Here is a 143,170-nt window from a genome sequence, read left to right on the forward strand (position 1 = left end):
TTTCTTATGATGTATATTGTGCCATGAGTTACTCCTAGGAGGTTTACATTTTTTAACATTAACATTTAAAAGGATAAATAAGTTACTATGTGTAACATAAAATAATTCAATTCTAAAAACTTAGTGCATGCTTGTCAAAAAAGCAACAGACAAATGTTTTTGTTTATATGGTATTTATGTTCTAAATGTTTTATATATATATATATATATATATATATATATATACATATCTTTGAAATGATGCAACACATTATATCTAAAAACTTGTTGTTTAAATATCTATTTTGTCCATTTGATGAATGCAGGAAAAATCTGTTGCCACTATATCACATATGTGCAAAGTTCACTGGTTTGAGAAATTTAATTGGTTCATCAGCTGTGAGAATTATTTGGTTATTATTGGATGTGATGCTCAACAAAATGAGATGATAGTCAAGCGTTATATGTCAAAAGGAGATCTAAAAGTGTAATGTTGAAATTGTTTTCAGAGGAATTTTAGTTAATACTTTGCTTGGCTAGCAAGAGGACATGCTAGTAAATTTTAGATAGTAATCTCTCATTTTGGCATGCAATTTGCAATGAAGTGGATGTTGTAACATCCATTCATTGCAACTGTGGAACAGGTATGTCCATGCTGATTTGTGTGGAGCTTCTTGTACTGTGATCAAGAACCATAGGCCTGAACAACTTGGACCTCCTCTCACTTTAAACCAAGCCGGATGTTTTGCTGTAAGTTTTCACCATTGTGTTGATTTTATTCATCTTATTATTGTGGTACTAGAACATATGCAGCATGATTTGAGTTAATTAAATTTTACATTGTAGGTTTGCCACAGCCAGGCATGGGATTCAAAGATTCTTACTAGTGCTTGGTGTGTGTACCCTCATCAGGTCAGTAAAACTGCTCCTACAGGGGAGTATCTCACTGTTGGAAGTTTCATGATTCGTGGGCCTCTTATAATGGGCTTTGGGTTGTTGCTTTGCTTGGATGAGTGCTCTTTGGGATCACACTTAAATGAAAGGTACGTAGTGAGGAGGAAGGGATGAATTATGATGAAGAAAGTGGACCTCTCTAAGAATTTTCTGATTCTGGGTTGGAGAAGGAAGTGACAGACAAAGAACTTGCGTTAGAATCAAAAATATTGCTGATGACCTGACAGTCTCCAATACTGGAGTCACTGATCTACACAGATTTCTTCTGCTAGATAATTATACCACTAGTGGGGTCAACAAGGAAGATGCATCCAATATTGTTGGAAATGGTGTTGCTTCTGTTACCCCACAACTTGAGGATCTCATTATAGAGCTCTTGGGCTGGGAGCTGCTGCTGTGTCTCGAAAGAATTATGGAGTTGAAACATCTCAGGTTGATTTGTTTGAGGATCATGTTGTGAGGAAAGTAAGGCAACAGAGAGAAGAGATAAAACTCATATCTCAAAAGCTGAAAGGAGAAAACACAAGAATGGTCACAAAAGTGGTGCTGGAGATGCAAACATTGAGTTGGAAAATGAAGAATCAAAAGAGAGTGGTGTTCCTATCAGTCAATCTGAAAAGAGTGTCCAAAATAGTGAGGCTGGAAGTGGAAAAATCAGCCGTGGGCAGAAGGGCAAACTTAAGAAGATGAAGGAGAAATATGCGAATCAAGATGAGGAAGAGAGAAGCATTCGGATGGCTTTACTGGCAGTGAGTACAAGAACTTTCATTTCCACCTTTTTGCTCCATTTCAGATAATTCTTCTATCATTACATGGTGTCTCTATGTTTCTCTTTGAACTTATTATTGCCAAAATTTTTGTAGCTTCTTTCAGAGAACCTATCACTCGCAAATACAAAGATTTGAGCTAATTTTTTCCCTTGAAAAAATAAATATATACGTTAGTGGTTTTTTTTTTTTTTTTTTTTTTTTTTTTTTTTTTTTTTTTTCTTTTTTGCTTTATTTTTTCAGTGGGATTTTAGCATGGTAGTGGAATCTTAGCTTCAGTCTTCAAGGTTGTCATATTTATTAGTTTCACAACTCTGAAAAATTGGGCCTGTTAGGCCCTCCTGCCAGTTGACATATCAAGCATTCACATCGGAGTCATATTAGTACCAGTGATGCTGACTTATTTTTTGTGTTCATGCTGAAATTGACAATGCATTTGAATGTTCAGTCTGCTGGAAATACACGCAAGAAAGATGGAGAGACGCAAAATGGAAATGCCCCTGCTGGCAATGGGAAGATACCTGTTACCAGTATGTGTTCCATACCCAGTGGTTTAAGTTTACGGAATATTGTTGATATTTGATCGTGTTTTTATGGTAAATCTAGACATTTGATTGTTTATTCTTCCTTAAATGCTAGCACTAGATGCCAATGAAAACCTTTCAGGTTGTTTACCAATGAAAACCTTCCATTGCCTAGCGACATTTTCTTATATGCTGTGCCTGTCTGTGGCCCCAACAATGCAGTGTAGTCATACAAGTATAGTGTGAAGATTGTTCCTGGCACTGCAAAGAAAGGAAAAGGTACCTCTTTATTTTCCAATGCATATATTTACTGGCTTATTTGGCTTATTGTAGTTCTACACATGCAGGCATGCACATACACGAAGAAAGGTTTTAAGGGGTATTTGCTTAGTACTCCAACTTCAATTTACTTTCATCTTTTCTACCTAGAAATCTGACTGATCTTTGTGCATGATCTCTTTCTAGCTGCAAAAACTGCAATGTACTTGTTTAGCCACATGCCAGAAGCAACAAGTAGGGAGAAGGAATTGATGAAAGCATAAACAGATCCTGAACTAGTTGCTGCAATTATTGGCAATGTGAAGATCACCGCTGCAGGCCTTACACAATTGAAGCAGAAGAAAAAGAAAGGTAAGAAAGGCAATAGCGTGGAGAGCTAGAGAGTTTAGGTTAGGTTTGGAATTTTGATGTTTAACAGGAGGGCTGTACTCCTGTATGCCCTTTATAGACTTCAGGAAGACAAGAGTGTTGTCTTCAGAACTGCAGTTACAGTGCTTATATTGTACAAAATTGTTGTATTGGGGATGTTAAGAAAAACCATTTTGGTTAAATGCCAACTTGCTGTCTAGGAAGTTTTCCAGTTGTAAACGTACATATATGCTTGTACACAATAAAATCAAATGGAATACAATGGTAACTTTATAGCCCAGGCTCAAATGAAGCCATTTGTACAATTTTAATTTTACTGACCAAATCAATGACCAGGGACGAAAGTATTGCAAGCTCAATCATCAATCCTCTGCTGTGGGAACATAACTCAAGTCTAAACCCTCTGCTGGCATGTCCGAAGTCAACGGACCCAAGATCCCATCAGAGCTCAGAGTTAGTCCACTCTGTTAACAAATGTAAAATTAGGTTATTGAATGAATATATGGTCTCTCTCTCTCTCTCTCTCTCTCTCTCTCACACACACACACACACACACACACACAATGTATCTGATACATAAGCTCTCCAACCCACCCAAAAACATACGACCAATCAGACAGGCTTGCCAAAGTTAAAAACACTAATCAAGATATCTCTAGCAGTCAACCTGATTGACCAACGATTCATGAATAATGCATGTCCTAACAAAGTAACAACTAAGTAACCAGGATAAACTGAACAGAAACAATCTAATCCATCAGCTCTAATTTTATAAAGCTCCAAGAGTTAGAAACTTGGATTTCCACCCTACCAAAATTTTCTTATTTGCTTCTATTAGAGAAAGAGTGAGAACAATTTTCCATCTCATTATTTTCAGACAAAGTTCAAATGATGAGAAATGTGACTGAACAAGTACCTCAGGCTGGAATCTCAGCATGTCAGCACGAGCCATAGCTTCTGCTTGAGCAATTCTCTGCCTGAACGTCTGAGCCATCTCCTCAGCCTATTAAAACAGGACAGTTAGTGATAAGAAACATATCAGCAAAAAAAAAAAAAAAAAAGAATGAAAAAAAAACTAACACAACCAATGGGAATTAATTTCAGAGCGTCCTACATCTCAAGTACTTTTAAACTACAAATAGATAGTCATACTGAAGAACAGAACATGTTGCTTCCATAAGTATAATTTATATGCATTGCTATAAAATGATACATTAGCCAATATAGCCAACAATCTGGTGTAAGTACTGGTCAATATTCTTGAATTACCTTCTCAAAAACAAGCTTTGGATTACTGAATCATATCCCCAGGGGTCGGTTCTAACTTTTTGGTAGAAAGACTTACTCTACCTCTCTCACGGTCATGGCTCAGTATCATGACCTACATAATAAGATACAGTTAAAACATGTTTAGCTCTACAAAATGGTAGATCTCTAGAATGTGACAGAAATGACCAAGAACAACTGACCTTGAGAGTATCACCAGGTTGAAGGACTGTGGCAATATCGGAGACACGATCATGACTAATCTGACTGACATGAAGAAGGCCATTGATTCCACCAATGTCAATGAATGCACCATATGGTTTCAGGCTCTGAACAGTTCCAGTGACCACTGATCCGATGCCTAGCTGTGCCTGACTGTCTGCCATCGCCTTGCGGTTACTGAGTACAAGCCTAGACTGTTCCTCATCAACATCAACAAACTTCAGTGGAAGTTCCTTATCAAGAAGTTCTTCTGCAGTTGATTTCTGACAGAACGCAAGGGAAAGGTGACAATTTGAAATACAGAATAATGTACTGATATGTACATTTGAAATAAAATACAACAATAAAGAAGCTGAAAAATGAAAACGGTTTATTTTTTTTTTTCTCTTAAATTACAAGAATTGACAAAGCCTAAAATCAAAACCATATTCATTAAATGATATCCTGCTACCATCCGTAATTTTCCCTGTCTGATCATTCATAAAAGCATTTTTAAGTAAAATCTCCGGGTCCATGTTGATAGAATAGAACTTAACAGAAGAGTTTAGAAAAAGGGCCTGTAAGTTGGGACTGTTTGAATATGGAAGCATACTAGTTCCAACATATGAATTTAGCACTGTACAAGCTAGGTTAAGTACCAACCGATGATATCTGAGAGAAAGGGACAAATCCTCGGAGGCCTTCCACTAGAGCAACCACTCCACCTTTGTTAGCACCAACAACCTACATTGCTCCATTTTGTTTAAGGTATCAGATGAGTCATTCATAACTTACCATCCACCATGAAAGAGGAAAATTGCAGTACATATAGGATTGTAAATACATTTTTTTAGATGTGTAACACGCACCTTACCCTTCACAATAGCATCCTCAGCTTGAAGCTGCCTACACCTTTCCCAGGCAAGGTCATACTGAATTGCCCTTAAGCTCAAGACTAAACTATCATCAGCTTCATTTTCACCGATAATAACAAACTCCTCTGTCAATCCAGGAACTATACCAGCTTCTTCTACATGTTTGATCTTGTGAATGCAAGCTTCTTGGATTGGCAAATATGCAGAAGATTTTGCAGTAATGTCAACTAATGCACCATTGGCATCAGTCATGAAAACTGTGCCCTTGACCTGATGCAGAAACGCACACAAGGATCATCAAAATATTCTATCGCTTATCAGAAGTCCATAATTTTCAATTTTTTAACAAAAAGAAAAACACCAATCATACAGAAATTTTCCAACTTTAATGTCAAACTCACTAAAAGTCAGTACAAACCTAATAACACATACAGCACTTCGTTCGAGCCCATTTCTGATAACGACCACACATTCCTAGTAATTGTCCAGGATCAATAAAAATTTAATTTAATTTAAAAAAAATTAAAATTTACATGATACCCACTTGTAAAACAACAATTGAAAGCATATTCAGTAAAAATCACATATATTTCCTAACAAAATGCAAATCTCCCATCTAATGTTCGAATCTTGATAAATATAAAAGTAAGAAAACAAGTGCTGTTAACTAACCGTGGTACCAATCTCGGAATCGAAGTCATACTTATCAAGAGCAGAGTGAAAGTCTTCGAGGGTGAAGGCAACGCCTTCCATAGGGGCAGTACGGCAGCGTTCGTAAGCTTCTTCAAAGAGCTGTTTGAGGTTTTCCCTCTCCTTGGTCTGGGCATTTGATATTGCCACCGCAGATACTACAGAAGATGACTTTCTGAACTTAGGAGAAGATAAGAGGGAAGCTCGATTGGAGAGGCGAGAAGTTGAGAGCGGTGGGCATCTGAGGCCTGTGAATTGCTGAGCCAACGATGCCATCCTCTGTTTTCTCTTTGGTTTCGCTCTTCTTGTGTTTGGTTTTGGCTGCTTCTTTTCTCTTGATACAGGGCCTGCCTGGCCAGGATAAGGCAAAGCTCGTTCATGAGGGGGCCGTAGCAAAAATTTTTTTTTTTTCCTTAATTATTAATAATTCAATTTGCTTGAAAACCGAAAATTTAATTCAATTAAATTTTTTTTATTAATTTTCATAATTAGAAAAAAAAATCAATAAAAATTTAACATTTTAATTTAAAAATAAAATTCATTGAAAAAATATAAATTTAGTGAAAAATATGTGAAAATTAAATTGAAATCTTTTCTATTGCAAAAGACAATTAAAATTCCAGCCCTCAAATAACAAATAGCTGAAATGTGCCTCCAAAATCAGTTCACTAGAGATCCCACCTGAGTTATTTTGGCTCTTAAGATTATTACACTTCAAATCCAAACTCAACATCACCCAAAACTTTATTTAATCTCACTAAAAAATGCATTCTAAGAGAGATTAGAGTGCTGGTGAGGTTTAATGAGATATACTTTTAAGCGAACTTGAAGATAAAACTACGTGATTTAGAGCTTTCAAGGATTTTGACTCGGAGTGAGATAGAGCCGAATAATAATGAGAGATGAAAAAAGATGAGTTTTTTTTGAAGAAGTTATAATAGTGAGAGAATAGTAAGTCGATTCGAGGAGACTGAATTCAAAAGGAAGGTAGCCAATAAGACTTTTGTTTGGCAGAATGGGAGAGTTTACTTGCATCAAAACTTGAGTTGCCTCGGTGATGATGGTAGCTAAGAAGGCATGGCTATATCTGTAACACTATTTGAGAGTAAGTTTTTGAAGATAAACGTATGAATTTTTAAATTTACTTAATATTCTTAAAGCTTTACATAAATAATTTAGGTTAGCAATTAATTTGATCGATTGCTAATCAATTTAATAATCAATTCAGTTGATTGCAATCAAGTTAATCGTAATTACTAATCGAAAATTAAATTAATTAAATTTTAAAAAATAAAATTTATGATAAAAAAATTATTGATTGCTATTAATAATTAATTTAGCAACTAAAAAATAATCAGTTGCAAAATATTCAATACCTTTAATTTTATAATTTTACGATTATTTTATAAATCAGTTGCTATTCATAATTAATTTAGCAATCAAAAAGTTAGTTATTAATTTAAAAAATTATAAAAGAAATAAATTTTCAAATAACAAATAAAAATTTCAAATAAATAAATTTTTCAAAAAATTATTAAAATAATAAATTATTAATGAAAAATTAATAATATAAAATTATAAAAAATTAAATATAAAAAATATACATAAGACGAAATTACTAAAAAAATTTATATATATATATATATATATATAATAACAAAAAATTGCTAAAAATTAATATTACAAATAATTTACCGATAAAAAATATATTTCTACAAAAATTTTTATTTTATGCCAAAGAAAAAATAACTAAAATAAAAAAATGAGAAAAAAATGATAAAAAAAAAGATGAGAAAGAAAAAAATGATTAAGAAAATGTGAAGAAAATAAATAAAATGAAAAAGATAAAGAGTAAAATAGAAAAGAAAAAATGATAAAAAAATATATGAGAAAAAAAATGATAAAGAAAATAGATTAGAAAAAAAATATTATGAATAAAATAGATGAGAATGAAAAAAGATTATTAAAAAAATGAGAGAAAAGAGGAGAAAAAAAAAGTAACAAGAAAATAAAATAAACAGTAATTTATATAAAGTGAATCAGAAACTAATTTTAACAATCGATTGTCGGTTGCTAATTTTCTTAAAAAAAGTGGGCAAGCATTTTTTAGGAGAAAATTTTGTAACCAATTCGCAATCAGCTGCAAAAATTGGTTGTAAATAAAAAAAATAAAAATAGTCGAAATTTTTTAGGCGAAAAAATCAGTTATAAAAATTAGTTACTATTAGCAAGCAATTTGCAATTTGATAACAAATAAAAAAAATTTTAAAAATTAGACATAAATTTTTAAAGGGAAAAATTTAGTAACTGATTCGCAATTATTTACAAAAATCGATTGTTTATTAACAATCGACACTAGAAGAAATGTTAAAAATAATTACAAAAATTATCGACTACAGAATTTCGTTGGTAATTTACCAATGCTTTACCAACGAAAAAGAGAAATAAAATTTAAATCAATTTTTACCGATGAAATTACTGACTAATTACTAACGAACACTTTACCGATGATGTAATTTCGTAGGTAAAAGTGGTGCCTAATATTGACGACAAAATTAACGACCAAATGAAAAAAGTAACGACTAAATCTTTCGTCGGTAATTACCAACGAAATGTTTTTCGTAGGTAATATTAAGAAGAAAATAGAAAATAAATTTTTTTAAAAAAATACCTATGAATTTTTTTGTTTGGTAATTACAAACGAAATGCTTTTCGTAGGTAATATTAAGGAAAAAATAGAGAAGAAAAATTCTAAAAATCTTAAAAAATTTTAGCTATGAATTTTTTTCGTCGGTAATTACCAACGAAACGCTTTTCGTAGGTAATATTAAGGAGAAAATTGAAAATAAAATTTAGAAAAAAAATACCTACGAAAAAATTTTTGCCGGTAATTACCAACGAAAACCTTTTTGTAGATAATATTAAAGAGAAAATAGAGAAAAAAAATTCTAAAAAGCTTAAAAAATGTTACCTACGAAAACTCTTTCATCGATACTTACCAACGAAAAACTTTTCGTAGGTAATATTAAGAAGAAAATAGAGAAAGAAATTTTAAAAAGCTAAAAAAGTTTTACCTACGAAAAGTTTTCGTCAGTAATTACCAACGAAATACTTTTTGTATGTAATATTAAGAAGAAAATAGAGAAGAAAAATTATAAAAATGTCAAAAAATTTTATCTACAAATTGTTTTCGTCGGTAATTACCAACGAAATGCTTTTCGTAGGTAATATTAAGGAGAAAATAGAAAGTAAAATTTTAAAAAAATACCTACAAAAATTTTTTCGTTGTTAATTACTGACGAAATATATTTAGTCGGTAATTCATTGGTAAATTATGAAAAATATAAAATTTTCATATCGTTTGTGAATAGATTGAAGGGTGGTAAGTTTATCTATAAAAGGAAAATTACTCTATAAAAGGAAAATCACTCCTAAACATAAAGCAACTGTGGCATAGTCATATATGTGGGGTCTATTTTGGGCCCTACTAGTAAATTTTTTTTTTGAAGTCAATTAAATCTTAAAAAATTATAAATTAATTTTGCATTTAAGTTAAAATATTTTATATTTAATTTAAAAATAAAAATAAATTAAAAATAAATTTAAAAAATTATTTTGAAAATTTAAAATTAAATTAAATTTAAAAGTTAATTTAAATTAAAAATTAAATTAGAAAGTAAAGATTAAATTAAAAAATATTAAATAAAAATTAGCTATGAAAATTTGTTTTCGTCGATAATTACCGACGAAAAATTTTGTCGGTAAATAATCGATAATTTATAAGAGTAAAATCTCCTGCGAAATTATCTACAAAAAAATTTAAATTTACGTATGTAATAATTCTTTGATAAATTTAGTGATAATATTTTTTTCGTCGGTAAAAATTACCTACGCTAGTATTTGTGAACTAAAAAATTTCATCCGTTATTCGTCAATAATCACTGATTACCAACGAAATTTAAGTATATTTGGTTGGTAATTTTCGTAGCTATTTTTTCAATTTCTTGTAGTGCGAATTCTTAATGCAATCAATTTTAGCAATTGTTTGTAAATTGATTACTAATAGCAACTGATTTTTGCTAATTACTAATAGCAACTAATTTCAGTCGATTGCAAAAATTGGTTACAAAACCGATTAATTTTAACAGTGAAGGAAAATTAAGAATTTTTCGAAGTTTTAAAATCTTTAAAATCTTTACTTTCTCATAAACCAAATTGATTGGTTTGAAAAAATTTGATACCTTATATTTCATTATGTTATCTTATTTTATTTATCTTATTTAAAAATAATTTCATTATATGTTAATCAGCGATAGCCTAATTAGTCTTTCTATATATATTTTTAATGTAAAGAATAGGGAGTTTGAATTCGAGTATCTTCGTTTAACTTTTTTAATATTGTATACTTTTATAATAAAAATTAAAAATGATTATCTTCTATCATGCAATCCATTATATTTTCATTGAATGGAAAAAAAAAAAAAGAATCTCATTACAATACTCTTAAATAGAGTGCAAGAGAGATAGAGTGGAGTACAAAGAAAAACAAAAAATGCAGTGATGATCGAAAGCAAGATCAAGTTGAGTATAATTAGGATGCTCTAAAAGATTTTGAGGAAATTAATTTGTAATAAAATTTTTCCTTATTTTTTCAAAAAAAATATGATTTTGAACATGGAAATGACTCATTTAATTAATGTTTTTATCCACGAGTTACATATATTTTTAAATTTATTTGAGTTGAAATTAAGAAATTAAATACTCTATTGATTCAATTTAAACATTAAAAATTGAATTGACTTTTATTTTTATCATTTTTATTTTTGGTTACTGAACAAAATAGAGCAAAGAACATGAATTGAAACACTTAAGTTTCATTCAATAGTAAAAATGAAAGAAGATACGTTTTACAATATATTTTTCTTCTTTATATACATGATCAGTAAAAGGAAAAAAAATAATAACTAATCTATGACATAGATCTTAACAAATGACACGGATTTCAAACTTGGATTCCAAGTTGTGTTTCTCTTTCCATGTTATCCATCTTAACTAACATGTGAAATAGCACAAAACAATCCTTTTCCATCTCTTCCTTTTGTAACTTAAGTCTGTTTCCAAAACGCCCCGTTTCATTAACCTACTCTTTTCTTTTGGATGCTACACACCATTTTACACTTTTTCTTCACTTCATTTTCCTAGTAACATAATCAATAATCTTTCATCCTCAACCCCCTCTCTCTCTTCCAAACTGGAGATGGGGAAAAGTCTACCAATCCCAGCTTGGAAATAAATGATGAAAAGAGGGGAGTAGCGAGGCACTTCGTAAAAATGTCTGCTAGTTGAGCTTTGGAGATGAGATGAGCAGGTTTAATGAACCGTTTCACTAACTGATCATGCACAAAGATGGCAATCAATATCCAAGTGCTTGGTCCTTTTATGGAAGATTGGGTTCGCTGCAATATGTAATGCAACTTTTTTGTCGCAGTATAACGGTATGGGTAAAAGCAAAGAAATGTGGAATTTCTTTAAAAGATAAGACAACCATTGAAGTTCACATACCGTAGAGGCCATGCTACAATATTCAGCGTCAGTAGTAGATCGACTAACTGTACTCTACTTCTTTGATTTCCAGGAAACTAAGGCTTGTCCTAGGAAAATACAGAAGCCCATGATCGATTTGCGAGAATCAATACAGGTAGCCCAATCTGAGTCACAATAAGCAGTAAGAGACAGAGTATTTGTAGTTGGGAAGAAAATACCCCGTGTAGGATAACCTTTAAGGAACCTCAGAATATGCATAGTGGCATCCCAATGTGGCTACTGTGGATGCTGTATAAATTGACTTAGTTTGTGGACAGCAAAAGTAACATCAGAGCGTGTTAAATTCAAGTACAAGAGATGTCCAACCAGCCTTTGATATTTCTCAGGTTCTTGAAGAAGTTGGCCATCATCAGAAGATAATATTAATCCATGAGGAAGTGGAACAATAGCTGCTTTGGCACTAGACATGCTCGCATCATGTACAATATCAAGGATATACTTACGTTGATTCAAAAACATACCAGAAGAAGATCTAGCAATTTCTAAACCAAGGAAGAACTTGGCATACCCGAGATCCTTAATGGTGAATTTTTGGTCAAGAAATTGTTTTGTAGCAATTATATCAGTCTCGTATGTGTTACACTCATTTCATATAGACATTTTAGGGTAGTTTTGCATTCATTTTGCACTTATATTTTAGTATATTTTATGTTTTTAGCTTTATTTTAGCCTATTTGTTGAATTTAAATACTTTATATTTGATTTTTGTAATTTTGTTGTTTTTGATAGGATTTTGTGGCAAATCAAGGATCAATGAGTGCATTAGGAAGTGATTTGAAGAAATTTGGAATCCTTTAACCATAGAGGAAAGTTGAAGAAATTAAGCCTTGAAAGAGCAAACCAGCCGAAATTTGCTTGAGACCTTGCTTAAGGTCATGCTCAGGGTAAAGCGGCAATGCTTAAGGTGCAGCACAAGTCAAGCATGAGCAGAAAAGTCCATTTTACTATAAGTCTGCCGAGATTTGCTGAAGGTCTGCTTAACCTTAAGCAGACAGTGCGTCCAGAGGCTAAATTTGCTAAGAAGCCGCTTAGGGTTAAGCCGAACCCTAAGCAGAATGCCGAGCGTGAAAGTCTTTGCTGACTTGGATAATTTTACACCTCATTTCCTATCCACTCCTTGTCTTTTATTTACTTTTAGGGTAACTTTTAGGGACGATATAAATACATCATTTCCTTATTTTTGCCACAAGAGGAAGGGGAAGAAAACAAAAAGAAAAGAAAATCTGATAGAAAGGGAGAGAGGAGACGCCATTTCCCCTGGGGAAGGAGCTGCTGCACCAGTTTTGAAGCTCCAGAAACCAGAGGCTTTGGTTCTTCCACAGGTTTTCTATTTGAGTCCTCTTATCATGTTTTCCTTTACTTTTCCATATAGATGTCTTGTAAAGACCATTATGAGTGAGTAATTTCCTTAGATTTCAGAGTTGGGAAATATGTTTTAGATTAATTTGTGGATTTGGATTGGGTATTTCCTTATTTTATATGAATATGAGTTTTGATTCCTTCCTTGTGTGCTTGATTTACTTGCCTAATGTTGGTACCCATTGGGTATTGTGTTAATCTTTGATTGAAGGACCGAAAGGTGAAGGTCATTGATAGTTAATCAAGGATTGGAACTTAAAATCACCTAGATTTAGAAATAAACTAGGACTTTAAGAGGAATTAATTATTGGTTACAAAACTTAATGGGTTTTAAAGTAATCAAATACATACGAAAGTAGGTTTGGTTATTTTAGAATACACTTTGATTTGCTTGAAAAAGATATCAAAGGAATTTAGAATCAATTTCCTTCAAACTCTATTTTTCCCTAAAAAATTGGAATGCCCAAGACAAATCCCAATTAATTTATGCATAAACCCCAACTCAGGATCACTTTTACCATAATTAGACTTTCGTTTAAATTACCCATTGTTAATTTTAGTTTAATTGCGAGCTAGAATTAGAATTTATTTGTTTGCTCTTTACCCATTTCAATTAGATTAATCAATTTACCTTGCTCATTTACATTTACCATTTATTCATTAATCATTAGCCCAAATAATCGCTTCATTCATAGTTTAGTAATCAAACAGCAAATCCTCGTGGCACCGATCCTTGATTCATCACTGTATTACTTGAGACGACCGTATACTTGCGGATAAGTCAACAACAAGTTTTAGCGCCGTTCTTGGGATTTGATTTTTGCTTGATATTAAACGATTGTTTGTTTGGTTAATTTGGGCATTTTATTTTATTTTCTTTTTACCATTTTACTTTGAGAATTTGTTTATTTTCGTTTTTCAGGTGCTTTATTTTATGAGAAGGACAAAAAGTGAAGAAATCAATTTATTCTTTGACCCAGAAATAGAGAAGACAGTAAGGGCTTTAAGAGCAGAATCTAAAAGGAGAAAAGCTGAAATTAAAGCTCAACAATAACAAGAAAGAGCACAAGAGCAAGAGCAAGTACAAGAAGAAATGCTGACAACAACAACAACAACAACAATAACAACCGCTCTGTGAAGGATCATGCCTATCCTAACATTGGAGATTTCATGCCAAGTATCACAAGACCAAGGGTAGAAGCTAATAATTTTGAATTGAAACACACTTTGTCAAATGGTACAACAAGCACAATTTGGAGGAAATCCAAGTGAAAGTCCACATGTGCATCGGCACACTTTCTTGAGATCGTGATATGTTGAAGATAAATGGAGTTTACGATGATGCAATTCGACTCAGTTATTTCCTTTTCTCTGAAGGACCGAGCTAGAGAGTGGTTACATTCTTTGCCACGGGTTCTATCACAACATGGGATGAACTTTCTCAAGCATTTTTGGCTCAATATTTTCCACCAAGCAAGACAATAAGGTGAGGAATGAGTGACTTCTTTTAAACCTAGAGATGATGAGAGCTTGTATGAAGCATGGGAGAGGTACAAGGATTTGCAAAGGAGATGTCCACATCATGGGATTCCTAAGTGGATGCTTGTTCAACACTTTTATAATGGAGTTTCACCAGCTATTAGGACACCAATTTATGCATCTAATGGAGGTGACCTTATGGAGAAATCTGAAGATGAAGCTTTTTCTGCTCTTGATAAAATTGCTTATAACAACTACCAATGGAGTTGTGAGAGGAATGAGATCAAGAAACCAGCTGGTATGTTCGAGCTTGATGCCATGAATATGATTAATGCTAAGTTTGATGCTTTGACAAAGAAGATGGACAAGTTAAGTATGAAAGTAGATTCTTGATAGGAGGTTACGGTAATACACTAGAAATTGGGCTGCAAATGTCAATTGTGCGTGATTTTCTGCACTTAATCAAGATTTTTCAAGTGAGCAAGTGGATTATGTGGGGAACTACAATCAAAGACCAGGTGGTAACCCATTTTCTGCAACTTATGATCCAGCATGGAGAAACCACCCAAATTTCTCTTGGGGAGGTAGACAAGGGCAAAATCAGAATTTTCAGCAACCTTCTGGATATCAACAAAATCAGAATTTTCAGCAGAATAGAGGGCCTCCTCCTGGAATTTCTAAACCTCAAAATGTACCTGCTCCACCTCTACCACAACAAGCACAACTAGACAAGACAGCTAGATTGGAATCTATGATTGAAACTCTTCTTGTGAGCCATCAAAGTCAACAAGAAATGATTTCTCAATTAGCATCTAAAGTGGATCAAATGGCAACACACAACAAGATGTTAGAGAATCAAATAGCTCAACAAGCTAGCTCTTCAAATAGCAAAGCTTTTGGGAAGCTTCCTAGCCAACCTGAGAATCCAAGAGAGCTATGCAATCTTTGTTACTTTAAGAAGTGGAAAGGTAATGGGGGAAGAACACGAAATTGAAGTAAAGTTGAAAGAAAAGAAAGATGAGTGTGAGAGTGAATCCACTTCAACTAAAGCTAAAGCTAGTAAGGAAGCAAATGAAGAGAAAGAAGATAAAAAGAAAATAGAAGAGAAATATGTGCCTCTGCACCATACAAGCCACCATTGCCCTTTCCTCGGAGGTTTCATAAAGCACAATTAGATAAGCGGTTTGGGAAATTCCTTGAAGTTTTGAAGAAGTTGTATATCAACATTCCATTCACCGATGTCATTTCTCAAATGCCTTCTTATGCTAAGTTTTTGAGGAGATTTTATCAAATAAAGAAGGTTGGAAGATTATGAAAGCTGTTGCACTTCTGAGAAGTGCGGTGCTTTATTGCGAACAAGCTCCCACCAAAGTGAAAGATCACGGAAGTTTTTCCATACCATGTCACATTGGAGAAACAAGTATTGAGAGAGCATTATGTGACTTGGGGCTAGTGTTAGCTTGATGCCACTTTCCATATGTGAGAAGTTAAAGGTTAGAGATCTAAAGCCCACAACTATTTCTTTGCAGTTAGCTGACAGGTCTATAAAGTATCCAGTTGGGATTTTAGAGAATGTACCATTAAAAGTTGGAAAGTTTTTCATTCAGGTGGATTTTATTGTACTAGAGATGGAGGAGGATGTAGAACGCCCATCATACTTGGAAGGCCATTTTTAGCCACTGCATGAGCTAATATAGATGTAAAGAATGGGAAATTGAAGTTGACAGTGGGGGAGGAGGAAATAGAGTTTAATTTATTCCAAAATTCCAAGGAACCAGCTGTGTTGAATTCTTGTTATAGGGTAGATGTTATAGAGCATGATCTTTGGCCGAAGTTACTAAACTAGAGGAAAATCAAGCTATTCCAATGCAATGCAATCAGCATAAAGTGCAAAAGAAAAGTCGACTTCACCATCTCGTTTGATTAACAATGAAGCTTCAAAAGTTAAGCTCAAGCCTCCATCAAAATCACTCAAAGAGGAGATTCATCTAAAGTTTGTAAGAATATTCCTCAAGATATAGTTGGGATTACGAACAAAGCAACGGTATTTTCACACATAATGGGAAAAAGTTGAAATATAAATTCATTTATTTTTGTTGTGAAGGAGGTAATATTTTCCAATTCCAACCACCATGAGCTTTGAAAAGAAGGTCAAGCTTAAGACCTTAAACAAGCGCTTCTTGGGAGGCAACCCAAGCGTATCCTTTTATAGTTCATTAATTTTCCATTTCATTTCACTTTCAGTTTTCACCCTCATTAATCTCAAAAGTGACATTTGTTTATCTTTTGTAGGTAATTCATGAAGATTGGGCAAGTTTACACTTGTTGCAAAAACAAAGAATTAAAGGGAAGCAAGTATAAGCAACATTCTGCACTTTATGCGATTGCACATGAAACGATAACACCTTTAAACTTGTGCTAAATTGCTCAAATTGCAGTCTACTTGATAGCATATGTTTGATTTTGTGTTTTGTGTAAATTCTGTGAAATGCAACTTGAATGAGGATCAATTTTGATATTTAGGACTGATGAGGACTTTATTGAAGTGCAAAAATAATGTTTGTTAAGTTTCACCTTTTAGTGTATATATAATTTTGTAGTCTGATAGGAATTTGCATGCTTTTGTTTAGAATTGCTGCTAATTTTTTGCAATCTGCAGATTTTTGCTACTGTTCATGCTACTGTTCATGCTGCTAAAAAGGTCAATTTCTACATTTTTTCTGCAATTCTTGGTTGATTGGAACTTGTCTGAAATGCTGCTGAAAATATGCTTTTGGTGTAAGTTTAGAAAGGAGACCATTTCATTTAAATGTGCAAAAATGATAGTCACAATTGGTGCCTAAAATGAACAATGATTGCAAAAGCTAAATGAACATGTGCTATGCTTAGTAAGTTATGAGAGAGATGAACTGAAATCCCTAAATTTTATGGTGTTTGTGTGTATTTGGTAACTGCTGAGGGTTACAATGGCATTCCATAACTTTTGGACTGATTTTGGTAAGCAAAACCACAATTTTGCCCAAAACCTGCCGAAACTTGCTGATGACATTGCTTGTCAAGCAAAGTCTTAAGCAACTTCTGCTGAACCTTATGCCTAACCCTAAGCATGGCCCAAAATACCACATGTCTACCCCACATTTTAAAAGGCCCAGCATTTCCGCCAATTTTCCAAAAACCTCGCCAACACTCCCGATAAACCTCGTCGACTTCCTTCCTCACGCCATTTTTTCCGGCAAAATTTTTACAGGAAGCCGAAAGGTTTCATCCTTTTCATTAAAATGGTAAGAACCAAAATGTGGTCCTCTCACAAACCCAAACTCAGAGTACTTCGACATTCTGTCAAATCTAAAATGGGTACTCCATCCTCATTACCCATAAACCCTAACCCCAGCCCCAGTCGCCATTACCTCAGTCCCCACCACCCCAAACGCCGCCATTACCAAAATCAACACCACCTCAGTCACCGCCCCCCCCTCCAAGCCAAATACCACCTCTCATTCCGCCGACTCCCCTCTCGCCTGTCGAGCCGCCAAATGAAATACCAATTACGACACCCATTCCCAGAACCAACGCGACCTGTTCCTACCCAAACAAAAACAAAAGGGAAAACAAAAAGGGCGCGAGTAGACTTAAAGAAACCCACATCGGAAAAAGGAAACGAGTACCCTCTATCCCTTTCGACTTAAACTCACCACCTCGATCCTCTGAACCGATTAGCAAAAGGACCAGTCCTCCTCACAAACCCGACACCAGGTCCAAACACGATAACCAGTCTCCCTTACATTCTCGGCACTGCGTCATCTGCGAGATACTATAGAGGAGGTAATTTCTCCATTACCTTGGGCTTTTAGGGATATGGATATGAAAAGGCATATGAGAAATTACTTTCTAAAAATATTTTGGCAAACAAGTATATGGATGAGCGATTTTGAAAGAATTAGGCATTTATGATTCTGTATTTGCCTATTTGGATGTTATTAGTGGGTTGATTTTGCTAAAATTAGGGAACCGTGTACAAGGATCTAACCCTCGAATTTTTGAGTTCCCTAAAGTTGAGTTTCAAACCAACGATTACTGAACATAAAGATATGATATATTTTCGATGTCTTTGGAATTGATAGGGAGTTAGACATAGGTGCTTTGAATGCCATTTTTGGTTTTCGAGTTCGGGTATAAAAACATTGAGTGGCGACAAGCTGTTTATGACCCTGTTCAGTGCGGAAAGATATTGCACCATTTGGAGGTTATTATAGGCAGGAATTTGCAAAAGCCTCTAGGATAGTTGACCATGTATTGAAATACCTCCATAGGTTCATTACTTACCTTTGTTTTAGGAAGGGGACACGATGTGATATCATGGGTCTTTGAGGATTTGTTTCTATTGTGGTGCATGAAGGAGAGAAAACAAGTAAGTACTGACCCATTTCATAGCTACTCATTGGCACCAAATTGTCACCAAGCATACTAAAGGTAGTATTGTTTTTGGAGGGTATATAAGCGCCATAGCAAAATCATTTAGCTTTGATGCTAGTCTATATAAATTCTTTGCCGGTTTACGGGGAATCATACATAAACGACACCATGTTCTTTGCATATGGATGTTTGTGAGAAAATAGGCCACACATATGCTCATTCTGTGACACCACGACACCCGACTCTGAAAACCCCACCACTTTTGCAAGCTGAGAACCACAACCAACCTCTACCCACACTTCTCGTGGACATGTTATCCATCTTAAAATCCTTGGAATCCGGGATAACAAATTTCATCATCCAACCATCTGCTCCCTCACACGATACCACGAAATTCTTGCTTCCTTGAAAAACTTAGAAATCAAAATTGAAGCCATGGGTCAAGAGCGAGTTAACCAAAGAAGAAGCTAGAAAAGAAACTTAAAAGAGATTTTTATCTCTTAAAAAGCAGAAGCAACATCAACTTCAAATCTTTGGAGCTTTACAACAAAGCGCCCAATCCTACAACAATTTATATCATTGGGGCCAAGCCATGTTTCAAGAAATGAAAGACTTAACAGAAAACTTGAAAGCCTTACGAGCTTGGATCATAATGAACCTCTTTGCGGAACTGCGGCGGATAACGATGCAGCAACAAAGGCTTGATAGCAGAACTTGATCAGTAGCAGCAGTTTTAATTTCTGTTTTAGGTTTATTTTGTAATCTGTTTATTTTAATTTTCAAACTTTGGTCATGGTTGTAATATTTCGGTACTTAGTTTTTATTATTATCTCTGCACTTCTTTCCCTTAGTTTACTTTATTTCATTTTATCTTCTGATATGGACATAAATACTCTGTGAATGTTTCTTAGTTTAATTTTTGATTTAACTGTTACATTTTATTTCTTTACACTATTTCATTTTCTTGACCATTATTTTAGCACTTTATCTTTTCTTCAATCCTAATTTTGTTGACATTGATGAGTTGCACAAACTTTCTTTGAGCCACAATTGTTTCACATCAGTTGGAGGTAACAGCTTCCCTTTTACCATTTATGCTTATGGTATGTTGCCAATGCTTATGCTTTCGCTTTACTCATAGCAGGTTAAGCAACATCTTAAGCGTAAACTCATACATTTTGGGATACTTTTTCACATTTTTCTCTCTAAAGCTTCATTGTTAATATCATTTTGAGCTAATTTTGGAATTCTTGAGCTTATATTGATTTAATCCCCAATTGTATAAATTTCAATAATTTAGCAATTCTCACAATTTTACCCATCTTTGCATTCATTTTAAACATTGAGGACAATGTTTCATTTAAGTTTGGGGGTGAAGGCAAAATTTTTGCAAATTTTTTAAAATTTTCTTTTATTCATTTATTGCATTTCATTCATCCATATATAGATAATCCATACACTTATACATATACCACACACATGTCTATACCCATATACATACATTTGCATATAGTTTTCATATAGATTACATTTAGTTTTAATTTGATTTATGCATTCATTTTAGGATCATGCATATCATAAAAACAAATTTTTACCTTGTCCTTAGAGGATTGAGAATTGCTTTGAAGAGCAATTAAGCTTACTTTTAGAAGGGTTTGATGGATTGAAAGTCCTGGATAGGTGCAAAGTTATTAAATTCTTGCTTGAGTTTATATCTTCTTAGCCAAGGGCCACCCAATCTATTGCATTGACTTTGAGTACTTAGAGAAAACTCTAGGGTGAGAAGTAGCTAATTGATGTCTCACCAATCCTAGAACAATCTTTCTAAACCTTTCAAGGCGAAATCATAGCATGCACTTGAAAAAGAAATGATCTAGGCATTCTTTAAATTTTAAACCCACATTTTAGCCTTAGCCAACCTCACTTCAAAATTTCCTTTGAAACCAATTTGAGCCTACATTTATCCCTCTTATTCCTTTGGAACCCACATTACTACCTAGCCATAAACCCAAACACCTACCTACCCTCTATGAGAATAATTCTTTGAGTGATAGATACACATAAAAAAAAAAATAAAAAAATAATAATAATAATAACAATTAGTTGGGAGAAGTGGCTAAAGTAAAAAAAAAAAAAGCTAGCAAATTCAATTATGGCATGTAAAGTAATTCACCACTCAAATACACAAAGAAATGAGTTTGGGGGTGAATTGAAAGGGACAATTATAATTCAAAGTCAATGTTTTTATGTAGTCCCTCTAAAAGCTTCAAAATTATATGCTAGCATTGGTGAATAGTTGTAAAGTTCCTTCTCCCATTTGATTCAAAAAAAAATAAAAATAAAAATAAAAAAAAAATAAAAAAATAAAAAAAAATTTTGTGTGTCTTGATCTTTTAATAATTTGATTATTCTCATATTTTGTTACCTTTATCCTTTCTTTGTTAGCCACATTATTACCCCCTTAGCCCCATTATAACCCTTGAAAGTCCTTTTGATCTTTTGATGGTGTTTTGTTACATTAGTGGAGATTGGAATAGGAAAATTGCCTATGGGATTGTGATATCTAATCCATTCATTTACTTCCATCAAGTTTTTGAGACACTTTAACTTATGGATTACCCTATAGTCTATTTAGGCATAATTATTCTTTGTGATTGATTGGTTTGGGCTTGATAATATGGATAATTGACCCAAGGCTAAGCGGTGATAACTTTGGTAAGGATTAAATTCTTGGCACCTTGAAAGTGGGTATATGGTGTGTTGGTGGCTAAAGGTAAGCTTGAGAGTTCGGATAAGTAATTTTCATAAATTTAAGGTAAGGTACCCCAAATTGCATTAATTGTTTTTAATTTGCTTGAGGACAAGCAAAGGTTTGAGTTTGGGGGAATTTGTTACACTCATTTCATATAGACATTTTAGGGTAGTTTTGCATTCATTTTGCACTTATATTTTAGTATATTTTATGTTTTTAGCTTTATTTTAGCCTATTTGTTGAATTTAAATACTTTATATTTGATTTTTGTAATTTTGTTGTTTTTGATAGGATTTTGTGGCAAATCAAGGATCAATGAGTGCATTAGGAAGTGATTTGAAGAAATTTGGAATCCTTTAACCATAGAGGAAAGTTGAAGAAATTAAGCCTTGAAAGAGCAAACCAGCCGAAATTTGCTTGAGACCTTGCTTAAGGTCATGCTCAGGGTAAAGCGGCAATGCTTAAGGTGCAACACAAGTCAAGCATGAGCAGAAAAGTCCATTTTACTATAAGTCTGCCAAGATTTCTTGAAGGTCCGCAACCTTAAGCAGACAGTGCGTCCAGAGGCTAAATTTGCTAAGAAGCCGCTTAGGGTTAAGCCGAACCCTAAGCAGAATGCCCAGAACGTGAAAGTGCTGCTGACTTGGATAATTTTACACCTCATTTCCTATCCACTCCTTGTCTTTTATTTACTTTTAGGGTAACTTTTAGGGACGATATAAATACATCATTTCCTTATTTTTGCCACAAGAGGAAGGGGAAGAAAACAAAAAGAAAAGAAAATCTGATAGAAAGGGAGAGAGGAGACGCCATTTCCCCTGGGGAAGGAGCTGCTGCACCAGTTTTGAAGCTCCAGAAACCAGAGGCTTTGGTTCTTCCACCTGGGTTTTTCTATTTCAGTCCTCTTATCATGTTTTCCTTTACTTTTCCATCTATATTTCTTGTAAATACCATAATGAGTGAGTAATTTCCTTAGATTTCAGAGTTGGGAAATATGTTTTAGATTAATTTGTGGATTTGGATTGGGTATTTCCTTATTTTATATGAATATGAGTTTTGATTCCTTCCTTGTGTGCTTGATTTACTTGCCTAATGTTGGTACCCATTGGGTATTGTGTTAATCTTTGATTGAAGGACCGAAAGGTGAAGGTCATTGATAGTTAATCAAGGATTGGAACTTAAAATCACCTAGATTTAGAAATAAACTAGGACTTTAAGAGGAATTAATTATTGGTTACAAAACTTAATGGGTTTTAAAGTAATCAAATACATACGAAAGTAGGTTTGGTTATTTTAGAATACACTTTGATTTGCTTGAAAAAGATATCAAAGGAATTTAGAATCAATTTCCTTCAAACTCTATTTTTCCCTAAAAAATTGGAATGCCCAAGACAAATCCCAATTAATTTATGCATAAACCCCCAACTCTGGGATCACTTTTACCATAATTAGACTTTCGTTTAAATTACCCATTGTTAATTTTAGTTTAATTGCGAGCTAGAATTAGAATTTATTTGTTTGCTCTTTACCCATTTCAATTAGATTAATCAATTTACCTTGCTCATTTACATTTACCATTTATTCATTAATCATTAGCCCAAATAATCGCTTCATTCATAGTTTAGTAATCAAACAGCAAATCCTCGTGGGAACGATACTTGATTCATCACTTTATTACTTGAGACGACCCGTATACTTGCGGATAAGTCAACAACAAGTTTTTGGCGTATGCACCTGTCAAAAGGACATCATCAACATATACAATGAGTGCTTGAAAGGTAGAAGCTGATCCTTTTGTAAATAAACAGTGATCATATGCCAATTGTATAAACCCAAATTGAACTAACTGGGTAGTAAATTCCTTGTTCCACTGTTAGCCTATTTAAGGCCATAAAGTGACTTTCTAAGTTTACATACTTAACCAAAATGGGCTTTAGAGTAACCCTGGGGAGGAATCATGTACAAATCTTCATCGTATGTAGCCACGTAAGTAGGCATTATTTATGTCAAGTTGATGTACTGACCAAGATTTGGCAGCAGCTACTACTAAGAATAAACTTATAGTAACAAGTTTTGCAATAGGATAAAAACTTTCTGTGTAATCAATCCTGTTAAATTCGGAGAGAGTGTTGGTCAAATTATAATTAATTCATTTTAATTTAAAAATATATAAGTATTATATTGCTTTACACATCAAAATGACTAGTTAAGTCAATGTTGAAATCTAACCACTTATATTTACACTTTTATGTTTATATTTTCCCGATGTGGGATTTATAATCCCAACACTCCCCCCTCAAGTGTAACCATATGGTTGTCACTTGACAATTAGTTTATATTTTAACCCAATACGAGCCCAATTATACAGCTTTATGGGTAGCTGAAAACCACAACCCAGTTCGGGCTCTGATACCATGTTAAATTCGGAGAGAGTGTTGGTCAAATTATAATTAATTCATTTTAATTTGAAAATATATAAGTGATTAGATTGCTTTACACATCTAAATGACTAGTCAAGTCAATGTTGCAATCTAACCACTTATATTTATACTTTTATGTTTATATTTTCCTGATGTGGGATTTATAATCCCAACACCCTTCCAGTTGGTTGAAACCCTTAGCTACAAGTATGACCTTAAACTTACCAACAGTACCATCTTGCTTATACTTAATCCAATATACCCACTTCGATGCAATTGGCTTTTTGTGAGCAGGATAAGGAACTAGTTTCCAAGTTTGATTCCATTCAAGGGCATCCAATTCAAGTTTCATAGCCTCTTGTCACTTAGGATCATCTTTAGCTTGGTTATATGAAGCTGGTTCTCGGGAAGAAGTAATATTGGCAACAAATTGAGAATAAGCAGGTGAGTACTTAACATCAGTAACAATTAGAGAAGAATGAATTGTATGATTAGTAATGGATATTGGAGCATGAGGAGACTCAACACAGGCAACAAAATCAGATAGCCATAAAGGTTTTTGTGGGACTCTAGTAGACCTGCGAGGAGTAATGGACGATGTTGGGATAGGACTGTGAGACATAGATGGAGGTGATTGAGACACAGAAGAAGAGTGAGAATTATTATGAGAGACCGAGACTGGAGAAGGTTGGACAGGACTCAATGGAGAAATGGATAGCGAAGGACTAGTAGGGATATCAAATGGAATGGATAAAGGACAACTAGGAGAAGTATTGGAAGTGTCATTGAGAAATGGAAACATTGTTTCATAAAACTTGACATCACGAGAAATACAAATAGTTTTACTTTTGAGATCATACAAATTCAATGCTTTTGTGGCCAGGTGCACTTCCCAAATAGATGCACTTGATTGCTCTAGGTGAAAACTTTGGTTTATGAGGTTTGGCATTAGTTGCATAACAGAGGCTACCAAACACCTTTAAAAGGGAGTAATCAGGAGGTTTGTGATACAGGAGCTCAAATGTTATTTTCCACTTAAGGACAAAAGATGGTAGCTTATTAATGAGGTGTGTAGCATGTGGGATGGCTTCCCCCCAAAACTTGATAGCTAACCCGGACTGAAATAGAAGTGCTCTAGCAACTTATAACAAGTGCTTATGTTTGCGTTCCACTACCCCGTTCTATTGAGGAGAATATACACAAGATTTTTGGTGAACTATCCCATTTATAGAAAATAGTTGATAGAAATTTTGATTAATGAACTCACTGCCATGGTCAGAAATTTTGATTAATGAACTCACTGCCATGGTCAGTCTGAATAGTTTTAATGGAGGTTTGGAGCTGATTTTGTATTAATGATAGAAAACTGGACAATAATTGACAAACTTGGTGTTTATCTTTGAGAAGATAGGTCCATGTTGCCCTACTGAAGTCATCAACAATTGTAAGGAAATAGGATGTGCCATTTAGTGTTCTATCTTTATAAGGACCCCAAAGATCAATCTGCATCAATTGAAAACATGCAGTAGAGGAAATAACACTTTTGGAAAAACTAGCTCTTTGTTGTTTAGCTAAATGACAAACATTACATTCTGTTTTATTGTCAATATAAGGAACTCCCTGCAAATGTACAGCTTTAGAATGAGATATATGACCCAACCTAGAATGCCACAAGTAAGAGTTTGATACAGATAACTCTGCATTATTACAAATTTTGGAAGAAAAAATTTTGGGTTAAACAAAAGATTTGGTAGACAATCTATACAGACCCTGTTCCAAATGTCCTTTTGCAATGATACTATTAGTCCATTGGTCTTGCAACAAACACTTGGTATGAGAAAAATGTACCAAAATATGGGAAGTTTTCAACAGTTGACTAATAGACAGCAGGTTATACTTGAAACCAGGCACATATAGAACATTATAGAGAACTAAGGATGTGTGCAACTCAATTTGACCAGATAGTTTGACAGATAACACATTTCCATTTGGTAGGTGGACAAAACTAGGAAAAGGTAAATTAGTGAGGGATAAGAAAGCAGACTTAGATGAACACATATGTAAAGTGGCTCCACTGTCTACTATCCATATTAGATCATCTTCATTATGATTCAAGGAGGCCATAAATGTAAAATCATTACCTGTAAATCTAGTATATTTAGCATAACCAGCTTTGTTTACCATTTTACCTTTCATGAATCTCATAACCTCTTATTGAATCAACGTAGTAATATCCTCCCTCTTATTCTCATTATTCTCATTTGCAACAGATGATTCCTCCTTGCTCATTTCATCAAATACATGATCAGCCATGTTTACAGACTGTTTCCCTTTCAACTGGTTATACCAATCTTCAACTTAAAACAAGTTTCCCTCAAGTGACCTAAATTCTTACAATAGTTGCAATACCTATCATCCTTCTTGTTTTGCCCTTTCTTCTTGTATTTTGCTTTTTCTTCTTGTATTTTGCTCTTTCTACAGATCCGGATCCATAATTAGCATTTTCTTTCTTAACAGTGCTACTTTGTGCCAACATTGGTACAAAATGATCCACATTATCTGTCATTATGCTACTTACTTCCCTTTGCTTTTCAATTGCCAGCATCATTGAGTAAGCTTGATTAATGTTTGGAAACGGATCCGTTAACAACATTTGATTCTTCACATGATCATACACATTGCTCAAGCCCATAAGAAATTGCATTAACTTCTCTTTATTTTCCCTTTCAACTAGGTCTTTTGTAGCACCACAATTGCATATAGGAAAAGGATTAAGACAAGAATCTTCATCCCACGACTTCTTTAATTTGCTAAAATATGCCACTAAAGACATATTTCCTTGGTTAACAGAGTAGATCTCCCTTTTAATCTAATATAATTGTGGACCATTACTTTAGCCAAACCTTTGAGTTATTTCTTCCCAAAGGCTTTTAGCAGAATCAACATACATGAATGTTTCAACAACATCTTTACTAATTGAGTTTAAGATCCAGGAAGTTACCATTGAGTCCACCTTTATCCATTTATCAAAATACGGTGAGGTTTCTGGTGGCTTCTCACATTTTCCATTAATGAATCCTAGCTTATCCTTGGCTCTTAGAGACAAAAGCACAGAACGGCTCCATGTGAGAAAGTTATCACCAAAAAGACAAACACTAATAAGAGTTAGTCCTGGATGATCAGAATTCAACAGAGTTAACTACTATTGAAAAGTAGTCTTGGCCTGAGATTCAAGATTTGCCATTTCCAAGAATCTAACAGCAAATAACTTTCAGAACCAAATCACAGTAGCTTGCTGGAAAAGATCACCTGCTCTGATATCATGAACAAAATAGAGCAAAAAACATGAATTGAAACCCTTAAGTTTCATTCAATAGTAAAAATGAAAGAAGATACGTTTTACAATCTGTTTTTCTTCTTTATATACATGATCAGTAAAAGAAAAAAAAATAAGAACTAATCTACACCATTGATCTTAACTAATGCCATGGATTGCCAACATGGATTCCCAGTTGTGTTTCTCTTTCCCGCCATGTTATCCATCTTAACTAACGTATGAAATAGCATAAAACAATCATTTTCCATCTCTTCCTTCTATAACTTAAGTCTGTTTCCAAAATGCCCTGTTTCATTAACCTGCTATTTTCTTTTGGATGCTGCACACCATTTTACACTTTTTCTTCACTTCATTTTCCCAGTAACATAATAATCTTTCAGCAACTGTGTAAAAGAGATTGAAGAGTGAGGACTCAAAATCTATCTAAAATACGACTTTGCAAAGTTGAGTGATATACCACACACTAGATTAGGGCCCTTATCCTAATTATAATTATTATAAACCTATTCTTACATATTTAAAACTGTATACAAGTCTAAAGTGTGAATCGGATAAATATGGTTTCTCATTATTGTTACTGTTCTATAATTTTATTTTCAGACCTTGCCCCATACTAGAAGCCTCTGCACTGAAACACAAGAATTAATGAAGAACAAATAATTTTTTTTACCAAATTGGAGATTCCCAACTGGTTATCTATGATATATATTCGGTTTCCAGCTGCAGATGGGCGAATAATCTCTGGTTTGGTAGACGATAGAGACCAAAAAAAGGCTACGAAGTTTGCGTGCGAGGAAAAACTTTCCCAGTTGTTCGTGTGTTATTTACGAACGATAAAGAAAGAGTTTTCTTCTATTCGAAGGAAAAGATTCCCTCGCATTGGTTGAAACGAATGATCAGACCATTTATTTTTCCAAAATAAAACTTCATCAACACCATTAATTGGATTAATCTAGAAGACAGTTACCATAGTTGTTCGAAGCTTCTATCTCCTGAATGCTGACAATGCATGTATTCGAGCAGCTTATTAGGATGAAATTCACCAATGCTTCGTCTTTGTAAGAAATTGACACCGAGCAGCAGACAAGATCGATATGAAAATAAGAAATTTTACACAATAATTCAACAAGGATGATTATGCTAGCTGTGATGATCTCGTCATTACTTATTCCAAGAAGCATTGCTTTATGCTGTTACTTGTGGTGAGTCTGGGTCAAGAACCTATATTTAATTTCTACTGTACATCGCTAAATATGGATTCATTCAATCTTTTCCCCTTATTTTGAATCTTAATTGCTTATTTACGCTTCATAATTCTAAGATATTTATTTCAAGTAAAGCCACTGTTAGAAGAAAGAATACAAGTAATGAAGAAAATGATTATATATTTTTCTGTGTCTTATTTACAGAGATATTACATCTATTTATACATGAGAATATGAGCTAATTTAGACAAGAATAATAATTGCTGTAATTATGCTACACAAATCTCCTATAATCATGCTAATTGCTGTAATTATGCTATGCAAATCTCCTATAATCATGCTAATTGCTGTAATTATGCTACACAAATCTCCTATAATCATGCTAATTACTGTAATTATGCTAACACCCCCCCTCAAACTCAAGGTGGTAGCACAAGTGCCAACTTGAGTTTGCTTAAGAGATTCTGAAAGCGAGCGGGAGGATATATTTTGGTGAATATATCAATGGTTTGGCTGACAGAGGAGACAGGAATCAAACATATGGTGCCATGAGCAACATGATGACGTACAAAATGACAATCAATTTTGATGTATTTGGTATGCTCATGAAATACATCATTATGAGAAATCTGTATGACACTTCTGTTATTGCAATGAAGCATTGTAGCAGAAGAATGAGTGACACCCAAATCAGTTAATAACCATCGTAATCAAAGTAATTCAGATGTAGCATCAGCAAGAGCACGATATTCAGATTCTATGCTAGAACGTGCAACAACAATTTGCTTTTTCGCTAAGCTAAGAGATAAGAGAATTACCCAAGAAGAAACAATAACCAGTTGTAGAGCGATGATCTATCAGATCACCAGCCCAATCAGCATCAGAGTAGCCAGATAATACTAGGGAGGAGGTAGCGGAAAAGTGCAAACCTTGAAAAAGAGTGCCTTTGATATAACGAAGGATTCAAAGTACTGTAGAGAAATGAGTTGAGCAAGGAGCAGACATAAACTGGCTGACCAGATGAACAGCATATGAAATATCAGGTTGAGTAACTATGAGATAAACAAGACTCCCGACAAGTTGTCGATATAAAGTAGGATCATCAAGAGGAGTGCCATCAAGAGGTGTAAGTTTGCAATTGAGCTCCAATGGGGTTGATACTGTTTTGCTATCAGTGATGCCTGCTCGAGAAAGTAAGTCGAATGCATATTTGGCTTGAGATAGATAATAGCCATCAGAATTTTGAGAAACTTCAAAACCCAAAAAATAGCTGAGAGAACTCAGGTCTTTCATTTCAAAATGTTGATTGAGATAATATTGTAACTCTGAAATATCAGATGAATCATATCCTGTTATTATCATATCATCAACATAAAGCAATAGAAGAACAATACCACTGTCAGTTTGGTGAGTGAATAACGCAGAATCATGTGGACTAGAGAGAAAACCAAGTTGAGCAAGAGTGAAACTAAATTTGGCAAACCAGGCCCTGGGAGCTTATTTTAATCCATATAAGGCTCGCCGAAGTTTACAAACCTTATGAGGAGAATGATAACAAGGAGGAAGATGCATATAAACCTCTTCTGTTAAATCACCATGAAGAAAAGCATTTTTGACATCTATCTGGAAAAGTTTCCATTTACGAACTGCAGCAATAGCTAAGAGATTGCGAATAGATGTTAATCGGGCCACTGCAGCAAAAGTTTCTTCATAGTTGATACCATACTCTTGAGTGTACCCTTTGGCTACTAAGCGAGCTTTGTAGCATTCAATAGTTCCATCAGAACGGGTCTTGATTTTGTAAATCCATTTGCAACCAATAGGGGTTTTGTTTGGTGGAAGATCAACTAAATCCCAAGTATGAGTTTCTCTAAAGCCTGAAGTTTGTCAGTCATAGCTTGCTGCCAAAGAGGGTCAGTATTTGCCTCACGATAAGAACAAGGCTCATGAAGGGTTGCAATAGTAGAGTAACAGTGAAAATCAGAAAGATAATGAGGAGTTTCTCTTACATAGGTAGAACGACGAAGAGTAGTGCTAGGAGGAGATGCAAGCGCAGGTGTTGGATCAACAACTGGTGCAGATTCAACAGGGGCAGGTGTAGTTGGGCTAATATTGAGTACATCACAATTACCTGGATCAGGACTTGGAAACAACTCTATGGAGGAGTCAGTGAAAAATAGAGAGTCAGTATTAACAGAGTGATGAAATTTGAAAAGAGAAGAGAACATAGTATTGTCCCAAAAGGTAACATGTCGAGAGATGCGTAACTTATTAGAAATAGGATCCCAACAATGATACTCTTTGTGTTTAATGTCATAACCAAGAAAACAACATAGACAAGCACGGGGTTATAATTTGGTATGTTCATGAGGTTGTAAAAGAACAAAAGAAACACATCCAAGAGGTTTAAGGATGGAATAGTCAGGAGGTTGTCCAAACAATTTTTCAAAAGGAGATAAATTATGAAGAATCAAGGTAGGAAGACGGTTAATAATATAAACAGCATGAAGAGCTGCTTCTCCCCAAAATTTTTCTGGACATGAGGCAGAAAGAAGAAGAGTACGTACAGAATCAAGAATATGGCGATGCCTGCATTCGGCTCGCCCATTCTGTTGAGAGGTGTGAGGACAAGAATGTTGAACAACGGTGCCTTGTTGACTAAGAAACTAAAGTAAAGAAGAATCCCGATATTCCATGGCATTGTCTGTTCGGAGAATTTTAATGCCACAAGAGAACTGAGTTTTAATCATTTTTGCAAATGTGATGTAAATTTGTAATAACTCAGATTGTTATTTCAAAAAATATATCCAAGTAAACCGAGAATAATCATCAATAAATATCACAAAATAACGAAAACCATTTATTGAAGAAATAGGAGAAGGACCCCAAATGTCAGAATGAATTAAGCCAAAAGGAGTGTCTGAAGTAGTATTATTATGAGAAAAAGATAATGCAGGTTGTTTTGCAAGCTGACAATTTAAACAATTAAATGACTCAAACTTAGTAGATCCTAATAATCCATGAGAAATTAAAGGTTGAATTTTACTGGTAGAAGTATGACCAAGACGAAGATGCCATTGGTGAATGGAGGAATTAGGGATTGTAGCTGTAGACACAAATCTCTGAGGAAGATGTAAAGATGCAAGCTCAAATAATCGACCCACTCTTTGACCCTCCCTAATAATCTGTCCCATTTGTGGATCCTGTACCTGGACACCGTGGAGAGAAAAAAAAAACATTTAGTCCTTTTTCACACAACTGACCAACATAAATAAGATTGAGTGCTAAATTAGGGATATAATAGGTGTTAGGGAGATGAAGATTTGAGGTAGACACATGACCAGTATGTGTGATGTTTATTTTAGTACCATTTGCAGTATGGATTAGTGGTAAGGAAGATATAGGTTTTGCTGAAGACAAGAATTTAAGATTAGTGGTCATATGATTACAACATGCAGAGTCAAAAAGCTAATAAGAATTACCCTGAGTGCAGACATGGCAGCAGGAGAATTAGAAGAGATAACCTGTTTGAATAGTGCCTCAAGATCACTCATGGTGATGGCAGTAAAACCCTCAGTAGCAGCAACAACAGTGATAGAGGAAGATCCAGGCTTTGAGACATTCTTGAATTTAGAATGCCCTCCTTTTGGTCTTGAAGGGCGTGTGGGACAATGTTCAAGAATATGACCGTAACCATGACAATATCTACATTCTATAGTAGGACAATATGCAAAAGCATGACCAATTTGATTACAATTCTTACAGAGTTGATTGTCAGATTTCTGATGTGAAGATCAAGTAATTGTAAGAGCAGTTTCAAATTGAGGAGTTTTATCCAAAGTGAGACGAGTCTCTTCAAAAATAATCTCTGATACGGTGTGTCCGCAAGTGCACGGGTCACAGTAGTATAGTTTTAAAAAAAAAAATGATATCGATCCCACAGGGAATTGTGCTTAAATTGGAAATAAAAGTATAAGCTAATTAGAATGACAAAAATTAAAGATGTAAAATGAAATTTGGAATTAAAATTGGTATTTGAGGAATTAAAACTAAATCAATCAATTAACTAAAATTAATTAAACTAGATTACCAAAAATTAATTTGAAATTTCTATTTATGAAATTTGAGAGGAATTAAATCTAAATTCAATAAAAATAAAAAAAAAGTGATTCTAGAGATTGGATTTAAATTGGATTTAAATTGAAATTGCTATTTATGAGATTTGGAAGATTTAAATCTAAATTCAATGAAAATTAAATTGATTCTAGAGATTGGATTTTCAATATTGTTTGCATGTGGTTTATCCTTAATTTAGCCAAACACATGAGAATTGCAATTTTGAGGGAAATCAATTCTTAAATTTTTGAAACCTTTTTCAAGCATTTCAAAGTTGGTTTTCATTAAATCAAACCCTGTTTTCACGGTATTTTAAACCTAACAAAAACCCATTTAAAGCTCTAATTGATTTTTGGAAAGTTCCCCTTAATCCTCTTAGCTTATCTCTAACACCAAGAAAATAAAGTTTATTGCAAGATTATCTATCCCTAATATTCACTTTTCAGTCCATCTATTAAGGATTAAAGCTTAACTTAATGAGGGCCCATTCATCAAGCAAGGCAACAAGCTCACAAGCAATAAATCAAAATGTAACAAATCCCATTTAAATGGCTAAATCAGTTCAAAAACCACAATACAAATCAATATTTACAAACCCATCTCTAGAATCTCAATAAACTACTCACAAATCATTGTTTAAAGACAAACCCAAATGTATAAATGAAGAAATAATGGAAATGTAAGCTCAAGGGTAGAAAAACCCAGAAATATGCAGCAGAATCTGCTGCAGAAAAGTGCAGAAACGTGATCTGCAGCTGCTGGAAAAAGAATGCAGAAAGTGCTCCCTCCTTCTCTTTCTAATCTTGCCAAAAATGCCTCTCTTGCTCTCTATGAAAAGAAAATGATAAAATGAGGCTTTATATAGGCTAAGGGTCTGCCCTAGAATGGGTAAAAGGGGGAAGGTTCCAGAGAAAGTGAGGTAAAAAGTCGAGTAACTGAAATGCCACGTCAATAATTTCCAAGAAAATGACATGTTTAAGCCGGTTGTGTCATGGGTTGTGTTGCGGGTTGTGTCGCTCTCGGCGTGAATATCTGACGATCGACACAAGCTGCGACATAAGCTAATTTGGTTGTGCTGCAGGTTGTGTCGCTCTCGGCCATTTTTTTTACTCAACTTCAAAATTTTTGCAATTCGACTTTAATCTCCTCCAAATGGCTACTCTGATCAAAATACATCAAATTTCTCCAAATTTACCCTACAAAACAAATAAATTCCAAAAATTAAACTAAGAAAAGTGAAAATTGCAAAATTGACTAAATATATACTAATATCTATAATAATGGCTATGAACAAGAGTAAATTATGTGCAAAAATTACATCTAAATGATGATCTAAAATGCATGCATCAAATTCCCCCATACTCAAACTCTTGCTTGTCCTCAAGCAAAATTTCATTAAAACTCATTTGGAAGGGAATAGAATCAGTCTTTGAAAACACAAAAATCACAAATCTAAACCACCAACTTACCTCTAGCCACCAACATTCCAAGTTCCCACCAGCAAAAGCACAAAGAATGAAGCAAGCACTCTCAACAATTACAGAATAGCTAAGAATTAACCAATCAACCCAAGCAACAAATACCAACCAGCTACAAGAGTCAATTGTGCCAAAACAAACCTAAATGAAATAGATAGCCAATGTGTCTCAAATAGATAGTGAGTAATGTATGGAAGATTATATTGCCAAACCCATATGCAAGCATAAAAGATCTAACTCTACTAATGTAACAAGCATTTTTCAAAGAATCATTAGGTCTTTTTAAGGGTTGTAATGGGGTCAAATAGGGTAAGATTGTGGTTAACAAAAAAAGGGAATAAGGTAAACAAAATATGAGAATAATATTAACCATGAAACTCAAAGTGCATCTTTCTTTCTTTCTTTCTTTCTTTTTTTTTTTCTCTCTTTTTTTTTTTTTTTTAGTAATTTTTTTATCAAGAGGAAAGAAATTTACAATGAATCTTAAGTGCTAACACAATAAAGGGACTACTTTTATAATATATTTTTTTATTTTGTATGTGTCCCTATTTCACGTCACACCCAAAATTACCTTTGGGATATTTTTGTGACTTTTTTTTTTATCAACTTTTCACAATTACTCTAGCACTTTTCAAGATGTTTCAATCCTCCAAGTTTTTATTTTATTTTATTTTATTTTATTATTTTTTTTATCAAAATTTTTTTTATTATGCACTTAATTGCTAAAATATTATTCTCATAAATAGGTGGTAGTGTTTAGGTTTTATGGCTAGGTAAATGATTTGGGTTCCAAAGAAATTAGGGAATTAAGGTTCAAGGGGGTTTGCAAGGGTTGAAATGAAATTAAGGTAGGTTAAGGCTAAATGTGAGGTTTAAAATATGAAGAAATGCCTAAATCATATTCTTATCAAATGCAAGTTAAAAATTTCGCTTTGAAAGATCTAATATGCTTGTTCTAGGAATGGTGAGACGACAAGGACCATTTTCTTCCTTAAAGGCTTATCCAGACACTCAAAACTCAAAATAACTAATCAGAATCTGCATACCTAGATGAATGTATTAATTTTCAGCTATTAAGTAAGAGAAAGAATAATGCTTAAGACTTTGTACCCAGCTGGAACTTTCATTCCACTAACCATCTAAAGGTAAGTTGGATTGCTTGAATAAACAACTTATGAAATTCAAATACTGGTTTAAAAATTCAAAAATTTTAAATGAATGAATGAAATGCATGAGTGTAAATGTCAAGTCAACCTATATGCAACTAAGTATGCGTAACTAAGTATATGAGGCTATATGCAAGTGTATGTACGTGAATATGTACAAGTATGAAGTAATGAATGAGTATGTCACTATATGCAAATGAAAAAGGAAAAAATAATTTTTGCAAAAAATTTACCCTCTCCTCCATACTCAGAATGAACATTGTCCTCAATGTTAAAAGAGTGCAAGGAATGGGATAATTTGGCTATATGTGCATAAAGAATTATTACCCTGTTGCATAAGCGATAGCACAACTTGTGTTGAAAGTGACACAAGCTGAGATAAGAAGTGTTATCTCATTAAAGTGCAGCCAATTTAATTAGATAAAATTTGGACAGCTGCTGCACTCATTGCAAAAGAAACAGTGCAATGGAATCCATTAAATCAATTAGACTAAAAAATTTGGAATAGGGAAGTTAAGCTCAAAAATATAATCATCAAGTGTAAATCCGAAGTAGCACATAAAAGCAAGTGAGCAATGTACTAGAGATATAAAAGAAAAATGTATTTTATGAGGAACTAAAAAAAAAAAACTGAATAAGTAAATAGTTCAAGTAAAGGAAAAACAACACAAGCAGAATATTAACTAAACAAGTTAAAAACACTAATGAATTAAGCAACTAAAATAAAGACATGAAATGTTTTTTTTTTTTTTTTTTTTTTTATGCTCATTTGCTTGCAATGCATTGTATCCCATCTGCACAAGGAAATTAGAACAATGTTAAACTCTGAATAAGGAGTATAGAAAAAACTTAAAACAAACATATATATATGAAAGAAATAAAGAATTAATAAAAAATTGGGAGTTATGCACAAAAATGCTAAGTTTAGGTCTTTAGCTTGACCATACTCACTCAAGATTTTATGGAGAATGAGAGAGATAGCAAGTTGCTATCTTCTCAATTGGCTCACCAACTGAATAGTGCCTCAATCTTTGTCCATTTACCTTGAAATTACCAGATTTTTCACCAAAAATTTCCACAGCACCATGAGGTAAAACTTTCACAATTTTGAATGGACCTGACCACCTTGATTTTAATTTTCCTGGAAAAAATTTCAACCTTGAATTGAATAAGAGAACCAAATTTCCTTCTTTAAAGTCCTTTTTCTTGATATGCTTATCATGCCATTTTTTAGTTCTTTCTTTATAGATCCTAGCATTTTCATAAGCATCAAGTCTCAATTCTTCTAATTCATCTAGTTGCAAAAGTCTTTTGTGTCCAGCAGCTTGTAAATCAAAATTGATTGCTCTAATGGCCCAATAAGCTTTATGTTCTAACTCTACGGGCAAATGGCATGATTTCCCAAAAACTAACCTATAAGGTATAGTTCCTATGGGGGTTTTAAATGCTGCTCTATATGCCCAAAGAGTGTCATCTAATTTAAGGGACCAATCTTTTCTGGACTTATTGACAGTTTTCTCCAAGATTTGCTTGATTTCTCTATTTGTGATTTCTACTTGGCCATTTGTTTGAGGGTGATATGGTGTGGCAATCCTATGTTTTACCCCATACTTTCTCATCAATTTTTCAAATTGGTGGTTGCAAAAATGGCTACCACCATCACTGATTATGGCACGTGGGGCACCAAACCTGGTCAAAACAAATTTTTTCAGAAATTTCACCACAACTTTTGCATCATTGGTAGGTGTAGCAATAGCTTCTACCCATTTAGATACATAGTCCACCCCTACCAAGATATATTTATTTCCATAAGAAGATGGAAATGGCCCCATGAAATCAATTCCCCACACATCAAATAATTCAACTTCTAATATGGACTGTTGGGGCATCTCATCCCTCTTGGAAATATTGCCTACCCTTTGGCACCTATCACACTTGCTTACAAAATTTCTCACATGTTTAAACATAATAGGCCAATAGAAACCTGATGTCAAGACCTTTTCAACAGTTTTTGAGACACTAAAATGACCACCATATTCAGAGGAATGACAATGGTAAATAACATCATGTATTTCTTCCTCTGGTATACATCTCCTAATTATTCCATCATTACATCTCCTAAACAAAAGAGGTTCTTCCCAAGAATAAAATTTAACATCATGCAAGAATCTTTTCTTTTGCTGCCAAGATAAATCAGGTGGCAAGACACCACAAGATAAGAAATTCACAATATCAGCAAACCATGGAAGTGTAGAATTCAACACATACAACTGCTCATTCATGAAAAACTCATCAATTGGCACAATTTCATCATCTTTATTTTCAGTTTTCATCCTAGAAAGGTGATCAGCTACCACATTTTCAACACCCTTTTTATCTCTTATTTCCAAATCAAATTCTTGAAGTAATAAAATCCATCTAATCAACCTAGATTTGGCTTCTTTCTTGCTCATTAAGTACCTTATTGCTGCATGATCAGTAAAAACTATTACCTTTGAGTTGACCAAATAAGAACGGAATTTATTGAGTGCAAATACTACCGCAAGGAACTCCTTTTCAGTTGTGGCATAATTAACTTGAGCTTCATCAAGGGTTCGGCTTGCATAGTAAATGGCATAAGGTTTCCTATCTTTCCACTGGCCAAGGACAGCTCCAACAGCAAACTCGCTTGCATCACACATGATTTCGAATGGCAAAGTCCAATCCAGGGGTTGCATGATAGGAGCTGTTGTTAAGGCCGTCTTCAACCTGCAAAAAGCAACCATACAATCTTGATTAAAATCAAATTTAACATCATGATTCAAAAGATTTGTTAAGGGTTTAGCAAGTTTAGAAAAATCCTGAATAAATCGCCGGTAAAACCTGGCATGTCCAAGGAAACTCCGTACTCCTTTGACAGTGGTTGGAGGGGGCATTTTTTCAATAATTTCTATTTTAGCTCTATCCACTTCAATTCCCCTATTTGAGATTAAATGCCCTAAAACGATTCCCTCTTGGACCATAAAGTGGCATTTCTCCCAATTCAACACCAAATCATTATCAGCACATCTCTGCAAGATTTTAGACAAATTAGTCAAGCATGAATCAAAATTAGTGCCATAAACTGAAAAGTCATCCATGAAGACCTCCATAATTTCTTCAATAAAATCAGAAAAAATGGCCATCATGCACCTTTGAAATGTACCAGGCGCATTACACAATCCGAATGGCATCCTTCGATATGCAAAGGTGCCATAGGGACAGGTAAAGGTAGTTTTCTCTTGGTCATTAGGATGTATTGGAATTTGAAAGAAACCAGAATATCCATCTAAGTAACAAAAGAATGAATGCTTGGCTAATCTTTCTAACATTTGATCCATAAAAGGAAGGGGAAAATGGTCTTTTCTTGTAGCATTGTTCAACTTCCTATAGTCTATGCACATTCTCCAACCTGTAACAGTTCTAGTGGGTATCAATTCATTATTCTCATTTTTAACAACTGTCACCCCACCTTTTTTTGGTACAACATGCACAGGACTAACCCACTCACTGTCAGAAATGGCATAAATAATTCCAGCAGCTAGTAATTTTAGGATTTCCTTTTTCACAACATCCTTCATTATAGGATTCAATCTTCTTTGATGTTCAATGGAAGGTTTACTATTTGGCTCAAGGAAAATCCTATGCATACAGACTGTTGGACTTATTCCTTTTATATCATCAATTGCATAACCCAAAACTCTCCTATATTCCCCCAAAACTCTCAACAATTTGTCAATCTCAATATCAGTCAAACATGCATTAATTATAACAGGATATGTTTCATTGGGTCCAAGAAAAGCATACCTGAGGTTGGAAGGAAGAGGTTTAAGATCTACCTTTGGGGCATCCTCTACCTTTAATGATGGTGGTTTAATCTCTAAATTTTGTACTCCTTCAAGTTGAAAAATTGTGGCCTCAGGATGTGGTGGAGAGCTCTCCAAGTGTTGTGCAAAAGCAGCTATGTTGAGATTGTCATCATCAATGCTCCCACCATGGACTAAGCAATTTTCAAGTGGGTCTTGTGGGTAGCTTTTTCTGAAATGCTCTTGAACAATCTCATCAATAATGTCTACCCGCAAACAAGACTCAACTTCTTCATGTTTCCTTTTCATGGCTGGATTGATGTTGAATATCATTTGATCATCTCCCACTCTAAGTGTCAATTGCTCACCCTTCACATCAATTAATGCACCAGTCGTTGCCAAAAAGGGTCTTCCCAATAAGATAGGAACTTTTGTGTCTTCTTCCATATCCAAAATGACAAAGTCCACCGGAATGTAAAATTTCCCAACCTTGATAGGCACATTTTCAAGAATGCCTTCCGGATACTTAATTGAACGGTCAGCCAGTGAAAGATACATGTTTGTGGGCTTCAACTCTCCCATATTCAACTTCTCATATATTGAAAGAGGCATTAGGCTGACACTAGCTCCAAGGTCACATAAGGCATTTGCCACACAATTATCACCAATATGACAAGGAATGGAAAACACACCCGGATCTTTGAGTTTGGGAGGTAACTTCTTCTGAATTATAGCACTGCATTGCTCTCCCAAGTTAATTATGTCATAATCTTCTAATCTTCTCTTGTTGGAAAGAATCTCCTTCAAAAACTTGGCATAACTTGGCATTTGGGATAGTGCCTCAGTGAATGGCACATTGATATACAACTTCTTTAGCACTTCAAGGAATTTGCCAAATTGTTTGTCTAGTTTATGCTTGATGAATCTTTGAGGGTAGGGAAGGGTGGGCTTGTAAGGTTCAGGTAGGATGTATGGTTTCTCTCCCTCATCTTGCTCACTTTTGCTTTCTTCTTCTTTTTCATTTTTCTTGCTCTCAACTGAATTTTCTTCTTTTGTGCTCTCTTTTTCTTCTCTCTTGTTTTCACTCTCTTGACCGACTTTTTTACCACTTCTCAAGGTTACAACCTTACATTGTTCATGAGGGTTTTGTGGTTGGCTAGGTAGTTTCCCATAGGAATTGCTTCCCGATGAGCTTGCTTGTTGAGCCAATTGAGTCTCCAACATGCGGTTGTGGACTTGTAATTGATCCATGGTTTGTCTCATGTGTTGCATTTCTTCCTCCAATTTGCTATTCATCTTGCTTTGTTCAGCAAAAAATTTCTCCATCATGCTTTCCAAGGTTGGCTTCGGTTCATGAGGTGGAAGGGATTGTTGTGCTCTTGCTTGATATCCCGGTGGTGGCTGCCTTGTAGGCTGAAATTGAGGCTGAAATTGAGGCCTATTCTGCTGCATAAACTGCTGGTTATGAGGATAATTTGAGCTTTGGCCTTGTTGAGCAAAAGTTGCTTGTGGTCTCCATGTTGAGTTGTTCACATTAGAATAAGCATTTCCCATAGGTTTTTGTTGATAACCTCCTGCATAAGCAGCTTGTTCTTGCAAATAATCATCACCATAAGAAGAATAATCAACTCCACAACTTTGAGTTCCATCTGTGAAGGCAACTTTTTGCACAGTTGTAGGAGTTGAGGTTGTTGCCTTTGTGCAAAAATCACTAAGAAGCTGAGTCAACTGATCAAATCTTGCATTCATGTAGCTAACTGAGTCAAGTTCATAAATCCCAGCCTTCTTTGGCTCAAGTGCTCTAGGATTTCCCCATAAATGGGTATTATGAGCAATCTTCTCTAATAGATCATAGCATTCTTCACTTGTCATTCTCATGAAATCTCCTCCTGCTTGTGAATCAATTGTGTTTCTTATGGCTGGAGTAACTCTGGTGTAGAAATTTTGAACAATCATCCATTTGGGTATTTCATGATGAGGACATTGCCTTTCAAGCTCCTTAAATCTCATCCAAGATTCATACAAAGTTTCATTATCTCTTGGTTTAAAAGCTACCATCAAATTCCTCAAATGAGTAGTTTTCTCAGGTGGGAAAAACTGAGATAGAAAAGCTTGAGATAGCTGCTCCCAAGTAGCTATAATAGCTTGTGGAAGTGAGTCATACCACTCCAATGCTGAATCTCGAAGAGAGAATGGAAATAAGGTGAGCCGAATAACTTCATCTGAAACTCCAGGCTACCTTTGTGTGCCACATATCATCAAAAATTTCTTCAAATGAGAATGAGGATTTTCAAGTGGACTACCTCCAAATTGTGAATTCTGAACCATTTGAATGAGACCAGTCTTTAACTCAAATTGATTAGCTCCAATAATAGGTCTGTTATCTCTCACATCTGCACATCTAGGAAAAGCATAATCTAACATGGATCTTCTTTGAGGATCATTTTGATTAACAACTTCATTTTGCCCGTTTTGCTCATTTCCTCCATTGTCTCCACCAATAGCTCTATTTTGATTCTCCATATTTTCAATTGTCACCTCTTGCTCAAATCTTTGTTGTTCTTCTTTTTCTGCTTCCTTTCTTCTCTTGTATTCCTTTTTGTTAGCTCGACAGAATTTTTAAATTTCTGGGTTGAACAACAATTCAGTGTCACTTGTGCTTTTCGATCGTCTCATAAACAAGAAAAGTACCTGAAAAACACAAGGAACTATAGTGAAAATAAAATAAAAATTCTAATTAGCTTAAAACAATTAAAATCCAACTTAAAAACAAACAATTCCCCGGCAACGGCGCCAAAAACTTGATACGGTGTGTCCGCAAGTGCACGGGTCACAGTAGTATAGTTTTAAAAAAAAATATGATATCGATCCCACAGGGAATTGTGCTTAAATTGGAAATAAAAGTATAAGCTAATTAGAATGACAAAAATTAAAGATGTAAAATGAAATTTCAAATTAAGACAAAAATTAAAGATGTAAAATGAAATTTGGAATTAAAATTGGTATTTGAGGAATTAAAACTAAATCAATCAATTAACTAAAATTAATTAAACTAGATTACCAAAAATTAATTTGAAATTTCTATTTATGAAATTTGAGAGGAATTAAATCTAAATTCAATAAAAAAAAAAAGTGATTCTAGAGATTGGATTTAAATTGGATTTAAATTGAAATTGCTATTTATGAGATTTGGAGGATTTAAATCTAAATTCAATGAAAATTAAATTGATTCTAGAGATTGGATTTTCAATATTATTTGCATGTGGTTTATCCTTAATTTAGCCAAACACATGAGAATTGCAATTTTGAGGGAAATCAATTCTTAAATTTTTGAAACCTTTTTCAAGCATTTCAAAGTTGGTTTTCATTAAATCAAACCCTGTTTTCACGGTATTTCAAACCTAACAAAAACCCATTTAAAGCTCTAATTGATTTTTGGAAAGTTCCCCTTAATCCTCTTAGCTTATCTCTAACACCAAGAAAATAAAGTTTATTGCAAGATTATCTATCTCTAATATTCACTTTTCAGTCCATCTATTAAGGATTAAAACTTAACTTAATGAGGGCCCATTCATCAAGCAAGGCAACAAGCTCACAAGCAATAAATCAAAATGTAACAAATCCCATTTAAATGGCTAAATCAGTTCAAAAACCACAATACAAATCAATATTTACAAACCCATCTCTAGAATCTCAATAAACTACTCACAAATCATTGTTTAAAGACAAACCCAAATGTATAAATGAATAAATAATGGAAATGTAAGCTCAAGGGTAGAAAAACCCAGAAATATGCAGCAGAATCTGCTGCAGAAAAGTGCAGAAACGTGATCTGCAGCTGCTGGAAAAAGAATGCAGAAAGTGCTTCCCTCCTTCTCTTTCTAATCTTGCCAAAAATGCCTCTCTTGCTCTCTATGAAAAGAAAATGATAAAATGAGGCTTTATATAGGCTAAGGGTCTGCCCTAGAATGGGTAAAAGGGGGAAGGTTCCAGAGAAAGTGAGGTAAAAAGCTGGAGTAACGGAAATGCCACGTCAATAATTTCCAGTAAAAATGACATAAGCCGAGTCAGTTGTGTCGTGGGTTGTGTTGCGGGTTGTGTCGCTCTCGGCGTGAATATCTGACGATCGACACAAGCTGCGACATAAGCTAATTTGGTTGTGCTGCAGGTTGTGTCGCTCTCGGCCATTTTTTTTACTCAACTTCAAAATTTTTGCAATTCGACTTTAATCTCCTCCAAATGGCTACTCTGATCAAAATACATCAAATTTCTCCAAATTTACCCTACAAAACAAATAAATTCCAAAAATTAAACTAAGAAAAGTGAAAATTGCAAAATTGACTAAATATATACTAATATCTATAATAATGGCTATGAACAAGGGTAAATTATGTGCAAAAATTATATCTAAATGATGATCTAAAATGCATGCATCAATCTCTTAAATAGCAGTATCCAATGATGGGAGTGGATTTCGATATAGCAGGGACGCTCGAACGACCTCATATTTTGATCGAAGAGCCATTAGAACTTGAATGAGATGAAGATGATCTTTACTGATTTTGGCCTGAGATATTTGATTCCAAATGGGTTGGACCTGGGCAAGAAAATCATTCACAGATTGACCTGCTTCTTGTTTCAGATTATGAAGAGTAGTCCATAATTGATAATAGTGGGCAAGTCCAGTGGTCTGATATCGATTAGCAAAAAAATCTCAGATTTCTTTTTTAGAGTCATAATTAGCAAATTGGATGTAGATGGACGAGACAGAGGTATTGCGAAACCAGGTGATAATCTTATGATTTTTACTATCCCAGTCCTCAAGACGGTCAGCAAATTTTGCATCAGTTTCATCGTTCTCTCTTGTCTGCATAGTGATATCTCCGGTAACAATACGCCAAAGCTTGCGACCTATCAAAAAACTTTTCATTTCTTAAACACAAAGATTATAGTTGGAACCAGTCAGAACTGTTGCAATAGGTTTTGAAATATCAAATTTCTCCATTAATAACAAGATGAGGAGAAAAAAAAATGGAATAATAACAGGAATGAAAGAATGAACCAGAACAGGTTGTAGAGAGAGAAGAGAGACCCAGAAACTAGAAATAAAAGTTTTACGGCTCTGATACCATGTTAGAAGAAAGAATACAAGTAATGAAGGAAAATATTGTGTATTTGTCTGTGTCTTATTTACAGAGATATTACATCTATTTATACATGAGAATATGAGCTAATTTAGACAAGAATAATAATTGATGTAATTATGTTACACAAATCTCCTCTAATTATGCTAATTACTGTAATTATGCTATACAAATCTCCTATAATCATGCTAATTGCTGTAATTATGCTAACAGCCATAATTTCTAATTATCTCCAGTAATATCTTTTGTTCAGGACTGAGTTGGAACACTGAGCACAACATCTTTTCTTCAAAAGCTAGCTAGGCTGCTAATTCACTTGCAGGTTCTTCAAAAGCTAGCTAATACTCTGGATAACTCGAATATCGAATCAGTGCTTTTTATGGCAGTAAATTGATTATTAATTCTTTTCTTCCTGTTAACCAAATCAATATTGGAAACGCATGTCAATTATAAAAAGATTACAAGACAAATGATTAGATGCCAAAATTACCTGAAAATGTGAATGAGAGTGTACTATGTGTTTATCAATTATGAATATATACATTGGAATGGCAGCATGTTTGATATAATAGCTAAATAATTCATTAACATGCAGCATTTCTGGTAAGATGTGCATGATCACAATGGGGCTTAATTTGCTATAGTTAGGCGGCTGCTCTATCACTAATGAGGAACTTTGGGAGTTTTTTCTGAATTTCCAACTTTGACTTGGCGCCAACTGTTATCTTGTACAAGTTGTATAAGAAACCACAGAAATAATTCAACCGAAAAACTAACACATAAATCAGAGAAAGATTGCTCTAAATACAACAATAAGCTTAATAAAATTCTACATTATATTGACAAGCCATTGAAAGTTGTGATTTTTGAATTTGTTGGCTTCCATAATACTTGCCTAGCTACCTTTACCACTCAATCATACAGTGAGGACTAACGAGTAAGCAAAGCATCTATCCCCTGAGAAAGCAAGTTTTTGGTGGTGGCTATTATATAAAGATCCTCCAAAAATAATTAGGCCAGATTCCAAGTTTCCTTAACCTCTTGTACACTTGTTGCTTCAACACCGCTAGTATATACGTGACCAAGTATTCATGGTATCAAAGAATAAAAAACGAAAATGACTCTGCTAAATGAAAAAAGCTAAAAAAGAAAAAATAAAATAAAATAATTTGGTCATGTGAAGTTGCACAACCTCAATCATTTATTTTGTACATGACATGAAACGATGCATGATATATAACGATTTTCCTTCATTATTTTTTTTTTCCCACTTCTGATAAATGATTTCTCTGTTCATTATATACTTTCGTGTTGAATTACATAATTCTTGTTTTTCAAAAGAAATTAAAAAATCTTTCAATCCTATCACTTCATTTTGTAATTATTTCCTACTATCCAAAAGCAAGTGGTTAATTAATTGTCCTGTCTGCATTCTTTCTGGCCTTTACGCTAGTATTTGTATCATTCTTTATGAATTTGTCCTCTTTTCATATATATATATATATATATATATATATATATATATATATATATATATATATATATAGTATGAGAATATATCTACTTATATCAATTCTTTTTATACTTATGGACACTAATTAATTATAAGGGCTTTATTATGAAAGATCCCTTTGCTTTATATATTTTGTTGATAAATTTATTCGAATCCTTTATTCTTGAACATTAAGCACTGATCCTTAGTATCCAATACGTTAACTCGGTGATGATTAGAGAATATCCCCCCTATTAAAAATAGGGTTTCAAACAAATTTTCTTCTAAAACGATCGACTCCAATCTTCGGCCTTGGTCACAGAAAATTAGATCTAAAAAGGCTATATATACTGATTGCTTTCCCAGAATTAAATTCTTTGTAGGAAAAAAGGGGGGAAAATCTTTAAGGAAGTCTAATGGTTTTAAGAATTTAAAGGAATGTTTCAGTAATTACAAGGACACTGCAAAAGAATAACATCCTTCCTGGAGTTAATTTTTAAGATGGGCTTAATGATGTTTTAATGTTAAGTTATTTATAGATATGTTTATTTAATTTAATACTCAAAATATTTATATTAATTTGAAATAAAAAATTTATACTAAATAAAATAATTAGACAAATTTACTGCTCTTAAATTAATTTTTGAAGTGGAATTACTCTTAAAAACATCCACATCAGATAAATTCGGTCCACTTGGATCATAAGCGCACGCACCCTGAAGTCGCAGTACCTTTTAATGTGTCAAATCCCAAAACCAGCAAGTGTACCTTTCCACAGAAACAATAATCTCCCTCTGCTGGACACGTTCGAAATCTAAATAAATCAATGTTCAAGAAATCAACTACAAACAATTATTCCCTTACCCAGACTTTTTCCATTTTCGCCACCACTATGCCCTTCCATGCTTATATATAGAGGTACCCGCTAGACCCAGTATCTCATACACAACTTTCCTGGATCTTTTCTGCCTTGGTTCTCGAGTCTTTAACCTCTTTCTGTAATCTTTTTTTTTTTTGAAACATCTTTAATCTTTAAATATGTCTCCTAACGCAACCATGGAACCCGTGGACTCCAAAACCAGGGCATACGTGACTTTCTTGGCCGGCAATGGGGATTATGTGAAGGGTGTGGTAGGCTTAGCCAAGGGTTTACGTAAGACAAAAACTGAATACCCTCTTGTGGTTGCTGTTTTGCCTGACGTCCCAGAGGAGCACCGCCAGATTCTTGAATCTCAAGGCTGTATTGTCCGTGAGATTGAGCCGGTGTACCCACCGGAGAACCAGACCCAGTTTGCGATGGCTTATTATGTGATTAACTACTCAAAGCTGCGTATTTGGGAGGTAATTAACGTTTATAATCCTTATCAGATACATGTTTATTGTTAATGTCACTATCGGCAGGCTTGAGGTCAGTTATTGGCCATGCAATTATTGCACGTGTGCTAGAGTTAGGTCTAGTCTCCACGTGTGATTTTTCATAGCGTAAATCACCCCATCAATTACCCGAGTTTATTTTGTGCTTATTACCCAGAAATGATTTAGCTAGAAAGCTAAAGGTTGAAAGAAATTCTTGGATGGAGATATTCAAGTGTCCAAGTTTATAGTTGAAGCCCACAAGCATTTTAAATCTCGATTAATATGCTAAATGATTTGGTTTAGGACCAACTATTATGTATGCATGATTTATGTGAAGGAAATTAGTAATATCCCTGTTTAATTGAAAATTTTATGGTTGTAGTTTGTTGAGTATGAAAAGATGATATACTTGGATGGAGATATTCAAGTGTTTGAGAATATTGATCACCTATTCGATTCACCAAATGGGTATTTCTATGCTGTGATGGACTGTTTCTGCGAGAATAATTGGAGGTTCTCTCCACAGTACAAGATTGGATACTGCCAACAGTGCCCAGAAAGGGTTCAATGGCCAAAGGAGATGGGCTCTCCACCTCCTCCCTACTTCAATGCTGGAATGTTTGTGTTTGAGCCTAAGCTTTTGACCTACTCCGATCTCTTGGACACCCTCAAAGAAACCCCTCCGACTTCATTTGCTGAGCAGGTAATAATATTTTAGCTCCATCCAATTAATTAAACACAATTAATACAGATATATATTTTGGGATTATATATATATATGTCCTGATTATTGCAAGAATATATTAATAACCTAAACTTATTCCTAGATATTTGGTGATGAATTGGGTCTTATATTTGGGGTTTTATTTGAAGGACTTTCTGAACATGTTCTTCGAGGATGTGTACAAGCCAATTCCTCCAGTGTACAACCTTGTTTTGGCTATGCTTTGGCGCCACCCTGAAAATGTCGGGTTCGAAAAGGTCAAGGTTGTCCATTATTGTGCAGATGTAAGTGAATCAGAGAAAATGAATTAATTAAACTGGAGAAATAATTGGATCATGGTGATCAAATATTTGAATTAAATGCGATTTCTAGCTGAAATTAATATTTGTTGTAGGGTGCGAAGCCATGGAGATACACTGGGAAAGAAGTGAACATGGAGAGAGAGGACATAAAGCTGCTGGTGAAGAAGTGGTGGGATATATATGAGGATGAGTCATTGGACTACAAGAATGCTGTGCCTGCTGATCATGGAAAACTTGGATCCATAATTGTTGCATTTACCGAGGAAGAAGTGGTTCACCAGAGGAGTGCTCCATCTGCGGCTTGAAAAAATAAATAAATATTTAGATTATTCGATAAGGGGTGATATTAATTATGGATATGTCAACTTTATATATATATATATATCTGGACAAGTATTGGCTTTATTAGTTTTGGTGCCGTAGGGTGTGTTAAGGTATAATTAATAGTGTCTTGAGTTGTGTAATATATGCTAATTGCAACATTGGCATCTACAAAATTATCCAAGTATTAATTAAGAATATATATAGTTATCATGCTTTCCTTAAATATGCCCGTCATTGTTATATTTTTTGTGGGTTCTATTTGTTTTTATCAAGCTTAAGTGTTATATTTTATGCTTGCACTCCAAATAATTTGTATGTACGGATTACTCATATGAGAGAAAAAGGAAAAAAAAAATTTCCAGCTCAATTGTGACATTATTGGCATACATGTTGTCACATGCGTACGTACAGCAGCAATGTTTTTAGAATTATTATTGCCTTATTGGCAAAGGTAGCAGTGCAAGGATGTTGAATATGGAATAAAACAATTAAATGTCCCGTTTTGATATAGCCTGTCTCTAAGAGAGATTCAGAAATGATAAGTTCGAGCATGAGATGGCTCGAATTGACCTAGCTGAGCATATATTGAGGAAAGGCAATCCAAGCAGAATGAGTCAGCCTAACGAGAATTTCAGGATAACAACCGAATATTTTGAGATTCTTAAAATTATAGCTCTGATGTTCTCTAGTCTTTAGTTTATAAATATTAGAATAACATCCAAATCAAGTATGCTTATTTTACTAAAATTACTATTAAACTTTGCTTTCATTTTCTCAAACACTCTCATAATCAATCCCTGACTTGAACGTCTAAATGGTTGGCCAATGAATTACCGACATTCTTATTTTCTGTTTTATAAAATCAATTCATCACCAAATTAGTGAAAAAAAGACTCACAACAACATCACTTTCTTACTTTTACTTTCCAAGAAAGTCAAATTCATGTCAACCCATTACTAATTAAATTTTCCTTTAGTCCATGAGTGTTTTTTTCTTTTTAGCATGGAGAAAATGTTAAAGAGAGTATAGTGTTTTCAAAATTTGAGTCTTTAGTTTCCTATAAGTTACAAATCAAATACTCATTAATTTTATATTTAATCATAAATGGAATTTTATATTTGAGAGATATAAACTGATAATTTGATAACCATTCAATTAAGTAAATGCAAATAACCGAACGGTTGATGATTTGTACGTACCATGCACATAACCTTGTGTATTCATTTTCATAAGAACAGTAATTAAGAAGATGGAAACCAATTTTTATAGGAAAACGAGATGATATTTCAGTATGCATGTAAATAGTAAAGATATTAATATTATATTATTATAAACCCGATTTATTGTGAGCCCCAATTTAATTAGCTCATATTGGTTAGGCTTTACTGATGGAGAATGTGTACGATAGATTAGGCCTTACTATAACAATAATTCATTAGAATGTGCAGAGTAAATAACCTCAAAATGAAAGTGATAATTTAAAAAAAAAAAAATCATGTTATTAAGCTTTAATCTATTATATGTGAAATTTTTATCTCTCCCATTTTCAAAACATCATTAAAATGGTATGGGATAAAATTATCCACCTGGTTTCTTGAAGGTTTTATACAGAATCCCACCACCCTATTTTGTTTTCATTTTCTTTCTTCTGTTGCCACTTTCATCCCTCTTTCAAACACAGAATATATTTGGCTGTATTTTTTGTTATATATTGTTGTATATTCATGTAGTTAATAATTTTTTTTTTATTTGGATTAATTTATATTTTACTTGAGCATTTCGGATCATCTCTCTCTGCATATAATGAAAGGCAAATGAGATGGGCACAACAATAACATATATTGGCTGTGTTTTTATTGGTTAGGTGCAATAACATACTTCTATTAACGTACTTCCATTAATTTTTTTACGTGAATTTGAAAAATTTGATGGTATTGATGAAGTATATAAATTGGCCAGTAAGTAGGATGTGCACTTTATTCTTTTTATTTTTTTACGAGTCTTGTTAAATAGACTTCCCAAATTTAGATATTGCATTGATTGAACTTGTAGAGTATTTTTTATAAAAACTTAAAATCTATTAAATGATAAATTCGAAAAGTTATATTTGATATTTATTCTAAATGGACAGATATTCAAGAGTTATTAAAAAAAAATAGAGAAGGTTGCTATTGTGAAAATACACAGGGTAATTACTCAAAGAGAAAATTAAAATATACAAATCAATAATTTTCTTATTTTTTAAATTGGTTAAGATCAATAATGTTTGTACGACTCTAATTGCTATATTTATATATATACTATGGCAATAACAGAACTGGGATTATTAAAACTAGCCATGTAGCTTGCAAGGCCTCCTAATTAATTGGAACGGCTGTCAAAATGGACCCATTTTTTCATTCGGCTCCAAGTAATCGGGTAAATGGGTCACATTTCAAAATTGCCATTATTAAAATCAAATCCCACTGCTTTCACATTTGAAATCGGATTTCAGCCATATGGATTGAATAATTGACATTGTTATAATGGGAACGGATTGGGTCCATCGCCTTTGAACTAAAACTTCCAATTCTAGAGGGCATATAATTAATTGGTTTAGACTAGAAATTTCAAATTGAATCATTAATTAGAGTTCTGAAAGCCAGGAGGACAAATTTGATTATTCAACTTTAGCCGTTAAGAACCCCATAAATAGAGACCAATTAAGGTAGCATTCATTAATAATAATAATAATAATAATAATAATAAACACTTGGTTATCTTAACACAGATAGAGATATCAATGGCTGAAGCAAAAGGAGTGGCAAAAGTAGAAAGAGTCGCGAAGCACACTATTTTGGCAAAGTTCAAATTAAGAAGAAGTTTCAGCTGAAGAGATTCAACAACTCATATAAGGGCTATGCCAATCTCGTCAATCTGATTCCACCCATGAAGTCTTTCCGTTAGTAATAATTGAGACAGAACTCTTATACCTTAATTTTCTAAGTCATTTTTAATTAATTCTACCATTTGGTGATGACATCCACACCCTGGAATAATTTGGTGGTGTCGAAGCTCCCCATTTGTATTATTCAATTTATTATTATTATTATTATTTTTTTCCTTTGTACTCAATGAAAGGACTAAAATAACCTTCTTCTAATTGCTATGAAAAGTAATATTATGATTTTAAGGATTTATTTCATACTATTACTAAAAAAATACTTTATTAAATATTTTAATTAATATTTAATAAAAATTAGTATGTTTTATTCACAAAAATTTTAAAATAATTAAATAATATTTTTAATAATATTAAAAAAATATTTTTTTTTTAATATTTCAATCATAATCTCTATCTATATCTATCCATGTGTGTATATTAAAGCTAAAATAAAGAGAAAGAGACCCTTTCTTTATTTAGCATTCTTTTTTCTTTTTTTTTTTTTACTTTTTACAATTTTTTTTGAATTTTTATCCTAATTTTCTTTTATTTTCTTATTTTTATTGAACAGATTGACATTTTCTAATTTAAAATTAATATATTTATGTATAATTAATTATTATAATATTGAAAATATAACTAGATATATAATTTTTTTAATTTTTTAATTTTTCTCTTAATTTTCTCTATTTTCTTCATTTTTATTGAATCAATTGAGATATTTTTATTTTAAAATTAACATATTTTTAAACACTGAAAATATAACTATATTTATTATTATATTTATTGTATATAACTTTACTTTTTTGCTTTTATAATTTTTAATATTTAAAATTTTCTTCAATTTTATTGTATTTTAATTTTTTTTCTTTTATTTTTCTTCATTTCAATTGGACTAATAATTTTAAAAATCTAACCATATTAATGAAAGTTAATTGTATATTACTATTTTTTCTTACTTTAATTTTTAATATTTAAATTTTAATTATTATAAATATTATTTTAATAAAGTATTTAATATAAATTTACTTTTTGATTAATGTCGTAAATTAAAAATTATATATAAACATTAATTTTTTAAGGATAATAAACCTGCGTTTAACTTTGTTCCATATAGTGCTTAGGAATATAATAGATTGCAATAACTTTGAATACTTCATTTTATTCTTAAAATTTTATTTATTAAATTTTTTAGTAATAAATATATTTTATATTACATGATTATTATGTTAAATTTGATTTTATATTATATTTAAATTAAGAATACTGTAATAATTTATTTCATTTTATTTTACCTTTTCATAATATATTTAAATAAAAAATTATATACTCAAAATTAAATTAAAAGTTTTTGTTAAAAGAATAAAATTATAAACAAATTTGATAATATTACAAATAGAAAACATCTTTTTTTTTTTTTAATAATATGTTCACAATCATAAGTAATGTGTATATATAAACCGTTAATTGTTATAAGTCCGATCATATCAATACATAAAATCTATATTAATTAATTATAATTCATAATTATATAGTCACATTACTCATAATTAAATTTATTTTTTATTTTAATTATTTTTAAAATAGTAAATATTATAATATATTATGCGTCATAATTTAATTAACAAAATAATACCATTAATTTAAGATTAACGAATTTAATTTTATATTTATTAAATACAAAGTAGCGAAAAATTTTATAACTTATAAAAAAATGTAAAGACAAAAAAAAAAATGTTTTCTTTAACTACACTAAATAAAAATAAAAAGAAAAAAATAATCTTAAAATTTTCCAAAAAAATTCCAAGTTATATATATAACAATTAAATCATGAAAAAGATAAAAGTTAAATACAAATTATTTTTATTATATTCAAATTTTTAAAAAAATATAATAAATTTTTTATTTTTAATTTTCTTATATTAGAAAATATATATTTGATTAGTAGGCACTATATAATGATCTCTATTAGAATTATATTAAAGGAAAGTTATTATGAAAGTTAAAAGTAAAATTATGCATTTAGATTTTTTTTTTTATATATAAAATTATTATTTCAAATGATTCCTATATTATCTCAAAACCTACTTCAATCCAATGAATGAATTGCAAGGCATTATGTACGTACAAAAGACATACAGTTATACATGTTTGATGAACGTATACAAGATTAAAGTTCATTACAAAGAAAGAGGCTAAAATTATGTTTGTCAAACATAAGTCTAAAATTCCTCTGATTTTGGGAATGAGGTTGATTAATTCCTTAATTCGATCTCGTTGATTTTCCTAATTCAGATTTCATATGATCTATATGTTATGAGTTGACATTTCTATTTGTACATTTCTTATTAGCTAGTTGTCATGAGTTGGCTTTCCTTTTTCCATTTTTTCGGTGGTTTAATTTTCATGCCCGTTTTATTTTTCTTCTTTTTCTAAATGCCTCTTTGTTCTCATCTCTTGTGTAGGTGCTTTTGTTGTTTTGGATGTTTTTCATTGCTTCTTGCTTAGTTTTTTTAGAAGAAAATGATCCCTATTATCCTGGCTTTCATGAAACGGTGTTATATTGTTTATTTGACTATTAAGCAAATTGCAATTAAGGCAGGAAAAGAGCTTAGATTGATAACGTACAACTTATTTCTGCTGTCACGATGAAGAAGAATAAGTTAAGTCTTGATGATGAAAAATATTCTTATAGGCCTTTTTTTTTTTTTTGGGAATTATTGCTATTTAGTAGGAATTTTGGAATATGATTAAAGGGCTTTAATATCTGTTAGCTTTATTTTTATTTGGATTTCAAAAACATTGGTTATAGAATCCCAAATGATTAATTTTTTTTTTTTGGGGGTGCCTTAATGCTCCTTTAATAACTATGCTAATGCGCAAAATCAAATGGAAATTCTTTTGTATCTCAATGGTTTTTGAACCTGTCAGTTTTGTTATCAACATTTTGTTTGTCATTCTTTAAAAAACTTTATTTCCTTTTGCAGGTCACAGAGGTTCGAGATTTTGCGGGTCAGGAAATTGAAGTTAAGAAGCTTGTTGATGCAGAGTCAAAAAAGGCTGCTGAAAAGGCCAGAGCTCCTGCACCTTCTGCAGTGGATGCTGTTCTACAACAAATTAAGAAGAAACCTACGCTCAATGTGCTTGACAAGTCGAAAAAGGATTGGGGAGAATTTAAGGAAGAGACTAAGGGGCTAGAAGAGGAGTTGGATGCTTATAAGAAGAGCTCAAACCAGTATCTGGACAAGGTGTCCTTCTTGCAACGAGCTGATTACCGAGAATTTGAGAGGGAGAGAGATGCTCGACTAGCTGTACAGGCCAGGAGGAGAACGGATATGCGAGAGGATGATTTCTAATTTCATAAATTTTTTATTTTGCTCAGCTATCGTGAGCAAGTGGAAATCAGGGGATTAACCTGGAATTTTCTTACTCTGTGGTGTGAAGGCTTTTGTCCTCATGGGGGACCATTTGTTGATTAGCTGTAATGAATTGGTGATGCTGTTGAAGTCAGAAATGGTATGGGAAATTACTGTGAAATCTCGTGATACTTTTGATTTGGAGTAAGAGAGTAGTGTTTACTGTTGACCAAAAGACTGTGCACTTTCTCAATTTTTCACCACAAGGTTTTGCCTGTTATTTCATGGAGCTAATATCAACAGTGAAAACTCTCAATCTCTTATAGTCCAGACAAAATCGGTGCCCAACTGTAAATCAGCACCATCACTTTCGTGATACACCAGCCAGCAAGTAACCCCCTAGAGTCAGATTTGGACAATCAACGAACAGATCAACCAAAGGTCTGCCACTCAGCAGAAACAACCCAAGACGAACTATAAACAACCCAACTGAAAAGGGGAGAGGGAGGATCGCCCTTTGATTGGGAAAAGAACCTTCCCTTGCTCGAAGGCAGGGATGGCTGCAAACTCAACTCTGAAACGGTGCAGGCCAATTATGAAAGTATAGCAACAGATCTTCAGCTTCACTTGGTAAACCTTGCGCGAATTCTTGTGACTACCTAAACTAAATAAAATTGAAAATAAGTCTAAATAAATCCCTTCAACTTATCATCAAAACTCAATTAGAGCATTTTTTATTCCAAATAAGTTTAGAACTTTTATTTAAGTTCATTTAAATTCATCATTTGATAGAAAAAAAAAAAATGACATGCGCATCAAAAATAATTTTTATAATAATATATTATATTTTTTTTTTTTTAAATATTAAAAATAAGAACCCTCTCATCTAAGCTCAAATTTGCCATTTCATAACTCAAATAAATAAACCTAGTAATTATTTCTACTTTCACTCGAATAAAATCTTCTTTTTGTTTTCTCTGAATTTAAAGCCTTACACTTTTTCGCTCCTCTTTCCACTTGTGGCCAGTAAAGCCACTGTCAAGAATAGGCAATAATAGGCCCGATAAAGCAAACAATAATTTAAATATCAAGACATAATCCCAAAAAAAAAAAAAAAAGAAAATGACACCAGATTAAACACTAGTTGCGACCATACATACTAGCTCCTTCCGATTGATTATTGCCCATTAGATCAAAGTACATCTCATGTCATCCGACAATATTAACACATGAAATTATTCTGCAAGGAAATGAACAACGGCAAATTTCTATTCAAGCATTTCATCTGCTTCAATAACAAAAACATTAGAAAAGGTCAAGTTTTTGCTAAACTTGCAAAATCCTGAAGACAAAAATGAAAAACAATTACTGTTCAATATTTTATATGTGTATGGGCTTGTCATGTGTAGCCATGGCAGCTTCCTTCAATGCCTCGCTCATTGTTGGATGTGCATGGCACACACGTGCTATATCCTCACTTGCAGCATCATACGTAAGGGCCAGTGCTGCCTCGTGAATGAGCTCACCAGCATTAGGGGCCATGATATGGACTCCCAATATTTTATCTGTCTCCTTCTCAGCCAATATCTTGACTATCCCTTCAGCATCATCAATTGCCTTGGCACGGCTATTTGCTACGAAAGGAAACTTCCCAACCCTGTAATCAACACCAAGTGCCTTAACCTGCTCCTCTGTCTTACCAACAGAAGCAACCTCAGGGTGTGTATAGACAACTCCAGGGACCTTGTCGTAATCTACATGGCCTTGTTTACCAGCTATGAACTCCACACAAGCAACTCCATCCTCTTCTGCCTTGTGGGCCAACATTGGTCCTGGAATCACATCCCCAATTGCATAAACTCCAGATACATTTGTTGCAAACCTTTCATTCACTGGAATTCGTCCCACCTTATCTGTTTCCACGCCTATCTTGTCCAGCCCAAGTGCAGCAGTGAATGGAGTCCTACCAGCAGAAACAAGAACCACATCAGCTTCAAGTGTTGTCTGGTCACCACCAGATGCTGGCTCAAGAGTCAACTTTACACCATCTCCAGAACTATCAACTCCAACCACCTTAGTTTTGAGCATGAATTTCATCTTCTGCTTCTCAAGCGTACGCTGGAATTGCTTGCGAATTTCCCCATCCATGCTTGGGACGATATCTGGGGCAAACTCAACAACAGTTACTTCTGAACCAAGCCGGCCCCAAACTGAGCCCATCTCAAGCCCAATGTAGCCTGCCCCAATGACCACAAGCTTCTTAGGAATTTCAGACAAAGCCAAAGCACCGGTAGATGATACAATTTTCTTTTCATCAATGGTGATTCCAGGTAGAGATTTGACATCAGAGCCAGTCGCAATTATAATATTCTTGCCTTTCACAACAGTGTTTCCACCTTCATTTGTGTCTACAGACACCTCAGAGGGGGAGATGAATTTGCCATACCCTTTCACATAGTTCACTTTGTTCTTCTTAAATAAACCTTCAATACCTCGTGTCAGGTTAGCAACAGCTTTGTCTTTTTGAGCCATCATAGCTGGTAAATCAACTTCAACAGATGAAAACTTCACACCATGGCTGGCAAATGAATGCTGAGCTTCATGGAACATATGGGAGGAGTGAAGAAGTGCCTGAACATTAAAAAAGTTTGAAAATTTTTCACATATTGGACATATAAAACACATTGTTAAAGTAAATAAAAAAGCAAATTATCACAAGTTTGTGGAGAATTTTATCAGAAGACAGCATACAAGTCCTATATAAAGAGCTACTTATCATGTGTAAATTCTACCATGCCAGTGAAAGTTAATGCCTAGCAGAACTAATCAAATGGTTCTGTACAATTAAAAGGTCTAGTTGGATGTGTTACACATGATCTGTTTGACTGATTAATCCTTAAAAAGGGGAGCACAACGTCCTTTACCCTACAGATTACAAGCAACGTCACAGGCTTCACCAGTCAAATCCTTTCAAAGAACGAAATGAAGACAAATTCATCATAATAACAAACGTTTTCTCGAAATCGAGGTCAGTATGTTCCACCACCAAATAGATTAACGTAGCAAAACAATTTCCTTGGCTTTAAATCTGCTCATCCTAAGTCTAATTGAAACTGAGAACTCCAAGAGTCAAGGAGAGATAAGAGAGTCGATGAAACGAGATTTCAACAAAAAAAAGGGGGGTGTGGGTGGGTTGGGAGGGCAATTGAAATTAAACAAAATTTCCCAGTAACCCCCAAGTTATATCACAAAACTGGCAATCGGACACCTAGCAAAAACTAATTCCGCCAAGAGGAATAGAGAAATGGTAATCCAACTAAGCTACTAGATCTGAGAACTAGCTCACAATCAGCCAAGCAAATCAAATAATCCTAAATCTAAAAAAAAAATCAAGAAATAAAATTCAATAACTGGAAAACAGATCGAACAAAGAAAAACTAAAATTCTAGAGACATAAGAATGTGTGTGCGTACCTTAGAAGGGATGCATCCAACGTTGAGGCAGGTGCCACCGAGAGTTCCACGTTTCTCGATGCAAGTGGTTTTGAGTCCGAGCTGAGCGGCCTTGATAGCAGCGACGTAGCCGCCGGGACCGCCGCCGATGACAACGACGTCGTTCTCCTCAGATCCCGAGGAGGCGAAGCCACGAGAGAAGCTGGTGAGCGAGAAAGAGTACCTGAGAGCATCAGGGTTGGAATTGGAGAAATTTCTAGCAAGAAGGTATGCCTTTCTTCTCGCGAAGCTTGCCATCGCCATTTTTTATTGTTGTGGTATCTACACAGTGTGAGTTCTCTTTCTAATTTGTATCATGACGATGAGACTGCGGCTTTTGACAATTCACCGGCCCAAGAATATTTTACCTTTTTTCTTTTTTATTTTTTTGTTTTATTTATAGTTCAGAGCAATCTGGTGTATTCGTGCGTCGGTTACAAGTGAGAATCTGATGCAATCAAAGCCTTTCGTTTGCCTCGGTCAATTTGACTGGCAATTTTCTTCTGTATCATAAAATGAACGGATCCCGACCCTTGATGAGCAGGTCCACCTTCAACCTAAATCGTTGAAAGTGATTTTGATTCAACGGCTGGATCTTTTTCTAGAGTTCCAGCCATTAATCATATTCAGTCCCCCAAATCAAATGGTTTGACGGGGCCAAGCCCCAAAATGAGAGAGAAAGAGGGCGATTGGGCAATGATATGTGGGCAAAGAACATGTAGCATGGAATAACACCACAGGTCCATTATTTGGAATTTCTTTGTTGATAATGTACAAGGTGAAGGTATAAACTCCAGAAAATGGTGGCCTCAGATATCCTACCTTCACTCTTTCTCGTCTCGTGGTGGACTGATTGTGTGGGCAGATCAGATGGCCTCGCCTTCCATTAAGATTGTGAGGCCTTTGTGCGCCACTAAACCAACCCATCCTAGTAAATGAACAAAAACTCCTCTGCCACGGGTTAAACGATCCAACACAAATGACTAGTGGTTGGAATTGGAATCAGAAAGCCAGAAACAAATCAATGCATAAATCAACTTCAAATTATTGCCCAACCCAACAGTTCTAACTCCATACGAGACAGATGATTAATAAAAGAAAATAAAACAAACTGGGCACGTATTGAAATGAACCGAATATGAAACTATGGCAAAATAATCTGGCCTCATTAAATTTACCAATCCAGAAACATAATCTTTACTTGACGCAACCGCTATTCCAGTATCCTCTCTTCTATCCCTACAGAACAGCTGGCTGCTTTTTTTCTTAGCTATCTGAAACAGCCACAAACAGACAAAAATCCTTTATCATTAAAAATTTCTGCAAATACAAAATAATTTTTCTGCACGTTCAAGTGCCTTCCAACAAGCTTCTCAATCTATTTCGAGATTCCTCAGAAAGACTGCAGCACCTGAACCTCCTCCGAGGGGTACATGACTCAACAACAATAGGTGAAGAGAAGCAGATGATAACTACAGTTAGATTATCAGTTGAATGGAGGCGTGATGCTTCCATAACTAGTTCTCTGGCCCACATCACCGGGTCATCATGCCGCCTAAGTCCACGCCGGACAAAGCTGACAGCATCCTGGCTTGACAAAACATCCCATATGCCATCACAACCAATGATCAAGAATTCATCGTCCTCTGTTAACATAAGCTCTTGAACATCTGGCTCAGCAATGAGAGGCGATGCAGCCCCAAGTGGGAGTTTCAAATCCCAGTCTCCAAGAGCTCTAGTAACCGAGAGATAACCATTAAGATATTCATCTTCAATGTAGCCACCCAACTCCTCAACCCGCTTGCGCTCTGGCAAATTAGAAGGCCTGTGATCTTGTGACATATCAACAGCTACCCCTTTCCTGCATAAAACTGCCCGGCAGTCACCAGCATTTGCAACCAGTAGATGCCTTCCAAGAACTAGGGCAGTCAGAGCTGTTGTTCCGCAAGAACTACTAACGCTGCTTTCATCAGCCAAGGCAATGTCTGCCAGTAAAAATGCCTTCTTATGGCAATCCACCAATGCGTCGAGGAACACAGCATCAATATCAGATGTTTGTGGCAACTCGGCATCTTCAAAAAACAACCTCATAGCATTTCTCTTGATATAAGCAGCAGCATCAGGCCCACCATGACCATCAAACACAGCATAAAAAGCACTTGGCCACTTGAAGAAAGAACCCAGATGAGCAGATAGATCATCAATCCGAATGTGTTCATCATCCATAGAATGCCTCGTTCCAATGTTGGCATAGCTACCAGAGCGAATGCTCGGAAAAGACTCAACAGCAGAAGAGTCAATAGCTACTTCTTTCATGTTTTCCAAGCGACTCACAGCCTAGAATGCAAGACAGTAAGTGGTTAGTCCATGTTCTGATGAGTACCCAAGACTTAAGAAACACAAAAACTGAAAAATTCAACACAACAGCTAGAAAGAATTAAAATGTACGTGTCAGACATAAAGCATTCAAAGTATAGCATCCATCCCACAATTAAGTTAATCCAATAAAAGAACACTATAACCTAGTGATTTCACGAACAGCATTGATTCAATTATTTAATTACAGTTACCTTCTTTTTCACTCTTTTAACTTTCTAATAGTCCTGCTTCTTAGCCTCTTTCAGCCACATTATGTTCTATGCCTTATCCTAATACACATGTGAAGACACTAATTTAATGAGGTAGCATTCAAACATCTTATAAATCAACTAAACAGATACTGCGATTATTAACAAAATACTAGATTACAAGAGTAGCATCAATTTGATTAACCCAGCAACACAATTGAACCAAAATTAATATAAACCAATGCAACAATTCAATTATTCCATGTAAAAATCTAAACATATAACATGATTCACTACCCATAAATCAGAGACGGACAACACTGGATTGAATTGCTACAGAGACGTACAACCCTATCAAAATAGTTTTTTCTTCTTCATTAAAGGGTATCAAAACTCATAAGCTACTCTGATAAATCGACAACAGACAATCTGTGGACAAGACGAGAAAGCCCATCTAACAAATCAACAACAGACAAAATCTCAACGAGAAACCCATCAAAAGTCAAAATTCTGACCAAAACTCATCAACCCTAAATCTATAAACCGATACAAATCTACCCACATATAGAGAAAGTAAAATCATCATAATCGGTCGAGCCATCTCTACATAAGAACCAGTAAAATTACCATTAAAGAAGATAAACAGAGAAAATTCAAGAAATCAAGAATAACTCCTTTGGAGGCAGTTATAGGGTTTCGTATTCCGATTCTCTTGCTCTCGCGCGCTCTCGCTCTTCTTTCCGGGGTGTCTGCGAATTGAGTAATAACGTGAAGCGAAAAGAGGGAAGAGTTAGTAATTTATATCTCAGACACCCCCCCCCCCCCCCCAACCGGCACAATTTGACGATTGAATTACAAAAACCTCCCTACGTTTATATATATATATATACATATATAGTGTACGTATGCAAATGTAATCTCATTTTTTCACTTTTTAATTCTTCTTTTAATGGAAATACAGTTTTAGCCTCTATATAGCTTTCACAAAATTTTAGCAGTTTTATATTTTTGCTTTGTCTTAATAGATGATAAAGTAATCCCTAATAATTCAAAAGTTAAATAAATAACAGAATTCACTAAAAATTAACAAATAAAAGTTTAAAAAATTAGAATTTTAGTTCTTTAACATAAGAATAATTTTTTTTTTAAAAAAAATATTTTAAAATAAACTAATTTTTTTAGAAAAAATTATGATAGTAATGTTTTTTGTTTGGTTAATCTATCAAAGTTTAAGAAACAGAACAGATTTCAATTTTAAAACTAATCAAAGTAAAATTTGATTTATTATTTAACAATATTTTTAAATTTTAAACTTAAAAAATATGCAAATATTAATTACTTTAATAATAAAAATTAAGAGGCTTTAAATTCAATTGAGTATGTTGTTAGTTATTATATTTTTAATATAAGTATAGATAAGAATATCACTATAAGTTTCCGTTGGATAAAATAAATTAATAGCAAATATTTTAATAAATCATTATTTGAGTTTCTAAGAAATGGGTTGGTGAAATGTAATTTTGTAAAAATAGGGATGTAATGCTGCTTGGAACTAGGGGAGAGCAGTTTTCGGTTTAAATCGAAAAATTAAATCGAATTGATCAATTTAGTTCAATCAGTTTGGTTTTAAAATTTAATCGGTTTTGTTCTGTTTATAATGTTTGATAATTTCGATTAATCGATTCAGTTCAATTATTTTTCATAAAAAATAAAAAAACCGAACCGAACCGAAACTATTAATATATATATATTAAGAAAATCAACGAAAATTGAATCGAACCCTATGATTTAAGTTTGATCGGTTTAAAATCGAACTGAACCCAATTGAAAATCAAATGCTCAATTTATAAATTTCAATTTGATCTGTTTAAAATCAAACCGAATCGATATTTATCAGTTTCATTCGATTTATTTTTTTTATTAATCAATTTAGTTTGATTTTTAAAATTTTTTATTTTCGATTTTATCAGTTCGATTCGATTCGAAATCGAACTGACCATTTGCACATACTTGGGACACGAGTAAGTCCATGCTGAGGTGGAGCATAAATTAGGAGTAGTGTGTCAGACACGTGAACGCCTTCTTCAATTGTGAAAATCGCTGAGGCACTCGCTTTTAACTTTGCGGCTCTGGCCATGCTCTATTGTAGTCAGAATCCTTTTCCTTTTACGAGTTATTTATTTTCCCACCACTGGCAGTGGAGGGAAGATTACTGATTAAGCTGCCAATCTGTTTGCTTCTATTGGAAGCATGTTATTATTATTATTATTTTAAATCATATTCGATTATTATCCACTAATTCATATTTTTTTTTTAATTTAATTTTGTTTTAGAATGCCAATTAAACAAATTACGTAACCATACTTGGCACTGCATCTATCATTTACATTTATATAATTGATGAAATTGCTTATCTCATAGCAATGCCAGTAATGAAGAAGATTAATCTCTAACAATGAATATACTAAAGAGCGAAACGTGAAGCAATTAGTCATAATGAAATGAATCATTATCCCAATATTTATGCCTTCCCACGTAGCATATGCTAATTTAATCGCCACAAAATAAGTGATCTAGTTGATGACTTTTACATATTTTAATTAACAATAACAATTACATCCATTTTCATGAATTCCCATCTTTTATATATATATATATATATATATATATATATATATATTAACTAATATCTAAATAATTAGATTTAAATACCAAAAATAATAAAAAATAGGAAAGTGGAAACTAGTTAAATTATTTGACATAATAACTTGACGTACGGCATTGTTTTCAGCGAAAGCAAACATTTATGGCAAAAAATTGGTGCAATGAAAAGGTCACTGTCATGGGCAAAAGAATTTACCATCTGCCAAGGTTGCGTACGTGGACTCAATTATTAGTCATTATTAATGGCTCCTAATAACTTATCTCTCTTTAATTGTATATTCACTCTCTTTTTTCACGCACTTATAATAATAATAATAAATAAAAAAATATATCTACTCATTTTAAAATTATTTATAATTCTAATTTAAAAATTTAGCAATTAATGGCAAGGATAGAGTTTAGGTAAAGATGGCAACACATCCCTGTAATTGTATTAGATGGCAAGGTGGGTTTTTCCTTCTAAAGAAAGAAAAGCACTACAATTGCAATATGTGTGGTTGGGGATGTTGCTTCTACAATACACTAGTGGAAATTTTTGTTAAGTTATTTATTCTACACACGGCAGAAGAGCATAATTTTCATTTCTAATGTGGTCCAACCCCCTTTTTTTTTTTTTTTTAGTTTAATCTTCAATTAATCATGATTCATTTCTATATTTTTTAGCTTAATTACCAAGTATTAGTACCATATCTTTTTCATGTCCAAGTTTTATCTCATACTATACGTTTATGGGTTTGCTTCCAGTTGAAATCAATAAATCCACTTCATTGATTTAAAAGGACCAAAATTTAATTATAGAGTCCTTAATTTTAATTTTCATACGAGTTTCTGATTTATTTTTAATTCAATTCAATTTTTAATTTTGATTAAATATAATCATGGTTTTTTTTTAAGGAAAAATATAATTTCAATACAAAATTAAATAATACCAATTAGTTCTGATATGATTCAAAATCGATTTACATGAAACCAACTTAGATTGATTTCAATCTATTTTTAATTGTGAATTAGATCAATCCAATTTCGAGCAACCCAACCATTACCTATACTTTTCTTGCCTATTTGCTAATTGTATTTCAAGATTTTATGAATCGACCATTTTAATGTTCAAATCATCTTTGATTGATGATTTTTCTACTTTTTTGTCTATTAAATTACACAGTAAAATATAATGAAAGAAGAAAGAAGAAAGAAGAGCTTAAAATATCTTGTCCAATGGAAGATAAATTTAAGCTCTATCATGAACGTATTCTTTAGTCTTTCATGATATGAATATTATTGAATAAAAGGTAAATTTAAATAATACAAAAAGAATTTATGTAATCATTCATGATGATCTCGCCTTAATAAGAATCTTACACACTAACAAGAAGATCCTCAACATTTGCTAAACAAATCCATTTCCATCCGTCATACGAGTGTAATCAATGTCAATCAAACAAACAAATAATGCCAGACAAAACACTTACACACTAGAGCCAGTGGTAAAAAGCTGTGACCCCACCCCAAGATAAACTCTTTAGCAAAGCTTTTAAATTTAGCTTGGCCTCAGGGGAAAGTCGCTCTTGAATTAATGCTGAATATTAGGTTGATGATTAATCGCAGCAATCAGGCTGGCGCTTATCCCTGGGCTTTGGTAATGAACATGAATATATATCCAGCATTGTGAAGCCTCTTATCATTTGTGTAATGCACTTCCCGGCCACTGTTCTTGAATTGTTCAATGCATATGCCCATTGCATCATAACTGAAAAAAAGTATAGCAATAAGAGAAACAATGTGACTTGATGAATGCCTTGATATGCACCAAAAGCTGGTATATGAAATGCCTAAGAAAAAAAAAAAGGATGATGACATGATTCTATATATTCACTTCAACATCTTTTGGTTACCTCACTGCAATACGAAGCTAATCGTTGCAGGGGACTTGTTCTTTCATAAAGTATAGATTTTTTTGTCTTTTGACTTGCTGCTTACTCATAGTGCTTGTGATCTTATGAATATGAATCGCTACTTTAAAGGATATTGTTTCCGCATTTAATATTTTATTTAATCGTAAGCCTTGCTTTTTCTTAGAATCAATAAATTGAGGTGACTAATTATTTTATACACCGAAAGCACTAAAAAATAGTACTCCCTTAAATACAATAAAACGGTTTTTGCTTAATTATATAGAGATGAGACTTATGTTTTTAGAGAGATGATGCATATACAAATGGTGCATCCAATAATCTCTTAATTGAGGTAGACCTTAGATTAATTTATCTGTTTATGAACAAGTCTTTGGATTCACTCTCAAGTGCAGAAAGAGACATTAAGATTGATAACTGAGAGTACAAAGGGGAATGTAGATAGTAGCACATGGCTAAGGAACCTAAGGAAATATGGGTTCGGGAGTATTCGTAGAGGAGGATATGATTATACCACCTTAGTTCTGTGGCAAGTTCTGTTGTGAGAAGGCATTGAATTGCATGATGTATCTTCAAAGAAAAAAAAAATCTACTCTTCCTTGTAGGAAAGGTCCTTATTTATAGAGTAAATAGGCTAATACTTAGTGGATATGTGTAAAGTTTCAGCCAGTAAGTTGTTTTAATCACCAGAGTCTATTTCGATATTGCATTAGGTTGTCTTTAAAATAATAATGACTTTGGTACATGTGAACCAATAATAATGCACGATACCCGATCGAGCTGGCATAATCTGCAACTCGTCTGATTAGTTTCTTTGGGGCCAATGTGTGTGTTGACTTACTTATGGAGGATACTGCAATTTAGACAAGTCGAAAAAGAACATGGACTATGCTCATATAGTGCTAAGCCTCTAATCCTTGCTTCCATGAGCCGTATGTAAGACAATCAGTGAAGCATCAGTTATGTAAAAATTTTTAGTTTCGAAACTTATGTGTTTACCTATCGTGCAGAGTACTTTATTATGAGGGTATTCCATGTGCTGTGAATGAAGATTGTCAGTATAATTTCTCTGAGAGTAAATTAATGGTCATATTCATTTTCCATTATGCGGACTATACATCTACTTTCAATGTTGAGGTTATTGGTTGCACAACTTTTTTAATTCAGGGCTAGTAGTGAAAATCCAAGTTAGGGTGATAGCATTATTAGATGATTCTTCATCTAATCAGGCTTGAAAGATCCTACTTGAGACAAAGTTCCCTTTCTCTAGTGATTCGTGTAGTTATTCTTTTAAAGATATCCGACCACTTTTCGTGATATATATGCCCTCATTGAAGGTTCACCATTCTTCTCTACAATGTACATTTGACCTCTTCATGTGTGCACACGTGTCTCTCATTTGAAGACTTATTTGGCGTTATGTAGAACACATACGACTTCTTTTATAGGAGTATGTCTTGTAAAGATAAGAGGTCGTCTACCCAACTCCTAAGAAAAGTATGGCTCCCTCAAATGTGTACATGTGTCAATCATCGGTGGCCTTACCTATTTTATGATGTATCAAGGATGGTATAAAGCCTTTAAGCATACAATTGATTAGTGCTTAGGTGTTAGCCATTGTCTACTAAGCTATTCTAAACCTGTGCATTTGAGACTTCATGGGAAGACCAATGTTTCAGTATCTATACGAGTAAGCCCATTTCAAACCCATTACAACTATGCCTTTGCCCAATGGGTCGATTAAAGCCTTGAATTACTTTTTTACTTTCTAAAATTGGATTTCATTTGTTACTTTTCAATGAGTAGTACAAAACGTCAAATTTGTTAACAGGCTTATCATGGCCTGCTGAGACAAAGGGCCATTACTCCACTCACATGCAAGAAGTTGGCTACTTTACTATTTTGATCCATCAAGTGAGCGCGCATTTATTTCTTGTGCCAATTGTTTTAATTCCTTTATGGTTGGAGTCGAATGAAATGATCATGAGAACCATGATACTTGCCAATGACGGATAAAATTTACGTTGGAAATCTTGCCTTTTGAAGATGAATTTAATGTGAGACAGAAAGATTTTTCATGTGAAGCCTTGAAGCTTTAATCTTTTTCAAATTTCCCCGAATACAGAAAGAACATAAGCTGCAACAAGTTTCCTGCTCTCGTCCTCCTTGTGTTTCCGCTTCACTTTTTTGGCTCCTTGTTAAAACATTTTCAATTCCTGTTTTCTATTTCAACTCAGACTTGTCGAGCAGCCACACCACCGCGGGGACCAGAGAGTTTCAGCTTAATCTACAGTCCATCCCCTCAATTATTACTTTTTTTTTTTTTTTTTCGTTATTTGCATATCAGCCAATTAAGTCAAATTTTTATCTATAAGAAATTAAAGAGTCAAATTCTGAAAATAATGAAGTTTTTTGATAAATTTAATGATTTTGGCATTATGACTAATAGGTCACCAAAATTAATATTAAAGAAAAAATAATGAGGTTTAGGGTTGCTGAGAGATTGATTGGTAACGACCGAAAGCCATGTCTGCCTGTCTCTATGTGTTGTCTTAAAAACATAAAGCTTTAAAGGGACCCAAATCCCTTGCATTAAGAATCTAATTCCCCCCTTTAATTCTGCTTCTAATTTCACCCGTGACACCCATAAAACACCAACCCGTGAATTCTTACCCGACACGCGTCTTCCCCTCCTTTCGTAAAAGATAATCAGATTACATGTTATTCTTTTGCGTTAGAACTTGATTTGAACCATGAGCTAGCTATCAGTAATTTGAATAGCCAGGCGCATGCCATTCTGAACCACCCAACCAATAATATAGAGCGTGCGGCGCGTGCGCTTTCCAAATCCGACTTTACTTGCGTTACGTAAAGCCTGACTTTTTGAGCCGCTTAACCCACCCGTGAGAGTGCACACGTGACAGATTAAGACAAACACATTCCCTGCCATTTTCACCAACAAATGCTAATATGCTATCCCTTATTTATGGCCTTCCATTTTGCTAACACCCAAAACTCACCACTCTAAAACACTCTTATAAATACAGTAGTGATTTCGTTCAATGATTCGAATGCTTGCTTGATTGTACACAAGTTCAAATTTTCTGATCCAGAATCAGGTAAATTAGTAATGCACTACTATTTTTCTTTCCCTTGCGGCTTACTTATTGGACCATAGGATTTGGGCAACTCGTGAATGCTTTAATTCCATTGTCGTGGACCTACTGCATGCTTTCTATTTGCATTGTATGGCCACAAATTAGGCTAAACAACAACAAGAGTCACGAGAGACTCTACATTTACATCACTAGATTTGGATTGCCACAACTCTTATTATCATTTATTTTATGTACATTAAATCTTTATCCTCTCCCTTTTCATGAGTTGATAAAAGGACAAGCAGCTCAAGTGCATTGCAAATTGACGATGTGTAGCAGCACATTAATTTCTGTAGAATTCCATCCTAGTAAAAAACATTTGCTGCTTTATTCTAACGTTTGAGAGAGAGAGAGTGAGAGAGAGAGAAAACAATAGATGTTTCTTTAATTGATAGTGTGATAAGGATGGGAAAATCTTGATACCCAATTTGATGAACTCTGTACGAAAAAAGGCAGTTTAAGGGTTCTCTCTAACATGGAAATTGCTATAACTTCTTTCTTTGCCAATGACCCTTCTTCTCATGGATTTGTTTCAACTCACAACAATACGTACAAATAGGATGGTTTAATTTATGGATTCAATCATGAAATTTGTGTTCTTAATTATAATGTCAATTCTAAATTATAGTTTTTTTTTTTTTGTCGAATTATTTGAAACTGTCAAGGTGGACAAGTAAATGAAACCATTTTTTTAAGGATTCTATTATTAGCTTGATGCCTATGTGAGCACTAGTAGACATGCAACTCCCATCATTTCAATAAAACAGTTTAATTATGTCTTTATCTGTTCATAACATATTCTTCTCCTACAAATTAAATACGCTTATTTGGATCAAGCAATCGTCAATACGTGGTTTTTGGAAGCTCTATCCTGAAGCAAGGAATGCGTCTGATTTTGGCACTCTCTTCTAGAGAAGCATGTCTCAAAGTAGTTCTTGTTTATTATTTATTTATTTATTTATCGAAGATAAGAAATTCATTAATGGACTGAAATGGGAAATACAAAAATGGGTTCAAGGCTCAATTACAAAGTGCATGGGAAGGCCTTGTTCTAAACCATTTAGCTCCAGCAAGACAGGCCCATGGCTCAAGCAGAGAGAACTAAAGTTAGAGGCTCCAACCTATAATCCTCGGACCGCCTGTAGAGGAAACGGCGCCACCAAGTTGAACGAGCTAGACGGTGACATGGATGACAAGCAAACCAGAATCGCATAAAAGAAAGGCCAAAGCAAACGAGAAGAAGAGAGAACACCCGAAACAAGCCAACCCTACACAAAACAAATCACAACCCAGGCCAAACTACACGCTGAAAACATAGCTAAACAGGAGATCTCCAGGCGATAGGCAGCGCTCAACCCTCCTGGCCATTTAAGGAATCGGATATCTACTGAAGACGTCAGTTTCGTCTCCAAAAATTATCATACCATAAAAGAAATGTGTCAATCTTGAGAAAAACAACCCATGCAAGGCAATCCAACACACTAGGAAGCAGAAGCCTTCAACCCAACACAGATCTTCAACCCTACGCCATAGATCTAAATCTCTAGGTGGTGCTTGAAACTGAGATGCAAACAAACTGAAATCCTTCACTTGTACTGCTGGTCTGCCACCAAAACAAAAGAAACTCATATGTATAGTCCCACCCGAAGGAAGGAAAAATCCGCACTCTGGTAAGGTGGAAAGGCCACTCCTGCCCGGATGGACAGGGGAAGCCAACGGATGCAGCAGAGAAACGAGGCCTAACCTTAAGGAGAAAAAGACCCTTTCGGAGAAAGTTCGCTTTTTAACCAAAAAAGCAGTTGAGTCTCAAAGCAGTTCACAAGCTAGTACTGTTGCAGAAGAAATTCCTTCCTAGCCCTACTTCCACCTTAACCTTGCCAGGCAACATAATAAAACAAACACCATACAATCCAGAAAAATAAACAATTAAATAAAAAATGGACCAAATCACATAGAAGCAGAAACTAATGCACAGCAAATATTGTAAGAGAAATAAACTGCCGGAGACCAACACATGCATTTCACCCCAAGACCCAAAAACACTGCCAGTGCCAAATTTGCCAAGCGATGCCAACCTCCCTTAGCCTATTCAACCCTTCTTCTTAGAGACAACGATGTTTCAGTCAATGCAAACATGACACGTGTCAACCTTGTGCATAAGTACAGTTTCTTTATTACATTATAAAATAAAGCCTCTGCTTCATAATGGTCCTTAGCCATCCTATTACATTTTTTCTTTCTCGATCCTGTTGGTTCTCCTCCATTAAATTTGGCATGCAACACCAACATTCCTAAAGTTCAAATTGTTTTGTGGTTATGCTTCAGGGGAATTACTTGTGGTTGCTGCTCGCACATTAACATATCCTTGCTTTTTGTTCCTTAGATTTATAGTATTGAAGATTGCCTACACTACTGTCCTTCCAAGTTCAATTCTTTCCTTCTTATGGAGCTTGTTCGCGGGTTGGTAGTCATTTCGATTATAGTGATTTTTCTCCTTCAGAATTCAAGCAACGTACAAGGAAGATACCATCATCACAAGACCAAAAATAAGTCCTCCAAAAAACCAGGGTCCCCCGTTTCTCCATCCCCTGATCCTCAACACCCCTCTGTTCCTTCCTCCCCGGTTAATACTCCTCCAATTCCCTCAGATCCATCCACTTCAGATCGCATTTTCGACGTGAAATCTTATGGGGCAGTTGGAGATGGTTCCGCTGATGACACTAACGCATTTGTGGCAGCATGGAAGGCAGCCTGTGAAGTTGAATCAGGAGTTGTTTTGGCTCCTTCAGGTTATGTTTTCATGATCACTTCAACCATTTTCTCAGGGCCTTGCAAGCCAGGACTTGTGTTTCAGGTAAATATTCAATAAATAAATCTCAATTTTTTTTTTCAAGTTGAGTCTGAAATTTGTAATTTCCGTTTGTGAAAAAAGGTGGATGGGCTCCTAATGCCACCGGATGGACCAGATTCCTGGCCGGAAAAAGATAGCAGAAAGCAATGGCTTGTGTTTTATCGACTCGATGATATGACTCTCACCGGAAAAGGAACTATTGAAGGCAATGGAGAGAAGTGGTGGGATCTCCCCTGCAAACCTCACCGGGTAATTTCACTTTATTCCACCCTGCTTTACATTAATTGTATTTTCTCCATTGTCCTATAAATGCTAAGCAAATGTAATTTCAGCAGAGTTCTAACGGAAAGGCATCGAAAGGACCATGTGACAGCCCTGCGGTAAGTGACAATTGTCCAAGCACAATTGATGATCAACTAATACATATATTTTTAAATAATGACAGCTTTGTTTCCTTTTTATTCAGTTGATTCGGTTCTTCATGAGCTCCAATCTAGTAATAAGCAACTTAAGGATTCAAAACAGTCCTCAATTCCACATGAAATTCGATGGCTGCCAAGGCGTTCTAATACAACAGCTGTACATATCTTCTCCTAAACTCAGCCCCAACACTGATGGGATCCACATCGAAAATACAAAGACTGTTGGAATATACAACTCTTTGATTAGCAATGGTAGAACAAAATAATCTATCTTTTATACTCGATTTTTCAATTATCTTTTCTAATAGTGCAACTTTGGCTTCTGCAGGTGATGATTGCATATCAATTGGAACTGGGTCCTCAAATGTTGATATCGAGGCTGTCACCTGCGGCCCTAGTCACGGGATTAGGTATAATGACTCTTTTTAACTGAATTTCATATTCTCTCTTAATTCAACTATTGTATTTTGATGCCTGTCATGGCTTTATGTAATGAAGTCCACTTCAGTTCAACCAAAAAAAAAAAAAAAAAAAATCTTAATGTTGGTTTGGCTATGCCAAGCTACTTTCTGCCTTCCCTTTTCTTTTCTATTGAGGCTTTGGGTGCTATTAGAAGCATATTCTAGGAAGAATGAATTATAGTAGCAATCTAGGATGAGTCTAACAGCGTCTCTCAAGGTATAATTACGTATTTAGCATTTCTTCTTCTATAGCTTCTTCTTTTTTTTTTTTTCTAAAAAAAAACAAAAAAAGAAAATTAATGAATAAGATGGGTTAAGTAGATTAATTATTATTGTTCCTAATGTTGCTTGGTTTCTGTATTTTCTGCAGCATTGGAAGCCTAGGAGTACATAATTCCCAGGCATGTGTCTCCAACATAACAGTTAGAAATGCAATTATAAGAGATTCAGACAATGGTGTGAGGATCAAGACATGGCAAGGTGGGACGGGATCTGTTTCAGGCATATCCTTCCAGGACATCCAAATGGAGAATGTTAGAAACTGCATGATCATAGACCAATACTACTGCATGTCAAAGGGATGTCGAAATCAGACCTCAGCAGTGTATGTGACAGATATATCATACAGGAACATTAAGGGCACTTATGATGTGCGAACCCCACCAATTCACTTTGCCTGCAGTGACACTGTCCCTTGCACCAAAATAACCCTGTCAGAAGTTGAGCTTCTCCCTGAAGAAGGAGAATTGGTAGATGATCCATTCTGTTGGAATGCCTATGGGACAGAAGAAACAGTCACTATACCTCCTCTAAATTGCCTGAGAGATGGAGAGCCTGAGAGTGAGGGAGAGGTCGCCTCCTATGGTTGCTAAAAAACTATACTACGAGTACTCGTGATTAATTATGATTTCATTACTATAGGATACTGTATAGAGCCATTCTCTTTCATGGGTCTTGATTACTATTTAGGCTCCATCCCTGTTAGGGTATTTCCCCTTATTGTGTGATGAGATTGTAGTAGAAGATGAGTCTTATTATTATTTTTTTTTTGTTGGATTTTTACCTGTATGATTATTAAAGATTGTAGTGGTTTCATTTGATTTATTTTACATGCTTTCATCTGTGGCTGTGATTTTCTCTACGAGCAACGTATATGTATTCATCAGCAAATAACAATAGCATAACCACAAACAAATCTATATAGTTAAAAAAAAAAAAAAAAAAATTCACGCAATTGAAAGTTGGAACTTGCCATATGCCATTCATTTGGAAGCCATGCAGTTGGGTATTTGTGTCATAAGTGGGATTCAACCGCATGCTTTCACCCTCATTGTAATACTAAGTACGGAGATTTATCACCTTGAGCATTTTTTTAAAACATCAATGTAGCGTGTATAAAATTTTAAACTTTAATTTATAGAAAAGAAAATTTTTTAGTTTTATTAAATACATTCATCCTGTTAAATATTTATATTTTATAAATTATAAATAAATAATGTTATAATTTTATAAAAAAAATAATGATAATTTTTAATTCGATAGTAATTGAATATTTCAAAAGGTAAGGTTTTAAATCTGAACTCAAAAGAAATCGAGTGAATTAAAAAAAAAAAATTAGAAAGATATTTCTCTCTGATTCTGAGAAGTGACGAAAGTCTTTCTTGAATCTCGCGTTTTGGCTCTCCGACCCGAACAAAGTCAGTCGAGGTTCGATCTGCTTCTCGGCAATCAATCCGTTACAAAGTTTTAATCTTTGGTATCTTTCCTGTATTAATTGTTGCTGTTTGGAAGAAATTACCTAACGATGCCGTCTCTTCAAACCACGTTGCCTTCTGAACTCGCCAATGATGCCATTAGAGTTATTTATCATTCTCTTCATTTTGCCTTTTTCCCCCCTTTTTGGTTTAATTTCACAACGTAGCTTCATTAATATTGGGCTTTCTATTGCAGCTTTACCTTGAGTGCCTTCGAAGGGCTAAATATATTGGTCATCGGGTAAAACAATCATTTCCCCCTTTTTTTATCATCAATTTTTTGACATTTTATCAAGTAATTGGCTTTGTCTATGCATTTATAATTGAATATTGATTCTCATAATTTTATCATTTTCGTCAGATAATCTTGAGTTCATTTGCCTACTTAGTTTGGTGCCTTGGGTGATATAAGGATTGCGGTGATATAGTTAGGGATGAGATGGCCACGGAAATTTGCTTAAACTGTATTAAAGTGCAAAACTTTAGCTGTGCTTTTCTTTTCCCCCCTTTTCAAGGGAAGAAAAAGTTCTTATTTTATTTTTCAATTTCAACTACATTGTTGGTCTTTTTTTGTGTCTGGGTTTGTGCTTTTCCAAGGTTAGCGATCGAGTTTTAGCTTTTCACTGCTTTTTGAGGAAAAAAAAATGTATGGAGATAGAAGGTTTTGGTAGTGAAGGTAGTTGGGGTAAGTAAGGGATAAGTTGGGCCCTAGCTAGTCAATGACTTTATCAACTATCAAGTGCCCGGGGTTGCCAGCTTATATTTTCTCATCAGCTCATTGATCATCTGTTGCATTATAACTACTGAGAAATCATTATGGCCATTGGTACGGATTGTTCGAGAACCAATAGTGGAACTCTTTTCATTTTGAAGTGTGATGACAAACATAAATACAAACCTCTTTTCCCAATGCTCTCTGGAGAATTGTACTTTTTGTAGCAGAGGAAGTGTAGATCTCAAAGTTTAAAATATGAAAAAGGAAGGAGTAGAATGAGGATGAGAATGACCACCAACAGCCAATGTTTGTCCCGAATTTGCTATTATGTCTGATACTATTTTCATAGTGCTGGATTCTGGATCCTGGATCCTGTACTCCTGGATTAAATGCTTGGGCTTGGGGTATTCAAAGATTAAGTGTCACAATATTTTGACTAAAGGAATTGATCATTTCTTGTTTTGGGAACACGTCATTCAACAGATACAGGGTCAATTTTTAGTCAATTCACAATAATTCTAATAATTGTATCATATTTTAAACCTTAGATTAAACATTATAACATTTAACTGCCAAAACTCAATCTACCAATGTTGTTTAGCTTGATCAAAAGGTAGGTATTTGCTTAAAGGATTATTAAAGTCTGGTTTCTGTTTAACTGTCTGCATCAATTATTTATATCGAGTTGGATTTGGGAAGTCAGTCCTTTGTTTACCGAGCAGCAACATAACACACAGCTCCTCCTTGATGTGGTTAGACAGCAGTTTAAAAAGACCATGCATAAGACAGATCCACCGAAAATTCAGACGTTGAAGGATGAATAAGTTTAATTCCACCTTGTGTCTACCATGTCTTTAGATGAACAAGTATAATTCCACCTTGTGTCTACCATGTCTTTATTCATGTTGTTATAACAAGCACGTAAATCTAAAGTACACACATAAATCGCACAATCACACAGTATAAAAAGAGAAGAAAAATAACATAGGATTTAACATGGTTCAATCGTAAAGTCTACATCCGCGGGCAAGATAAGAGAAAAAAGTTTCACTATGATGAAAAAAGCAAGATATAATCACTCAGAATTCTCAAATTTTAATCCCAGTGTGTTTTTCGAATATCTTATAATTCTGCCGCAAATGGTAGAATATTACAATATTTATACTGGTCCATACAGTGGGGCGTTGCCCTTTCACCCCCAAAGAGATCAGTGGTGGTTTTTGGGCCTGAGCCACCGTCAGCACAGATCTCACTTTTTATCCCAATTGAGTTGTAGCGCTCAATTTTCGGATCGGGTCACAATTCGGATCCATAAAAAACATATCTAAAATTTAAGCCATAAAAATAACATATGTTTTAGGAAGGGTTACTTCATCCTAGGCATCTACAGTGCACAGGCTGGAGAAGAGGATGCTTATACATGCATTCTCACATGCAATTTTGCTATTTTGTTTCTCTGATAGCAACATCACTGTAGAGCTTAGCTTGATTTCTTCTGGGTTTGCAACGCTGCAAGAGGGCTTATCAATCACATTTTATATGAGTATGAAAAGATGTCTGGTCGTAAATTCACTAAGAGCACGTGATTTATATTTAGAATTCTTGATCAATGACTGAAGTTGGTTTACAAGATGAAATATTTAGACAAACATATTAATAAAGAATGAGACTTCCATACTGTTATCATGGTTTGCTTATGACTATCATGTGGTAAGTGTTCAAGCTTCATATGCTGAACGAAATTTCATTCGGGATTTATCATGCTAGCTTGTTGTATGTTGGTTTCTTCAATATCATAAACAGTGACGAGTAATGGTGCATGATAACAGAGTGAAGGGTAGCCTAGTGAATTGCTCATTAGGTCTTGCTGATATACGAGAAAGTGATTTTGAAATTTAATGCTGAAGGGAGACCAATTTCCCCAATTTTCTTTTCTGGATGGTTTGATGCAAGAGATGATTTTATAGATATGCTTTTTTGTTGTACAACGCGATGTTAGCATTATCTTGAAAACTACAACTGGGGTTTTAAGCAAATTTGAAAACCCTGTTGATAAGGTCTCCTTAGGTTTGCGGTACAAAATAATAGTGCTCTCTGATCAAGGCATGAATATTCTCTGCATGGGTTTTTTAATGGTGGTCAATTATCCTTGTTTGGCTTGTATGCTTTTAGGATCAGGCTTAAGGAAGGTGCGTATGCGTCTGTATTTCCTGTGCGAGAGAACAGTAGAAATTTGGTCTATGGAGGTTGGTATTTTTTGTTGTTCTTCAAAGAATTTACTCCTTTTAAAAAATTAAGAAGTTACATCCCAATGCTTTAAGGGATAGGGCGAAATGTGTTTTCATATGCCATGCCCGCTTGGGCCACATCCTTGCAATCGAAGACAAAGTGTAAGGGGGACAGCTCGTTATCCCTCGAGGATTGGCCAACCCAGCCAAGCCGTAGGCCTATGAGATGGTGTCAGGGCACGATTGATGAGAATGAGAAGTTTTGCAGACACTTTTATAAATATGGAAAAGTCCAGGGGGGTGTGATGGCTGAGACATATTGATGTCTCCTCCTGCCAGAGGTCACTATGTTCCTAATGCTCTTTAGGGGGGTGTGACTAGTTGGCCACTGGTGAGCACGGTCGGGCCCAGCTAGTTGCCGAATTTGGTGTCAAGCTCTCCACCATCCCCAGGGTCACTGGCGCAAGAGCGTGACTCTAAGTGAGCTCCCTACATACTCATTGTACTAGGCGGCGGGCATCGGGCTCGAGGGATAGGAGCTCGGTGTCTCCATGAAGAAGGAGCTTCATGGACACTACAAGGCCGAGGGGCTTGTAGTGCGCGTCTCTCCTAGGCCCGAGATTTCTATATAAGGCCGACGATGCTGCTCGGTATACGGGCCAATGGTGCTACTCGGTATAGGGGAACAAATATTCTATATTGGCTTTGGGTTCAGCCATACGGTCGAATGTTGCTGGTTGCCTTGCTTTCGGATGATGCTTGTGGATGTACACGATGACGGGCAACATCGTGCTACAAGAAATATCGATGCTCAGTTACTGGGCTAGCTACGTGAAAGACCCTCGATAAGGATATTGGAAATCCTCTTTAAGGGAAAAGACCCTTGAATACGAGTAGGCTGGCCTAGATTGGGTGGAAGTCTAGGCGCCGCACGGGACTACTGTCCGAGCTAGGAAGTGGCCCCGTGACAGTTGGTATCAGAGCAAGGTCAGTGCTCGTGATGGATAATAATCCATACCTTCCTTGAGAAACCTTCGGTTGTGTGATGCACACGAGATATGAAAATAATGAGAAACGATGGAATGCGTTGGTTGTTAAACAAAGCGATGAAAGCTAACCGTGTGTTCACCTTGAGAAAGGGTGAGCGGAGTATACAACCCCGAGATGGGGGAAGGGCATGATGTCCTTGTTAGAAACATATTGTGGCATGCACAACGTATAAGTGATATGTTGAGCAAATGAGTATTCTTGATGTTGTTGAGTCCTTAAGAGGTGGTATGCGAGTGCAGTACACCAATTGGGGATCATCAATACAAAGGATGCTAACGTGGGCCGAACATGGCACGAAATGGGCAAATGATATTTGCTGAGCGAGTAACTTCATTTGAGACTTTGGTCGGACAAAAATGAGACAATCGATATTGGGAAAACATTAGAAAATATGGGGCAAATGGTAGCCCTAGAGCCATTGAGATGGTGAATAACCCTTGTCGGGTGATGAGATATAATACTCGGGATTGCTTAAAAGACTGTGAAAGTCTTCGAGATGTGTGGGGACGAGTAAGCCCCAAGGATTGATAAGATGACTGCGAATTGTTAATAGACTGTGGAAATCTTTCAACACATGGGGTGTGCTATCCCCAAGAGTTGCAAAATTGTTGGCGTATCTCATTGAGATGGTGTCTTACCCTAATTGTGTTAAGAGCCAGAATTTTGGGAACTACTTATTGGCTATGAAAGCCTTCAAAATACCTTAACATATTTTGTGTGGGTAAAGAGATGGAAAATTTGAGATAGCTTAACTGTGGTGAGAACCTTCGGAATGATGGGTTGAAATACCCTAATCGGTAGGGAGACGGTTGTTTTCTCCCTGGAGAATGCCCCTTGCTGTTGGTTGCTATAAGCTTCAAATGAAGGATGAGAAATGCATTGAGTCCCTTGAAATAAGAATGTTGCTATTCTATGGATAACATAGAAAGTGAAACTGTTGCGAGAGTGTAACTTGAGACGGGACGGTCGTTGCATGCCATTGATGGCAAGTTCAGCTTATGTGTGGATTCGATAAATTACAAGGCGATAGATGCTAAGAGCGGCTGAAGTAAAATCAGCTACGAGATAAATTCGGAAAAGGGACAGGTGGATCCCAAATCATGTTGCGTAGAAATTAAATTGGCTTACGATAAGCCTAGAAAGGGTATAAAACCCAAGGTCTAATTTCGAGGGTAACGAGTTGGCTAGTGGTAACATGAGAAAGGGCGGAGGCCCAATTGTGCGTGCAATCACTATAAAGTTGCGTTGGCAAACGGTAGCCTGAACATTCATACAAATCTCAAAGTTTCGGATACCTAGTACTGGTAACTAGGTCATAATGCTGATGGTGGCAGCTTACACGAGAAAAGCTTGCCAAAATAATGTTAAAATGCTAGATGGTGCTGTTCAGAGCCACATTGTGATAAAAGTGGTGATACCACGTGTGGGAGGGCTGCACGCCTCATTAGATATAGTCTTTTGAGGAGAGGGTAATGACTCCCCGATGAATTGGGTGTGCCAATAGAGCTTGAGGCCACCTTGAATACCTATGAAGTGAGAATACATAGAGATGATGAAACACTTGTCAAGTGACATTGAGTTATGGGCAAACGAATGATCTTGGGATCACAATTGTGACGATAGTGGTGTCAAATAGAGTTCTAGACATCTATGGGAAATCTAAGCAATTGTGATGGCCAAGCATTTAGATTACGATAACGAGATGAGCTTGATGACTATGGCAGTCGTGTATATGTTTTTTTTTTCACTAAGGAAACTAAAATGAGAAGCATGTGGGATAAGAGAAGTCCCTCGAGGCAATTTTGTGGAAATTTTGCAGGTGGAGAGTACAATCATGAGCAATATAGTATCCCGTCGAGGTGTCAACCACATTCCAAGTGGACGTTATGAAGTAGCAAAAGGTGGAGACCTCAAGAGAACATGAATGCCAAACTCACCTTATGGTGCACAAGATAAATTAAGACCAAACAAGAAGAGAACGAAGCGAGCGAAAGCAATCGATAGCCGAGAATTGCTTATCGTCGATAAGCGGTAGCATCAAGAGATGGACATACAAACAATGGGTGTGCAGTAGAAATGAGGGCAAGCATAACTTGAGCAATGAGTCCATGAGCATAATGTGAGTTCCCGAGAGGAACGTGGCAATACACGAAATCGGTAATGTGTCAGTTTCGGTATTCATTTACATGATGATTATGTTGTTCCTTATTGGCAACCATAATATTATAGCATAGCTCCGAAATGGAATACTATTACTTCCTTATGCTTGAGTTCATGTATAACGCTATTGTCTTGTATTGTGATTATTTTGCGAGGTACTTATGATAGTGCAACTATAAGGCAAAGCCACGAGCATAACATAGCGAAGGCCGAGGATATTCCTGCAGAGGCATGGTAATCACAATACGGAGAAATGAAGCATCGGAGGAAGCATCCCAAAAGGAGACATGAAGAATTAAGTGGGGGAGTATGCAGATGATTGAATAGATCCATCAAAATGAGAACACACTAGAATGCAATGCCAAGGCAACAACAACGGTAGTCGATAGGGTCATCGACTGTTTAAGCGGGGGAGAATGTCACAAGGAAGAATATGGCACTTTTATCATTGATCGAGTGGGGCAACCATGCCATAATCCTAGTATGAGGATGATGCGAAAAGGGGTATGAAAACATACACAAGTTCCCATGAAGATACATAAGGGAATTCGGAGATCAATATGTGAGCACCAGACATGATGAAAGATTTGAAAAGGCATAAGATGTTTGGGGAGAGCTTTGTTCAACATGATGAATAACATGAAGAGGCACATTCGGGAGAGCTTTGTTCAACATGATGAATAACATGAAGAGAGCTTTGTTCAACATGATGAATAACATGAAGAGGCACATTCGGGAGAGCTTTGTTCAACATGATGAATAACATGAAGAGGCACAAGATGTTTAGGAGAGCATTGTTCAATAGGAGGTGTTCGGGGCAAATCGATGAGGACATCGATTGTCTAAGTGGGGGAGAATGTGAGGGGGACAGCCCGTTATCCCTCGAGGATTGGCCAACCCAGCCAAGCCTATGCCTATGAGATGGTTTAAGGGCACGATTGATGAGAATGAGAAGTTTTGCGGACACTTTTATAAATATGGAAAAGTCCAGGGTGGTGTGATGGCTGAGACATACTGATGTCTCCTCCTGCTAGAAGTCACTATGTTCCTAATGCTCTTTAGGGGGGTGTGACTAGTTGGCCACTGGTGAGCACGGTCGAGCCCAGCTAGTTGCTGAATTTGGTGTCAAGCTCTCCACCATCCCCGGGGTCACTGGCGCAAGGGCGTGACTCTAAGTGAGCTCCCTACTTACTCATTGTACTAGGCAGCGGGCATCGGGCTCTCAAGGGATAAGAGCTCGGTGTCTCCATGAAAAAGGAGCTTCATGGACACTACAAGGCCGAGGGGCTTGTAGTGCGCATCTCTCCTAGGCCCGAAGTTTCTATATAAGGCCGACGATGCTGCTTGGTATACAGGCCAATAGTGCTACTCGGTATAGGGGAACAAATATTCTATATTGGCTTTGGGTTCAGCCATACGGTCGAATGTTGCTGGTTGCCTTGCTTTCGAATGATGCTTGTGGATGTACACGATGACGAGCAACATCGTGCTACAAGGAATATCGATGCTCAGTTATTGGGCTAGCTACGTGAAAGACCCTCGATAAGGATATTGGAAATCCTTTTTAAGGGGAAAGACCTTTGAATACGAGTAGGCTGGTCTAGATTGGGTGGAAGCCTAGGCATCACACGGGACTATTGTCCGAGCTAGGAAGTGGCCTCGTGACACAAAGGGCCCAACGTACTTCCATTTATGAACGCCAACGCTGCATAATTGCAGCCACTCCATTCCTGTCCGACAAAGGCTGGTCATTTGAGCTAGCACTTGTCATTCAACATTGCTAGAATGTGAAGGACATGTTACTCGTGTGAACTGTGAAGTGGACTAACATGTGGATGAACCTGAGTCGTCCTTCCAACCTGCCCCACCTACAATACTACCAATCCAGTGTGGCTGGTGCCTGGTTGTAACTTGAGTTCTAGCCATAATATGACTGAATGCCCAACTGCGAAAATAAACATCTTCAATTTGTTTTGATGTTGGTGGATTTTTTTTTTTTTTTTAAGTCTTCCAAGCACTGTATTTTTAATTCTCAAAAAAAAAAAAAAACCTACAATTTTAGTTCGTACTGCTTGGAGGGGCAAAAAGCTGAAAAAAAAAACAAATTAGTTGTCCTTGTTGGAGTGGAATGTAGATAAAGCTTTGATCTAGACTGGAATACCATTTGCAGTCTGAATTGTAATAATTCGACATTGACCCTTTGTTACATCCTTAATTGAGCAAAGTAAAGGAAATTAAAAAAGAAGATATGAAGAAAAAAATAAAATTTTTTATTATTATTTAGATACTTTATTTAAATAAAGGAAGAATAAATTTTCCTTTTAATAAAATTATTTAATTACTATAAATTTATAATTTTGTTTTTATATAACATTAAGGATATGTAAGTAATTTTAATATAGATAGTGTCTAATTCTCTCATTTTCTTTTATTTTAGTTCAAATTAAAGAGAAATATTTAAATTAATAAAAAAATTTGAAAAATTTAATTTTCCTTATTTTTTTATTTATTTTTTCTATTTACTATTTAAATAAAAAAAAATTAAAAATCATATTTATTTTCTTTTCTTTTTTTCTCCATTTTCCTAATGATTTGAAATTTACATTCTTTCAGCCCTTTTGTTTCACCAACACCTATCTCTACACTATTCCCCAATTGGTCTCTCCACTCCCCGATTGCTTATTTTCAAGCAATTAAAAAAGAAAAAATTGGTCCCTCTCGTTCTTTGTAATTCAATAATTTATTTTCCCATGCTCAATAAACAAATATATTCTTTGTAACAATGAAGGACCAAGAGGGGAATCAATTAAATGTGACCATTTCTTATATTTGACATTAAATAAAAAAATTCTACCACAAATTTAAATTATTAGTTTTTTTTTTATTGATCCATTTAAATAAAAATTTAATTAATCATACTCATTTTAAAAATTTTAAGATATTATTTTTTTTATCCTACTAAAAAGACTTAAGTAGTGATATAATTTGGAGCAAAAAAATCTTGATGGTAGTTTAGACAGGATACCAAACGAGCAGCAGCAAAGAAGAAGAAGCAGTTTTCGCAAGCCCTTTATGCCTACTTTTTCAAATGATTTTGTGATATTGTATCGATAAAAGTATTAACGTTGCGTACTGAAAATTGTAACGGGGTGGCTCATCACTTGGCCTCTAAAGGCCTGACCTGATTCTTTCAGGCCTAATCCACGACTCAATTTCATTTTGTAACTAATGTACTGCCTATCGAGGCCGCTTCTTAATCTTTGACCGAGAGGGTCAGAATTTTAGTTTAGAGGGATTTAATTAAAATATATAATTTATTAATAAATTATTTATTTAAGTGTTAATTGAAGAGAATTAATTAATTAATTAATGATAAGAATTGTTTTATAATTATAAAATAAAATTTATATAAAATTACTAATAAATTTACTCACTTAAATGGTTTCATACTTATTAAAATTTATTATATAAGAATAAAAAAAAAAATTTAAAAATTATCATTAAATTTGTACAAATTTTTAAAATTTCATGGGTCTGATGACCCACCCCTTACTCCGTGCCTGAAGGCAATCCTTGGTGTTGCTTCTGATCCTCCGAATAGCTTTGTCAGCTTTCCTCACCAGCAACAACCAATTTTCTAGCTTATATCAACAACGAATTTCCTCCCTGTAACAGCCGGCCATTCTGTCTTCCACAACCATTTTTTCTGTTGCTGGCAATCCACAAACTGGTACTGGACAAAGCATTGCTGCCATTAGTGCAGCACAATAATGATATGGAAGTCCAATAGAAAATTTTAGTTTGGAAGACTATTTTTCAAGTGTAAATATAAATAATAAAAGAAAATTAAGGCCTCATTTGATATTCCTCACCTCTCTTATCTTAGTAACTTAGTGTATTTAAAGATAATAATAAAAATTAGCAGATTGTAGACATTATTATTGATTCAAATATTTTTCATTGTGGGGATGAAATTAGTTACACTTATGTACAGAGTTTTCAAGGAAAATTATAAATCCGAGATGTGGAATCTGTTTCACTTTTATCTTACCAGGATGAACTGTGCCTTAATGCTTCAAACAAATATGAAATCAAAATTTATTAGTGCAATGATTTATTAATTTACCTAAATAAAAATAAATAAATAAACAAAGAACAGGTTTGATTTATAAAAGTAAAGGAAGCAAACTTTGAGATCTTACCCTAGTTTTAAGAAGATCGTTGATATTACAAAAAAAAAAAAAAAAAAAGAAAACTCGGTTACCTCTTCCTTTCTATTAGACTCCTTACACGCTGCAAAACACGAACAAACTCACAAAACAATGAGAAGTCAAAATCTGATGGTGCATCGCCTTCTGGGTCCATTTTAGGACTTCTTGAAGAGCTATTGCATGGGCTCTGACAGATGATGAAGTCAAGTCCACCAAACTTGTCAATAAGTCTATCAATCCTGTTACTCGTTAACTTTTGAATGCCTTCTATTTGCTCTAATTCTCCGGTTTGTCCACTACTGTGCCACCACCTTCTTAGCATCTCCCGCTTTGTTTCACTAGTTTCTACTGAGACAACACCCTTCATATGGATTCCAAGCCGGTGTATAGCAACTTCTGCCCCACCTATTCCGCTAAAAACTGACAACATTGTTATTCCATCTGGGAACATAGACTTTAATACAGAGAGATGATACCCCAAAGTGTCTATCTGGAAGCTATATCTGAGAGAATGAAGCCTTTCAATTAAGTTACTCTCAGCAGCTTGAGTGTGATTCGATGGATAGCCTAGGATGATTTCCAAATATTCCGGCTCTATGGGCCCCAATTTGTACGGACCTACCCATACAAGATTTAATTTCTGGCAATGATGAAGAATGTCTCTTTTATTTCTTTCTGATGGAACGAAACCTCTGGAATCAGCAAGTATTCTTCCAAGCCTATCACAAAGCTGAGATACTCCATTAGTTTCAAAATTGACGCAGCTCAATTGCTTCCTCATATCCCATGATGGCCACCATTTCTTTGTATGTGGGATTGCATCTTCTATGGACATTGGTGGCTTTGGAAGGATATGAAACCTTCTTTCGGTTGGAAGATTGTGCACATAGCCTTCTTTCCTACTCAATGCAGAGAAGAACCGAGTATCTACAAATTCAGGCTCAATGGCATATAGAAACCGAGATATTTTGCTCCACGTGTCAAAAGATGCAGTTGCAACATTTCCATAGAAAAAATATGGAGGTTTAGCTACCATGCGATCAACACTCTTGCATGAATTAGATTTTGGGGCCCTGGGAATTCTGAATCCCGCAATTTCTGCATTAACTTTCTCTTCCACCCATGTAGGTTTAAAATAGGAGCTCGATTCATCAGCGAATTCTGGTTTTGGATAATTGTCCACAAAGCCAATATGGCCCAACTGAGTGTCAGGATAGTCTTCAATATGCTCTTGCTTTGGCCTTTTTCCTCTGCGAACTTCCTCCATATTTAGATTTAGATTGCTCGACTGTGCAACAGCATCTCGGTCAAAATCCTCAGTTTTCAGTTTATTACTTTCCATTCCCACACTAAAAGTTTCCCAATAACTTGCAGTGCGTGAACAATTCATTCTGGATCGTTTTAAGGAATACTGCACAAGATTAGAAAAAAGCTTCAGTTCAAGTAAAAAACCAACCGATTCTTGCTTTGTACCCAAAAAAACAAATAGATACACAAACAATTAACAAACAGACTCTGAGTCTTCACTCATAAAAAATCAGAGAAAGAGAAAATCATACATACATGACATCGTAGGGTACAAGGAAAGAAACAGCACTGAAAGAATAATTTTTTAACTTGTACTTGAATATCAACCTAACGAAGTGCATCAAAAATGTAAGAGATGTCTTCTATAGCCTTCACAATCATGTTCCATGAGTGTCCATAGCCACTGAATTTAGATCGACAAGGATGTTGCATGTACCTTCTCAATGTCAACTCATGCAAAACCAATTTGCTCCAAGAGATGTATTTGGCCCTTTACTGCTATTGTAGGACACTTTACAGCATATATAATTAATAAGATTAGCAATATATTGGGTCACATTAATGAGAAATGCTTAATGATGATCATAAATATTACAATCAATTTGATATTTAGCATTTTTCTTAGATAAAGTAAAATAACATGTTAGGCGTCAGTGAGAAGTACCTAATTACCATCATGAAGAATACAGCCAATTAATATCCATAGATAAAGCATTTATAATGTTTAGTAGATAAAGCAAAATTAATAAAAATTTGTAGTGGGTCACTTCCATGCATTTGACTTGAGTTTTGTTATTTACACCTATGAGCCAAGGAGAGCGATATGCCTCCAGAGACAAGTTTTCAAACTGAACATACAACTGAAGATGGCCTGCAGAACAAGAAAATTGAAAATGCTTGTGTGCTGGAAAATTCAATGATCAAGAAAGAAAACTAACACCTTATCTTCTATGATGTACTTCTCACCAACTTGTTCTGCACAAATTGAGTTAGCTAGCTCTAATACTGGAACTTCTGCACCTGAAAGATAGATAAATCCTTAGCAACAAACTAAACTGGGAGGCCATTCTTGGTGAGAAGAACAACTTGATATATTCCTGCTCAATAGCACCAACAATCTTCTGAAGAATGAAACTAAATAAGAATATCACTGTAAAAAGATAAAATTAAGAACATGAGCATGACTTTCAGCAAGGTGACTTTATTAGACCAGACACAGAAAGGTGAGAGAATTATAGGATTGGAACACCCATCACTTCTTCAAAATGAAATAGGACAAGATAAACGAAGCTAATAACTTAAACATGCATCTCATACATTTTGCCTTTACAGGTTGAGCAGAATTGGTAATTGAACAACATTATGTACTCACCAAATCTCTCAATTGCCAATGAAATCTCATTCTCAGAGAAACCCATTTCAAGCAAACGAAGTGTTTTCTCCATGGTCCCAAACAAAATTTCATTACTAAAATCCTGGCAATTTGCAGGTCAATCATTGTTAGATGCCATTTTCACAATATTGAAAACACACACACACAAATATGAGATAACATGACAATTGTATAACTGCATATGCCATATTAGTTGACTGCCAAAATTGACATTTCTTTTTAATAGAAAAGGAAATATTATTAAAGAAGAATGCCAAACTAGACAAAAAGTTGCTTTTGAAAATACTCTTACATCTATTCTTTTACTTGGAAAATCATTGAAAAGACCACAAGCATAAAAAATAATAATAATAAAAGGAGCACTATGCATGTGATAATTTCAAATTAAGCAGCACATATGGTAAAGTCCCATTGGTTTTTGTGAAGTTATTAAATATGTTATTCGTGTCCTTAACATCCTAAAATGCCATTGAATACCTACCTCATTTATTTCTGCATCATTGTCAAGCTTGTCATTTGTTTCCTCATTAAAATCTGCAGCTACCTGGGTAGCAATAATGAAGTCTACTATTTCATCAATTGAAGCATCCACATCTGATATGTAACAGCATGAGAACAACAGAACTTTCAGAATAAAAGCAATTCAAATTTGTTCTCAAATTGGAATAGACATTCTGAAAGCGAGAATTAATTAAATCAAAGAACAAAAAAGGAAGAGAGAGAGAGAGAGAGAGAAGGAACGAGAAAATTGTTTTCCATTTGGAATAAAAACTCCATCAGGAAAGTCAATCACGCGTCAGGCAAACATTAAAATTAAAAACTCAAAATTATCCACTCCATATGCTCCAAGCAGATAGGTCTACAGTTGCTTTGGTGCATAAAGATTCTAGGAAAAAAATTTTGTTCGTCACTCACTAATAAATGCAGAAAACATGCTAACTATTACTAAATTGGAAAACAAAAAAGCAACCATAACACTAACAGCAAAATTATATTCAAGTTTGTTTCATGCAGAAGAAAAAACATTCATGAAGCATGACTCTCCAAGTGCCTAAGATGTTTCTTTGTTTCAAATACATCTCCAACCTAAAGGCATCAACCGCAACTAAATTTATTAATTATAACTAGGCATCTATGTCAGCTTCAGAGATGTCTTCTCTTCAATTTCACATTTAGCAGCCGCTAATATTTGGATGTTCCTACACTAATTTTTTTTGGAGTTTTTTCATCCTTAAGAACATAAATTTCAGAAATTTAGTACTAATTCTATTCCTTCCATCAGGTGACATGGCCAACTTATTGTTTGAAAGCAGCTTTTAGTCATGGACATCTAGAAAAATAGAGAACTCGAAAGCATTTTCTAAAATTTGGCAGGTACAAAAAGCTGCCTAAAAAATATATATTGTCCACAAAAGACAGCTTGTGGATGCTTTTGCATACTGAGCTTTTCCATTGCAAAATCAACTTCTTCAACGGAGAAATTCATCCTTAGCAAGGATGCCCTTTTGTCATCATCAACTCCAAAAACATCTGGCTCCTGCAAAAGATTGATTTAACCAAACCAAATGCAATATTAACTGTCCTTCTAGACTATAATATGCAATCAGCACCGTACAGTCGTCCGGCTTAAATGGAAATTAAATTAATGTGACCCATTAGTTACAGCAATGAAAACCAGACTTCTTGTAAACAACAAATAATGAAAATTGTAAACAGCAAAGCGACTGATCATATCGCCAAAAAGAGATTCGGTAAGATTGTAACTCATTTTTAGAATGAACTGTTATCCAAGCCATGTTCCTGGCATGTGCAAACATATCCGCTTATCGGAAATTCTATGCTTGCTACAATGACCAATCAGAAAAAGAATTCCAATAAAAAATGCACCAGCTGGAAATAAAGATATCATGAAGGTTAAAAAGCTTTACACGTGCAGAGAAAATGGGTGGAGGATCACTGACAGACTTGACGAATAACAAACATTAAGCAGATTGGAAGAAGCTTCATAACATTCGGACAGATCCTACACATTGGGCCTTAAATATTTATCAGATGTCCTTTGAGTTTAGCAGGAGAACACATGATTTGCACGGACATATCACAGCTTCTTACCTCTTTTGGTTGAACAAACGTGAAATACTTAGGACTGCTTGCGTCCTTGTCATCAAACAAGCTACCCGGAGAATCTGATGGCTGAGATCTCGACTTTTGAGGACCCCAATTAAAAAAAAAAAAAATAGATAACAGTTATTTTGAGGCCCAAATCTCCTCAGATGAAGTTAAAAAAGCAACTTCAGTCTCCAAATGAAAGAGGAACATAAAAAATCTTTCTCAGAAGAGGAAGAGGAAGAGGAAACAAAAAATGAAAGGAGAAGCATAAACGAAGAGGAAAGGGAGGAAAAAGAAGATTACTACAAAATTGATGATAACTTACAGAACATTCCATTAGAATCTTCAATAACAAGTCAACATTATCTTCACCTATATATAAGAGAAGATAATAACCAGTCAAGATTCCAGGAAAAAGTTCTAAGATTAATGCAATTGTGATAAAAACTACATGAAAAGTTATTTTGAGACGTAATTGTACAATTGATGGCTCCAGTTATTGTGGATTTTTTTTCTGTTAAATCAACTAGGCTTTGCCCACGTGCGACTTTAATGATTTCTAATATTATTATTTAATTGAATAAAAATATGAATATATAGCTCTTTCAATATATACTTAGAATATCTTGTAAAAATATTTTGAATAATATGTGTAACAATATGAAGAATAAATATAAATTGAAAATGAACATAAAGAATAAATAATAGGATAAAAATTACCTTAATGATATTTATGTATATTGTTTTTCATTTTCTTTTAATATCTTGATTATTAAAATATCATTTGACAAGTTTGAGAGAAATTTTTAATTAGATATTGTATCTTCTAAAAGAGTGACTAATTTAATTTTTAATGTGTCATTAATTTATATAGTTTATAAATATGACTTTTAATTTTCTTAGTATTAATTAAATTGTAATTATTATAACTTTTTTATTATAAAAAATTAAGTATAGTAGACAATAAAAAGGTAACTTTATTTTATATAATTTATAAATATGACTATTAATTTTCGTAATATTAATTAAGTTGTTATTATTATTATCTCTTAATTTTCCCATTATTAATTAAATTATAACTATGATTATAAACTTTTATTATTATTATTATTATTATTATTATTATTATGATTAAAAGTCTTGTAAGTCTATTATCAATTGATGTTGTAAAATTGTTAGGAAAATAAACATACTTTTTAATCAATTTAAGACCAATTTTATTGTATCATATAGGTACGTACGACACTATTCACCATATCCAAATATGTCCACTTCAAATACAATTAAAAGAAAAGGATATATTCATGCATTAAATACCATTTTCTTCAATTACTTTGCCAACAAGCGAAGGTGAGAATCCCATCCCAGTAAAAAATGATCTTAAATTGCTTCCAGATGAACTTGCAACAGTGTCCTAAAATAGTTCACAAAGAAAAGACATCATCCAAATAAAAAAAGAACACTATCACAAGAGAGGTAATCAGCAAACTTCCTAACATCAAAAGCATCCAACAAATACGCTTGACGTCTTAAATGGAATGCTCAGTTAATTTCAACAAGAAGTGCCAATTTTTGTATGGAATTTTTCTGTTAGGTTTTACGTTCAGCTAAGTGTGATTGATAATGAATTAACGATAAAAAAAAGTTTCAACACCTTGATAAAAGTTAGGTAGGGAAAAAAAAAGCATTGAGCATTGTGCAAAACTCTAGAAGATTTGAATTTAAATGGCCAACAAAAAGAATTTAGAAATAGAATCAGTGATTATATATAAATACTTAGTTCAATAGGTCATAGAAAAGAGAGCATACCCCAAGTTGCCTTGAGTACATGGCATCAGATTGCAACTGGGGATCTAACATCTCAGGCTTTGGCACTATGGTTTCATTGATATCAGGATTCGATGAACTCTCACCATTCAGCATTTTTTTAATTTTACCCTGTATAATACGGATTATGAGTAAAAAAGAATTAGGTGACAATGGCCATCCCTCAAGCTTAGAGTAATTCATTGTTCATACCATTTCAAAACGAACACCTTCCAAAGCTGCAAAAGCAAAAAAAAACATGTAAACTGAGCTGTATACTCTGTCCCTGTAAGATAAATTATCTTTCAAATGAACATAATTTAGTAATAGATCGGTGAAACCTCTTCTCTCGGATCTGGGTGTTTTGTTGCAAGCTTAAAAACAACCATCTAAATCATTTCTTCCCATAAAAGCCTTGTGTTGCAAATGTAACTACAGCCATCTAAAACCGCAGAATACCAAGATGAAATTATGTAGAGGAACCGTTCAGAGGGCGACCCTTTTGATAATGCCAAGACTTAACAGATAGATGAATTTAAAAAAAAAAAGGAATAAAGAAGCAGCAAATGTAACATTAAACATTATCAAGCAAGCAAAAGAAAGATCACTAAGATGAAAGAGCTAGACTCTCATTCTTATAAAAGCCATAAAGCTAATAGAACCTCGGAATTAAAATTTTCTTTCAGTTTATTTTCCTAACCAAACATAATGTCTATAAACAACTAAAATTCGCAAAAATGATGCAAATGCATGTGCGTCATTTCAGCAACGTACTAATCAGAGACTTCACGGTCAGGGAAAAGTAAAGGGGCAGCGCATAGACTGCCACAGCCGGCAGCAGGCAAGATGCGGTAGAGAGGTGAAAGTATGAAAAGAGTTAGAGGCAAATATCGGGCACGGAGTTAGCTATGCTCTTGGGCGCATGCGATTCCAGTAGGTTAACCCACACTTATGGAAGAAAGGTGAAGCACATTGTAAGAGTGTGTGTGAATTGCAAGTTTTGACCTTTCTGTGGTCTACGATGAGGTGTTGAGACATATTATCAGATGATGCATGGCAGAGAGGTGTTAACATCATATTATCAGAAGATGCATGTCGTCCGCGTGTCAAATTAAAACAAGAATTTTTAATTTCTTTTAATTTTATTTTATTTCCGGGCTTCTTTTGAAAAAATAAAATCACTTCTGAGCCTTTCTATCAAAATACTAACTACAATCCACAACGGAAATTAATAAAACTTATGTATACTCCAACCTCCCTTCGCAGATGGTCCACCTAATTTTAAGTTGATCACAAGTTTAATTTTTTTTTTAATTATGTATCAAAAATAAAAAATACTAATATATCTAGTCTCATCGACTCCTTATTTTTATTCAAATGAAAGCTAACATTCAAAGAGGAGGAGCTGAAACTAATGTAATGCACTAGTAAAGTGACATTCACAATGACAGATTTAACCTTTGTTCTTTAATATAACGACGGAAAGGAAAAAAGAAAAAAGATTACATTGTATTCGCACTTTTGTAGCAACAGCAAAACCCCCAGAATTAAATCCAAGGCATCAAATACAAGTTCATCAAAATAATTGCATCCTGTGAATCAATAAAAAAAGGGGGTTGGGAAAAAAAAATAACAATAATTTATGAAAACAAGATATTCAAATTTTCCAACTTCTGCAGTGTAGCCCTAAATCGAGCACGGAAAAAATGATCCGCCATGCAAAAACTACAATGTAGTACATGCTCAAACACAATGAGATCCCAGTTAATGATGATCCTTCCATTTGATTAATACTAAGACTGATACTTAGCAAATGCATCACCTTTTTCACGCTGTAGTGCCCTAGGATCAAGTGGGATACTACCAACTCTTAGAAAACCAGAAGATTCAGTAAATCCGTTAACTTTGACAGGCATGGATCCCACCGCGACAACATCAACAGGATCAGAACTAGAAACACAAGTAGCTACATCAGAAGAGGGTTTTGGTTCAGCCTGCTTTGGGTTAATACTGAGGGAACCGATCTTTAAAACAGATGCAATATCTCCTGATTTGACTATCACTTGCTCAGAAATTTCACTCTCAATACTTGTATGAGCAACATCAAAATTTGAAGAAACCCGATCTGTGGCAGGAGCCTCATTTTTTTTCATGCAGTTAGTACCATTCTGCTCCATAGTTTTCTCATCTTTCTTTGGAGGTAACTCAACAAGACAATCCAGCTTGTGAGCAGGTTCTAATGCAGTTACCATGAATGGAGTTTCAAAGCTTTTAAATATAAGCCTGGCTTTCTCTTCCTGCATAATTCTCTGACGATTCTCATAGTACATGAAGTCATCAAGTATTGAGGTCTTTGATGTGTGGCCTTTGAATATTTTCAGCATTTCCAGACCTTGCTTATACATTATCTGCAGGAAATGATGAGTAAATTAGAAGATAATAACTACCACAAGCCATTTATCAAAAAAATTAGAAAATAAATTAAAAAAGACCAATAAATTAGAAAACTGTGCTAAAAACAAAAATTCACAGATTATTGAGACAATAATGCACAAAATATCTTAGTTCTCCATAGTAGAACATAATCTAAATGAAACCAACCAACAAGGCAGCCACTGTCCAAAGACTGAGGAAAGAAATTCCGACAGCCAACTACAGGTGATGAGGTAATTGAAAGAAGCTTTTGTACAAGATATCACATTCACAGGGACCAAAAAAATTTACACATTGCAAGTGAAACACAAACCAACACAACCCAAAGACAAGATACCGTGAAAGTAAACCAACAAATACCTCTTGAGTGTCTCTGCTATTCGTCACTGGCTTATTCTCATTGTTCTCTAATATAATGTGCCTAAAGCTGGAATTTGGTACGTCTTTGATAATATGCCACTTGACAGGAAAGCTACCACTCCATTTATCTTGCTGCCAAAAATCCATATCCTTTGCAAAGTCAACCGGGCCAATCATCTCAGCAACACCACAGAATTGACCACTTGCATTTACCTGCATTAAGAAGGGATCACATCACAATATTATAAAGTATGTATAATGAGATGCCTAATAAAGGGTAATAGCTAATAACACCCCCCCCCCCCCCACCCCTCCCTTCTCTCTCCTCCTTTTACTGTTCTGTAATTAGTTATTTTGGTCCTTGAGGTTAATTGCTCTACAAATTAGTCCTTAATTATAAGAATAAACTTTTGATTACACTTTAGTCCCCAACATAGTAACCTTTTAAATTAGACCACACTTTAGTAGCTGAAATTTGAAATTTAACTAATTTAACTGCTCTTCAGTACCTGAAGTGTTAATCACAGAACACTTTATTCCCTCAAATCTCATACTTCTAATATATGCTAGTATAACTATTGAACTTGCCAATTTTGCACCAAGGACCAAAATGCATATAAAGCGAACTTTAGACATTTTAGTAATTTATGCAAATAAACATATATAAAGAAAGAAGATGTTTGCTGTTAAAAAAAAACTCACAGAAAAGAATAGGAAGATGGGACATGCTCTAGGATTTCCAGGAGCCATTTTTTGAGTATCCTCGTATGCACTCTGCAGCTTCTTGTTCCCATTGGGTGTGGACGACCAAACATTATATTTAATGCTCTTGTGAACATCATCCTCACTGTAAGACTTTATTACAAAAAATTTCGCATCAACATAGTCGACTGGGAAATCATCCTTGTTATACTGATCAGTGTATATTATAATGTTTCCTTGTTCATTATCATCTCCCACGTTTGTTGTGTAAGCTTTAACAGCCAGTTGATTCCTTGATTTGTTTGTTCTAGGTCCACGATTCTGCTCACCCAAAGCATCTGGACCTCCATTTACATCATTGAGAGTTCTACCAACATGAATCTTAGATCGAAGCTTATCCACTGCAGCCCTTCCAGAAGCACTTGATCCAAAATCAGAAAAGCCATTATTGACAGGGACAGCAACTTTTAATTGGTTAGAATGAGGTAGGACCTTCCCATTGGAAAAGATATCAACAGGTTGAATAGAACCAGAAGCAACTCTACCCTGTGGAGTAAAACAATTCAAACAAATTTTCATCAAAATCCCCAAAAAATTGCATGTTCAAAAGTAACAAAGTTATTGAAACAATAAACCAAGAGATGGAAACCCATCCCAACAAATGTATCTAACCAGTATGTCATCTGTACATCCCCACGTCACTCTTGGTAACGAACAAATGAAAAAAAGTAATTCATAATTACATAATTTCTCAACAACTTCCATTCTTTGCACAATAAGATAGTTATCTGTCGAAATCTTAACAAAGAAAGAAATATTACCTGATGCATGCGTGAAGAAGCCGGAATAGGAAAACTACCAGAAGAAACACTTCCTTGTGTCAGAGACTGCTTGCTAGGTCCAACAATAACTCTTGGCTCTTCTGAAATCTTGGACATGGTATTAGTCTGATTTGAAGTGGGTTTTGATTGGAATTTGGGAAAGGCTGCAGATGATGAAGCAATACCATGTTTTGAACTTCTTCCATCAGGTCCATTGGTAAATGCTACACCTGCTGCATCTAGCAAGGGGTCTATTGAATTGTTTGGAATGAAATCCGGTTGAACAACAACAGGAACATAACCAGGTGAAGATACAGGGTCCTGATAAGAAGGCATGGCATAATACTGTTGTGGTCCCACATAAGGGCCATCAACGCCTATCATAGCACCAGGTATGTAAGGATTGTACGGGTTATAAGGAGACTGTGCATATCCATAGCTAGGGGTATAATATACATAAGGTAAAGTTTCAGTTTGTGCACCCTGAGCAAACACAAGAACATTAAGAAGAGTAAAAGATGAGCCAAAAACACAAATAAACAAAATCATTGAAGTAAACAATGAACAGAGAGTACACCCACCGCATATTGGATTTCCAGACCATCTGAACCAAAAATCCTATGGTGGTCCTCCCATTCACCGGGTGATTCAAATCCTGATCACATTCAATCAACAGAACACAAATAAAAGTGTGTACATCATCAGCTGAATGGATTCAGAGCAGGACTTTCCAATACCTGTACAGTAGTATCCATAATTGGTGGCAGTAGGATAATACAAGCCCTGATCCATAAAAAATTCGGGGGCTCCTTCGTTGTACATAGTTTCAACTTGTTCAAGAAGTGGACTTGTCAAACAGGGTTTATCTCAGCACTTTGAATCTAAGAGGCCAAACATGACAGAAATTATTGAGAAAAACAAATGAATGAACCCAACAAATAGCAACTTACAACAACATTCAAATAATTTATTAATTAAGAGAGTAATATAAGAAGTTAATTGCAATGAAAAGTTTCCCGCATTTCCATGCCCAGAAACATTAGACATTTCCATTCCAGAACTGCCACCCCAGGAGAGTAGATAGAAAAACTTAAGCAGGAGCCACTTGCTATGCAGATAATTTTTTATCGCAGCGTAAAAATGGATGGAAATATATGAGAGAGGAACCCAACATATTTCAAAACAAATGGAATAGCAACAACTTTGTATGCGAAGCCAGCACACCTCGACTATAGATAGCTAAACTAGGCAAAATAAAATTATGACTAGTAAAAGAACTCGAAGTTCACAATATAACCACACAAAGCAGGAAAAAGATAATTGTACTGGTCTAATTTAATCATATATAATATCTCAAAAAATTGAAAGGCACAAAACAGTTGACAAGGTGTGCCACCAAACAATCTCATAACATAGACATAAGAAAAGCTTCGAATCACAAAATATTACCAAAATTCCCAGAACCTGCTCACGTCAACAATAACATTAAAATCCAGTAAAAGACAAATCGTACACGGATCCCCCAGTCAACAACACAAACAAAAATCTAACTCCCCAAATCGATATTAAAATCTAACTCCCCAAATTGATATTCAATCCTATTATCCACAATAACTAAATCACACACAAAATCCAGCATCTAGTAAACAGGAATCCCAAAATCAAAAATCTCACCTATAAAGCACCTTATAACTAGGAATGAAATAACAAAACCAAAAAAAGGCGTACTTCAACTCAATCAATAGCGAGTAACAACAGAAAACCAAAGAGAGAGATGGATAAAAGAGCAAACACGCAAAGGTTATGCAAAAAGGATTAATTACCATAGAAAAGCGGAATCAAGCCAGGCTTGACCTAGAAAGTTCTTCGAAGGAAATATTAATAAATTTGAAAAGAAAATAAGAAATTACCCGCAACATTTGTTTTTAGAAATTTCAAAGTAGACGCGACTAAGAAACCCTAACCCTAAAGAGAAGAAACCGTATGAGAGAGACGGAGCGAGGGAGAGAGAGAGGAGGGATTGAAAAGGCGGTTTCGGTGGGTGCAGAGAGAAGGAGCAAAGAAGGATTCGCATCCAATACGAAACGTTTTCGCTGGCTCCGAGTGCATTTGTGGATTAATTAAAATACCGAAATTGCCCTCTAGTAATTAAATAATCATGGGGAATGCGAACTGGAAGGTTCGCGGGAAAATGAAAATATAACAAATCGAATTCGACTTTAGGCCTGAGAAAAACTGGCCCAGCCCATTTTCCTGCCCTCGCGGATGTGGCCACTGGCCCAGGCGAGGGAAAGCACCCATCCCCCGTATTATTAAATAGAAGAGTTGTTGCTGGAACTTTCTCAACCCTTCCATTTCGCGTAGAACCCACCTCGGCTTCAATCAAGCGGTGCCACTGCCACCTTTTGAAACTAAAAAATTCCTATGATATTGGTACTCCCCTGTGGCTGTGATCCGTTTGCAGACGTTCAAGAACTAGGTATTAATTAACTAATGGCTGTGGAAACTGAGGTCGCAACTCCTCCAGAATTGGCTCTTGCCGATATCGATATCAATTGGGCTAGGTATTTATCTTTCACTCTTTGATGACACAAAAAATATCACAAAAAGCTTCGAGTATTTTGCTTTGCATGGGGTTTTACTATTTTCTCGCTTGAGCATTTTAATTGTCTAATAACTTGGATGGGATTGGTTCAGGTTGGACAAGACAAGGTTTCACATAATCGGGGCTGTACTGTTTACTGCTCAGCAAGCCCTACTACATCCAACTGCAGTAGTGAAGACCGGAATGCAAGTAGCTGACTCTGGTCTCTCTCACACGGGTGGAATCTTTATATTCAGACATATACTGAGGAATGATGGTATTCCTTGTCTTTTTAGAGGTTTTGGCACGTCTGCCATTGGTTCATTACCTCGTAGAGTACTTAGATTGACATCACTTGAAATGTCGAAAGATATGATGTTGAAATACGCTCAAGGGCTAGATATGCATTGCAAATGGAATGGCAGGCATGTTATCAAATCTCGTTTCTTGTGTGTACTTTGTACCTTTGGATGTGGTAGGTAGCATTAGTGCATTAGTTCTTTACCATACTTCTTGTACTTTAGGGGCGGTCACAGATCAATTCTGTTAAAATCAGATTACAACTAATTAAAATTAAACTTGGTTTTAAATTGCATTGAAATTATCCTTCTGTGATTTGATTTAGGTTTATATTTTTTAATAATCGTGAATCGGTGGTTCTGAACCGAATTAAATCGATAATTTCGAATCGAATTAAATCGATGATTTAAATATAAAAAAATTCAATAAATATATTATCTTACTCCTAATTCATTTATATATATCATTAATTCTCTACACAATTATTCTCTACATTTTCTTTAATTCTTAATATATTTTTAATTTTTCTCAAATTTTTTAAATAATTATTTTCTACACTCATTTTAATTTTCAATACTCTCTCAATTTTCCTACTTTATTATTTTATATACTTACTGAAATTTTCAATATTATCTCAATTACTTTGTTATTACTTTAAATCCTCAATAAAAATTTCAATACTCTTTATTTTAATTTTTTTTTTCTTTCATATTTTTTAATTATCAATTATTATATAATTTAAAAAAAAAGGCAAGTAATAGAACTATAAATTTTTATTCTTCTAAATCCTAAACGGATATTTAGGCAAAATTAAGTTCATACACTTTTTGTTAATTTCTTTAAAAAAAATTAATTTCATCTCTAGTTTTTTAATTAGGTTCAACTCTTTATTTATTAAATTTTTTTTAAAGATAAATTATTTTATTTCTTTCAATTTTCCTACTTTATTATTTTATATACTTACTGAAATTTTTAATATTATCTCAATTACTTTGTTATTACTTTAAATCCTCAATAAAATTTTCAATACTCTCTATTTTAATTTTTTTTTCTCTTCTATATTTTTTAATTATCAATTATTATATAATTTTTAAAAAAAGGCAAGTAATAGAACTAAAAATTTTTATTCATCTAAATCCTAAACGGATATTTAGGCAAAATTAAGTTCATATACTTTTTGTTAATTTATTTAAAAAAAAATTAATTTCATCTCTAGTTTTTTCAATTAGGTTCAACTCTTTATTTATTAAATTTTTCTTAAAGGTAAATTATTTTTTTTTTATTTTATTTTGATTGAAAGATTTCTAAGAAAAATTAAAATATTTTTACAAATATAACTTAAATTTTGAATTAATAAAATTTTTCTCTAATTTTTTTTGTCTAAACTACCCTTAAACCATCCTTAAACCGCTTCCAAACCGTCCTCCAAACTTTATTTAACGTTTCTTTTTCGAACCGCCTTTTAAATCATTTTAAACCGGGGACTCAAATCGGAACCGGCGGTTCAGGAACTGTCTTCCAAACCGTCCCCTGACGGCTTGGTTCAAATTCATGATTTCATTGAACCTAAACCGGCGGTTCCTGAATCGTAGCCGCCCTTATTGTGGTTTGTTTGAGCTTTTATTTATCTTCAATGATCACACCACCCTAAAGAAAGAAAGGAAGAAAAGATATTTCTGCTACTGTACATGTTTGGTTTAGCGGTTGAATATAATCTGGAGTGTGGGTGAATAATTTTTAGTTTTTTTTTGCAATGAATTGATTTTTTTTTTCTGTCTTGCTTCTATCAAGAGGAGAATCGCTTTACGTTTTCAGCTTGTTTGGTGAAGCAGGCCAGCTGTAGTTGGATCTGCATGTTCTTGTTTGAAGAGTATGAGTGGTCTTTCTTGAGGGGCTAGCAAATCTTTGTCCAGATATGGCTATGAAACAGCGAGAGGGAGTAAAAGTCAAATGGGTGGTACTTTGTGGGGTTGTGCTGATAATCCATATGGCCACCCAGAAGGCGCGAGTGAGTCACCAAAGAGCTCTGTCACCTCCTCTCTCTACCGATTAATGTTATGGTTTGTTACCTTACCAACCTAAGGGTTTGTGTGCTTTCTTTTTGAATGCTTGATACAGCCTTCTTCTCCTCTAGGGTTGATAAAGTAGAGGACTCTTTATCTGGCCTATGGCTTTTATGTTCCTCTTGTGCTTCTTTATGTGTTTGACTCTTCAGAGGCTTCTTAGAGATGCCGATGAAAATTATCACACGTTGCAATGGTGGTGGCGATTGCATTTTTGCTGATTTAGGCAATCTCTTCCAACCCAGTTTAGGGTTTTCTTGTTCCTTCGCTTGGGCTTCTTGTATTTGAGTTTAGCATTCATCTTCTAGTTACTAGGTTTGGCAGTATTTGAATTATGATCTTTTTAATTATTGGGCTTAGTTTGCTTTATATGTTTGTATTTGACTCTTTGCCTTCTATTTAATTGTCAGAAATATATTTGACCTTCTATAAAAAAAAAAAAAGCCATTGTTACTGTTAGTTATCTATATGTAGTTGTTACTAATACATATAAAATGATTAGTAATACTATATATGATATAATTTATTTTATTATTAAAATAAAATATAAAATTATAAATTTATTATATTATATTATTTATTTTATTATTAAAATAAATACATAATTATTAATTTAATATATTTTATTATTTATTATATTATTAAAATAAAAAATATAATTAATGATTTATTATGTCATATTATTCATTTTATTATTGAAATAAGAAAACAATTAAATTCCTTAAAAAATAAAATAATTAAATAATTTTAAAAATATGGTTATAAAATAATAAAATAATTATTATTGTTGATAAAGAAAAAAATTATAATTTTAAGTTCTTAGAAAAAAACTTTATTTTTTATAATAAATAAATATTTTATGTTTTATGTTATTAATAGAATATATTTTAATAAAATTGTGATATGCTAATTAAAGTGTTAATATTGTAAATTAAAAAAATATTAATAATATTGATTTTTGAATTATATGAAAATGATAATGTAGTTTGAATAAAAAATAAAATTAAATCAGCTACAACCAATGAGAAACAGCTCTGAAAATAGAGTTAACACAAACTGCAGCTGATGAGTATCATATTAGTTACCTATAACTAATAAATTTTGGTGCTTGGATACTTTGTGCAAAGTTTTGGCTATGCTGAATATTTGGTTCATGCTCTTGAAGCATCGATTCACATGTTATTTTGTTTTTAACTGTCAATTTCATATTTCTGTCATTTAATTCCCTAGAGATTCTCTGTTTTGCAAAAAGTATTTTCTACTCCTCTGCTCCCCAGTTTTCCCAGTGTGCAAAGCTTTTATTCTATCTTGTAGATAACCAGATGCCTGGTTACTGTTTGAACTAATTCTAAACAGAAAATATAGAATCTTGTTTGCAACTGCAAGGAATCACTTCAATCTGCCTTTTTCTTTCTTCTTCTTCTTTAAATTCCAAATTCCAAATTCCAAATTATTACATAATTCATATAAACATCAGTTAATGATATGCTTTTGTTTTTTGCTTTCTTTCAGAGAGATTATCTATGAAGCAAGTATAACGGCTCAAGGCAAATGATGTACAAATAGGCAGTGATCTCAAAATTCTGTAGAGTTGGGGAAACTGATTACGAGGAGTGTTAGTCTTCTCCCAAAACGATATACCTTTCAAGTGTACTAACAGAGATCCTGAGTATGGTTAACCCCACCTCCACACCGCTCCCGCAACCCCCTCCCCCCTCTTTTATGAATGCATTTAAGTTGGACAAATAAGAAAGGTAATGTTTTTTCAATATTTATTTTCTTATCTGTAACTTTGACGAGAATGTATCATCTAAATATTGAAAGAAACAACGATGTTTTCCCATATGGCGCGTGTCAAATTGGTTTATTACAAGAGAATCGAAGTTGAAGAAACTATTTAAAAAAAAAAAAAAAAAAAACCACCAAATCCAAACGTATTGAAAGTCATTGCTAGCTGTCGAGCTAAATAATCAAGAAACGAGATGGGCAACGCCATCCTCTTCACATAAGCTGCCAATTTAGCGGCAGGAAAATTCTTGCTGCCGCGAGGCTACTTATTCTTTTCCCGAACACATTTGTGACCATAAATTGGAGTCACTAATAAGTTGATTTTGCATTTCAAAGATCACATCCGCGATGGACAAATTCCCAAATTGCGACGTTGATTTCAGTTGCTGATACATAGCTTTATTGATCAGGTAAGGGTCGGCCATGTTCCAGTTTTGATCCGAAACTCAGAATCAACTGTTTTTCGTTTTTCTTAATTTTGATTTTGATTCTATTTAAATTAAAATAATTTAATGATTTTTAAATTTAAATTTTGATTTTTTTATATTTTTTAAATATGGTTTGAATATATTTATTTTTAAATTAAAGGTGAAGGATCAGGATTAATTATTCAAATGATTTTGATTTCAGATTTAATCAGACGGAGTTTGGTTCTAAATTCAACTCAACACAGTAGTGGTCGCTAGTTCAGTTTTTATCTAATTATAATTTGACTAGCTGCGAACATAAGCTTTAAGCGGCGGCTAAATGCCTTTAATGATGTAGGCTTGAACAATTTATAGCGACGGAGAGTTTATCGTCTTTAAACAACATATCGCTGCCAGATTCCAACAATTAGCGACCATTTGTCCTTTCCTTCCTTAAAATCCAATTTTGTGGTAATCAGAAAAAAAAAAAGGTAAAGTAACTAATTACAGAAAGAATGCCATGCGAGAGAATCTAATCAAACGAACATGGTCATAGAATCATTAAAACACTCAAAACCAACACAAATGTATAACAAATTTTCCATGGATAATGATTTCTCCCATCATCTGCTGTGACACTGCCTGCGGCTGAAAGAGAAAAGAAACTATAAGGATTAGCAAAGAATCATAGTTGCTAAATATCCACACTTAAGGCACACGTTAGGTCCAAAAATCTGTAATAATGATTAGAGAATGGCCAATTCTTACCACACTCTCTCGTAGCATTATTGGAAGCAGAGCATAGACACAGCATTCCCTCCGTCTCTGTGTCAAATCCACAAGTACCGCCAGACTGTGAGCACCGCTCACATCCAGTATCTGGCACGCTAAAAGATAGTTTGATGCCATATACCCAATCCAAGGGCCCAATACCCTTCAAGTTATCAACGTTAACCACAGTAGTGTAATGGGTGCAGTCCAAAATATTCATGCTCATAAACTTCACCGTGTCATACCCAGTAAAACAACAAGGCGGAGAACTGTTGGTAAGCAAATGGAAGACTCTGAAAGCATTGCAGGAGCCGTATAGCTCGTCACAGGAGTGTTCAGAGAAGTTGAAGCAGAGGTTCTTGTAGTGGTTAAGAACTGGAGAGTCAATAGAGCAATTGAGGAGAGCAAAGACGGTGTCTGGAGTTGGAGGGATTATGAAAGATTGTATTTCAGTCATGATAAAGTCATGGTGAGGCTGAAGAATGGAGCACGTAGACATGGCAGGATCGTAAACCACCATAGTTTTCTTATCGTAGTCAATGTGCTGGACTTTGTAGCTACCAGAAGGGGTTATGAAGAACAAGTCATTGCTGCAGTTAAACATGCCGCGAAACTGTGGCGCCCCACACCCGTCATCGACGCCGAAGGGGTAGTGTATCTCAATGCTGCCACAGGAGGTTCTGCAGGAAGTGAGAGCGAGGGCAGGCAGTAATTGAAGTGTTGAGGCAGTGAGTATGAGAGTGAAGATGGTGAGTGGAGAATGCATTTCTTTGCTATAATTTCCCGTTATCTCAAAACATTTGATATGTGAGAATAAGGAGAGGTAAAGGGAAATATGTAATTGGAAACCAGAAAGATGGATCACTTTTGCTCCATCGGTTATAACGAAAGGAGGTTGGAGTTGATGCTTCTCCGAGATTTGCTCCATAAGTTGGGAATACTTTTTGACTGTTAAGACAGCCTGGTGCTGGGATCCACACGTTGAAATTGGGAGAAAAGTTGGCTCTCATTTTTCAAACATAGTGGCCCAGCGGCTGTGTTACCATATTCCTAAAGATTTTCTTTTAGTGCAGAGTGATATCATCGGGATTCTCTGGGAAAAAAAATATCATTGGGATTCCATTTGCATCCGAGACTCTGAGAGCTTGTTTTATTAATGCCGTCCTTACTAGGAAGATCAAATGCGAATGGACCTTTGGCTCCGTGTGTTCTGTTGCGTCCAGCTCAAAAAGCAATGGATGGTTATAATTCATAAGCTTATAAATGATAAATCATCAAAAACCCAACCAAAAACTAAAAAGCTCTATAGTCAGACAGAGTCTAATGAAAATTTCCCGCTGCAATAGCCGATGGTCGAGAAAAAAAGGTCGTACACCCTGCGACTCTGGCGGACTTTTAGACATTTACTCACGAGAAAACAGAACAGTTTGATAAATTTACTGACAAAATAATTTTTTTTTACATAAATAAATTTCATAAAATTTTGTGAATTATTTATGCTATAACTTGAATAATAACATATAATCAGGATTAAACTCCCAATTTATACAATGTTGAACTATTTATCACTCATAATAATAATTTACGGTATTTGTTCAAGAACTTGTAAATGAAGACGTACGACAAATCTAATTTAGGCGCTTGAAAAATGTTAATCTAAACTATTCCTACTCCTGACATTAATAGACGAGGGATGGCGTTCTAGTCACGTTATTAGGTAAACTAGAGAAACTAGTGCAAATGGGGGCACACATAATTGTGCTACAAACAGAGACTGGTACTGTACAAAACATTACGAGATAGGCCATCTACACTTTCCAGATCTGGTAGGGAGGTAATTAAGCCTAGTCGACATTGGTAAGGTGCCGGTATTCCTTCTTCGATGGAAGGCCAATAGTCTTGTATCCGCGGGAAAACATCCTTTTTGGCCTCATCGTTAGACAACTAGGAGATATTACCAATGGATCCCTCGGTTTCCAATTGACAGGAGTCGCGATCTTGCGCTTCGCTGCCCTCACTTTCATGAGTTTCATCCATGTTCCTGTCTGTAGGTGCTGGATAAAGAAAGCTTAGCTTGATCTACGTTATTAAATCCAAGAAATAATCGTAAATAAGAACAGATCAGTTGTATAATTACTACTTGTAAAATAGAGACGGTAATTAATTAATGTTCCTTGGTAGGCACCTTCTTGTCAGGACACGCACAACATGCAGAGCCCGACATGGGGCATTGCTCTTCCAGGGGTCTTTCTCATCTGGACCCATCTGGACCCACAATATTGTGTTGATTAATGAACTGGCGCTTAGGATCTGCAATAATTGGGATATGTCACCTTGCTTCCTGGGGCTTATGCTTCAATGTCCTTAATCCACTCAACGCGGGAAAGAACATCATCACAGGACAAACCCAATAGCTTAACCCCTCTCTTACTTAACTCTGGAACATAACTACATAAGCAGCCATGTTGCCAAGTTCAGTGGTGCAAACTGGAGTGAAATCCCGCGCATCCAAACGAGCACTCTTATTAAACAATTATATCCACAACAACAAAAATAGAAATACATGAATAATATCCAACCTGGGTGGGAGAAAAGAATGGTCCAGGCATCTATGTATATAATCATGGAGCTTGATGACTCCATGGGTGCTTTCAACTTCATGGTTAGGAATAGTGTCCCCAAGGGTGAGTCCTGGCATTTTCAAGAGTAGAAATTAACAGAGCAAGGCTTGTGGGGCGTGGGACGTTGAGAAGAGAACTATAAAGAACGGAAGGGTCTCCAGTGCATGAAGAGAACGTGGCAAGAGTCGTGGTTAGCCGTCTTTCCACACATATTTTCTAATATTTATCTAGAAGTGCATGTTCGGGTTCCAAATGTTACCCGAGGGTTAAAATTCTTGTTTTGAGTTCGAGAGGTACCAGGTTCGAATTCCCTTATCTACAAATAATTTTTTTTTTCTTTTTCAGCTTTGTTGCGGCAATGGTTACTAGGCACTGTAATTTTTGCCCGCGCAAAAGTTTTCATACCTTTTTTTTTTTTTTTTTTTTTTTTTTTGTGTCCTTTCTAGCTTGCCCTGATACCTAGACACTGTCATTTTTGCCCGCGCAAATGTTTTCACACCTTTTGCATTTTTTCCTATTTTTCTTTCCCTAGCTTGCCCAGAAAATAGATTAGGGTTTTCACTACCAATTGCAGCCGAGGGGTAACCAATGGATGTGTGCCAAATTCCTCAGCTTCTAAACGACACGCTCAGTTCTGATGTCAATGTCGTCCATACGGCCACAGAAGCTCTAAATCGCCTCTCTCTCCTCCCTCACTTTCCCTTCTCCCTCCTCTCCGTTGCCGCTGGTAATACAGGCTCTAGATTTTTACTATCTTTTATGGTTTTGCTTCTCTTAGAATAAATACGCAACTTCATTAAGCTTAGAAGTTATTTCAAATACTGTTTCAGTAAATTCTGATCCTATTGTTGTTTTTCTGATTCTTTATTTGAAGAAAGACTAGCATAGAACTTTTGATACATTGTCAATAGTATTTTTGTATGTGATATAAGGGGCCTCATATTTGTTTCCGTGGACTGTGCGTTTACATCTGAGAAATCATATGCGAAATGAAAATAACTCTTTTCGAGGAAATTGGAGAAAAATTAGTGAGAAATCAATGCGAGGCTCATAATTCTGATATTTGTTCTTCTTTTACTGATAGAATTTTGAAAAACCTGTGCTTTATTGAAGCTCAAAATGATCCAATTTAGTTGAGCCGGATTTTTTTTTGGCTGAAATTTTTTATGAATTTTAGACTACATATATTTCAAGATCACCAAGTCTCAGTAACCGAGCAAAGCTGATGTGTGATATAAAGGAGCCGCATTTTTGTATTTTCATTTTTGCTTGATCCAACTTTATTTGATATTCATAGGAGGTGAAAATCAAGGTCAAAGAGTTGCTGCCGCTACATACCTTAAGAACTTCACCAGGCAAAATATCAAGGGAAATGGTCCAAAGTCAAAAGTGAGCAAGGAGCTTAAGGATCATCTTATGCGAATTTTGCTTCAAGTGGAACCTGCGGTTGTAAAAGTCTTAATTGAAGTGGTAAAACACATATTATGATTTTCTTTTTTAGAGCATCCAATCAATCTTTTGTTGCTGTTATTTACGGAAGCATATTTTCATTGGCAGTTTCGGATCATTGTTGTTGCTGAGTTTGTTGAGCAGAATTGTTGGCCTGAACTTGTACCTGAACTACGGTCTGCTATTTGGAACAGCAATCTTATCAACAATGGTACAAGTTGTGAATGGAATACCATTAATGCCCTTACAGTTCTCCAGGCACTTATCAGACCTTTCCAGGTACTCGTTATCATCCATTCAACAAGACTTAATGTGGATAAAGCATATTTGCTACATAACGCTTAATTAATGTTTATCATCTGGTAGTACTTTCTAAACCCTAAAGTAGCTAAGGAGCCAGTGCCACCACAGCTAGAGCTAATTGCAAAAGAAATTCTTGTATCCTTGTTAGCTGTATTCCATCACCTCCTGGAGAAGGTTGCATTCTTTCCCTTCTTTTGTCATATGGTCTCAGTCCCCAGTGACATATTCTTTCCATAAGCTTCCTAATGATGGATTATATGGTGCATGAAACAGGCTTTATCTACCCATGGTGGGACAGAGTTGGAAGCAGAGAAGATCCTTCTTATTGTATGCAAATGCATATATTTCACTGTAAGTCATTTTGTTGCTTACTGGAAAGTATATGGAGTGGAGAATCCATGAGTAAGTATTTGAAATTTATTATTAAATTGTAGTCATTATCAGTATCAAACTATTCAAAGCTTGCATTTTTAAGACCTTACTTTAACACAGGTTAGATTTAAATGGAAAATTATGCATTTGATGACGTGTTGGTGGTAGTTGGTACAATTGTAAATTCAAGTCATACATCCAGAATTAATAATGGCTGAAAGTATTCATCTCTGTCCTGTGGCTGCTTCTAGGCCTTCTAATTAACCATTTAACTATCAGTTGAAACCATATGGCTAATAAAGCCCAGGAAGCCAATAGTGTTAACAAAAAAAAGATGTTAGATTTTGTCTTTTGTACTATAGGAATGTCATAATTAACTACTCAACTCCATGGCAATGGCCTACAATGTTCTCCTGCATTTTGATTCATGCTTTTCTTTATAGGTGAGGTCACACATGCCATCTGCATTAGCTCCTTCTCTGCCTTCGCTTTGCCAGAATTTGACTAGCCTTCTTGATTCCTTGAGCTTTGATCATGATGTTACTTCAGAAGACGGGCAATTGCTGAGACTGAAGGCTGGAAAGAGGATTTTGCTCATATTTTGTGCTCTGGTTACCCGACACCGGAAGTATTCTGACAAGTAATAGAGTACCTCCTATTTAATTTTTATCAGGTTTAAGTAGCCACGGATACTCTTCATGTCATTTTCCTTTGCAGGTTAATGCCAGATATATTAAACTGTGCCCTGAAAATAGTTAGATACACCAAAAATATCAGTGTAATGTTCTTTCTTTTTTTCCTTTTAAGGTTCATTAATGATAATTACTAGGCAGTTGGCATCATGAATAGTTTTAAATACTAATGCACTCTGCACAAAAGCAGAGCTTGAAAGTCTCATTAAGTTCTTTATAGCACTTGGATCTATTTATCACCTGTGTGCATTTATACATGTGTTTGAACTTTCTATTTTCTCCCATGTTTCTTTTACTATGTTGTTTCATTAAATGTTGCTGGTTTGACATGACTTTCTTGAAATGCTCAGCCTGGGTTTTCAGTTGCTTAATTGCTCGTGTTCCTGTCTGTCTATCACTTGCTTGTCATATTAGAACTTGAAAGTCATAATCTTCATGTGCAGAAGCTAGATTTCCTGTCAGAGAGAATCATTTCATTAGCTTTTGATTTAATTTCTCACATTCTGGAGACAGGCCCGGTAATTTCATTGTGCCTTTTTTATAATTATTTTATGTCAATTAATGTTAGAGTTGTGCTTATTACTTTATTATTATTCAAAAGGTCTTTATTATTATTCAAAAGGTCTTTTTTATTAAAACAATTTAACTGATGAAAGTCTACCACTTTCTGTTTGGTGTGTGGACCACTGGTTGTTCTTGGTTTAAATCTGACTCTTTTACTAAACTTTAGTTTAACTGGAAACAGGGATGGAGATTGGTTTCACCCCATTTTTCATTTTTGTTGGATTCTGCAATCTTCCCAGCATTAGTCCTGAATGAGAAGGTGCAATTTCTGAAATAGAACTTTTGTTTAAGGTGATTTCATGGTTTAGTTGACCTATCCCAACTCTCTTTTTTGTTGCCATGCTGACAAGTAGGATATTTCGGAGTGGGATGAAGATGCAGAAGAGTACATACGAAAGAATCTTCCGTCTGAACTTGTATGACAATTAATTATTACCTAAGTGCTCCATTCACCAGAATGCTTGTTGTTATATCATCACTGTTCCTGTATATACAGGAAGAAATTTCTGGGTGGAGGGAGGATCTGTTTACAGCAAGAAAAAGTGCAATAAATTTACTTGGTGTTATTTCAATGTCAAAGGTTGGTGCTTTCTGGTCCTTGATATAATATGGGCCAGTGCTCAGTGGAACTATTGTTCATGCTGTCTCTTAATGCTTACAGGGGCCACCTACGGTGATCTCTTGTAATGGTTCAGCTGCATCTTCTAAGCGTAAGAAGGGTGAAAAGAACAAGAGAGATAATCAGCGTTCTATGGGGGATTTGTTTGTCCTTCCATTTTTGTCTAAGTTTTCCCTTCCTTCTGATGCTAATGCATCCAAAGCAAGCATTATAAATGAGTAAGTTCAAGAAAATTTCTCACAGATGTAATTCCCTGGTGTAATATTTGAAATAGTATACCTTGGGAATGAATATCTGTAGTTCAATTACAACTTCCTAATTTTTTTTTAGTGTGTGTGTGTGTGTCTGTCTGTTTACCCTCTCTTGGGTTTGGGGGCGTTCTTTTAAGTGTTAGAGGCGGTTCATTTGCATTTTAAAAACTTTATCAAACCTTATGAACTTATAACCATTTTTGCATTTGTTTAGTCTCTCTCTCTCTCTGGGCAGGGGTTTGGTTTATTTAAATATTAGAAATGGCATCCGAAGGTACAAAAGACACCACTGGATCTGAGATGGTGCCCTTACCTGTCACCATCCCTCCTTCATCTAAAAGAGCTGCTATAGTAGTGGCTTATGCACATTTGTTGTTATTGTTTTTTTTTTCCCATTATAAATTGAATGCCAATGGACTCACTTGTAAGACTTGTTGATGGTAATATTGTGATGTCCTGTAAGTCTGCTGGTGAACATAAAGAAAATGTTCACCTTCTTCCTGTTTTCCCGTGCCTGCGAAAATAGGTTGAAATGTTGGTCGATAAAAGTAACATGTAAGATCTATATTCTTTTCTTTTTTTCCTTTTCTTTTCCCTTTTTCTGGAAAAAGATCAGTTTTGCAAGATGATAATCTTGGAAATGAATTCCTTGGTTCAGACAATTCTTAATTATGTGTGTCATTCTGGAGTGTGGGGCTCTAGGAATCTGAGGCTGAAAGAATTCAGTGAAAATGTCTAGTTATCTGTCAGTATATGAAAAATCCTTTATTTCTTGTTCTTCATCTTTTTTGGGAGTGGTTTGAGCATTGTACCTCAATCTGTTCCTTCTTTCATTAGAAATCTTTTATGTAGTTCTTTGTCCAAATATGTGCTACAGTATGGATTCCTATGGACTTTAATAATCAGCTGGTTCCTTGAAACAAATTAAAGGCAGCTGTTTTGTGATAAGTTGTCTATAATTGGGATAACAAAAAAGAACCAAGAAAAAGAAAAGTGTAATGCTTTGAAATTGAATTATCTGAAAAATAATTGTGAGGTAGGTAAATGAGTAAACATTAACCATGTGAATTGTTAACCTTGAGATGTCCATGCCATTCTCATCTTCTTTTTGTTTTGATATGCTCAGTTTATTTGGTTTTTTTTTTTTTTATTACATATTCTCATTCTCCTCGCGCATCACATTGCAGTTATTATGGGGTTCTAATGGCATTTGGTGGGCTGCAAGATGTAAGGAAATGTAATCCCATTTATTCAGTCATTAGCATAAATGTTGTTTAATGAAAATCTCCAATTGAGGTTTTTGCTGGTATTGCCATTTGATTACAGTTTCTAACAGAGCAACAAACTGGATACATAACTGTTCTGGTTCGGGCTCGGGTCTTACCATTATATACCATGTCTGTAATTCCACCATACTTGGTTGCTGCTGCAAATTGGGTTCTTGGGGAGCTAGCGTCCTGTCTGCCAGAAGTGAGTCTGTTTCTTATCATTTCTTCATTCATGCAAAACAATTGCCTGATGCCAGCTCATTTTTTATTTTTCAGTTCAAAACTTTTTGAAGTTTCTGCCTTGTTTTCAGGACATGAGTGCAGATATATATTCCTCATTGCTTAAGGCACTGGCAATGCCAGATAACAAGGATACTTCCTGTCATCCTGTACGGGTTTCTGCAGCTGGGGCGATTATGGAGCTTCTTGAAGTAGGTCTCCAGATAACCCTTTTGATTGTGCTATGAGGCATTCACTTTGTCATTCTGGTTTCTTAATGGCCTTCTATGTTTATTTTCTTCAGAACGAATATCAGCCACCTGAGTGGTTACCAGTTCTTCAAGTTGTGATTAGTAGGATAAATATTGAAGAGGAAGAAGAGACTTCGATTTTATTTCAGCTTCTAAGCTCAGTGGCGGAGGCTGGTGATGAAAACATTGCAGATCATATCCCATTCATGATTTCATCAATAGTTGGAGCACTCTTGAAGTTTGTGCATCCTAGTCTGGAGTCATGGCCTCAAGTACGTATTGGGTCCTGGGGCTAGCCTTATCCTTTAACTGCCACAGTGCCGCTGCATGAATCTAAGAAAACACTGCATGTCATAGCAAATTTTGGCTTGTCATTTCATAGGTTTCATCGATATGAAATGGAAGAAAAGCAGAGGAGAGTTCTTGATAAGACACCGCTCCTATTGCATTAGATTCTTTTGTCATTTACTAGCCTTTAAAATATGTGCATCAAATAGTTTAGAATTTATAATTAGGAATATAAGAGTAGGTTTTTTAAGAATTTTTAAAATTTGGAATATATTATTATAGATTTAAGTTATTGAAAGTGGTAGTATATAAATCAAATTATAAATCTGTGAGCGATAGTGGAGAAAGTGAGATTTATGATTATTAAAATATTTCATAATTTTAGGTGTTTTTGTAAATATGTAAATTTAACCTTGTGCTTTTTTGTCAATTCATATATATTCTCTTGTAGAGTTTCCGTAAAACATATAATCATTGTTAAGAAGTCAAACTTACAACACATCCCTTGTACTATTTGAGAGATTATGATCAATGGTATCAATATTATAATAGATAAATAGTGCTCGTATTGTTGAATGGTTTGGATTTTCTTAGGATAAATAAAGCTTTATGTATCTATACATAAAGCAAGCCAAACTTTTCCAAAAGTACAAACTTTCCTAGGTTTTTTAAAAACATGTCGCATGGCATGTTTAAAAGCTTAGCGTGCTCTCTTTATCTTATTTGTCTTTAATAGTATAAGACCTGTTTTAATTTTGATGCTATTATATTATATTTGTTTTTATTTTTAAATGCTTTTAATTTAGTGTATTGTGTAAAAATTATTGTTGCAAGTACATTAAAATTAGATAATAGAGAAATAATGAGAAAGAGGTATTGCATATAAAGAGAATGACAATGATAAGAAATTGAATAATAATTGATAAAAATTAAATACTTTACGCATTTGTATATAAAAAGATATAAAATTGTATTATATATATATATATGTAAATATAATGAACTAGTAAAATAAATATAAAAATAATTCATTTCAAAATATATATTTAAAAAATCTCTCCCTCTAATATATAATAAAATAAAAATAATGATGATAATAATAATTTAATACTAAAATTATAAATAACATAGTATGAGAATTATGCTAAGATTATAAACAAAAATAGAAAGTAAACACTCGATGAAAATTTTTATTATAATCAATATGTGCATTATGAGTTAAAAGAATTGTGCATAGTTGATTGTTATTATTTTAATCTTTAATATTTACTTACATAATTTTATATCATATACTATTTTAATTATTGAAATCACATATGATGTAAATTAAAATTCATACATATAATTTAAAATTATATATGACAGTTATTAACAAATCATGCATAGAACAAACATGTTGCTTGTTACTTATAAAATTATGATTAGGATTATGTATTTTTTTTATTAGATTTTTAAGTGTTATAGTTATTTATATTTTTTTGGCAGTCATGTTATTATTAATTTTTTTTAAATTTAAAATCATATATATATATATATATATATATATATATATATATATATATATATATATATTGTGTATGTGACAAAATAAAATTGGTTTTACCCATCTTGGTACCAAGCAAATAAAAAAAACAGAGAATCTTAAATCTATTGACGGTATCACTATATTTGTATTATTTATAAAGTTAGGATAGGATTATAATTTATAATAGGAAAAGGATTCTATTTTTTTTTTCTCTTATTGTTTTAACATTTAGTAATATGTTTTCTTTTTAACTTTTTAGCTTAATTATATTTTTGTGGCATTAAAATTTGTAATATTATGAATAATATATAAACTAAGAGTACTTTTGTACGTTTACAAATTCACCCCATTATTTGTACTTTTAAATATTTATTGTAGATTATAGATAAATAGATAGATAGATAAATGTAGGTAGAACTAGACATGTATAGATAAAGGTCAATACAAGAAGGTGGTCCTGCCTCAGCTTGTCATTAAGAAGCATGCTTGTAGATATGTTCATTTACACCAGGCTATCACCTGAAGGAGTTTCCTGGATTTGGTAACTAAAATTCTGTAATAGGTTAAATTTTGGAACATTGAATCTGTTATAGATTATTGATAGATAGACAAATATAGATTGAACTAGACATGTATAGATAAAGGCCAATACAAGAAGGTGGTCCTGCCTCAGCTTGTTATTAAGAAGCATACTTATAGATATATTCATTTACACCGGGCTGTCACCTGAAGGAGTTTCCTGGATTTGGTAACTAAAATTCTGTAATAGCTTAATTTTGGAACATTGAATCTGTTATGCCTTGCCCACCTTTTCCCATCATATTCATATGTTTTTTATCGATAGGCGTTACTGAAGGATAAAATTAGATATACCAGTGCCTTTCAAGTCTTTTTGTGTCTACAGATTCATGCCTAAGCAACAGTTGATAATCATTTGCTTGAAACAATATGGGTGGTTGCCCACTGGTTGGTCATTTGCTTCAAAATATGCGGTCATTTGCTTTAGTTGATTAATATTACTGAAGTTAATTCTGATAACGTGCTTGTGATCCTTACTGGTTGAGAATGCCATCAATAGAGCCTCACATTATGTGTTAATGTTTGAAGTGTGGTTCTGTTTATGAATCGACATTGTATATTATAGGTGGTTGAAAGAGGCTTTGCAGCATTAGCAGTAATGGCTAAATCTTGGGAGAGCTTCTTGCCTGAAGACTTTGAGCAGATTGAATCAAGTGAAAAGTGGGCATCTGGCCAAGCTGCCATTGGTAAAGCTTTGTCAGCACTATTGCAACAGACTTGGCTTGCCCCTATGCATCTAGGGGTTAGTTCAATTAACTCAACTGGATATAATGATCACGCACATGCACATATATAGAGTGCTGTTTAATTGAATTTGCTCGAGTTTTCTGGATTAAATATTACTTTTTTAGACTGATTACTAGGACATATTGAGTTCTTGGTTTTTGGCTGTTCTTATTAGTATGGCTTGTATTGTTTGGGATTAAAAAATCCAACTACAGAATGGTAGGAAATTAAAATGTTGTTCGTAACTGTATGAATATGTGCCCAAAACGTGAGTAACTTGAAGTTGTGTCACTCATGTGCAATACAAAATATAATAATAATAATAATCATAATAATAATAATAATATAATCAAAGAATTGACAGTTGGCACTTAGTATAAGTAAATTGCTGGAGGCATTACGGTTAAATTTATTTTCTTTGACAATAACTGTCCAAGAAAGTGGCGTGTTCTATAATTGCTGGTGTCATGTTCCAGAGAAAATTAATAATTCTTTTTCCTTTGTTTTCTTCTTTTCACACAAGTTGTGTTTGAGAGTTTGAGGGCGTTGTGGTATCTTGGAGGCATTATTGCCTTTAAGAAAGTGATGAATCAGACCTCAAAGGATTATATATATATATATATATATATATATATATATATATATATATATATATATATATAACTCAACTCAACTTAACTAAGCCTTTATCCCAAAAATTTGGGGTCGGCTATATGGATTCGCTTTTTTCACTCTGAACGATTTTGGGTTAAATCCTCAGAAATATGTAATGCTTCTAAGTCATGTTATACTACTATTCTCCAAGTCAATTTAGGTCTACCCCTTTTTTTCTTTCTATCCTCTAACCTAATGTGCTCTACTTGTCTAACTGGAGCCTCTGTATGTCTACGCTTCACATGACCAAACCACCTCAATCTTCCTTCTCTCAACTTATCTTCAATTGGCACCACTCCTACCTTTTCTCTAATACTCTCATTCCTGACTTTATCTAATCTAGTATGGCTACTCATCCACCTTAACATTCTCATCTCTGCAACTCTTATCTTAGATGCATACGACTCTTTCAGTGCCCAACACTCACTACCATATAACATAGCGATTCGTATGGTCAGATGCGGTAAAATTTTCCTTTTAATTTATTGGGAATCTTACGACCACATAAAACTCCCGTGGCACGTCTCCACTTCAACCATCCGGCTTTAATTCTATGACTAACATCCTCCTCACATCCCCCAACTACTTGAAGGATTACTTTGGAACAGTACCACTCCATTCAAACTAACTCCTTGCCTATCACCAGTTTGGCCTTCACTGAACTTGCAATGCATGTATTCTGTTTTCGTTCTACTTAACTTAAAACCCTTTGACTCTAGAGTACTTCTCCAAAGTTCTAGCTTCCTATTGACTCCTTCTCGTGTCTCATCTATTAGAACAATATCATCCGCAAACATCATGCACCAAGAAATACTCTCTTGTATATGTTTCGTCAGTTCATCTAAAACTAATGTGAAAAGGTAAGGGCTTATGGCTGATCCTTGGTGTAATCCAATTGAGATCGGAAAATCTCTTGTGTCCCCTCCTACTGTGCGCACAATAGTAGTTGCTCCTTCATATATATCTTTCAATACTTGTATGTACCTAATAGATACCCTCTTTTGTTCTAACACATTCCATAAGACCTCTTTTGGAACACTATCATAAGCCTTCTCCAAATCAATAAAAACCATGTGTAGATCTTTCTTCACATCTCTATATTCCTCGATGGGTCCATTTTTGAGGTGTGTTCATAACTGTATTTTGTGCATGTTCCCGCACTGCCTTTTATGTCTTTCTGTATTTAGTTATCATGAATGTTTGAATTATGTCTAAATATTTATACTGTTGAAATTTGATAAGGACCAAGAAGGTCAGGTTTCTCCAGTTCCTACATGCATAGATGATTCATCAATGCTGCTGCGTTCCATTATGCTTTCAGTTACTGGAAGTGACATGATTCTGCAGCTTAAACTATCTGATTTACTATTAGTTTGGGCTGGTCTGATTGCTGACTGGCATGCCTGGGAAGAATCTGAAGATCTATCAGTCTTTGAGTGCATTAATGAAGTTGTTAACCTACACAGAAAGTATGGACTGAAGAATTTTATTGTTAGACAGATGCCCTCACCTCCTGCTCCGCCTGTGCCACAACAATCTATCATTGAAGGCATTGGTGCTTTTGTTAGCGAGGCTGTTTTGCAATATTCATCTGCAACATGGAGGGCTTGCTCATGTGTCCATACGCTACTACATGTCCCATGTTACTCGACTGAAACTGAAGATGTGAAGCAGTCATTGGCAATTGCTTTTAGCCAGGCCGCATTTTCTCGTTTCAAACAAATTCAAAGCAAACCTTGTTCACTTTGGAAGCCTTTGTTGCTTGTTATATCATCATGCTATTTATGGTATCCTGATACTTTGGAAGCGATTTTAGAGAAGGATATGAATGGAGGTTTCACAACTTGGGGATCTGCACTTGCTTTTGCCTGCACTGGCTCTTTCGAACCTGGTTTGGTGGCAAAGTCTGAGATAAAGTTAGGAGGTTGGTTGGTACATTCTTTCTTGTCGTCTTGAAAACTTAAATGAAGCTCCCTTACAATTATACACATATATGGATCTATATGGCTACTTGCTGTCTTTCTCGCATGCTTTTATCCCATCTTTTATATTTGACTAAATGATGGACCCTTGTGATGAGCCAAATTGCTCAAAAAGTCAAAATAGTTTTATAATGGATGAAGTTTGTCATATTTATCTTATGCTAATGTTTCATTTGCATGTAATAGTATCTTGTGGTTCTCCACCTGACTGAAGCTGAATTTTGTGATTCAGTTTTTCTCACTTAAGAATTTTTTTTTTAACATAATTTGCGTCTGCACTGATTTGATGTTTTCATGTATTTTCTCTTATTTATTTAACACTAAATAGAAAGTGAGGGTTGTTGATCATGCTTGATACCGACCCTTAATTCTCAATTACATGAAAATTTATGTTGGTCTTGGCTTCTTGAAATTATAAACTGACATCAAAATCCAAAGTGCTAAATGTTTGGTTATTCTCACTTCTCAGTAATGACGCTAGCCAAGGTAATTGAGCGGCTTTTAGAACAAGATAATTCAGTAGTTGGCTTGTTAAGGGACTGCTTTAGTTCATTGATGGAGGCATCAAAACGGTTGAAAGAAGCACAAGATGAAACGGAAGATGAAGAAAGCAATTGTGAAACCGAAGACATTGATGAAGAAGAAGATGACACTGACTATGATGACGTGGTTTGACTTCCAAACTATCTGCTGTTCAGTTTTTAAGGAATACCACATTATTTTTGTTCACACTTCCATCCTTTAGAAAGGAAAAGAAATCCATCTTTGGCTCAAGCTAGGAGCATTTGTGCTTTAATTACCTTTTTAGTTGATGACCAAAGTATCTTTGTCCATCAAATACATCGTTTCTTCTGGTCTTGCATTCACGATCTGGTTGTGTAACTATGATTTGTGTTTTTTTTATTTTTTTATTTTTTTTATTTTTTATTAGGACTCCGAGGATGAGGAACGTGAAGAAACTGAAGAAGAGTTTCTAGAAAGATATGCAAAAGCAGCAATAGCATTGGATGATGACACAATTGTTGAAGAGGGGGATGTGGAAGATCAAGAGCATGATATCGAATTAGGTAAGTCTTTCATGTATTATTCTGTTACTATTGTATAAAATATTATTATTTTGAAGCCATTCTTGTCAAAACTCATAGTCAGTTGCAGTCAATTTAGTGGTTAAAGATCATATGATTTTTTTTTTCTTGAATAAACTACATAATTTTTTGCTGTATATAAAAGCTCAAAGCAAATATGATTTAAGATTTAATCAAAACACATTTCTTGCTTGTGAATGCTAACTTCTTCAAATTTATAAGTTAAAGATTTTGTTGCATATAAAATGCAAGGGGGATGTAATTTGTATTTATGTAGCATCCTGTTTCATCTGCATCCACGGCATTTTATTTTTGTTATTCACATCAAAAGGAGGGAACGTTTTGCAAAATCTCGTAAGTGCACAGATCGTGAGAAGTAATGGAGTGATGAGTATCGTTTTCACGAGGATTGTTTTTGAGTACCAAACTACATAGCAATTATAATTACCTAGACTATCAAAATCAGGAGGGATGTATAGACTAAACTAATTATTGCTAGGAAATAAATGAAAGCTGATTAATTAGATTGAAATATCAATGAACAAAAGCATTCCAAAGTTAAGGGGTTCACATTTCAATCAATCACAAACTCAATTTGATCTATTCAATAAATCATGAATTATTTCTTTAAAGGAAATTAATTCTAAGTTATTTTAAGTCATCTCTCAAGGTATTCAAGTTTTATCTCATTCAACTCAAACTTAATTTTGTGGCAATTAAGTTAATTAAGATCCATTAAGTTCTTTGACTAATTATCTGTTCCACATAGAATTTTAGCGTATATCTAGGTCAAAAACTCTTAAGTTCAAAATCTAACTATTCCAATATTAATTTTCATCTTTCAGTTTTTCATTTAATATCTAAAATCAATACTAAGTGGGTACTAACACATTGCATGTATTAAGAATACAAAAAATTAAATCAAAGAATGAAATCCAGATTTATTAAAATAGAATTAAACTGAATTTGAAGTGCCAAATTTCTAACTCTGGAATGAGAATTGCAGTTTTGGACTTTTGGAATTTCGGCTACAATTCTCCTCTAGCGATCTTCTCAAACTGATCTCTTTCTTGGTTTTCACAAAAGTTGAATATTTGCGTAAAGGTAAAATAGGTTGTCCTTCTTTAATCCTAATTTATTATGTTTATATCTATTGTAAGTCCTTGTTTCAGTCTCTCCGGAACGAGTGAAAAGGAAGGAAAGTTCGAATTGGGATTTTTTTTCTTAAGTCTGTGCACGACCCATGTAGTGTTGCATAGGGCAGGGCCGTGTAATATTTTACTGCTATTGTTCCTTGAATTTTTCATTGTCCAGAGCATTGCACTGGGTCCAAGAGGTTGCACGGGATTACTTGGATGGGCCATGCATTCTGTGATCTATAGTGCCAACTTGTACAGGTGGTGTAATTCATTTACACGCTTGGTGCAATGCTTCCTTCCTCTAGATCCTTACTTTTTGGCATCTCTTCTAAACTCGTCCTTGGCTCTAGGGATACATCAATACGCCTGATATAATATAAAAATCAAGGGATTAAGATGATTTAACATACTTTTTCCAAATATAACAAAATTTACTTAAAACTACATAATCATTTAACTAAACATGAATGGAAGTGTAAAAATTATTGCCCCTAAATGTCTATATAATGCGAATGCATCAGGGAAACAGAGGCCTGCAATTATTTTCATTGGTTCTTTTTTCCCCTTTAATGATGAGGACTGAAGAGGAAGATGTTTTTCCATTATTTTCAATTAAGAGTAAATAGGTATTTGTATGCAGAGAATAATATATTAGATAGGAAACATATACTAGTTAGGAATCTTCACAAACTAGGAAAACTTATCTATACAGGACTTTTTACAAGGTAGAGTTTTATAACACTTCCCCTCAAGTTGGAGTATAGATATTAATCATGCTTAACTTGTAGCAAATGTAGTCAATCCTAGCTCTATTGAGAGCTTTTGTAATATATCTCCTAATTGCTCTTCTATTTTGACGTGTCCTGTTGAGATGATCTTTTGTTGAATTTTTTTTACGAACAAAGAGACAATCAATTTCAATATATTTGGTCCATTCATGAAACATAGGATTAGAAATAATATGGATAGTAGTTTGATTATCACAACATAACTGCACCGGCAAAGAGACCTTAAGACCCACTTCATCTAATAATTAAAGCATGCACACTATTTCAAACACTGCTTGTGCCATAGCTTTGTATTTCGGTTCAGCATTAGATTAAGAGACTACACTCTGCTTCTTACTTCTCTACGATACCAAGTTACCTCCCACAAAGGCATAATATCCAGTAGTTGACCTTCTATTAGCCTTAGACCTTGCTCAGTCTGCATTCGAAAAATACTCGACGTTCAAATACTCATGATTACCATATAACAAGCATTGTCTTGGAGCTCCATTGAAATTGCACAAGATTTGTTCTAAAACTTACTAATGAACAACAGTTGGGGAAGTCATAAACTGACTCGTTACACTAACTGAGTATGCAATATCAAGACGAGTTACTGTAAGATAATTCAATTTACCAACTAATCTCCTATACTTTTCTGGATCATCAAACAATTCACCATCCTCTGCTACAAGTTGTAAATTTAGAGTCATTGGTGCACCACAAGGCTTAACACCCAATTTTCTTATTTCTGCTAATAGATCCAGGACATACTTTGTCTGAGACAAGAAGATATATTTTTTTTAATTCTCATAACCTCAATACCTAAGAAATACTTTAATAGACCTAAGTCTTCTATTTGAAACTAGATTTGAAGGAATGATTTGAGGGATGAAATACCTGTAGAATCAATTCCCGTGATAACAATATCATTCACATAAACTACTAACAGAATTAAACCAGCTTCAGACTATTTATAGAAAACTAAATGATCACACTCTCTTCTTCAGACCATAACGCTGTACCACTTCACTAAATCTTTCAAATCAAACCTGAGGACTTTGATTTAGGCCATAAAGAAATCTCCGAAGCCTACAAACTTTACCCAACTCCCCTTGAGTAATAAACTCAGGTGGTTGCTCCATATAAATCTCCTCCTTAAAATCATCATGAAGGAATGGCATTCTTGGTATCTAGCTGATACAGATGCCAATCATATGTAGCTGCTGGAGAGATAAATATCCAAACAAAGGCAAGTTTAGCTATAGGAGAAAAAGTGTCAAAGTAATCAACCCTATATATTTGAGTATATCCTTTGGTTATAAGGTGGGCTTTTAATCTTGTCACAGAATCATTAGGATTGACCTTTACTACAAACACCCATTTGCAACTAATTACTTTCTTACCAATGGACAAAGTCACTAGTTTCCATGTACCATTAGTATCTAAGGTTTCCATTTCCTCTTTCATAGCAACACACTAGTCAGGGTGAGCTAATGCCTCAATAACATTTTTAGGAATAGGAACAAAGTCTAAAGAGCTAACAAAACATCGAGAAGGAGAAGACAAATTATCATAAGAACAAAAGAGGTAATAGGGTAAGTGCATGCACATTTTTCTTTATGAAAAGTAATAAGAAGATCTAAGTTAGGTGCATGATTAGTGGTGGGAACAAGATCTTCCGATGAAGAAGCTAGTGGAGGGTCTAAGTTAGGCACCTCTAGTCTCCTGGAATAAACATGAACAACAGGAGGTTAAATTGTTGGTGGAGTAGGAGGAGCAAGAGCAGGAGACCGGGAAGAGTTAGATTTTGGTTGAATAGTGTATATTAAGAGATTATCTTCCTCCCCCTAATTTTTACACACAGAAGATTGTGGAAAGAATAGAGTATATTCAAAAAACGTAATATTTGCAGACACAACATAATGATTTAAGAGTTGAAGAGCTGCATCTATACCCTTTTTAAAGCTGAGAATATCCAAGAAAGACACACTTTAAGAGACTTTGGATCCAATTTGGTAACCTGTGTATAGACATTGTTATGGAAAGTCAATCACTATATTATTTCTCTGTATATTCTGTATTCTGTATTCCTATTTAGGATTTCTTATTTAGGATTTCTTTCTAATTAGTAGAACACAATTATAGGAATCAATTGTATATATATATATATATATATATATACCCATGTACAGATTAATTGAAATTAAGGAGAATAATCTCTTTCTACATGGTATCAGAGCAGTTCATCTATCTAGGGTGACTATTTGTTCTCACCACACAGCTCAGGAGAGACCTTGGTTGCCAACCGGCCGTTTCGACTCCGATCAACATCGCCGGCGTCGCCTCAACCCCCTTATTCTACCACTGTGTGCTGTTGCCTGATCCAGTACACCATTAAAGGACTTCTGAGGTTTGGCTCTCGGATCCTATGTTGGTATTTGCTTGATTTGTGATTTTGGGTTATTTTGCTGCTGTAAGCACTTTGGATTAGCGTTTCGGTTAGTTTTCTTTGTCTCAACAAATGGCAGACAATAAGAATGTTATTTCTGATGTGATTCCCGTGATGACTAAGATCACGGAACACAAACTTAATGGTTCGAATTACCTGGAGTGGAGTAAGACTGTTAGGGTCTATTTGCGTAGCATTGATAAGGATGATTACCTTACTAAAGATCCACCTACTGATGATACACGACAAACTTGGCTAAGGGAGGATGCTCGATTGTTTTGGCAGTTTCAGAACTCGATTCACAGTGAGGTAATTAGTTTAATTAATCACTGTGAATTTGTTAAGGAATTGATGGATTACTTAGATTTTTTGTATTCTGGTAAAGGGAATATCTCCCGTATTTATGATGTTTATAAGGCATTCTATCGTGCTGAGAAAAATGATAAGTCTCTCACGGCTTATTTTATGGATTTTAAACGGGTATATGAGGAATTTAATGTATTGTTGCCTTTTAGTCCTGATGTGAAAGTTCAGCAAGCCCAACGGGAGCAACTGGCTGTTATGAGTTTTTTTGCAGGCCTTCCTTCAGAGTATGAGACTGCTAAATTTCAGATTCTCTCTAGTTCTGAGATTTCCTCTTTGCATGAAATATTCACATGGGTCCTTCGTACAGAGAGTACCCAATCTTCACAGCCTTCCAGTAGTGCTATTATTAGTCGTAATCCAAATGAACAACAGGGTAATAGAAGAGGAAGTAGAGGAGGAATTACAGGCAACAGAAATAATCAGCGTAATGGAGAGGCTAGTTCTAATCAGGACTCAAGATGAATCATTTGTTATTATTGCCATGAGCCTTGCCATACAAAATATAATTGTCCGCAACTTCAGAGAAAAAATCAGCGATCACAGATGGCAAATATGGCAGCAGAAGATTCTACAGTATCTTTCTCTGAGAAAACTGTTTTGGTATCTGCAGAGGATTTTGCACAGTTTTTCCAGTATCAGGCATCTCTAAAGCCTACTAATTCCCTTGTCACTGCGATCACTAAGTCAGGTAAATCCACAACATGCCTCGTGTCTTCCTCATCCAAATGGGTTATTGATTCTGGTGCGATAGATCACATGACAGGTAATTATAGTCTTCTATCTGCTTTTCAGTCTAATCTCACTTCCTCTACTGTTATTTTAGTTGATGGTTCTACTTCTTGTGTCATGGGTTCTGGAACTGCGAACCCGACTTTATCAATTTTTTTGTCTTTTGTTTTGTGTCTATCAAAATTCTTTTTTAATCTACCTTCTGTTAGTAAACTTACTTGTACCTTAAATTGTTCTGTTTCTTTTTTTCCTGACCAGTGTTTGTTTCAGGATCTCATGACGAAGCAAATTATTGGTAGAGGACGTGAGTCAGGTGGTCTCTACATTCTGGAAAATCATGTACCGCGGTCGCTTGTTTGCTCCAGTACCTTAACACCTCTTGAAGCTTATTATTGATTGGGCCATCCTTTTTTGTGTATCATGAAAAAGCTGTGTCCTCAGTTTCAGTCTTTATCAGTTCTAGAATGTGAGTCGTGTCAGTTTGCAAAATATTATTGTTTGCCTTCTGTGTCTAGAGTCAATAAACGGGCTTCATCCCTTTTTGAGTTAGTTCATTCTGATATTTGGGGTCTTTGTTCTATTACTTTTAAAACTGGATTTCGTTATTTTGTTACTTTTGTTGATGATTACTCTTGTGTTACCTGGTTATATTTAATGAAGAATCGTTCTGAGTTGTTTTCTATCTTTTGTGCCTTTTGTAATAAAATTAAAACTCGATTTAATATTTTTGTGGGCATATTAAGAAGTGACAATGCCAAAGAATACTTTTCAGCACAATTTCAATCTTATATGACACAAAATGGCTTCTTCATCAGTCTTCTAGTGTGGATATCCCATCCCAAAATGGTGTGGCCGAAAGAAAAAATCGGCATCTTCTTGAGGTAACTCGTGCTCTTCTTTTTCAGATGAAAGTTTCTAAACACTTTTGGGCGGATGCAGTTTCTACGGCATGTTTTTTGATCAATCGTATGCCGTCTTCTGTCCTTAATGGGGATATTCCTTATACTGCTTTATTTCCTATAAAATTTTTGTTCCCTGTTGAACACCGTATTTTTTGTTGTACCTGTTTTGTGCGTGATGTTCGTCCACAGGTTACTAAATTGGATCCAAAGTCTTTCAAATGTGTTTTCCTTAGGTACTCCAGGCTCCAAAAAAGGTACAGCTTTTTCTCTCCTACTCTTAATCGTTATCTTGTTTCTGCAAATGTTACATTTTTTGAGTCCACTCCATTTTTTCTTCAATTATCTGTGTATGAGAGTCAGTGGGAGGAGGAGGATCTCTTAATATATGCTGTCAATCAATGTCTAGTTCTCTTCCACAGCCTATTCCTTCTGTCTCTAGACCTACTCGACCTCCCGTTGTTCATATTTATTCAAGGAGATTGGAGATTCTTGACTCAGATCCTCCACCAGCTACTTCGTTGGGAGATCCTGTACCTTATACTGATTATGATTCTGATCTAGACTTACCCATTGCTCTTCGTAAAGGTAAACGTTTATGTGCTTATCCCATCTCTTCTTTTGTTTCTTATAATCAATTGTCTTCTTGTTCTCGGTGTTTTGTTACTTCTTTAGACTCTGTTCCTATCCTTAATATTGTTGGTGAGGCACTGTCTCATCCTGACTGGTGTGCTGCTATGAAAAAGAAAATGAAGGCTTTAGATGCTAATGAGACATGAGAACTGTTGCCTTTATCCACTGGTAAGAAAGCTATTGGTTGCAAATGGGTATTTACAGTAAAGGTAAATTCTGATGATTCTGTGGCTAAGTTAAAAGCACGCCTTATAGCAAAAGGATATGCTCAGACATACGGGGTTGATTACTCTGACACTTTTTCTCCTGTAGCTAAACTTACTTCTGTTCGCTTGTTTATCTCTTTAGCAGCTACATATGATTGACCCCTGCACCAATTGGATATCAAGAATGCTTTCCTTCATGGTGATTTTTAAGAGGAGGTGTATATGGAGTAACCACCTAGATTTGTTGCTCAGGGGGAGATGGGTAAAGTTTGTGGGCTTCAGAAGTCTCTTTATTGCTTGAAACAAAGTCCTAGGGCCTGGTTTGGGAGATTCAGTGAAGCAGTACAGGAATTTGGTATGCAAAAGAGTAAGTGTGATCACTCAGTATTCTATAGGCAATCTGAGGCTGGTCTAATTCTTTTGGTAGTCTTTGTGGATGACATTGTCATTACTGGGAGTAACTCTGCAGGTATTTCATCTCTTAAAACCTTCCTGCAAACCCAGTTTTAGACCAAAGACTTGGGATTGTTAAAGTATTTCTTGAGTATTGAAGTTATGAGAAGTAAGAAGGGTATTTTCTTATCTCAAAGAAAATATGTCCTCGATCTATTGATAGAGACAGGAAAATTAGGTGCTAAGCCTTGTAGTGCACCAATGACTCCAACTTTACAACTGTTAGCAGGAGATAGTGAGTTGTTTGAAGATCCAGAGAGATACAGGAGATTGGTAGAGAAATTGAACTACCTTACAGTCACTCGTCCTGACATTGCTTATGCCGTTAGTGTGGTAAGTCAGTTTATGTCTTTCCCAACTGTTGCTCATTGGGAAGCCTTGGGACAAATCTTATGTTATCTGAAGGGCGCTCCTGGAAGAGGTTTATTATATGGTAATCATGGGTATTTGAATGTTGAATGTTTTTCAGATGCCGACTGGATTGGATCTAAGGTTGACAGGAAGTCAACTACTGGATATTGCGTTTTTGTTGGAGAAAATTTGGTGTCTTGGAGAAGCAAGAAGCAGACTGAAGTTTCTCGATCTAGTGTTGAATCTGAATACAGAGCTATGGCACAATCAGTATGTGAGGTAATGTGGATACTTCAATTACTAGATGAGACAGGTTTTAAGACCTCCCTGCCTGCGAAATTGTGGTGTAATAATCAAGCTGCTCTCCATATTGCTTCTAATTCGGTGTTTCATGAGCGGACCAAACATATTAAGATTGATTGTCACTTTGTTCGTGAAAAGATTTAACAACATATCATCTCAATAGGACACATCAAAACTGGAGAGTAGTTAGGAGATATTTGCACAAAAGCTCTGAATGGAGCTAGGATTGACTACATTTGTAACAAGTTGGGCATGATTAACATCTATGCTCCAACTTGAGGGGGAGTGTTATGGAAAGTCAATCACTATATTATTTCTCTGTATATTTTGTATTCTGTATTCCTATTTAGGATTTCTTATTTAGGATTTCTTTCTAATTAGTAGAACACAATTATAGGAATCAATTGTATATATATATCCATGTACAGATTAATTGAAATTAAGGAGAATCATCTCTTTCTACAGACATCATGCATAAAACAAGTACAACTAAAAATAGGAGGTTCAATAGGAAACAAAGATTTAGACTGAAATAAAATAGTATAAGAAATATCCACATCACGAGCAAAAGATGGCATATGATTTATCAAAAAACATGCCCCAATAACTACATCAATTCAAAATTGTTTAGTAACCTTCATTTGAAAAAGAAAAGCTCGAGTTACCTCTTGGAGATGTCGATTTTTCTTTTGGTAATATTATTTGGGGATGGTGTATCAGCACAGGAGGATTGATGTAGAATACCATTTTGTATCATACGAGACTGAAAACTTCATGAAAAATATTTTCTGGCATCATCATTTCTCAACATGCGTACAGAAACATTAAATTGAGTTTTAATTTCACCACAAAAAGCACAAAAGTTATAAAATAACTCAAAATGATTCTTTACTAAATATAATCAAGTAACATGAGAGTAATCATAAGCAAAAATAACAAAATATCTAAATCTAGTTTTAGAAGTAATAGAACAAGAACCCTAAACATCATGATGAACTAACTCAAATGGGGACGAAGCCCATTTATTGACTTTAGGTATATAAGGTAAATGATGATATTTAGCAAACTAACATGACTCACATTCTAGGACTGACAAGAACTGAAATTGAGGACATAATTTCTTCAAGGTAGCCAAGGATGGATAGCCCAATCAACAGTGGACTTCAACAGGAGTTAAGGTATTAGAGCAAGCGAGAGTTCGCAGTACATGATTATCCACGATGTAGAGGCCACTAGAGTCATGTCCCTTACCAATAATCTGTTTCGTTGAAAGATCCTGAAACAGAAAATAACCTGAAAAAAAAAAAGAAATCCAACAATCTAAGGTGCGAGTAAGTTTACTAATAGAAAGCAAGTTAAAAGAGAATTTAGGTAAACATAAAAGAAATGATAAAGAAATAGCTGAAGTTTGGTTTGCGGTGAGAGTTGGAACCATCATCTAAAGGTAGAAGGGTGAGATGTGACCGAAAAGCAATTAAAAAACTAGAATTACCTTTCATATGATTTGTAGCATCAGAATCAATGACCCATTTGGATGAGGAATATGCTAAGCATATGGTGGGTTTACCTGACTTAGTAATGGCAGTGATGAGGGCACTGGAAGACTTTAGAGATGTCTGATACTGAGAAAACTATGCATACTCCTCTATAGATATCGAGATAGTTTTCTCAGTGGAGGAAAAATTATCATTTGCTATCATATTCGTCTTCTGGGACCGCTGATTTTTTCTTTGAAGCTTTAAACAATTATACCTTCTATGACCAGGCTTACAACAGTAATAACAAATGATTCCCTTTGAGTCTTGATTAGAATTCGCCTCCCTATTACGTTGATTACTTCTATTGCCTACACCTCCTCCTTTGGTTCCTCCTCTACTACCTTGTTGTCCATTTGTATTGTAGCTAACAAGAGCACCATTGACAGGTGGTTGTGAAAACAAAGTACTTTCTATACGAAGGACACATGTGAACGTATCATGTAGGGACGAAACTTCATAGCTAGATAGAATCTGTGATTTCACAGTCTCATAAACTTGCAAGGAAACTCATAATAGCGATTTGCTTTCGTTGTGCCGGCTGAACTTTCATATTAGGGCTAAAAGGCATCAAAACATTAAGCTTTTCATATATTCATTTAAAATCCATAAAAAAAGGCCGTAAGAGACCTTTAATGTTTCTCAGTATGATAAAATACTTTATACACATTATAAATACAGAAAATATTCTCTTTATCGAAATACTAAAAATCCCAGTAATCTATTAATTCCCTTACAATTTTGCAGTGATTAATTAGACTGATTACCTCACTGTGAATCGAATTTTGAAGTTACAAAAACAATCGAACATCCTTCTTGGGCCAAGCTTGTCTTGTTTTATCAATGAGTGGATCCTTAGTAAGGTGATCATATTTTTCGATACTTCACAAATAAACTCTGATAGTCTTACTCTATTCTAAGTAATTTCAATCATTAAGTTTGTGTTCCGTAATCTTAGTTATCATCGGAATCACATCAGAAATAATAGCCTTATTGTCTGCCATTAAATAAAATTAACAAAATTCTAACACAATAATAACCAACTTGGTCCCAATTCTCAATTAAGCAAAGCAGACTCAATAGGTACCAATAAAACAAGTGCCAACACTACCCAATCCTTAAATAAATACAATAAAACTTAGAAACAAAAGGGATTCCTTGAAACAGAATCTGAAGTTTCCCAAAATAGAACTGCTTGAAAGTGAACTCAAGATCTCAAACCTTGGAGATCCAAAAATTGCCCCAAACTAAACAACAGCCCATGGGAATAGAATCACCAGGTTGAGGCGATGTTGAAACATGAAGTGCAACTGCCGGACGTCTTCGGAGGATAGCACAGGCATGGTCACGCGCCGGCGCGTTGAACAGGAACCAAAAACCAAGAGTGGCGTGTGGTGGCCACTCGCTCCAAGTTCAGTAATCAGGCTTTCAGGGATGGTTGGTCGGCACTTGGGTCACCTTCTGAGGTTGACAATGAGACAACGAAGTAATCCTAGTCGGTTCTCCTAGGTTATAGTGGTTTCAGTGAAAAACAGAAGAATAAGGAAAGAAAATCTCAGGAAAAATTTTTTTTTTTTGGGCTACGGGACTTGCTTTAATACTATGAAGAGGAAGGTGTTTTTCTATTAATTTCAATTAAGAGTAGATAGGTATTTATATACAAAGAATACTATATTAGATAGGGAAAATGTATTAGTTAGAAATCCTCACAAACTAGGAAAACTTCTTTATAGAGGACTCTTTATAAGATAAACTTTTTTAACAAGGACTTTCAAAGTTACTGGAAAAGGGGCATTCCTACAGTGACTCTTGCATATTCATATGTTCTTAGCCCTTTATTAAAATTTCAAATCAGCAACTAAAGACCAAAGGGGGGTGCTTTATTGTTTTCAGTATTTAACTGCTACTTTAGGCATTAGCTAAGCCCAACAGCAATTTGGTTCGACACTTCATTTTTGTTGTATTTCTCTATCTGTCCATTTTGTGGTTCTGTGTTTTAGCACAATTAACCGATAAAACAGGGTGGTTATATGTGTCCGTATATTTGCTGCGTACAGTAGTCAGGGCGGTTGAATTGCCATCTCAGATACTGATGCTTCTTTGCATTTTGTTACTTTCTGAACCATTTGCTCTTGCACAGGTGCCTGGGAGGAGTTAGATGAGCAGAGGATTATATTTTCATTGATAGAGAGATTCAATCATATTCTCATACGAGGGCAGGCATTGTCTTCGCAGGTCGTATCAAATTTCCTCTCTGCCTATCCCGAGTGTAATCGTTTCTTCCAACAATAGGGACATTATTCTTTGGAGGTCGATCCAGGAGGAAGAATAAAATATTTAATTTTACTTTTAGGGACATGTAAGTTTGAGACTGTATACGCTCGATTGAATGTTTTTTTATTTACATTTTAGGAAATATCACATTTGCCTTTTATTTAGTGAAGTTTTGATATTCATTAAACTTAGAAATTGAAATAGAGGAAAAGGATGAAATTGTTTAATATATATATATATATATATATATATACACACACACACACATTGCCTACTCTATGAAAATGACGGAGTTTGGAGTGGATAAAAAAAAAAAAAAATCAATTATAGCTCAATTTCTGTAGTTTTTCTAAGATTCCTTAGGGTCCGCGAACTAAAATACTGGTAATGAAAAATGAAAGATGAGCAGGGAAATTTAATTGATTACAATTTGCTAATAAAATCTAGACCAGCATACGCTTCCTTAAAATTTCCCTGGAAATTTCACACGCACCTCTCTCAGTTTTGTAGGTCATTACTCTGCGTTGTGCAGCTGGTTACATGGGCTCGATAACATTGTTTGAATTAGCCCACCTTTAGTTTGTGATCATCGCCCAGTCCTATTATCCTTTTCCTTCTTGTTTCTTTGAATTCTCATGAATCATATCATATCTATCTTTTTTTTTAATAAAGTAAGATGTCAACAGAATCAGCGCTAGATTGTTTCCTTTTAAAAAAAAAATTGAAATTTAATAAGGATTAAAAAAATAAAATAAACTGAAATTTGATAAAATCTATAATTTAATTTTTATATTTTCAAAATTAAGTAATTTAGTTTATATATTTAAACTTAATTTCTACTGATAGAATTTCAATTAAGTTACTATTTATTCTAGTGAAAATGATTAAAATGCTCTTAATTCTATTTCAATTTGAAATAATTTAGTGCTGAAATTTTATTTTATTGGTAATTTAATCCCCTAAATTTGATTAAACCTATAAATTAATCTTTCTAGTTTTAAAATCAAATAGTTTAGTTTTTGACATTTCAATAAACCTACAAGTTAATCTTACTATTAAAATTGCGGTTAATTTCTTATTCAAATTTAGTAAAAATATCAAAATGCTTTTAATTTTATCTTCAATTTAGTCCGTAAGTTTTATTTTAATGACAATTTTATATTCATATTTTTTCTTTTTTTATATATAAAAATATAATATAATATTAAAAATATTTATCAATTATATATATTATTTATATATTATTAAAATAATAATAACAAATAAAATTTTACAAAATTATAAAAGCCCATTTGTAAATATTCATAGTATTTGAGGATCAATTTATAAAATGTAAAAATGATTTTATAATTAATTAAAATTTTTAAAGATTTTAAAGTAATTAATTTATATTTTAACAATTTAAATATAAATGTTTTAATTTAATGAGACCTATATTTTAAAAATATAGTGACTAAATCGTTAATAAAATAAAATTTCATATCTAAATTATTAAGAAAATAAAACTTTAAAAACTAAATTGCTTTCATACTCACTGCTCAGATGACTGTAAAACAACTTCAGAAGCGGGATCAATTGTCTTCTTCACATAATGAAATGTTGAAGGTAAGGATAGTAAAGATAGCCTTTATTTATTTATTTATTTTTAATTTTTGCATCATGTGTTCTGCAACGTTTTCCCTACAGATGGACGGAACCAAAATACTGAGAAGAGTTGCAGAACTGGATGAGATGGTAAACTAAAAACCCTTCTTGGAACACATAGTGCCCAACAGCATATTCAAAAACCCAAGGCATGGGTCTACATTGCCGCATTTTCAAAATCTTGATTACTTCCTGCGCTTGAATTGAAGTTTTCCTACTCTGACAGGAGAACATTGGCTGTAAATAACGAAGTTGGTTAATTTTTTGTTAGATAGTTAGCTACCTTTTTGTTTCAGCTGTAGTTAGTTAGTCCAACTCAGATTCTTTTCCCACTTCTTTCTTTTTGTATGTATAAAAGACTTGTTTCTGTTTTATCAATGTTACATTCAATTTTCCTATCATTTCAGTTTTAGTAATATGGTATCAGAGGATTTCTTTCTTGAAGCAGTTATTTTTCATGCCTCTCGTTTTTCTCTTGATTTTCCTTTCTTTGCTTCCATTTTCTTGGAAAATTTTGACCTGTTATGGCTGCGAATCAAAGTAATGATCACTTGCAAAATCCTTCTAATCCATATTTTCTACATCCTAATGAGAATCCAGCACTAGTATTGGTTTTTCTAGTCCTTACAGGATCGAATTATCATTCTTTGGCCAGAGCAATGAGAATGGTCTTGGCTTCGAAGAACAAACTTTCGTTTATTGATGGATCTCTGGTTGCACCTGTCAGATCTGATCCAATGTACTCTACCTGGGTGAGATGCAAATTATGGCGCTTTCATGGATCACCAGGTCTTTGTCACCTTCAATTGCTCAGAGTATCCTCTAGATAGATAAATCTATCAATATTTGGAATGACTTGAAGGATAGGTTTTCACAAGGGAATGTTATCCGGATATCAGATCTACAAGAAGAAATTTATAGCTTCAAGCAGGGTGAACTTTTTGTGATGATTATTTTACTCAACTTAAGATTCTTTGGGATGAGTTAATCAATTTCAGGCCAATTCCTTCTCCTTCATGTCCCACTCCTTGTTCATGTGGTGCTGTTGAAGTAGTTCGGAAATATCAAGGAAATGATTGTGTAATATGTTTCTTGAAAGGGTTAAATGAGCAATTCTCGCATGTGAAGTCACAAATTATGATGATGAAACCTTTGCCTTCTATAAATGAAGTCTTTTCTCTTGTTATTCAACAAGAAACAAGAAAGACAAATGCTAGGTAATACTGTTGAATCAAAGGTGTTTGTGAATAAAGGCCGTGAAAAATGAGAGTGCGAATAGTTAAGGTTCATATGGTAGGGGGCAGTTTGGAACCAACAGTTCATCTGTTGGTCAATTTGGATCCAATAATTCATTTGCTGGTAGAGAACAATATGTTGGTCCAATTAAGTTTTGTACTTCCTATGGGAAGTAGAGGCACACAGTGGATACTTGTTATAGGAAACATTAGCTCATCTGCAAATAATGTTGCCACTGAATCTGTTGCATTAGTTATTGTTGAATCATCTCTTTCAGAAGCCAATGAGGGTTCCACCACAAGTTTTACTCCAGAGCAATATCAGAAGTTATTGTCTTTAATTCGGGATCAGGCTTTGACAGCTACTCCATCCATTTATTCTGCTGATCATATCACTACACATCCTAACACTTCTTCTATCCCACCAACTTTCCTCACTCCCAATCATTCAGGTAACCATTTAGCATTACTTAGTAAACCTATATCTTATTCATGGATTTTAGATATTGGAGCAACTGACCACATATGTATTTCATTGTCAGCCTTTACTTCTTTTAGATAAATTAAACCTATTTCTATTAGACTACCTAATAGTGATCAAGTTTTAGCCTACATTTCTGGCACTGTTCATTTTTCAAATATCTTTTATCTTGTTGATGTCCTTTATGTTTCTACTTTTACTTTCAATCTCATTTCAGTCACTAAGCTTACTTCTATGTTACATTGTTGTCTCATTTTTCAAAATTCTCATTGTTTCATTCAGGATTTGAACAGCTGGAAGATGATTGGTTTAGTTGAGGTTAAAGGTTGATATGTCTTGCTGAAGCCTATTCTAGAACTCAACTCAACTTCTTCTATCAATGTGACTTCTTCATCCGCTTCAGCTTTTTTACCCTCCAGTTTATGGCATTATAGACTTGGCCATGCATCAAGTTCTAGGCTTACTGTCATAAATAAAGTATATCCTTCTGTTTCTTGTATTAGTCTATCTCATACATGTGACATGTCATTTTGTAAAACAAAAGAAGCTTCCCTTTTTTATAAGTGAAACTCATACCGTAAACCCTTTTCAGCTTGTTCATTGGACATTTGGTGACCATATTCAGTTCCTTCAATACATGGTCACAGATATTTTTTTATAGTTGTTAATGACTTTACATACAGGGGTTTTCTTGATGAAACTAAAATCTGAAACAAGATCTCTTCTGCAATCCTTTGTCACTTGATTGAGACTCAATTTGACACCAAAATACAAATCATTAGGAGTGATAATGAATCTGAATTTTCCATGATTGATTTTTATAATTCTAAGGGAATTGTTTACCAGACAACTTGTGTTGAGATATCTCAACAAAATGGAATTGTTGAAAGAAAACAAAACATCAGCATCTTCTTAATATTGTTAGAACTTTGCTTTTTCAATCTCATCTTCCCATAACTTTTTGGTCTTATGCTATTCTCCATTCCTTTTTCCTCATCAATAGATTGCCATCTCCCATTCTACAAGATTAGTCACCTTTTGAAATGCTTTATCATTCTTTACCTGAGTATTCAGAATTAAAGGTTTTTGGATCTCTTTAACAACTACTAGGCTAGATATTACTTTTGCCATTGAACAATTGAGTCAGTTTCTATCTAAGCTTACTAATCTTCATCAGCAAGCCTTACACAGGGTACTTAGATATATTAAACTTTCTCCTGGCAAAAGGTCCTTCCTTTCCATCTAGCTCTTCCACTCACCTCAAAGCTTTCAGTGATTCAGATTGGGCAGGGAGTATGGATACAAGAAGATTAGTGATTGGATTCAGCGTCTATCTTGGAGACTCTTTTATCAGCTGGAAATCTAAGAAACAGGCCATTGTTTCTCAGTCTTCTTTAGAGGCAGAGTATCGGGTTCTTGCTGCCACCACATGCGAATTGCAATGGATTGTAAATTTGCTTCATGATTTTGGAATTGCTCATCCAAAGCTAGCAAGTGTGATTTGTGATAATCGATCTGCACTTCACATTGCTGCCAATCCTGCCTTTCACGAAAGAATTAAGCACATTGAACTTGATTGTTCATGAAAAGGTGTTATCTAGCTTAATTCATTTGATTCCTATTACCTCCAATGCTCAGTTGGCAGATATAAATACCAAGGCTCTTGCTGTCTCTCCTTTTCAAGCCTTAGTGTTAGTGCACAAGCTAGGAATGTTTGGCATACATTCTCTAGCTCGCAGGGGGTATTGGCTGTAAATAACAAAGTTGGTTAATTTATTGTTAGATTTTATGCTAGCTTTCTGTTTCAATTGTAGTTAGTTAGTCCAGCTCAAATTCTTTTCCCGCTTCTAACCTTTTGTATATATAAAAGATTTGTTTTAGTTTCATCAATGTTAAGTTCATTTTTCCTATAAATTCATTTTTAGTAATAGAGAATGGCATGGTTGATGCTGATTTAACCAAGAGGCTTGCACACTTGAAAAAAGCTTCTTTATTGTGTGAATGGTGAATTTGCTCAGTACCTCAGATTTGACAATCATCCACATGTCAAAACCTGTGGACATGGATTGAAATTAAAACACAGGTAGGTCCGCAAGAATGGTTTGTTTCTCTTTTTGGCGTTTATATCAGTGAGCTAACGTCACATAACAGCTTTTGCATTGCAGACCATCTACAAGGGAATTTACAAGGAATGAGAATATTTTCCCTGTGGTTTGGCCCCAAGAACAATATGGGAAATCAACATATAGTGTTTGCAATTGTGTAGCGGGAGCAGTTAGCTGTTTTTTTTTAGGATAAAAGCTTAGTTGAGTTGAGTTTAGAATTGTGGTGAAATGGTATTTTATAGATTAAGCCACACATAAAAGAAGTAAAAATAAATGAGATAGTAATGATGGTCTGATAATTAAGCAAAAAACCATGTGTCCATCAGCTCAAGCAACCGCAAGAATTCATCAATCAAAAGTAAATAATCTAACTTACCTGTTCTGATCACCGCATGCAAATTTTCACAATCATAAATACAACCCAATCCAGTGGAAAAAGTAGAGTAGCAAAAGATTGCTTTGGCATACAGTCCCATCAAGGTGTCGGTTCAGGACTAAAATGAAGTCATAGCTAATCATAATACATATAACGTCTAGTGAACCAGCACTTATTATTTCAATAAAGGATGTCCGATTATTCACATAAAAGAAATAGTTGCATCGCAAAAGGTTGGCTGAGGGTGTCTTGGTACAACAGTAAGTTTATTTCACTGTGACTTGGTAGTCAGATTTAAACCATGAAACAAACTAATGCCAGAAGCTTCATGCACCGGCACACACCTTATTTAGAAAGGTTGACCATCCTAATATTTCTCAATCAACTGTCACATTGTGCTTTTGGTCTGGCTTCAAAGATTCATCCTAAGGGGAAAAAAGCACAAGAAGCCTAATCATAATAAAAAAGTATATCTTCTTTGCTGGAACCACCAATCAATTTTAAGCTAGAATGGATGTCAATAAATTATTGACAGATTGCTCAATTGCACATTGTTCAGGCAAGAAACCTTCCAGGTTTTAGTGACTATGGTATGGACAAAGTGAAGCAAAAAAATGGAAGTTGATTTCACCAACCTTAGTGCAAACGTAAATGTAATGGACATCAGGCTTCTTTCCAAGTGTGACTTCCACCGAGTTTCCATCATCACCAAGTGGAACAGGATTTGTCAACTCCCAAATTGGATGTTCAGAGACTCCTCCAGAGAAAAGCTTTTCTGAACATTGCAAACAGCAAGATTAAGAACATTTCAAATTTCTGAGTTGATACTATTAAAAAGGAAGCCCTAGTTAGCCTATCATATGATGATGAATGCAGGACAACCAGTGGACAATTTTTTCTTGATTGGACAATCATAAGAACTAGAAATTTGCTCGACACATATCTCTAATCCTATTGCGGTTATCTGAAGAGGTGTATGTTTTGCTATGTCAACGTTAAGCGGATCAATTTGAACCCAATAGCCAAAACAAAACACAGCAATTACAGTTCCTTCTTTCCATATTATAGTAAAATGTAAGATTCCAATTCTCCCTTAATTTAGGCATTAAATTTAAAATAAAAAAGGGAAAACAAATTGTACATATGAGAAAAAAATTATTATCATTCAGGAAAAGGATTATATTGAACCTATCACATGGAGTTTTATCCTCCACAAGTAAGATTCTCTCAAAAAGCGTAAACGATACACTGGAGCTCCATATGTAACCTGCAACACTTGCAAGGCTTGTCAAGGCACGTAAGTAAAAGCAAATGCAAGTCATGTTTTAATTGCTGGAGTAACTCAAGAAAGCAATTTTATTTACCAGGATATATACTCCTTTATCCCTGAGCACCCTATAGTTTGTCATCAACTGCTTCAATATATGGTGAACAGATCAAGAAAAAAAAAAGCAAAAATAAAATTGTGAAAAAAATTTGATTGGTGTTATTCATAGTTTATCATTTTACCTCCAAACTTCTTCAAGCATCTTGGCAGCATTTTGTCTTGAATTATTTCCACACTAGAGAGAAAAATTTGCTAAGAAGTATAGAATAGGAATGACACCTTAAGCAATTCAATTTTTTATTAAAGTAATAAAACATGCAGCACTCACCAAGATAGAGTCTAGAGTTCCTGAAAAAGCCATGTCAAACAAACATAAGAATCAACTTCAAAAGACTATTTCAATGATATTTAACTAACGGATGGAAAAGAAAACGCCGTTAAAAGGGTACCTTTATCAATAACAGCATCAAAGGAACCTGTTTGAAAAGTACTCATATCTCGGACATCCATTTGAATATCTGCATAAGTGTTACGGAAGAAAGAACAACAAAATGAAAAGCCTTTGCACAGAAAAACAAACAAATAAATAAAATCTTGCATAATTAAGTAAGGGGAAGTGGATACATTTCAGTGGAGGACGATTAAAATACTTCTTCTGCATAGCTTCAATAACTACAGAGGATATATCAACGTTTACCACATCCTCATATCCATCATCCACCATCCCTTCGCTAAATGCTGCAATCACATTTTCAATTTTTTTTTTTAAAGAAAGTAGTTAAAAAAAAAAAAGCGCGATAACTGATCTAATCCATCAATGGTTTGCAAAATCAGAAACTTAAATGCCAAAAGAGCATCATTTTCGAAGTAGGGAAAAGAAAATTGGACGCGTTGAAATATAGAAATAAATCATTGTCTAAGTTGAGCAAAATAAATATATAACTTTGAAGGAAATGAAAGGAAAGGAGGGGATCTGAGAGATGAGATCGTGATTCAAAGGTGCGATCGCACAGAGAGGGGAAAAGTAAATGAGGAGCACCTGAGTTGCCACATCCAACGACGAGGATTCGAGGGCGATGGTAGCGAGGGGCGTAGAGATTGATGAGCGGAGCCAAGGAATCATACTTCTGGTACCAATCGAAGGGCCCTGATTCATTCGCATATCTGTTGTCCCAGTACCATGGCTCACCGTATGCCTGCGTTGATGTTCCCATTGTCATCCTCTCCAACTGCTCGGCCTCGGCGCTTCTTCAGTCTTGTCGTCAATGTACCAAAGATGGAGAGACGATCGTTCCTCTCGGTCGAACACGAATAGAGTTGAGGGGTATTCTAGTTATTTTCATTAAGGAAATGAATGGCCGAATTTAATTATGAAACAAACGACGCCGTATCATCTTCCTTGCCCCTGAATACCACACCCAGGTGCTACAATGAGCAGCAAAACCAAACGCAGAGCCTCTGCTAAAAATCACAGATCGATGGGTTGCGTGCTCGTGATTTGAATCGAGCGAAAAAATTATAATTGCAGATTTTTATTTACAAGTGTATGTGTGGGTCAGCTCTTTAGTTTTGTATAAGGTGAATTCCTTGAGCCATTGGTTCTGAGAAATAGAGATAGATTAGAAATTATAATTGGGACGTTAAAATCTAGGTCTTTGATTATTTACGTTTGACATTGGGTAGACAGGTGTAGAAGAGATTGACATAATCTCTCAATTACAAGAGCAAGTGGATTCAATTGCTTCACCTGTCTTCAGTACAACTGGACTCTATGCGTCCCTCTCCAAATTACCCTGAACCACCAGCTAACCTAATGGAGGATTTTGCAGAGCGATCTAACTCAAAATTTTAACTTTATAGAGTAACTTTTGTGAAAGACGGGCAAGGGTACGCGGCCTTCCCCTTATTCTCACGATCTAAACCGATGACCATTGACGAAAGAGCAACACAACCTTACCAATTGCATTACACATCTGGAGTTACTAAGAACCGTTGTATTGTTAAGTTTCGGCAAGAATGGTCAAAGCTTGTACATGAAAGCAATGCAAGCGCTTTCAAAAAAGACTCTTAGTTTTAAAGTTTGAAATTATTTTTTTAAATAAAAATATTATTTTAAATATCGTTAAAAAATATAATTTAAAAAAAAATTATTTTATTATTTTAATATTTTTATTATTAAAATTAATTAAAATTAATTTTTAATTATTTTTTAATAATTAAAAATATTTTTAATTAATATATTTAAAAAAATATTTTTTTTTAATAATATTTTTAATAATAATACTAAACAAATCCTGATGTGATGTGATAGTATTGAACAAAACCTTAGGCGAATTCAATTGCTTAAGAAAAGCAAGTCTGGAATTGGGGCGTTCAAGTAGATTGCCCTAACAATACAACACATCTGTTCTACTACATGTTACATGTGGCTCTGTGGAGACAATACTTCATATTGCAACCTCATTCTGAACCCCTATTTGTATAGGCTAATGTGGGATAAATTGCACCATTCATCCTTAAATTTAAAGGTTATTTTATTTTTATTTTTAATTTTTAATTTTTTAAAATAAAATCACTTAATTTTAATTTTATTTCAAAAGAAATTATCTCACTCAATAATAAAATGTTAAAAAAATAAAATTATTATTTTAACATTATTTAAAAAAATTACTATTTTACCACTTTCTTTCTTTTTTTCTCTATATTTTTTTGATTAAATTCATTGATAACTAATTATCAATAAGACTATTTTATTTTTAATAAAATTAATATTTATTAAATTGGTAGGGCTTCCTCTATCCTCAACAAAGTTCGTGCAATAGCCCAATTTAAAAAAATTATTATTATTATTATAAAATTTTAATATTATTTTATGCATAGTAACTTAATTTAGATATGTTATTATATTATATTATGCGTTATAAAGTGGCATTTATTCTTATTCTATTATGACTTTATTATTTAATTATATTTTGATTTGGTAATGTTTTAAATAATTACTTTGAGATATATATATATATATATATATATATATATATATATATATATATATTAGTAAAAAAATATAGATATAAAAAAATTACAAAATTTAGTTTGAGTGAATATAGACGCATAAAGCATCCAGCTTCATGCCATGTGACCCCTCGCCCTTGTAAATTTTTGGTTCCTATAGAACGTGTTGTCCAAGAGCACTCCCCTCCTTTCATCCTTCTTCGGTGAAGACTAAAACATTGGCTGACAGCTCCAAGCGAGGCAAGGGATGTCAGCAACCTCTGGCAGCAACGGGTGAAAACGCAAGGAGAGAGAAGGCCAAAGCAGCAACTTCCGACATCATTTCGACTAATTCTGGTGCCTTTTTTTGGTGATTTCAACAGTGCTAAACCACTTTCTCAGGTGTGTTTCTTTTAGATGCCACCAATTTCACCTAAAATGATGGATGAAGGAAAGAAAGATGAGAGGGAGAGAGAAGGTAAGAGAGGGAAGAGAGAGAAGAGGGGTTGTAACGGGGAAACCGGTTGAAAAAGGAAGGACAATTTTTTTAAAACAAAATTAAAATGGAAAGATTTTATTTTAATAAATTAAACAATTCCTAATGTAATTTATTCAGCGAATGTAGTATATAAGTGAAAACATGCCAAAGATTATAGGACAATCTTAAGGAAACAAATAAATATATGTGTTGTTATTTTTCCTTAGCACGTTAAAAGATTTTTAAGGTTTTTAATTACTATAGGATTATGTTAATTATAGTGAATCTCGTTAGTAATTTTTTTTATCAATAAATTTTAAATTTGTTGATATTTATTACTGAATTTTAAAATTTATTGATAACTCAACTCAACTCAACTAAGCCTTTATCCCAAAAATTTGGGGTCGGCTATATGGATTCGCTTTTTCCACTCTGAACGATTTTGAGTTAAATCCTCAGAAATGTGTAATGCTTCTAAGTCATACTGTACTACTCTCCTCCAAGTCAATTTAGGTCTACCCCTTTTTTTCTTTCTATCCTCTAGCCTAATGTGCTCTACTTGTCTAACTGGAGCCTCCGTATGTCTACGCTTCACATGACCAAACCACCTCAATCTCCCTTCTCTCAACTTATCTTTAATTGGCACCACTCCTACCTTTTCTCTAATACTTTCATTACGGACTTTATCTAGTCTAGTATGGCCATTCATCCACCTTAACATTCTCATCTCTGCAACTCTTATCTTAGATGCGTAGGACTCTTTCAGTGCCCAACACTCACTACCATATAGCATAGCCGGTCGTATGGCTGTACGGTAAAATTTTCCTTTTAATTTATTGGGAATCTTACGATCACATAAAACTCCGTGCACGTCTCACTTCAACCATCCGGCTTTAATCCTATGATTAACATCCTCCTCACATCCCCATCTACTTGAAGGATCGAGCCTAGATATTTAAAGTGATTACTTTGGGACAGTGCCACTCCATTCAAACTAACTCCTTCCCTATCACGGTTTAGCATTCACCGAACTTGCAATGCATGTATTCTCTTCGTTCTACTTAACTTAAAACCCTTTGACTCTAGAGTACTTCTCCAAAGTTCTAGCTTCCTATTGACTCCTTCTCGTGTCTCATCTATCGTAACAATATCATCCGCAAACATCATGCACCAAGGAATACTCTCTTGTATATGTTTCAGTTCATCTAAAACTAATGTAAAAGATAAGGGCTTATAGTGATCCTTGGTGTAATCCAATTGAGATCGGAAAATCTCTTGTGTCCCCTCCTCATGCGCACAATAGTAGTTGCTCCTTCATACATATCTTTCAATACTTGTATATACCTAATAGATACCCTCTTTTGTTCTAACGCATTCCATAAGACCTCTCTTGGAACACTATCATAAGCCTTCTCCAAATCAATAAAAACCATGTGTAGATCTTTCTTCCCCTCTCTATAATACTCAATCAAGCTTCGAATATGAAAGAGCGCGTCCATAGTTGAACGACCGTGCATGAAACCAAATTGATTGAGAGAGATAGAAGTATCATGATGTAGTCGATGCTCCACAACTCTCTCCCACAACTTCATAGTATGGCTCATGAGTTTAATTCCCCTATAGTTTGAGCAACTCTGTATGTCTCCCTTATTTTTAAAAATAGATACCAAAATACTCCTCCTCCATTTATCAATCATTTTCTTTGAGTTTAGAATCTTATTAAATAATTTAGTTAACAATGCCACTCCCATATCTCCCAAATACTTCCACACTTCAATTGTTATTTCATCATGTCCACAGGTTTTACCTACT

The 143,170-nt window shown here is 34.5% G+C and overlaps 12 protein-coding genes, 2 non-coding genes and 2 pseudogenes across 28 annotated transcripts; 8 read left to right on the plus strand and 8 right to left on the minus strand.

Moving 5' to 3' along the window:
• The window catches only part of LOC110669053 (uncharacterized), a 7,701-nt pseudogene extending 4,610 nt beyond the window's left edge, over positions 1–3,091 (plus strand).
• On the minus strand, positions 3,068–6,255 carry LOC110669054 (30S ribosomal protein S1, chloroplastic). Its single transcript, XM_021830513.2, is given in 8 exon segments — positions 3,068–3,336; positions 3,789–3,875; positions 4,142–4,165; positions 4,167–4,253; positions 4,342–4,623; positions 5,003–5,083; positions 5,209–5,484; positions 5,887–6,255. Coding segments are annotated over 8 exon segments (1,233 nt in total). The 5' UTR covers positions 6,181–6,255; the 3' UTR covers positions 3,068–3,234.
• An 8,095-nt stretch (positions 6,256–14,350) lies between these two features.
• LOC131174377 (small nucleolar RNA R71) lies at positions 14,351–14,456 on the minus strand. Its single transcript, XR_009144625.1, has one exon. It is a non-coding gene; the product is annotated as a small nucleolar RNA R71 (small nucleolar RNA).
• Positions 14,457–41,023: 26,567 nt separating this feature from the next.
• LOC131174303 (small nucleolar RNA R71) lies at positions 41,024–41,130 on the plus strand. The gene has a single exon (XR_009144551.1). It is a non-coding gene; the product is annotated as a small nucleolar RNA R71 (small nucleolar RNA).
• Positions 41,131–46,547: 5,417 nt separating this feature from the next.
• Positions 46,548–48,622, plus strand: LOC110669074 (galactinol synthase 2). Its single transcript, XM_021830555.2, has 4 exons — positions 46,548–47,034; positions 47,432–47,752; positions 47,923–48,057; positions 48,168–48,622. The coding sequence occupies exons 1-4, from the start codon at positions 46,732–46,734 to the stop codon at positions 48,378–48,380; spliced, it is 972 nt and encodes a 323-aa protein (XP_021686247.2). The 5' UTR covers positions 46,548–46,731; the 3' UTR covers positions 48,381–48,622.
• A 5,577-nt stretch (positions 48,623–54,199) lies between these two features.
• Positions 54,200–54,860, plus strand: LOC110634287 (uncharacterized; the record flags this gene model as incomplete). The annotated part of the gene is made up of 1 exon (XM_058136524.1): positions 54,200–54,860. A coding segment is annotated over one exon (480 nt), but the record flags the coding sequence as incomplete, so codon positions are not given.
• A 952-nt stretch (positions 54,861–55,812) lies between these two features.
• LOC110633025 (dihydrolipoyl dehydrogenase 1, mitochondrial) lies at positions 55,813–60,507 on the minus strand. The gene is made up of 2 exons (XM_021781461.2): positions 58,153–60,507; positions 55,813–57,310 (listed from the first exon to the last, which is right to left on the minus strand). The coding sequence occupies exons 1-2, from the start codon at positions 58,432–58,434 to the stop codon at positions 56,060–56,062; spliced, it is 1,533 nt and encodes a 510-aa protein (XP_021637153.2). The 5' UTR covers positions 58,435–60,507; the 3' UTR covers positions 55,813–56,059.
• On the minus strand, positions 59,310–61,545 carry LOC110633030 (probable protein phosphatase 2C 13). The gene is made up of 2 exons (XM_058137014.1): positions 61,365–61,545; positions 59,310–60,507 (listed from the first exon to the last, which is right to left on the minus strand). The coding sequence occupies exons 1-2, from the start codon at positions 61,365–61,367 to the stop codon at positions 59,521–59,523; spliced, it is 990 nt and encodes a 329-aa protein (XP_057992997.1). The 5' UTR covers positions 61,368–61,545; the 3' UTR covers positions 59,310–59,520.
• Positions 61,546–68,295: 6,750 nt separating this feature from the next.
• LOC110633009 (polygalacturonase At1g48100) lies at positions 68,296–73,312 on the plus strand. Of its 2 annotated transcripts, XM_058136453.1 has the most exons (7): positions 68,296–68,430; positions 70,853–71,323; positions 71,402–71,569; positions 71,656–71,700; positions 71,787–71,994; positions 72,071–72,152; positions 72,574–73,312. In XM_058136453.1, exons 2-7 carry the CDS (start codon positions 70,913–70,915, stop codon positions 73,073–73,075), a joined length of 1,416 nt encoding a protein of 471 aa, XP_057992436.1. In that variant the 5' UTR covers positions 68,296–68,430; positions 70,853–70,912; the 3' UTR covers positions 73,076–73,312. The 2 variants fall into 2 exon arrangements, with proteins under 2 accessions (XP_057992436.1, XP_057992435.1); XM_058136452.1 differs by lacking the exon at positions 68,296–68,430 and having other exon boundaries at positions 68,493–71,323.
• Positions 73,313–73,763: 451 nt separating this feature from the next.
• On the plus strand, positions 73,764–76,258 carry LOC110633001 (uncharacterized). Of its 2 annotated transcripts, XM_021781427.2 has the most exons (4): positions 73,764–74,061; positions 74,154–74,198; positions 75,395–75,491; positions 76,179–76,258. In XM_021781427.2, exons 1-4 carry the CDS (start codon positions 74,008–74,010, stop codon positions 76,256–76,258), a joined length of 276 nt encoding a protein of 91 aa, XP_021637119.2. In that variant the 5' UTR covers positions 73,764–74,007. The 2 variants fall into 2 exon arrangements, 1 of the variants encoding a protein (XP_021637119.2); XR_002490756.2 differs by lacking the exons at positions 75,395–75,491; positions 76,179–76,258 and adding an exon at positions 74,319–75,140.
• Positions 76,259–83,644: 7,386 nt separating this feature from the next.
• LOC110632993 (probable inactive DNA (cytosine-5)-methyltransferase DRM3) lies at positions 83,645–91,845 on the minus strand. Of its 5 annotated transcripts, XM_058137254.1 has the most exons (13): positions 91,712–91,845; positions 91,279–91,379; positions 91,151–91,176; positions 90,941–91,069; positions 90,449–90,545; positions 89,457–89,503; positions 89,135–89,227; positions 88,463–88,559; positions 87,504–87,616; positions 87,002–87,104; positions 86,570–86,649; positions 84,375–85,732; positions 83,645–83,843 (listed from the first exon to the last, which is right to left on the minus strand). In XM_058137254.1, exons 3-13 carry the CDS (start codon positions 91,151–91,153, stop codon positions 83,753–83,755), a joined length of 2,211 nt encoding a protein of 736 aa, XP_057993237.1. In that variant the 5' UTR covers positions 91,154–91,176; positions 91,279–91,379; positions 91,712–91,845; the 3' UTR covers positions 83,645–83,752. The 5 variants fall into 5 exon arrangements, with proteins under 5 accessions (XP_057993237.1, XP_057993236.1, XP_057993238.1 ...); XM_058137253.1 differs by having other exon boundaries at positions 91,151–91,379; XM_058137255.1 differs by lacking the exon at positions 91,279–91,379 and having other exon boundaries at positions 91,712–91,835.
• Positions 91,846–92,553: 708 nt separating this feature from the next.
• LOC110632961 (YTH domain-containing protein ECT4) lies at positions 92,554–97,353 on the minus strand. Of its 3 annotated transcripts, none has more exons than XM_021781380.2 (7): positions 97,164–97,353; positions 95,991–96,134; positions 95,835–95,908; positions 95,254–95,736; positions 94,433–94,978; positions 93,731–93,943; positions 92,554–93,345 (listed from the first exon to the last, which is right to left on the minus strand). In XM_021781380.2, exons 2-7 carry the CDS (start codon positions 96,073–96,075, stop codon positions 92,731–92,733), a joined length of 2,016 nt encoding a protein of 671 aa, XP_021637072.2. In that variant the 5' UTR covers positions 96,076–96,134; positions 97,164–97,353; the 3' UTR covers positions 92,554–92,730. The 3 variants fall into 3 exon arrangements, with proteins under 3 accessions (XP_021637072.2, XP_021637065.2, XP_021637081.2); XM_021781373.2 differs by having other exon boundaries at positions 97,077–97,353; XM_021781389.2 differs by lacking the exon at positions 97,164–97,353 and adding an exon at positions 96,928–97,040.
• Positions 97,354–97,461: 108 nt separating this feature from the next.
• Positions 97,462–98,421, plus strand: LOC110632986 (uncharacterized; annotated as a pseudogene).
• A 4,507-nt stretch (positions 98,422–102,928) lies between these two features.
• On the minus strand, positions 102,929–104,109 carry LOC110632955 (uncharacterized). Its single transcript, XM_021781363.2, has 2 exons — positions 103,164–104,109; positions 102,929–103,043 (listed from the first exon to the last, which is right to left on the minus strand). The coding sequence occupies exons 1-2, from the start codon at positions 104,092–104,094 to the stop codon at positions 102,946–102,948; spliced, it is 1,029 nt and encodes a 342-aa protein (XP_021637055.2). The 5' UTR covers positions 104,095–104,109; the 3' UTR covers positions 102,929–102,945.
• Positions 104,110–106,231: 2,122 nt separating this feature from the next.
• Positions 106,232–130,948, plus strand: LOC110632928 (importin beta-like SAD2 homolog). 7 transcript variants are annotated; one of them, XM_058136911.1, is made up of 22 exons: positions 106,232–106,514; positions 107,085–107,257; positions 107,345–107,515; positions 107,603–107,713; positions 107,813–107,890; positions 108,355–108,551; positions 108,629–108,689; positions 109,047–109,121; positions 109,349–109,426; positions 109,521–109,583; positions 109,664–109,747; positions 109,829–110,004; positions 111,225–111,274; positions 111,364–111,507; positions 111,582–111,736; positions 111,829–112,047; positions 114,733–114,909; positions 116,790–117,471; positions 117,999–118,198; positions 118,461–118,596; positions 119,621–119,718; positions 130,588–130,725. In XM_058136911.1, the coding sequence occupies exons 1-21, from the start codon at positions 106,376–106,378 to the stop codon at positions 119,674–119,676; spliced, it is 3,225 nt and encodes a 1,074-aa protein (XP_057992894.1). In that variant the 5' UTR covers positions 106,232–106,375; the 3' UTR covers positions 119,677–119,718; positions 130,588–130,725. The 7 variants fall into 7 exon arrangements, 6 of the variants coding, with proteins under 6 accessions (XP_057992894.1, XP_057992895.1, XP_057992892.1 ...); XR_009144306.1 differs by lacking the exon at positions 119,621–119,718 and adding an exon at positions 124,883–125,223 and having other exon boundaries at positions 106,233–106,514; positions 130,588–130,722; XM_058136912.1 differs by lacking the exons at positions 119,621–119,718; positions 130,588–130,725 and adding an exon at positions 124,338–124,644.
• Positions 130,949–136,530: 5,582 nt separating this feature from the next.
• Positions 136,531–139,862, minus strand: LOC110632912 (uncharacterized). Its single transcript, XM_058136443.1, is given in 10 exon segments — positions 136,531–136,987; positions 137,198–137,337; positions 137,751–137,829; positions 137,927–137,965; positions 137,967–137,974; positions 138,072–138,141; positions 138,218–138,237; positions 138,339–138,407; positions 138,514–138,627; positions 138,929–139,862. Coding segments are annotated over 10 exon segments (768 nt in total). The 5' UTR covers positions 139,110–139,862; the 3' UTR covers positions 136,531–136,939.
• Positions 139,863–143,170: the final 3,308 nt, after the last annotated feature.

Source organism: Hevea brasiliensis, chromosome 15, assembly GCF_030052815.1.
Source record: "Hevea brasiliensis isolate MT/VB/25A 57/8 chromosome 15, ASM3005281v1, whole genome shotgun sequence".
Lineage (NCBI taxonomy): Eukaryota > Viridiplantae > Streptophyta > Magnoliopsida > Malpighiales > Euphorbiaceae > Hevea > Hevea brasiliensis.

Excerpts from the sequence above, each read along its gene's own strand:
- LOC110669074 (XM_021830555.2), top strand. The coding sequence starts at position 46,732 with ATGTCTCCTAACGCAACCATGGAACCCGTGGACTCCAAAACCAGGGCA. Across the intron at positions 47,035-47,431 it reads CAAAGCTGCGTATTTGGGAG|TTTGTTGAGTATGAAAAGAT; the intron begins GTAATTAACGTT and ends TTATGGTTGTAG. Across the intron at positions 47,753-47,922 it reads CGACTTCATTTGCTGAGCAG|GACTTTCTGAACATGTTCTT; the intron begins GTAATAATATTT and ends TTTTATTTGAAG.
- LOC110633025 (XM_021781461.2), bottom strand. The coding sequence starts at position 58,434 with ATGGCGATGGCAAGCTTCGCGAGAAGAAAGGCATACCTTCTTGCTAGA. Across the intron at positions 57,311-58,152 it reads TTGGATGCATCCCTTCTAAG|GCACTTCTTCACTCCTCCCA; the intron begins GTACGCACACAC and ends TTTAATGTTCAG.
- LOC110633009 (XM_058136453.1), top strand. The coding sequence starts at position 70,913 with ATGGAGCTTGTTCGCGGGTTGGTAGTCATTTCGATTATAGTGATTTTT. Across the intron at positions 71,324-71,401 it reads AGCCAGGACTTGTGTTTCAG|GTGGATGGGCTCCTAATGCC; the intron begins GTAAATATTCAA and ends TTGTGAAAAAAG. Across the intron at positions 71,701-71,786 it reads GACCATGTGACAGCCCTGCG|TTGATTCGGTTCTTCATGAG; the intron begins GTAAGTGACAAT and ends CTTTTTATTCAG.
- LOC110633001 (XM_021781427.2), top strand. The coding sequence starts at position 74,008 with ATGCCGTCTCTTCAAACCACGTTGCCTTCTGAACTCGCCAATGATGCC. Across the intron at positions 74,062-74,153 it reads TCGCCAATGATGCCATTAGA|CTTTACCTTGAGTGCCTTCG; the intron begins GTTATTTATCAT and ends TTTCTATTGCAG. Across the intron at positions 74,199-75,394 it reads CTAAATATATTGGTCATCGG|CAACATAACACACAGCTCCT; the intron begins GTAAAACAATCA and ends TTTACCGAGCAG.
- LOC110632993 (XM_058137253.1), bottom strand. The coding sequence starts at position 91,198 with ATGTTTTTTTTTGCTTTTGCAGCTTTGGAAGGTGTTCGTTTTGAAATG. Across the intron at positions 89,504-90,448 it reads CAAAGTAATTGAAGAAAATG|GTGAAGATAATGTTGACTTG; the intron begins GTATTTAATGCA and ends TCTTATATATAG. Across the intron at positions 86,650-87,001 it reads ATTGGCAATTGAGAGATTTG|GTGCAGAAGTTCCAGTATTA; the intron begins GTGAGTACATAA and ends TCTATCTTTCAG.
- LOC110632961 (XM_021781380.2), bottom strand. The coding sequence starts at position 96,075 with ATGTACAACGAAGGAGCCCCCGAATTTTTTATGGATCAGGGCTTGTAT. Across the intron at positions 95,909-95,990 it reads TTATGGATACTACTGTACAG|GATTTGAATCACCCGGTGAA; the intron begins GTATTGGAAAGT and ends GAATGTGATCAG. Across the intron at positions 93,944-94,432 it reads CCATCTTCCTATTCTTTTCT|GTAAATGCAAGTGGTCAATT; the intron begins GTGAGTTTTTTT and ends TTCTTAATGCAG.
- LOC110632955 (XM_021781363.2), bottom strand. The coding sequence starts at position 104,094 with ATGGAGCAAATCTCGGAGAAGCATCAACTCCAACCTCCTTTCGTTATA. Across the intron at positions 103,044-103,163 it reads TAATGCTACGAGAGAGTGTG|CCGCAGGCAGTGTCACAGCA; the intron begins GTAAGAATTGGC and ends TTTCTCTTTCAG.
- LOC110632928 (XM_058136907.1), top strand. The coding sequence starts at position 106,376 with ATGGATGTGTGCCAAATTCCTCAGCTTCTAAACGACACGCTCAGTTCT. Across the intron at positions 109,427-109,520 it reads CATTAGTCCTGAATGAGAAG|GATATTTCGGAGTGGGATGA; the intron begins GTGCAATTTCTG and ends GCTGACAAGTAG. Across the intron at positions 111,737-111,828 it reads CGATTATGGAGCTTCTTGAA|AACGAATATCAGCCACCTGA; the intron begins GTAGGTCTCCAG and ends TATTTTCTTCAG.